Genomic DNA, 144,179 nt, shown 5'->3' on the forward strand with positions numbered 1-144,179 from the left:
TGATGGTTGTTGACTGAAATTTAAAATCTGGCGGCAATCTTCAACAATAATCTTCAACGAAGGGGAGACTATGATGGACGAACTAAAAGGGAAATGGGAAGAAGAGCTAGGGGAGGAGATTTGGGCAGATGCCCTAAACAGGGTAAACTCGTCGTCCTCGTGCGCCAGGCTAAGCCTGATTCAGTTTAAGGTATTACACAGGGCACATATGACTGGAACACGGCTCAGTAAATTTTTTGGGGTGGAGGATAGGTGTGCGAGGTGCTCGAGAAGCCCAGCGAATCATACCCATATGTTTTGGTCATGCCCGGCACTACAGGGGTTTTGGATGGGGGTGACAAAGGTGCTTTCGAAAGTAGTAGGAGTCCGGGTCGAACCAAGCTGGGGGTTGGCTATATTTGGGGTTGCACAAGAGCCGGGAGTGCAGGAGGCGAAAGAGGCCGATGTTTTGGCCTTTGCGTCCCTAGTAGCCCGGCGCAGAATATTGCTAATGTGGAAAGAAGCCAAGCCCCCGGGGGTGGAGACCTGGATAAATGATATGGCGGGGTTCATAAAGTTAGAGCGGATTAAGTTCGTCCTAAGGGGGTCGGCTCAAGGGTTTACTAGGCGGTGGCAACCGTTCGTCGAATATCTTGCGGAAAGATAGATAGGGGAGAACAAAGAAGGCAGCAGCAGCGGCCCAGGACTTGGGGGGGGGGGGGGGGGGGGGAGGGATTGGGGGGGGGGGGGGGGGGGGTGGCCTGAGACAAGGCAGTTGCCAATTAGGGCTAGTTTTTATTTTTTGTTATTTAATATTTATTTATTTGTTGTTGTTTTTGTTTAAATTTAAAAAGGTCATTATTATCTGTATTGTTACAATGTTGTGTAAAGGATGCACAATGTACTGTGTTGGTTGACCACAAATTTTCAATAAAATATTATTTAAAAAAAAAAACAATAATCTTCAACCGGCACATTGCTTGTCCTCTCCCTGTATCCCGTTCTCAGCCCCACTTGAGGTGACACCCCAGCTGTCCCCGCCTGGGACACTTTAATGCCCCTTTCAACTGAATTGGGCCAAGGTGATGCAAAGACAAACATCAGGCGGACACAAGTCCCTTATCTACCGGACTTCCTGGAGAACTCTCAGTGAATATTCAGCTTGTCCACATGCATCAAAGCAGAACTACTGTAAAGCTGGATTTGATAACTGTCTGCCTCTCCAGGGGTAGTGAAGGCTCCAGCAGATTCACCGTATATGGCACGTGAGGAAATGTGCACTTATTTCTTGGAATAGGTTTCCCATCTCTGGTTTCAAACAGTCGGTGGGTAAATGTTACTCTTTGAACTGCAGCCTGTGTTGTAGTCTCTTTAGTCCTGGACTAATTTGATATTTTTCTCCTGGATGTAGTTGAGCAGTAGCTGAGCTCTTTTCTCAATGACCTGAACCAGCTTCTTCAGGCCTCTGGTCCCATTGTGGCTCTCCCAGAACTCAGTGTCCATGCGCAGGGACCTCAGTAACCTGCTTTGTAGGCATCCAGACTGTAAGAGTGAGATGACACGTGCAGGAAATCTATGGAAGAGACACACCAGAATCCACTTATTAATAGAAGGGTAAAGTCATAGAGACATAGAGAAAAGACCCTTCGGCCCATTGCATCTGTGCCGGTCAAAAACAACCACCTAACCATTCTAATCCCAGTTCCCAGCACTTGGTCCATAGCCGTGTCTGCCCTGGCATCGCAAATTCACATCTAGATCCTTCTTAAATGTTATGAGGGTCTCTGCCTCCACCTCCCTTTCCGGCAGCGAGTTCCAGACTCCCACCCCCCTCTGGGTGAAAAGGTTTTCCCTCACATCCCCTCGAAACCCCCTGCCCCTCACCTTAAATCTCTGCCCCCCCGGCCACTGATCCCTCCACCAAGGGGAAACATTTCTTTCTGTCTACTCTATCTATGCCCCTCATAATTTTATACATCTCAATTATGTCCCCCCTCAGTCTCCTCTGCTCCAAGGAAAACAATCCCAGTCTGTCCAATCTCTCTTCATAGTTAAAACTCTCCAGCCCAGGCAATGTCCTGGTAAATCTCCTCTGCACCATTTCCACTGCTATCACATCCCTCCTATAATGTGGATTCCAGAAATGCTCACAATACTCTAGCTGTGGCCTAACCAACATTTTACACAGTTCCAGCATAACCTCCCTGCTCTTAAACTCTACGCCTCCGCTAATAAAGACAAGTATACCAAATTCCTTCTTAACCACTGTGTCCACCTGCCCTGCTACCTTCGGGGACCGGTGTACATGCACACCAAGAACACGCTGATCCTTGTGCTTCCCATGGTCCTGCCATTTATCACGTATTCCCTTGCCTTGTTTGTCCTGCTCAAGTGCATCACCTCACACTTAAACCAATGCCCTCTGTAAACTTGCGCTCATCCAAAACCGGGCAGCACGGTAGCACAGTGGTTAGCACAATTGCTTCACAGCTCCAAGGTCCCAGGTTCGATACCAGGCTTGGGTCACTGTCTGTGCGGAGTCTGCACGTTCTCCCCGTGTGTGCGTGGGTTTCCTACGGGTGCTCCGGTTTCCTCCCACAGTCCAAAGATGTGCTAGTTAGGTGGATTGGCCACGCTAAATTGTCCTTAGTGTCCAAAATTGCCCAAAATTGTCCAAAAGATGCACTGCAGTAACTCACCAATGTTCCTTAGACAGCACCTTCCAAACCCATGACCACTACCATCTAGAAGGACAAGAGCAGCAGATACCTGGGAACCCCTCCAAGTCATTCACCACCCTGACTTGGAACTATATCGCCGTTCCTAACAGCACAGTGAGTGTGCATACATCTGAAGGACTGCAGCGGTTCAAGAAAGAAACTCACCACCACCTCTGAAGAGCAATGAGAGATGGGCAATAACTGCTGGCCTAACCAGTGATGCCCACATCCCGTAAATGAATTAAAAAAATAAAAAGACCTTGCAGCAAGTCCCATTCACCCATCACCCCACTGTGCTCGCTGATCTATATTGGCCCATCAATCCCTCAATTTTAAAATTCTCACCTCTCATCCCTCCATCATCTTGCTCATCCCTCTCACTGTAACCTCCTCCAAAACTGACAACCCTCTGAAATATATTTATCCCTTTAATTCAGGCCTCTGGAGTATCCCCGATCTTAATCACTCCAGCATTGACGTCCTTCCAGTTGATAAGGCTTCAAGCCCTGGAATTTGCTGCCTAAATCTCTCTACCTCCCTTTTCTCATTTAAGGTACTGCTGTAAATCTATCACTTTAATCAAACCTTTGGTCATCTGTCCTCACATCTCTTATATCAAGTTGAAACAAGTACACCTAGAAAAACAATGTGAGGGTGGGAATAATGGGATAAAGAGAGAAGGAACAAAAGGACACAGAAAAAAAGCAAAATGTTTCATTTTAAAACATCAACACTAATTACATTCTGAAGGAATGAGACTCAACATTTGTTAAACAAAATAATTTTCAGGGCCAGAGAGGTTGTTTGGCAATAATTCAGACTTATCATGCCTTTAAAAATACACTTACATCTCAGTGGGAAAGCCCGACCTTTTGTGGGTATGGTTAGTGGATAATTAGCACATTACACCCTGTCGTATATTTTAATACGGAGTCTCTCAGTGAAGCACTGGTGAAACAAAGACTGTGAGGGAGAGGACAAAGTCGGACAGCGATTCCTGTATTCCACCTCAATGTGAGGCTGTCAGATGTTGCTGTCCAATTTATTCCATAATTACTCTAATGCAAAATCCAGATCATTATCCACTTCATCAGCGATGTGATTTCCAAACCCATGCTATGCAATACTTTCCAAAGAATAAAAATATAATTCTTCAGCGTGACCTTGCCTTAAGGCAATTTAGACCTGCTGTGCGCAAAATTCCAAATCAGGAGTTCAGCATTTGAAATGCAGAATGGAAAGTTTGGGCAGAACATTTTCATTACAATGTGATAAACGCGTGCCACAGAACCAGGAAAGTGGCTGAATTTGAAAAGAACCAAGATAGGAGCTGGAATTCTCCGGCCTTTGGGATACTCTTTTCCCACTGGAAGCGCAGCCCCGCCCGCGGGTTTTCCAGCGGTGTGCATTGGCTTCAATGGGAAATCCCATTGACAAGCGGCGGGGAGATAGAATACCGCCACCAGCGAATGGCACTGCAGAGAAACACACAGCTGGGAGACAGGAGGATCCAGCAGAAAAGACAACAGTAAAATCCTGTCTGTAAATTGCAGAGTTCTTGGGCTGGATTCTCCGTCGGCAGGCTCCTCCGTTTCGCCGGCAGCGCACTCACGCCCGCGGATTTCCCGACGCCGTGGGGGTGGCCACAATGGGAAACCCCATTGGCCGGCTGGCGGGACGGAGAATCCCGCTGCCGGCGGGGGTGTACCGCGCCAGAAAAAGGGTGTGGCGGGACGGAGAATCCAGCCCATTTAGATTTGGAAATGGATCGAAGGAATCTTATGGAAAATTAGATAGGAGTTGGATAGGTGTCGGATAAAAGGACCAAGTGGCTACCGCTGCTTAAAGTTATGCATATCTATAATCTCATATATTGTCCTGTTGTAGCATGTGGTACCACGTGTATGTACTCTGATTGTGTCCAATATAGCTGTCTTATGTACATCGGCTTATAGTTCACACTGCTGTTCCTCATGTGTGTATATTGATAGAACACTGACTTCTTGCTTCTACAACCCACAGAAAGCTCCACTCCGCAAATTGCAGCCGCTTGTGCATCTTTGATTTAATTTTTTTTTTGGAATACCCAATTATTGTTTTCCAATTAAGGGGCAATTTACCGTGGCCAATCCACCTAACCTGCACATCTTTGGGTTGTGGGGGCGAAACCCACGCAGACACAGGGAGAATGTGCAAACTCCAGACGGACAGTGACCTGTGGCCTGGATCGAACCCGGGTCCTCGGTGCCGTGAGGCAGCAGCGCTAACCACTGCGCCACCGCGCCGCTCTACGCATCTTTGATTTTAATCACTTTACTTTTGGTGGTCATGCCTCCACCTGCCTAAGGCAAAAAGGTCTGGAATCCTTCCTTCTACCTCTCTCTGTTTCTTAAATATACTCCTTAAAACTGACTTTTGAACAAGCTTTTAGTCACGTGGTATCTCCTTTGGTTTGGTGCTAATTTCTGTCTGATTACGTTAAAGGTGCTATATAAATGCAAATGCAAGTTGTTGCCTCAAATAGATACATTAATAGTGCTGTTGCCTCACGTACACATAATGCAATGTTTATTGGGCTCTGTGGTCCTGCAAGGGCTGTGAATCAGTTGAACAGACATCATGAAATCTCCAGCAGCACTGCCACTTCACTGCACAGTTGATTCAGTGCACACTGAGATTCCCTCCAGGCTGCTATGCCTGAATATTAATTTTTGTGATCTTTGTTTCCTGGATTTGCCAGTCTGAGGTGGCTCAGATACAAGTTCCAGTAAAGTCAGGCCAATTCGAGCAGAAAGCACGTGTTTCAGAAAGCCTGTTTCAGTAATTCTACTGCTGCTCACGTATCTCCAGGAGTGAACTGATTTGAACAGCTGGTTTTATATATTTATGTATTCATAGAGTTTTTCATCCGGGAATGTGGGCAGATGAATCCGTCTTCATACCTCAGTATCTCAGAAATCTCCAAGAACAACATTCTGCAAAATCGACTGGAAACCGATCTGCAATAGCTGACTTAACTATACTACTTAGTAATATAACTCATTAAATTCTGGTGGCTTGCTGAATCTGAGTAATGAGTCAACATTGCATTCAGGTCGCAGTGCACGCTGCATTCAGACTGCACTGCATGTTGCAGACATCAGTGCACACTGCATTCAGATAGCACTGCATGTTGCAGACATCAGTGCACACTGCATTCAGGTCACAGTGCAGGCCACATTCAGGTCACAGTGCAGGCCACTTTCAGGTCGCAGTGCATGCTGCATTCAGGTCGCAGTGCATGCTGCATTCAGGTCGCAGTGCACGCTACATTCAGGTCGCAGTGCATGCTGCATTCAGGTCGCAGTGCACGCTACATTCAGGTCGCAGTGCACGCTACATTCAGGTCGCAGTGCGTGCAGCATTCAGACAGCAGTGCATGTTGCCGAAATCAATGCACACTACATTCAGGTCGCAGTGCACACTGCATTCAGGTCGCAGTGCACGCTGCATTCCTACAGCACTGCATGCTGCAGACATCGGTGCACATTGCATACAGGTCGCAGTGCACGCTGCATTCAGATAGCACTGCATGTTGCAGACATCAGTGCACACTGCATTCAGGTTGCAGTGCATGCTGCATTCAGATAGCACTGCATGTTGCAGACATCAGTGCACACTGCATTCAGATAGCACTGCATGTTGCAGACATCAGTGCACACTGCATTCAGGTCACAGTGCAGGCCACATTCAGGTCACAGTGCAGGCCACATTCAGGTCACAGTGCATGCTGCATTCAGGTCGCAGTGCATGCTGCATTCAGGTCGCAGTGCATGCTGCATTCAGGTCGCAGTGCACGCTACATTCAGGTCGCAGTGCGTGCAGCATTCAGACAGCAGTGCATGTTGCCGAAATCAATGCACACTACATTCAGGTCGCAGTGCACACTGCATTCAAGTCGCAGTGCACGCTGCATTCCTACAGCACTGCATGCTGCAGACATTGGTGCACATTGCATACAGGTCGCACACTGCATTCAGGTCACAGTGCAGGCCACATTCAGGTCACAGTGCAGGCCACATTCAGGTCACAGTGCAGGCCACTTTCAGGTCGCAGTGCATGCTGCATTCAGGTCGCAGTGCACGCTACATTCAGGTCGCAGTGCGTGTAGCATTCAGACAGCAGTGCATGTTGCCGAAATCAATGCACACTACATTCAGGTCGCAGTGCACACTGCATTCAGGTCGCAGTGCACGCTGCATTCCTATAGCACTGCATGCTGCAGACATCGGTGCACATTGCATACAGGTCGCAGTGCACACTGCATTCAGATAGCACTGCATGTTGCAGACATCAGTGCACACTACATTCAGGTTGCAGTGCATGCTGCATTCAGGTCGCAGCACATACTACATTCAGGTAGCAGTGCATGCTGCATTCAGGTCGCAGTGCACACTGCATTCCTGCAGCACTGCATGTTGCAGACAACAGTGCACAATGCATTCAGGTCGCAGTGCATGCTGCATTTAGACAGCACTGCATGTTGCAGATACCAGTGACACTGCATTCAGGTTGCAGTGCCCGCTGCATTCAGACTGCACTGCATGTTGCAGATACCAGTGACACTGCATTCAGGTCGCAGTGCATGCTGCATTCAAGCTACCCCTGTACATTGCAGTCAGACAGTATTGCACAGAGTCCTCACAAGGTGTGGGTATATGAGGCGCGATCTAACGGAAACGTTTCTCAGTGTCATTTCAGGTGGGTTTGGCTGGGAGTTTCTCCCTGGCTCTGTTGGCAGGTTCCCCATCGCTATCTAACCACACTCAGTCATTTTATCGGACCCCGGGGAGTTTCTTTCCGGGCTAGTGCACATAAGAATTATTTCCATCACTGGGTAGCGGACCTCCCTGGCCTTACCGGCTCCTCCGCGATCAGGCCACCATTTTGAAAGGGTGCCCCGATCTCTAAGTGATTTGAGGGTCCCCCACACTCCCACCCACAGGTAATATCACCCCCTCACACATGGGCATTAACCCCCCTCCCCCCACTACCACAAGTGAGGACACCCCACTATGGGGTCACTGAGGCCCCCCCCTTCCACGACCTCCGCCCTTCGCCCCCGAACCTTTAGGAGGCCCCTTCATTCCCATCCTTTGTTATATTACTTGGTTTAAGTAATATATGTTGTTACTAACTGTAGATGACGTTGAAGAACACTCGAGTCTTCAAATTAAACTGAAAGAATTTATTAAGTAACGATAAAACTAATAAATGAGTTTGACACTCCACTGAACTAACTCTAGCAATAAAGTAAGGATAAACAACTGTACAAACTGTATCTAAGCTAAACATGGTGTCTAGGCTGTGATCTTACTCTACTACACTGCTGCTATCTGATTACTCCTGTGTGGAAAGAGAGCTAGAGCTTCTGGGAGTTCAGTTATGTAGTGGGTCTTGTAATGCCCTCTAGTGGTAGTGCCACAGCTAGGTGTTGTGATTAACCCTTTAGTTGCATGTCTGTCTACATATAATTACACCCTTCACCACCCCCCCCCTTCATATCCCCCCCCCGCATCCCTCCTTTCATGGGCATGGTCCCCCCCAGGCCCTGACCCGTGGCAGTGCTCCTGCCAGCCTGGCAGTGTTAGGGTGGCAGTACCAAGATGCCAGCCTGACAGTGCCAAAACGCCTGGGTGCCAGGGGGAGAGCCATGGTGTCACCCTGCCGTGTCCCCCAAGTACCCCTAATGTCCAGGGAGACACTGATGCCGTTCCACCTGGTCCACGTTTGCATGGACTAGTACTAAATGCCGCCTGGCTGGGACCTCCCTGGGGAGGCGGGCAGATTTCGGGAGCTGGTTAGATCTGCGTCAGCACAGTTAAGTGTCAGACTAGGTCTGGCCCACCGAGATCTGGTTAGACCTCGCAAGGCGTACCGTCCAGCAAAAAGCCTGGGGGGAGGCCTCTCCTGGCATCTACCGGCCTTGTCGTGCCCCCGTTCGGATGGGACGTGGCCAGTAGATTGTGCCCATGGAGTTAATCCAGCATCGGCTGGTGGAAGTGAAGAAGATTCATTAAAATGACACTGAGTGAAGACAGGCAGAAATAAAGAGAAAAGGAACACGAGGTACAGAAAACAATAAACCTAGAAAAGGAATTGAGAGAGAAGAACTGCAAATAACTGGAGGCCCAGCTATTTTCTCAGAGATATGATGAGGATTCACGTTTGGAATACTCTGCACCGCTGTACATTTGCAAGTGGTTAGCACTGTTGCTTCACAGCACCAGGGTCCCGGGGTCGATTCCCGGCTTGGGTCACTGTCTGTGTGGAGTCTGCACGTTCTCCCCGTGTCTGCGTGGGTTTCCTCCGGGTGCTCCGGTTTCCTCCCACAAGTCCCGAAAGCCGTGCTGTTAGGTGAATTGGACATTCTGAATTCTCCCTCCGTGTACCCGAACAGGCGCCGGAGTGTGGCAACTAGGGGCTTTTCACGGTAACTTCACTGCAGTGTTAATGTAAGCCTACTTGTGACAATAATAAAGATTATTAGACAGACAGTAATTAAACACGGACCGTGTGTCGTGTTCCTGAGAGAACTACGACGCCTGAATGAGACACGGCTCTGAGCATTTGTGACTCAAGAACATTGATTAATTAGTGCTGTCCTGACTTCCGTTTGCGGCTATGCGGAGCTAAGTCGCACGTTCAACAGCTCCCGCTTGAAACGGACTTTTGGGCTCATTTCAGGGCCCCCAATGGAATTTTTTCAACATTTCCCGATGTGGGAAGAAGACTGCAACATTCCCCCGACAGTGTATGGCTTGGCCAGGAGCGGGGCGACTAAAAAAGTGGTGGTGAAGCCAAAGAAAGTGCAAGGGAAGAAGAGCAAGATGGCGGCGGGCGGGGACCAGGCAGCGTGGATGCAATGGGCGCAGGAGCAGCAGGAGGTTATCCAGCGCTGCTTCAGGGAGCTCAAAGCGGACCTGCTGGAGCCGATGAAGGCTTCTATTAATAAGCTGCTGGAGACACAGACGGCCCAGGGGGTGGCGATCCGCGAGGTCCGACAAAAGATCTCAGATAACGAGGACGAGATCTTGGGCCTAGCGGTAAAGGTGGAGGCGCACGAGGCGCTCCACAAGAAATGGCAGGAACGGTTCGAGGAGATGGAGAACCGGTCGAGGCGGAAGAATCTCCAGATCCTGGGCCTCCTGGAGGGGCTGGAGGGGTCGGATGTGGGGGCCTATGTGGTCACCATGTTAAACTCGCTGATGGGACTGGGGTCCTTCCAGGGGCTCCTGGAGCTGGAAGGGGCCCATAGAGTGCTGGCGAGGAGGCCCAAGGCTAACGAGCTGCCGCGGGCGGTGTTGGTGCGGTTTCATCGGTTCGCTGATCGGGAGTGCGTGCTCAGGTGGGCCAAGAAAGAGAGGAGCAGCAGGTGGGAGAATGCGGAGGTTCGAGTATATCAGGACTGGAGCGCGGAGGTGGCGAAGAAGAGGGCCGGGTACAACTGGGCGAAGGCGGTGCTGCACAGGAAGGGGGTGAAGTTTGGCATGCTGCAGCCGGCGCGTCTGTGGGTCACCTACAAGGACTGGCACCATTACTTTGATTCCCCGGAGGAGGAGTGGGCCATTGTTCAGGCCGAGAAGCTGGACACAAACTGAGGGTCGGGATGGGGGGTCGGGCGTGGGGATGGTCGGGAATTGCAGTTGTTGTGTTACATTTTGAGGGGGGGTTCTTTGTTTTTGTTCAGTTTTGGTTCGGTGTGGGTGGTTAGGGTGGGTTGGGCACTGTTTTGGTTGGGGCTGTTGGGTGGGCTCTTGGAGGGGGGGCAAGTAAACGGAGTAGGGGGTGGATGGTCTGTAGGGGCGATGGGGCCCCGCGGAGAGGGGGAGGCCCGAGACATCGGGGGTGAGGGGACTGGGCCTGTAAAAGGAGCTGCGACAGAGGAGTCGGGGCCGGGCAGGTGGAAAGCGCGGGCTTTTTCCCGCGCTGAAGGCTGGAGGGGGCGGGGAAGCGACGGTTGTTTCCCGTGCTTGGGATGGAAGGGGGAGGCGGAGAGCCTGCTGGTGGGTAATGGAGGGGGAGGGGAAGTCCCACAATGGGAGGAGTCGAAGGAGAGGCGGGAGCAGCCGGGGTCAGCAGGAGTCAGCTGACTTGCGGGAGTGCAATGGGGGGAGCAATGCAGCTAGGAGGGGTCCTAGCTGGGGGGATGGGGATGGTGTGGGGGGGAACCGGGTTGCTGCTGGTATGGTCAAGGGGGAGCTGGAGCGAGTAGAGGGGGTTGGGACGGGGGTCTGCCGCCGTGACGAACGGGCCGAGCGTGGGGTGCGGGCGCGTGGCTGGCCGAGGAGGGGTTATGGCTGGTCAGCGGGGAGGGGTAGCCCCCTGATCCGGCTGATAACCTGGAACGTAAGGGGGCTGAACAGGCCGGTCAAGCGGGCCCGGGTGTTCACGCATCTGAAGGGGCTGAAGGCGGATGTGGTCATGCTCCAGGAGACGCACCTGAAGGTGGCAGACCAGGTAAGATTGAGGAAGGGGTGGGTAGGTCAGGTGTTTCACTCAGGGTTGGATGCCAAAAATCGGGAGGGTGGCGATCTTGGTGGGAAAGAGGGTGTCGTTCGAGGCGTCGAGCATTGTGACAGACAATGGCGGCAGGTACGTAATGGTAAGTGGTACGCTGCAAGGGGAGAGGGTGGTGCTGGTCAATGTGTACGCCCCGAACTGGGACGATGTGGGTTTTATGCGGCGCTTGTTGGGTCGGATCCCGGACTTGGAAGTGGGGGGCCTGATAATGAGGGGGGGGGACTTTAACACGGTGTTGGATCTGGCACTGGATCGCTCCAGGTCTAGGACGGGTAGGAGGCCAGAGGCGGCTAAAATGCTGAGGGGGTTTATGGACCAAATGGGAGGGGTGGACCCTTGGAGATTTGCAAGGCCGGGGGCTAGGGAATTTTCATTCTTCTCGTACGTTCATAAGGTCTATTCCCAGATCGACTTTTTTGTTATGAGCAGGGCGCTGATTGCGAGAGTAGAGGATACCGAGTACTTGGCGATAGCCATTTCGGATCACGCCCCGCATTGGGTAGACCTAGAGCTGGGGGAGGAGAGGGACCAGCACCCGCTGTGGCGCTTGGAGGTGGAGCTGTTGGCGGACGAGGAGGTGAGCGAGCGGGTCCGAGGAAGCATAGAGAGATACCTGGAGGCCAACGATAACGGGGAGGTCCGAGTGGGGATGGTCTGGGAGGTGCTGAAGGCGGTGGTTAGTGGAGAGCTGATCTCCATTAGGGCCCACAAGGAGAGGAGAGAGCAGAGGGAGAGGGAGGGGCTGGTGGGGGAGGTGATGAGGGTAGACAGGAGGTATGCGGAGGTGCCGGAGGAGGGACTGTTTTGGGAGAGGCATAGCCTCCAGGCCGAATTCGACCTGTTGACCACCAGGAAGGCGGAGGTGCAGTGGAGGAAGGCCCGGGGGCGATTTATGAATATGAGGAAAAGGCAAGTCGGATGCTGGCGCATCAGCTTTGGAAGCGGGACGCAGCTAGGGAGATCGGGGGAGTTAAGGACAGGGGAGGGAGTGTGGTGCGGAGTGGGGTTGGCATCAATGGGGTCTTCAGGGACTTTTATGAGGAACTGTATCGGTCCGAGCCCCCATTGGAGGAGGGAGGGATGGGCCGCTTTCTGGAGCATCTGAAGTTCCCGAAGGTGGAGGAGGGACTGGTGGCGGGATTAGGGGCCCCGATTGGGTTGGAGGAGCAGGCCAAAGGGATAGGGAGCATGCAGGCGGGGAAGGCACCGGGGCCGGACGGTTTCCCGGTCGAATTTTACAAAATAATATGTGGACCTGTTGGGCCCGTTGCTAGTTAGGACCTTCAATGAGGCAAGGGAGGGGGGCGTTGCCCCCGACGATGTCCCGGGCACTGATCTCCTTGATCCTGAAGTGGGACAAGGATCCTCTGCAGTGTGGGTCTTACAGGCCGATTTCATTGTTAAATGTAGATGCCAAGGTGCTGGCAAAGGTCTTAGCCACGAGAATTGAGGATTGTGTGCCGCAGTTCATCCACGAAGACCAGACGGGGTTTGTGAAGGGGAGGCAGTTGAACGCGAATGTGCGGAGGCTCCTGAATGTTGTTATGATGCCGGCGAGGGAGGGGGAGGCGGAGATAGTGGCGGCGATGGACGCTGAGAAGGCCTTCGATAGGGTAGAGTGGGGGTACTTGTGGGAGGTGCTGAGGAGGTTTGGGTTTGGGGAGGGGTTCGTCAGGTGGGTTAGGCTGTTGTACGAGGTCCCGATGGCGAGTGTGGCCACAAATAGGAGGAGGTCTGAGTACTTTCGGTTGCATCGAGGGACGAGGCAGGGGTCCCCCCTGTCCCCCCTGCTCTTCGTGCGGCGATTGAACCCCTGGCTATGGCACTGAGGGAGTCGAGGAACTGGAGGGGGTTGGTGCGGGGTGGGAGGAGCATAGGGTGTCGCTCTATGCGGACGACTTGCTGCTATATGTGGCGGACCCGGTGGGGGGAATGCCGGAGGTAATGAGGATCCTCAGGGAGTTCGGGGATTTCTCAGGGTATAAGCTCAACATGGGGAAGAGCGAGTCGTTTGTGTTTCACCCAGGGGACCAGGAGAGGGGGATTGGCGAGCTCCCACTAAAAAGGGCGGAGAGGAGCTTAAGGTATTTGGGGGTCCAGGTGGCCAGGAGCTGGGGGGCCCTGCATAGGCTTAATTTCACGAGGCTGGTGGAGCAAATGGAGGAGGAGTTTAAGAGGTGGGATGCGTTGCCGCTGACCCTGGCGGGTAGGGTGCAGTCAGTCAAGATGACGGTGCTCCCAAGGTTTTTGTTCCTGTTCCAGTGCCTCCCCATTCTTATCCTGAAGACCTTCTTTAGGCGGGTCAAGAGGAGCATAACGGGGTTTGTGTGGGCGCGAGGGACTCCAAGGGTGAGAAGGGTGTTCCTGGAGCGGAGTAGAGATAGGGGGGGCTGGCGCTGCCCAACCTCTGTGGGTACTACTGGGCCGCCAATGCGGCGATGGTGCACAAGTGGGTGATGGAGGGGGAGGGGGCAGCATGGAAGAGGCTGGAGACGGCGTCTTGTGAGGGTACGAGTCTGGGGTCGCTGGCAACGGCGCCGCTGCCGCTCCCTCCAATGATGTATACCATGAGCCCGGTGGTGGCGGCTGCCCTCAAAATTTGGGGGCAATGGAGGCGGCACAGGGGGGGGGGGAGTGGGGGCCTCGGTGTGGACCCCGATACGGGGGAACCACCGGTTTGTCCCAGGGAGAATAGATGGAGGGTTTTCGGGGTGGCACAGGGCAGGGATAAGAAGGTTGGGGGACCTGTTTGTGGACGGGAAGTTAGCGAGCCTGGGTGAGCTGGAGGAGAAGTACGGGCGCCCCCCGGGAAACGCCTTTAGGAATCTACAGGTAAGGGCGTTTGCCAGGCGGCAAGTGGTGGAATTCCCGCTGCTGCTGCCACGCACGGTACAGGACAGGGTGCTCTCTGGGGGGGTGGGTTGGAGAGGGGAAGATCTCGGCAACATACCAGGTGATGCAAGAGGAGGAGGAGGCCTCGGTGGAGGTGCTGAAAGGTAAGTGGGAGGAAGAGTTGGGGGAGGAGATCGAGGAGGGGACGTGGGCAGATGCCCTAGGGAGGGTGAACTCTTCCTCTTTGTGCATGAGGCTCAGCCTCATACAGTTTAAGGTGCTCCACAGGGCACACATGACCGGGACAAGGATGAGCCGGTTTTTTGGGGGTGAGGACAGGTGTGTTAGGTGCTCAGGGAGCCCAGCAAACCACACCCATATATTCTGGGCATGCCCAGCGCTGGAGGAATTTTGGAAGGGCGTAGCGGGGACCGTGTCAAGGGTGGTAGGATCCAGGATCAAACCGGGCTGGGGGCTCACAATATTTGGGGATGCAGAGGAGCCGGGAGTGCAGGAGACAAAAGAGGCCGGTATTCTGGCCTTTGCGTCCCTGGTAGCCCGGTAAAGGATTCTTCTTCAGTGGAAGGATGTGAGGCCCCAAGCGTGGAATCCTGGATCAACGATATGGCGGGGTTTATTAAATTGGAGAGGGTGAAATTTGCCTGCAAGGGTTTTTCAGGCGGTGGCAACCGTTCTTGGACTTCCTGGCAGAACGGTAGACAATGGTCAGCAGCAGCAACCGGGGGGGGGTTCTATTTTATTTTTGTTTGTCTATACTGGGGGATCTGAGGGGGTGTATATATTTGCTATGTTTGGTATGTGTTTTGGCGGGTGTTAATATATTATTTATGTACAGGTGGCATTTAGGTTCAAGCTGGGAGTTTTGTAGAACAGAGTTTGTCTGCAACAGAGCTTCTGATACTCTTTAAAGTGGTGTTTTGATACTTTTGGGGTAACTTGATAAGGTACAATAATTGTTGTCGCATAATTTGAGAGTTTGACTGTTTTGTCCGTAACGCTAGTTGACCCAAATTTGAGGTGCAACACTTTCCTCCTGACCCCACCCAAAGCCTGTCCACCACCTAAAAGGCACAAGTCAGGAACGTGACGGAACACTCTGCACTGCCTGGGTGAGTGCAGGCTAACAACACTCAAGAGAAATCCTGACACTATCCGGGAAAAAGCAGCCAGCCAGGTTTGTGTCCCTTTCACAAACGTTCACTCCCTCCACCATCGACACACAGTGGCAGCCGTGTGCACCATCCACAAGGTGCACTGCCGCAAATCCCCAAGGCTCTTTCGACAGCAACCTCCCAAATCTGCGACCTCTACCACCTAGAAGACCAAGGGCAGCAGACACATGGGAACACCGACACCTGCAAGTTCCTCTCCCAGACACTCACCATTTCTCTTTGGAGCGGAGGAGGATGAGAGGCGACTTAATCGAGGTTTATATGATGATGAGGGGGCTAGATAGAGTGGACGTTCAGAGACTATTTCCTCGGGTGGATGTAGCTGTTACAAGGGGGCATAACTATAAGGTTCAGGGTGGGAGATATAGGAGGGATGTCCGAGGTAGGTTCTTTACTCAGAGAGTGGTTAGGGTGTGGAATGGACTGCCTGCTGTGATAGTGGAGTCGGACACTTTAGGAACTTTCAAGCGGTTATTGGATAGGCACATGGAGCACACCAGAACGACAGGGAGTGGGATAGCTTGATCTTGGTTTCGGACAAAGCTCGGCACAACATTGAGGGCCGAAGGGCCTGTTCTGTGCTGTACTGTTCTATGTAGTACTATTATAATCATTGAGGGCATGCACTTTCACCTTGTTAAGACAATATCTTACATTTAAGAATGAATGTTCTGTGGCAGATAAGATCATTAAATAATTGCAGCAGATGGCATCTGAGGGTGAGGGAACCACAGGGAAATTTTCTCCAAAGCCCTGGTCAATTTTGTCCCTCAACTAATTTTACTGATACAGTTTATCTAGTCATTATCACATTAATAACTTTGTGCAAATTGTCACCTCATTCCCTAAATTGTAATAAACACTTCAAAATGTACTTGATTGGTTGTAAAGTGCTTTAGGATATCCTAAGGTCATGTATGATGCTTTAGAAATGCAGGATGTTCATTTTTCAGCCTTGCCTCATTTGCAAAGTTGCAGGGAGAAGTGAAGGAGGTTACAATTCATGGGCCATGTTTGTAGTAACCGTTGCTAATTACTTCTGACTCTAAAATGTTTCATTGAGTATGGAGTACGTTTTGGTGATGCACCTTCCACACCATGGGTTGAATTTTCTTGCCGTCTTTGGGACCATGACATCAGGACCAAATGGGGGTCCCAATATTGCACTTGGCTGCGGGACCAGCTCAATGATTTTACCCGAGGCAATCTTCTAATTGGCCACCTCTGGTCCCCCATCAAATTAAGGACAGCCAACGGGCTCTCCATGATGATCAGAGGGGCCAGTAGCCCCACTGGCAGAGGTACACGCTGCTCAGGTAGGGCATAGACCAAGAAGGTGACTCAAAATGTAGGCACCCTCAGACAGGTTATTTCAAATAAAAAATAAGGTGGCCAAAGGTGGTATGTCCTGCCAAACGGAGGCAAAGATCCACCGGGAGAAAGAGACCACAAGGATGGCCTTTCCTCCTCGTGGTCTCTTCTTTGGGCCATTGGAGTGTCTGACTCTGATTCCCCATTGGCCTGTCAGAGGGAGCCCACCTCCAGGAAGCTGGTGGCCTCCCATCAGGTGGATGGGAGTTGGGGGTGTGGGGGTGTGGAGAGACACGCGGTGGGGACCAGCCTGCCACTGACCACCCCAGTTAACAGAGGCCTTTTTGAATTGGCTGATCTGGCACTCAGCTCCCCATCAGTGGTACTATGCCAAAGGTCTGTCCGGATGTAGTTCCCCCAATTTTACTGGTCCCGACTCACCGGCCCTCCCTCCCACTCACATCAGGCTCTAACTCCACTGCTCAGGAACTGGTATAATTCAGCCCCATGTGTCCTCTCCAGCAGCCACTGACTATTGCTCAGTTCCACAGCTGCCATATGAGGCTAAACTGCCAAGAACTCCGCCTATGGAGCCTTAAATGTTAATGAATTTGGGAAGCATTGTTGGAGATGTGTAACCATGCTATAGGAGTCTCACACTGAAGGTGTACTTACTCATCAATGCCCTCTAACAGCCTGAAGTTGAGGTTGTCCTCATGCTGTAGAAGCCTTCCTGCGTTGTCTATGTAGACGAGTTGAGATGGATTTCCTTTTCGAACCTAATATAACAATTTATATTCATTAATGGTTAATCAAGCTTTAGGATCTTGCATCCTTTACAGTTGCTGATATTTCCCACAAATGGTTATTTTTCCATTGACCCTCTTTCACCACACTCTGGTTCCGTTGCCTACGGAAGGGAAACGGGAAAGTATGCGATTGAAAACCCACAATGATTGAGAGGTGTAGCCCATGAAAGAGTGCCAGCCAAGGCACCACCATTTCCCCTGCCAACGTTTGATGGGGTCAAGGATAGGTCAGCCAATTTAAATAATCGACCTCCATCGGTTTCTGCAGACGTACCATATCCACGGATAGTGTGGCTTTCCTCTGTAACGTCAAGATACTGTGGCACAAGATGTTTTCTAAGTCACTGCCGAGGACATTCTGTTCGATGAGCAAACCTTCAATTAATTCATGCAAAACATGTGACCGATGCTAGGTTTCCATTCTTTATCATGTTTCCATTCTTTATCATGTTCCAGTTGAAGAGGAGATGACAGCTGGCTTTAAACCTTTACTGGTTGGTAGGCTCCCCAAGATTCCAGGATATTTTAGACACAACCCATGTGGCCATTGAAGCTCCACATGTTGACAACTTTTATTTGTACAGTGTCCTTAAGGAAAGAAAACTTGAAGGCACATCACAAATAGGCATAGGCAAAATGGATGCCGAGTCAGGAAGGGAAAGATTTAAGAGGAGTGACTGGAAGCTTAGTTGAATAGACATACATGTAGCTTAGTTGAATAGACATGCATGTAGCTTAGTTGAATAGACATACATGTAGCTTAGTTGAATAGACATGCATGTAGCTTAGTTGAATAGACATGCATGTAGCTTAGTTGAATAGACATACATGTAGCTTAGTTGAATAGACATACATGTAGCTTAGTTGAATAGACATGCATGTAGCTTAGTTGAATAGACATACATGTAGCTTAGTTGAATAGACATGCATGTAGCTTAGTTGAATAGACATACATGTAGCTTAGTTGAATAGACATACATGTAGCTTCATTGAATAGACATACATGTAGCTTAGTTGAATAGACATACATGTAGCTTAGTTGAATAGACATACATGTATCTTGGTTGAATAGACATACATGTATCTTAGTTGAATAGACATACATGTAGCTTAGTTGAATAGACATACATGTATCTTAGTTGAATAGACATACATGTAGCTTAGTTGAATAGACATACATGTAGCTTAGTTGAATAGACATACATGTAGCTTAGTTGAATAGACATGCATGTAGCTTAGTTGAATAGACATACATGTAGCTTAGTTGAATAGACATGCATGTAGCTTAGTTGAATAGACATACATGTAGCTTAGTTGAATAGACATGCATGTAGCTTAGTTGAATAGACATACATGTAGCTTAGTTGAATAGACATGCATGTAGCTTAGTTGAATAGACATACATGTAGCTTAGTTGAATAGACATACATGTAGCTTCATTGAATAGACATACATGTAGCTTAGTTGAATAGACATACATGTAGCTTAGTTGAATAGACATACATGTAGCTTAGTTGAATAGACATACATGTATCTTGGTTGAATAGACATACATGTATCTTAGTTGAATAGACATACATGTAGCTTAGTTGAATAGACATACATGTATCTTAGTTGAATAGACATACATGTAGCTTAGTTGAATAGACATACATGTAGCTTAGTTGAATAGACATGCATGTAGCTTAGTTGGATAGACATACATGTAGCTTAGTTGAATAGACATACATGTAGCTTAGTTGAATAGAATGCATGTAGCTTAGCTGAATACATGTTGAATAGACATACATGTATTTAAAGGCTGATAGAAAGGAGTACAGGCGTAAAGAAAATCTATTGGCTGAAGATTCTGCCACCAATGATGTAACAAAGGGGAACGTCAGAGGAACTAAATGTCGATGTAGATGTTGGACTGGAGAAGATTGCAGAGGCAGGGTGGGATAAAGCCATGCAGGAATGGATAAGGATTTAAAATTGGAAATGTTGGGGGTAGAGAGAAGAAAAAGTAGGTTAGCAAAAACTGGAGTGAAAGGTGAGCAGGGACATGGCGTGGTCAAGATTCGTGCAGGAGAGATTTTCACAAATTGTGAGATTATGTGTGGTGAATGAGATGGGTAAGGAAGGTATTGGAACAGCAAATTCTGGAGAGGTTGAAGGCGTGCATGAGGTGGAGGTGGGCAATATTGTAGAGGTGGAGCAAGGTGAACTTTATAGTGGAGGGGACATTTAATCTGAAACTGAGCTCAGGTTTGACCAGAATGTCAGGATTGGAAAAGATCTGGTTGAGCCAGAGACAGACAATGATTTAAAAAGAAAATTATGTTTCCAATTAATGGGCAATTTTGCGTGGCCAATCTACCTAGCCTGCACATCTTTGGGTTGTGGGGGCGAAACCCACGCAAACAGAGGGAGAATGTGCAAACTCCACACGGACAGTGACCTGGAGCCAGGATCGAACCCAGGTCCTCGGCTCCATGAGGCAGCAGTGCTGACCCACTGCGCCACCGTGCTGCCCGAGACAGACAATGACAAAGCCAAAGGGATTGGTGGCAGACAAGGGAGGTTTGTGGCAAGGACAGAAGACGATGGTTGAAATCTTTCAAACTCTGAGCAATGAATCAGCGACACATCCAAGGCTTGATGTTGGCCAAGTCTGACAAAGTTGAGGCAGTTGAGAGGTCCAGGCGAGTGGTGGAGAGGATGCCACTGGCATACCTGCGAGAACTGACCCCTTGTCTCGAGATGGTCCCACCAAGGGATAGCATGTGAAGAGGAGTCCCCAATGTACACACAAGTAGTTTCAGGCTATTCACGTGTGACCCTGCCTATTAATACCCGTTATCCTGGAAGCAGCCATGACCCCTTCACTCTGTGCCAATTTACCTGGCCCAATTGAGTGAATGGGGGGGAAGTTCGAGAGAGAGCAGGATGATTCCATACGCACCAATATACAAATCTCAAAAAACAGCTTTAAAAAGGCCCCAAAATAATGAAGAACTGGAAAAGACTCCATGATGAAAGATCTATGATCAAAGCCAATACTGAGTAAGCTTACTTCCTTTTCATTGCATTGGGTTTCTGGATATCTTTTTATTTGAACTTCTTTGTACTCGGTATGTGGAATGGAGCAGAAGTGACACTTGGCAATGGAGGATTACTTGGCAAGTTGAGCTTACTGACACACAGAGAAACGCAGGGGAAATGGTGGCACACTGGCAATGCCATTGGACTAGTGATCCAGAGGCCCAGGCTAACGCTGTAGAGATCTGGGATTGATGGAATTTAAAATTCAATTAATAAATCTGGATTTGGAAGCTAGGCTCAATAATGATGATCATGAAACTCTGTGAATGATCTAGTTCACGAATGCCCTTTAGGGACGAATATCTGCCATCCTTACCCGGTCTGGCCTACATGTGACTCCAGACCCACTGCAATTGGGTTCACTCTTAACCCTGTCCTCTGAAACAGTCCAGCAACCCACTCAGTTCAAGGACAATTAGTAATGGGCACAAAATGCTGTCGTTGCCAACGATGCCCACATCTCATTAAAGAATAAACATAAACAGAGAGGCCAGTTTGTGCGCTTAGTGCAATTGAATATTGTGGTATTATCAGGTATTGCGGTACCTAAAAGGCTGATGACCATTGGTTAAACCTAGGAGTTTACCATTGGCTGTTGATACGTAGCTCCGCCCTGACAGGCGAAGTATAAGAACCGGTGCCGTCCCAGCAGCCTTCACTTTCTGTACCGAAGCTGCTGGGGAACAAGTTCTAGTCGATTAAAGCCTTCAGTTATGAAATCACTTCGTCTTGAGTGTAATTGATCGTGCATCAATTTAATCGACTAGACTTAAGCTGGAAGGATGGATCTCCGAATCAAACCGGAGTGCCTACAACTCAGCCCCCACGCGGAGAACTCGGCTGCAATATTTAAACACTGGCTGGCGTGTTTTAAAGGCTACCTCGAGACGGCCGGAGGCAACCCCTCAGGAGAACAGAAAATGCATCTCCTGCGCTCAAGGGTCAGCCCTGGGATCTACACCCTTATCGAGGAGGCGGAGGACTATGATGCCGCGATCGAACTGTTAAAAGGACATTATATCCGCCCTGTAAATCAGGTCTACGCACGTCACCTGCTTGCAACTAGACGGCAAAGCCCCGGGGAATCGTTGGAGGATTTCTACCGGGCGCTACTGGTGCTGGGCCGAAACTGTGGCTGCCCGCAGGTTTCGGGGAGCGAGCACACGGAACTTTTAATCAGGGATGCCTTCGTAGCAGGTATGAGCTCCTCAGAGATCCGCCAAAGACTCCTAGAAAAGGACACCCTGGGACTTAGAGAGGCACGGGCCCTGGCAGGGTCCATGGATGTAGCCTCCTAAAATGCGCAGTCCTATGCGCCCGACCGCGCGGCGGCCCCCTGGGCTGCGTGGCACCCCGCAGCGGCAGCCCCACAGACCTTCCCCCTGACCCCGCAGGCCTGCGCGGCGAGACGGCCCACTAACGCTGCCGGGCCCCGCTGTTTCTTCTGTGGGCAGGCAAATCATCCCCGCCCCCGCTGCCCGGCCCGCACCGCTACCTGCAAAGGGTGCGGCAAGAAGGGCCACTTTGTGGGGGTCTGCCAGGCCCGCAGTCTCCAGCGACTCCGGACCGCCGCGGCAACGCCCCCTTCAGGCCCCGACCGGCCAGCGTTCACCGCCACCCCCCTATCCTAGGGCCACTTACGACCCACAGGTGCGGCCATCTTGCCCCCCGGAAACCACGCTGGACGGGTGGGCGCCGCCATTTCGTCCATCCCTGCCGCCATCTTGTCCATCCCCAGCCACCATGTGCGACCCATGGGAGACGCTATCTTGGATGGGACCCCAGGCCCCCAGCACGGCCGACTACACGCTGCCTGATCAGAACTCGCAACTGCTTCATCTGGCCTCGGTGACACTGGACCAAAGTCGACCTCGGACACTCGCAACAGCAACAACGACGGCCATGAGACGTCTTGCCTGATTGACTCTGGGAGCACGGAAAGCTTTGTTCACCCCGACACGGTAAGGCGCTGTTCACTTGTTACCCACCCTGTAAACAAAGGATCGCCCTGGCCTCCGGGTCACACTCGGTGGAGATAAAGGGGTTCTGCCTAGCGAACCTCACTGTCCAAGGCAGGAGATTCAACAATTTCCACCTTTACGTCCTGCATCACCTCTGCGCGGCTACCCTCCTGGGGTTGGACTTCCAATGTAACTTGCAAAGCCTGACCTTAAAATTCGGCGGCCCTATACCCCCCCTTACTGTCTGCGGCCTCGCGACCCTTAAGGTCGACCCGCCTTCCCTGTTTGCGAACCTCACCCCGGATTGCAAACCCGTCGCCACCAGGAGCAGGCGGTACAGTGCCCAGGACCGGACCTTCATCAGGTCAGAGGTCTAAAGGCTGCTGAGGGAAGGGGTCATCTCAAGTAGTGGTGGTAAAGACCGGGGAGAAACATAGGATGGTCATTGACTACAGTCAGACCATCAACAGGTTTACGCAGCTGGACGCGTACCCTCTCCCCCGTATAGCCGACCTGGTAAACAGGATCGCGCAATACAAGGTCTTCTCCACAGTGGATCTCAAGTCCGCCTACCACCAGCTGCCCCTCCGTAATGGTGACCGCAGGTACACTGCCTTCGAAGCAGATGGGCGGCTCTATCAATTTTTACCAGTTCCGTTTGGTGTCACTAATGGGGTTTTAGTCTTCCAGCGAGAGATGGACCGAATGGTTGACCGGTATGGCTTACGCGCAACGATCCCGTATCTGGATAACGTCACCATCTGCGGCCATGACCAGCAGGACCACGACACCAACCTCCGCAAATTTCTCCAGACCGCAAAAATCCTTAACTTAACGTACAATAAGGATAAATGCGTATTTAGCACCGACCGTCTAGCCATCCTAGGCTACGTAATATGAAATGGAGTCATAGGCCCCGACCCTGAACGCATGCTCCCCCTCATGGAGTTCCCCCTCCCTCACTGCCCCAAGGCCCTGAAGCGCTGCCTCGGGTTTTTCAGCTATTATGCACAGTGGGTCCCCAACTACGCAGACAAAGCCCGACCCCTAATCTAGTCCACAACCTTCCCCCTGTCGACGGAGGCCCGCCAGGCCTTCAGCCGCATCAAAGCAGATATTGCAAAGGCCACGATGCGCGCCATCGACGAGTCCCTCCCCTTCCAGGTCGAGAGCGATGCGTCCGACGTAGCTCTGGCGGCCACCCTCAACCAAGCGGGCAGGCCCGTGGCTTTCTTCTCCCGTACCCTCCGTACACTCTCCTCACGGACCAACGGTCGGTTGCCTTCATGTTCGATAATGCACAGCGGGGCAAGATTAAAAACGACAAGATCTTGTGGTGGAGGATAGAACTCTCCACCTTCAACTACGAGATCTTGTACCGTCCGGGGAAGCTAAACGAGCCTCCTGATGCCCTGTCCACTGCACAAGTGGACCGCCTCCGAGCCCTCCACGAGGACCTCTGCCACCCGGGGGTCACTCGTTTCTTCCACTTCATCAAGACCCGCAACCTGCCCTACTCCATCGAGGAGGTCAGGACAGCCACCAGGGACTGCCAAATCTGCGCGGAGTGCAAACCGCACTTCTACCGGCCAGAGAGGGCGCACCTGATAAAGGCTTCCCGTCCCTTTGAACGCCTCAGCATGGATTTCAAAGGCCCCCTCCCCTCCACCGACCGCAACACGTATTTCCTGAACGTGATTGACGAGTACTCCCGGTTCCCATTCGCCATCCCCTGTCACGACATGACCGCAACCACCGTCATCAAGGCCCTCCAGGGTATCTTTACACTGTTCGGGTTCCCCACGTACATACACAGTGATAGGGGGTCCTCCTTTACGAGCGACGAACTGCGTCAATTCCTGCTCAGCAGGGGCATTGCCTCAAGCAGGATGACCAGATACAACCGCCGGGGAAACGGACAGGTGGAGAGGGAGAACGGAACGGTCTGGAAGACTGTTCTACTGGCCCAACGGTCCAGGAACCTCCCAGTCTTCCGCTGGCAAGAAGTCCTCCCGGTGGCCCTCCACGCCATCCGGTCACTGCTCTGTACAATTACCAATTATGGGCAGCACGGTAGCCTTGTCGATAGCACAAATGCTTCACAGCTCCAGGGTCCCAGGTTCGATTCCGGCTTGGGTCACTGTCTGTGCGGAGTCTGCACATCCTCCCCGTGTGTGCGTGGGTTTCCTCCGGGTGCTCCGGTTTCCTCCCACAGTCCAAAGATGTGCGGGTTAGGTGGATCGGCTATGCTAAATTGCCCATAGTGTCCAAAATTGCCCTTAGTGTAAGGTGGGGTTACTGGATTATGGGGATAGGGTGGAGGTGTGGACCTTGGGTAGGGTGCTCTTTCCAAGAGCCGGTGCAGACTCGATGGGCCGAATGGCCTCCTTCTGCACTGTAAATTCTATGATTCTATGATTCAATCAGACACCTCATGAACGTCTCCTTGTATTCCCCAGGACGTCCTCCTCCGGGACCTCTCTCCCAACCTGGCTAGCGACACCTGGACCCATCCTTCTTTGGAAGCACGTGCGAGCGCACAAGTCGGGCCCGTTGGTCGAGAGGGTCCACCTGCTGCACGCTAACCCCCAGATACGCCTGCTTGGCGTTCCCTGACGGCCGGCAAGATACGGTCTCCCTACGGGACCTGGCGCCCGCCGGAACCCCACGCGCACTCGAACCATTACCCCTACCCTCCCCCCCACAGCACCTCACTGGAGGATCAGTACTCCCGCCGCTCCTGCCTAGGCCCGCCCACCCACCGACGCCCCCTACACGCCCCCTCGTATCAACCGTTTGTCCCAACAGCGCCGCCTAGGGGTGATGAAGCTGCAGGGAGGCCGAAACCACGCTCCCGGAGTCGCAATCACCTGGACCCCCACCAGAATCACCACCGAAGCCCAGACGATCCAGAAGGACGACCCAACACCCGATCGACTGATTGCTTCGCTGTGACTTTAACCGTGAACGAACACTTTGTAAATATTCTCGACAGCCCTGTAAGGAGGTATCATGGTACCTCCATATCTGATCATACCATGTTAAAGGCGACTGTTACCACTGGCCACCACCCCCGCCGGACTCTTTTTTAACAGGGGGCGATTGTGGTATTATCAGTATTGCGGTACCTAAGAGGCTGATGACCATTGGTTAAACCTAGGAGTTTACCATTGGCTGTTGATACATAGCTCCGCCCTGACAGGCGGAGAATAAGAACCTGTGCCGTCCCAGCAGCCTTCACTTTCTGTACCGAAGCTGCTGGGGAACAAGTTCTAGTCGATTAAAGCCTCAGTTATGAAATCACTTCGTCTTCAGTGTAATTGATCGCGCATCAAGTATCTAGAATGACAACCTATTTGTTCAGATCATTAGAAAAGCCTGCCTGATGCAATGGCTAGTTCCTTCCCACTTGTGGTCTCAGACTCTGCTCTTGCAGCTAGGCATTTAGCTCAGTGCTGTAGAAGCAGAATTTTGTGAACAAACGTAGTACATGTTATTGCACAAATTGACAAATTCTGCAACTACAGCTCAGGGTTACCTGGTTGTGGAGCTGGAACTGTAGCAGATGGCTTGACAGGTCGGAAATTAGTTATGATATTGGCCTGGGACCTCCTTACCAAGGAGTGGGAAATTTCTGTGTCTTATAGTTGAGTTCCTCTTTTCTTCTCCTGGGCTTTCCGCTTACTGATCCTTCAAGTTGTCAAAGCTCGTCCCAGAATACAGCAGCTGGGAGAAAGAGACAGAGCAACATCCACTTGGGACTGGCCCTCAAATAAATCATCACTAATGCACAGCTGGAAATGGTGCCAGACTGGAGGGTTCCCCAGTCAGTATTCCCAACTGGAGAGCCTTGCTGTCTCTCTGGGCTTTAAAAAAAACGAATTCTCCACTTCCTTTTGGTTTGTCAGTACATGACCAAGAGAGTTGGCAAGGAACCTGCCGTCAGTTTCTGAGCAATGCTCCTCTGAAATATCAGCTAGTGATTGAGAACAGCATCTGTTCAATCCTCTGTTTTTGCCTCCGTCTGTCCTCAGCGTGTCCCGTAACGTTACTGAGGTCCCGATTGCTGTGTGAGAAATCACTGGCATAACCCTGTGTCCAGACACTCTTTGGCACAAAAGTGCGAACATATGAATCAACTACACTACTGGGAAAAACAACCCTTTATCCCCTGTAACCTTCATTTTTTTCTCATTTATTGCATTAAGTTGTTTTCTCCGTGGGATTTCTTTCAATTTGCTTTGCGACCCGGCCATGTACGAAATACAGAATTCAGGTCTGTTTCTTACTGCCTTAAGTTGTGAATAGTTGGGTCTCTCTTCTCTGGTGAGTTGTGCTCCAGGTATTGCTGTTCTAGTCACAGCTAGGATGTACACACCAGCTATATGGGTGCACAGCAATTAGTCAATGCCACTTACCAATATTACAATATTGACATGCAGGAAAGGAAGACATTTCTCCTAATTTCAGTTCTGAATGGTCGTCTTTTTATCCTGGCCCATAATTTTTTATTTATTTCAATGAGATTGCCACTCATTCTTCTAATCTCCAGAAAATATAGGCCCGCAAATATCTGGGGGAGGCAAAACAGCTCAGGGCCTGAAAGGAAAAAGTGCTCTCGAAGATTTCTTTCCAACCCTCTGAGTTATAGAAAGAACATCAAAATATTCTAGATCCATATTTACAGGATAGTTAGTGCTACGGAAGAACACGTCGTTATTCTATGATTTCCTTGTGGAGAATAATTCTGTTGGTCAAGGGTGTTAAGTTTGCCAATGTAGAAGACTGACAATCAATCCAACTGCAACATGGAGTTTTCCTCATAAAAAGGACACACCTCTGCGATCCTCGCGTAACAAGACATTGAAAATGATTTGTGTCCAAAGGATTGAAAAGTCAGCCGTTCTGTACCCAGTACAATTAATGAAATGTTGTGCTATGTTAAACAAGTGTCATTGAATAAAATATTTAAGTACTTTTACCTGATAGGATTATTATTAAAACGCAGTTTAATTATTCTGTGAAATTACCGCGTGTATAAACACTGAGCTTCTACATCTATTCCACTTTCTCGCACGCTCCCCAAATCCCTCGATCCCCTTTTATCATCCAAAGCTCTATTTATCTCAGCTTTGAATAATGTCAATAACTGAGCATCCATAGCTTGAGGAAGCAAGTTATTTTTTACTGCTTATGTTACTCTAGTAAGTCCAACAAAGATAGCCTTGTCTGGTTTTGTGATGTTTATGTGGAACGTCCGTGGTAAACCAACGTGGGAACCACAGCCTTGGCGCAGAAATGCTCTGAATTCCACACATGCACGAAAGTGGGTGCACAGGCACCGGTAATGTTCGGGGGGGGGGGGGGGGGCATGAGGGGTGGGTGGCTGTAAGGGAAATTAGTGCAGGATGTTGCAGGTCATGAGAAAAGCAGACTTTGGGGGACAGCTGATGCACAAACAGCACCCCAAAATTACTAATGTCTGTGCAAAATTGCAAATGGTTGGCAATTCATCCAGTTTTTGAAGTCTTGGCTAGTTAGAGAACCCTACCTCTCCAATCTGCCAGTACATTTACTATGGGTCCAGGTTTCTGAGCAACACACCACAGGTATGATTAAGGAATTATTCAGTTGTTTGGAGAGCTGAGGTGGGGTGCCAATCTCTCCAGTCCTCCATACGCTAGACAGTTTTGCTGCTGCATGGGGACTGAGCTCGCAACAAGTTGAACAGCAGGTCCGTGCGACCAAAACCCCACAGGAAAACATTGTAGAAGAGAATGCATGTGGCATTGAGGACTGCTGTTGACATTGTAGCCACCTAAAATGGCTGATTCCCGATTAATTTGGCCAAAACCCGATGTAAAATGGCTAACCGAAAAGGCTGATGGGAAAAGCAGCCAACAGGACACAAACGGACAGCTACAGACAGAACAGCGTATTCGGCTCTGGGGAAGTCAGCCCAGATCCATACCTGCGACCATTAGCAGCACATCAACCCAGGCATCTGCAGTTTAATCGGCTATCCCCGGGAACAATTGCAACATATTAGCAATTGAATGCTGGGCCAGACCTCTCGGCGCCAGCAGTGGCCGAAACAAAGAAAGGTGAACGACCACCCCCCGATCAAGGAATCGCCCCATTATTGGAGCATATCGAACCCAGTGATTGGGAACAAGTCCAATCACTTGGAACCAGGGTCAAGGTCCGCCCCGAGAGGCGGGAAGCCCCCGGGAACTATAAAAATAGGGGCCAAGTTCAGATCGACCCTTCTCTCCCTTCTTCTCCTGCTCGCAACCTTCGCAAGAACCATCGACCAGCAACCGTAAGTTTGACTCCAGCGATCGCTACCCGATAGAGACTCCTAGCCATCGACCTGTATCAGCCTTTTGAATCCCGCAGGCCAGACCCAATTCGATAAGCCATTCGTTTCCCTGACCTGGTGGGCCATTCCCAAAAGTTAAGTATTGGCCAGTAGTGGTAGGTAGTGATCTTGAAAGTAAGTATTTATTGCTGTACATAATAAATGACCGTTGATTTTAATCTTACTAAGCGGTGTGCTGTCTTATTAATCATAACTAGAGCTTGAACCACGTGGCGGTATCAGAAAGATACCTCGCGACTCGTGAGCAAAGGTGACAGAATTAGAGCTAATAAAACTAAGGCTAATAAGAGCAACAACATCAAGGCAACATTTTGACCCAGAATGGAATCAAGGAACCTGAGCAAAACTGGGAAATCTTTGGGAATCAGGGGACAAGCTCTCCACTGGCTGGAATCATACTACACAAAGAAAGATGATTGTAACTTTTGGGGGTCAGTCATCTCTGTCCCAGGAGATTTCTGTAGTAATCCCTCAGGTAGTGCTCTCGGCCAAAGCATCTTAAGCTGCTTCATCAATGACCCCACCCCCCTCCAACAGTAAAGTCAGAAGTGAGACGTTCGCTGATGATTGCACAATGTTAGCACCTTTGCAACTCCTCAGAACTGAAGCAGTCCATGTCCATGTACAGTAAGGCCTTGATAACAGCCAGGCTTGGGCTAATAAGTGCCAAGTCCAGGAAATCACTATCTCCAACAAGAGAGAATCTAACCATCTCCCCATGACATTCAATGACATTATCATTACTGAACCCCCCACTGTTAACATTTTAGGGGTTACCATTGACCAGAAATTGAACTAGATAAATACTGTAGCTGCAAGAGCAGGTCAGAGGCTGGGGATTTTGCAGTGAGTAACTCACCTCTTGTTTCCGCAAAGCTTGTCCAACATCAACAAGGTACAAGTCAGGAGTCTGATGGACTGCTCTCTGCTTGCCTGGATGAGTGCAGCGCCAAGAACATTCAGAAAGCCCGACACCATTCAGGACAAAGCAGCCCGCTTGATTGGCGCCCCATTCACCACCTTAAGCATTCACTCCCCCTTGCACTGACGCACAGTGGCAGCAGTGTGTACCATCTACAAGAGGCATTGCAGCCATTCACCAAGGCCTGTACCACCTAGAAGGACAAGGGCAGCAGACACATGGGAACACCACCACCTGCAGTTCCCATCCAAACCACACACAATCCTGACTTGGAAATATATTGCGTTCCTTCGCTGTCACTGGGTCAAAATCCTGAAACACCCTCCCAAACACCACTATGTGTGTCCCTACACCACAGGGGCTGCCGCACTTGAAGAACCTTCACTTCTACCACCTTCTCAACGGCAATGTGGCCAAGCTAATGATGCTCACATTCTGTGAAAGTAAAGAAATGATATGCAGGCAGGGAAATGAAGGTGGAATTTAATGCCCTACCCTGGGGCAAGCTTGGCGGCATAGGGATATTTAATCAAGTGGGAGGGTGATGGTTGGGGTTCCCATTTCCTTCCCTCAATTAAGTGGGAAGACCTGTGGAGAGCTTTGCCACTCTGCCACCAATTTAGGACCTGGTGAGCAATTAATGCCTGTTTAGGGGCAACATCCCACCACTACTGGTATTCACCCAGAGGTGGGCAGGGCAGTGGCCAAGACAGGGGTATGACAAGCAATCCCCTGTAAACTGCTCGTGGGCTTCTGGGGTCCCTCATTCAAAGGCATTCAGTGGCAGATTAACAGATCTAGTATTGGGATGTAGGAGTCCCACTGACAGCCACCTCCCTGCCGTTGCTGCCAAGCCTCTACCTCATAACCCCTACCCCACAACTCCCATTCTCCGTCACTCAGCTGTGACTGTGGTCCATGGTGATCCTGGTCCCTGGGAGGGTGCCATACTAGCAGCAGTCACTGCCTCCATGCAAGGCTCGCTGCTGTCCAGGTAACTGCCTGAGAGCACACGGTGCAGTGGGTATCGCGACGCTAAGCTCTTGCCAGCTCTCCAGCCAGTGGGCGAGACCCCACCGCTTCCATTAAATCCAGCCATGGGGGTGGACTTTGTTTAACTACTTCTGGGACGCCTCCTACCATCAGCCAACACAGGAACAAGTACTCATTATAGGCACAAGAGCACTCATTCCCTGCAATCCTGCTGCCCTCCATAATTCAGGCCCCTCCCAGTGTCCACTTTCCTCCCACAGCTCAAACTAACAAACAGTACCAAAGTATGATTAAGGGTATTTCCTAGCCAAGGATTTCAGTGCTGACCTTCAATGTTCTGGGACCATGTTGCGATGGTCATCACTTGGAACCTTGGTGCAAGGGTTATGCAATGGTCCTGTAAAAGCTGGAGCCATATATGACTGTGTACTGTCTGGATAGTTGGCTGAAGATAGCCAGATTGGCTGTGATTTTCTTCACTTGCAGTTTCTGTCCAGTGTCAACGGATGAAGGTGGACCACTTGGGTGAAGCACCAGAATGCTGTCAGATTCAATGGAACTGTGCCGAGTGGGTGAGGAGTGGAAATAGTAGTTGGGCAGGATGGGCTAAATGGCCCACTTCAGTGCTATATCATTCTCTGCTAGAAAATATATGCCCGGTTTTGGGTACCTTTAGCGGGGTGTTTCTCAGGAGCTGCAGTGCCGGGAAACACCCACCTACTCAACGCCACTTTGCTTGTTTCTTCTGGCCTCAGGGAGTTTCTCTCTGCCGAGACCACACTTAGAGTCACCTCCTGCCGCCGAGCCCAGCAGGAAAGGCTCCTCGCAGACCGGGGGGAGGGGGGGGGGGGGGGTCATTTTGTCTTACTGACCCGATCTTTCCACCCCCCCTCCCTGTTTTTGACCCCCCCCCCTCGTCCCACAAACTCAGGGAGGCGTCCAGTAACACCCCCGCTCCCCCCCCACCTGGTAAGGCCCCCCTGGGGCCCGATCCCTGGCAGTGCCAACCTGGCACCTGGACACCCTGGCACTGCTGACCTGGGAGCCTGGCATTGCCCCTGTCACCATGGCAGTGACAGGTTAAACTGAGGTTCCAGCTGCTCACCTGGGTGGGTGTAAACACTTCTATGGATAATTTGAAGAAAAGCAGTGGAGTTCTCACCAGTGTCCTGGCCAATATTTAAACCTTAATCAATCAAAATCACTAAAAGCAGGTTATCTGGACATCACATTTATGTTTGTGGGATCTTGCTCTCTGCAAATATACTGCCACCTTTCCTACAATACAATAGTGATTTCAAAAAGTAATCAATGGGCTGCAAACACTCCTGACGTCCTGAGAGGCACAATATAAATGGTACATTTTATTTTCTTTTTGTATGGGACCATGCTAAAATTTATTGTTTCTCACATACCAGGATATGCACAAGGAGATGGTCCTTAGGATTTCTACATTTTTCGTGCAGCAGATCTTCTACACAGGGTTCTGAGAAGTCTGGGTTAAAACCGCAGCAATGTCTATCCAGCCGATCGTGGACCTGGGGGAAACAAATGTCCGTTTGTGAATGTAACAGATACATAAACATTTGCCACATGTTTGGACCATCTCCACAACTTGCAAAGTACCAGGACGTGTGCCAGTGAGGGCCAGGTATTCAGCTCAAGCTCTCAAAAACCTGCAACTATGGAGAGAGAATTTAGTGCAAATTTCATAATATCATCAGCTACAGTGTAATGGACAGTGAATGTTGTCCCAGGGAGGCCCCAGTTCTGCTTTACCCAAAGGATTAAACTGCCCAGGTGGGACTTAAAACTAGAACTTTTCCATGTCCCAATTCATGTTTGTAGGACATCGAACCAGAATCATTCTCTGTTGCCACCTCTGCCAATATGAGAAAAAACTAAGGTAAGGTAAAATCACCATAGTCCCAGATGACCATAGGCTGCTTTCCCCTTTGGGGGAACACTATGGGGCTGATCACATACCTGCGCTCTCATTGTGTGGACCATGCGTAATGCCACCTGGGGGGGGGGGGGGCGGCCTTCCAGCCCATTTGAGACCCCGGGGTGGTTGGGCTCTGGGCAGGGTGGCACCCTGGCACTCTCACTGACACCCAGGCACCTGCCGAGGCCAGATAAAATGGCAAAATGCTATGGAATAGCGGGGGTTTTCTCGGCACTGCAGGCGCCGAGAAACACCCCGTTAAACGTGCCCAAAAATGGGACTCTGATCCTGCTGAAGTGCGGCCACATCAGTGTCACCTCACTGTCGCTGGGTCACAATCCTGGAACTCCCTCCCTAAAGCACTGTGGGTGTACCTACACTACATGGACTGCAATGATTCAAAAAGTCAGCTCACCACCACCGTCTCAAGATTAATCAGAAGGGGCGCACGTGGCACAGTGGCCAGCATTGCTGCCTATGGCGCTGAGGACCCGGGTTCGAATCCCGGCCCGGGGTCACTGCCCGTGTGGAGTTTGCACATTCTCACCCTGTGTCTGCGTGGGTTTCACTCCCACAACCCAAAGATGTGCAGGGTAGGTGGATTGGCCACGCTAAATTGTCCCTTAATTGGAAAAAAAAATAATTGGGTACTCTAAAATTTAAAAAAAAAAGATTAATCATCGATGCACAATAAAAGTTGGCTTTGCCAGCAACACGTGGAGTCTGTGAATGATTTTTTGTTTAAATGTTGAATTTTGTTTAAACATCTCTCGCTACTAGTTATGAGGCTATTGGAGATAATGACAAAAGATTTAAAAAAAAAAACGTTTTCTGAGTTACCAAGCCAGGGCTCAGAGTGTGGGACAGGGGCGAACCCCAAATCCAGCTCCTCGCCTGCTCCAAGAACCAATTCAAATTGAATCCAATTCATGGTCCCCACAAGAGAAACATACCAGGTCTGAGCAAAAAGGCTACTACACTTGATCTTAGCCAAAAGGCCGAGAAGCGATGACAAAAGATGTTTGACCAGATGGGGTGGTTGCAGTTCAGAAGCCATGTGTTGAAAGCGCCAGGAATGAGTTAAGCCAGGTTTGGTAATCCTCCCCAATATTCAGGTATCTGGAGGAATCCCATTGCCTTCTGTCCAAGGAGATGGTACTGTCACTCCTACGCAACAAGGCCAGCACTGCAAGGGTGGATCTGTGTATCGGCCATATTACAGTCTTCCCCTTCTTTTTCTTTGGACCCCCCTTCCCTCGTCTGTTCCCTGGGGTCCCATTGGTTCCCCTGCATCCCCCACCCTGGGGAGATGTTTAAAAGGAGCATCCCACTGACTACAGAGATTTAAAAAAAATTTGAATGACTCAATTATTTACTTTCCAATTAAGGATCAATTTAACGTGGCAAATCCACCCACTCTACACATCTTTCGGTTGTGGGGGTGAGACCCCCGCAGACACTGGGAGAATTTGCCGGGTCCAGGATTGACACTCGCGAGGCTGACAAGCTGCAGCCGCATATTAGCGTTCCACTCCCCACACACACTTATCCCAGCCAACGAGATGGCACAGGATGCGCTGAAGCATGTCCGCCCAGCCCGTTGATGAGTCAGCTGGGGCCAGAAGATACCTAGGAGGGGGTGGTCTGCGGGGGCACCCGTACGACCTGTGGCGTCAGGTTCAAAGTGGGCAGGCAGCGGCGTGTGCAGCCCCATGGCAGCCTGCAACAATGGTGTGGCCGTCCATCCCGACCCCACTGCTGGAGCACCAGGGGAGGCCGCATCGCTCACAGCAGAAGAAATGACCAAAGTGGTGGTTGTGGAACTTGAAAAACAGTTCACAAAGCACATGGAAGTGATGAGGAAGGGGATGGGGGTGGTATTGAGAGTGCTGGTGGAGGAGGCGATTGCCCCGGTGAGGGCGGCGGTATCGACGCAGCGGCGGAGGTGCGGGAGCAAGGTGAGACACTGAAGGAAGTGGAAGAGGCATTATCGCAGCACAGTGATCAACTCACCTCGATGGGGAAGGAGTTGCGGAGGGTGATAGAGACCAACAAGGGTCTGCGAGCCAAAATGGAAGACTTGGAAAACAGATCCAGGCGACAGAATGTGAGGATCGTGGGTCTGCCTGAAGGGGTGGAAGGCCCGAGGCCGACGGAGTATTTTGCGGAGTAGTTAGCGGAGCTATTGGGGGAGGGGGACGATCCCTCTCGATATGAACTGGATCGGTCTCATAGGTCGTGGAGGCCTATAGCAAAGGCGAGTGAGCCGCCAAGAGTAGTAACTGTGTGTTTCCGTAGGTATAGCGTGAAGGAGAAGGTCCTGTGCTGGGCAAAGCAGAAGCGGGTGGTGCAGTGGGCTGGAGCTGGGATACGCATATACCAGGACGTTACGGTGGAGCTGGCGAGAAGGTGGGCTGCCTTCAGCCAGGTGAAGAAGGCACTGTACATCAGCAAGGTGCAGTGCAGCATAGTACATCCAGCTAAGTTGAGGGTGACCTACAAATCCAAGGACTTTTATTTTGGGACGGCGGAAGCGGCGGAGGAGTTTGTGAAGGCAGAAGGACTGTGGCAGAATTGGGAAATGGGTCTGAGAGCGGGTCGTGTACCGATGTAGCCTCATGTAAGTTTATATTTTTCACTGCGTGTTGGTGTATGTACTAAATGAGTTGATGCTGTATATTTGGACAAGGGAAGAGTTGGGACTTTCATTTGCAATGATGGTTCTTTGGGGCTTGGGTGGGGTATGCGGGGGTTGTGTGCTAAAGGGGATTTCTTGGTTTTCCTGGGACCGGGCAAGGGGGAAGGAGACCCAGGCGGGGGCCTCCACTCTGGCCGGTTTAAGCCGGCCAGTGAACGGGAGTGAGGTGGGGGGAGGGTCTGCGGCCATCGGAGCATGGTAGAACAGGTTTCGGTGAGTCTACCTGGGGTGAAAGGTTGGGGGAAGGAACCGAGGTTGGGGGGAGGAGTTTACAAGAGGAAGTGGAGGGGAGGAGTCTGGGAGGGGGGGTCTACAATTCATGGGTGCCATTCAAGGTGCTCTTTCGGGGATTGGATGGCATTGAATATTAGGGGGGGTTGGGAGGGGTAGACTGCATGTGTCAATGGTGACCATAGGCGATTCCTGATTCCTTTTTCTTTTTTTCCTCCTTGGGACGTTTAGTTTTATTTGATGCTTATACTGTCAGGTGGGCCATTGTTTGGGGTGGTGGTGGGAGGATGGGATCATTGTTAATAAGGGGATTGACATTGTATTCGTTACCGTTTACTGTTTGTTGGTGGGGGGTAAATTCTGAAGAAAATGTGAAAATGGGGAGAAAAAAAGAAAGTAGCAGAGTTGACGCAAAGTTGGCAATGAGTGCATGCTGACGGAATTAGCATGCTGCAAGGCCTTTGAGTTGCTGACCTAGTACTGCCACGAGAACTGAGATAAATCTAGGACAACATTGTTGGAAACTGTTCAGCCTTTTCCCCTGCCTATCATATGTTGCCTCGGATTCGCCATTACAGAGGAGTGCCCTGAGGATGCAGTCTTAGTAATAATAATCATCTTTATTAGTGTCACAAGTAGGCTTACATTAACATTGCAATGAAGTTACTGCGAAGACTTTCAATTTTGTGTTCTCGAGCTTTTGCAATTTGTGTGTTGATTTCAGAAACAATTGGGGCGGGTGCATTCAGGTGTAAGTGAATTTCTAACAGCATGGTAAGTTTTAATTACTGTCAAACAGCCTCTCTGGCCCGGAAAATAAATTTGATTGTAAGAATGTGGATTTACATTCCACAAAATGTAATTATTTGAGAATTGCTAAATAAGAGACATTCCGTTGAACTTTTTCATCTTGTACTCATCAGGACAAATGCAAGAATACCAAATTTCAAAGGGAGCAACAATTTATTCGGCATGAGAAAAGGGTGCTGATTCGTTGGCAAGTCGACTCTGATTGGTTGAAACATTGCCATTGTGAATACTGCTGGGAAATATTGCTTCCCCGTGCTTTTGTTTATTTTTTAAAAAGCACAATGCCTGAACATTTCTTGAATTTCATTGGCGGAGATTTTTTTTAAAATGAAGTAAATTTTATTTTCCATTTTCTTTCTGTCTCTTATATGTCTTTCTGAATCCCATCTTTTTTGTTTCCGTCTCTTTATTTTACTTCTGTATATTATTTTACAGTATATGCTTCAAGGTTCAACCCCGGCAACTATAGACCGGTGAGCCTCACGTCTGTAGTGGGTAAAGTCTTGGAGGGGATTATAAGAGACAAGATTTATAATCATCTAGATAGGAATAATATGATAAGGAATAGTCAGCATTGCTTTGTGAAGGGTAGGTCATGCCTCACAAACCTTATTGAGTTCTTTGAGAAGGTGACTGAACAGGTAGACGAGGGTAGAGCAGTTGATGTGGTGTATATGGATTTCAACAAAGCGTTTGATAAGGTTCCCCACGGTAGGCTATTGCAGAAAATACGGAGGCTGGGGATTGAGGGTGATTTAGAGATGTGGATCAGAAATTGGCTAGCTGAAAGAAGACAGAGGGTGGTGGTTGATGGGAAATGTTCAGAATGGAGTTCAGTTACAAGTGGAGTACCACAAGGATCTGTTCTGGGGCCGTTACTGTTTGTCATTTTTATCAATGACCTAGAGGAAGGCGCAGAAGGGTGGATGAGTAAATTTGCAGACGATACTAAAGTCGGTGGTGTTGTCGATAGTGTGGAAGGAGGTAGCAGGTTACAGAGGATTATAGATAAGCTGCAGAGCTGGGCTGAGAGGTGGCAAATGGAGTTTAATGTAGAGAAGTGTGAGGTGATTCACTTTGGAAGGAATAACAGGAATGCGGAATATTTGGCTAATGGTAAAGTTCTTGGAAGTGTGGATGAGCAGAGGGATCTAGGTGTCCATGTACATAGATCACTGAAAGTTGCCACCCAGGTTGATAGGGTTGTGAAGAAGGCCTATGGAGTGTTGGCCTTTATTGGTAGAGGGATTGAGTTCCGAGTCAGGAGGTCATGTTGCAGCTGTACAGAACTCTGGTACGGCCGCATTTGGAATATTGCGTACAGTTCTGGTCACCGCATTATAGGAAGGACGTGGAGGCTTTGGAGTGGGTGCAGAGGAGATTTACCAGGATGTTGCCTGGTATGGAGGGAAAATCTTATGAGGAAAGGCTGATGGACTTGAGGTTGTTTTCGTTGGAGAGAAGAAGGTTAAGAGGAGACTTAATAGAGGCATACAAAATGATCAGGGGGTTGGATAGGGTGGACAGTGAGAGCCTTCTCCCGCGGATGGAAATGGCTGGCACGAGGGGACATAGCTTTAAACTGAGGGGTAATAGATATAGGACAGAGGTCAGAGGTAGGTTCTTTACGCAAAGAGTAGTGAGGCCGTGGAATGCCCTACCTGCTACAGTAGTGAACTCGCCAACATTGAGGGCATTTAAAAGTTTATTGGATAAACATATGGATGATAATGGCATAGTGTAGGTTAGATGGCTTTTGTTTCGGTGCAACATCGTGGGCCGAAGGGCCTGTACTGCGCTGTATTGTTCTATGTTCTATGTTCAGATGCTGCGGGCTGAGTTTTCCAGGTTAGATTGCAATTCCAGTGTCGGCCTCAGTTTCAGCTTGGGAACCAGGAAGTGACCCAGCTGAGATACATCGTGATCTTCCCAAACTCAGTCGATTAAGAAGCCACCTCCAGGAGCCCCACCCAATTAAGGACTGTGGGTGGAACAAGGATAGTGGGATGTCCAATAGGAGGGCCCATACCGATGTCTGGCCGACAGCCCCACTAGCAAAGCAAGGCATTGCTAAGGCAGACAAGGTATCACGGGTGTGCCTCCTCACGGATGTGCTTTCTGCCGCATTGTGAGAAGGAGGAAGATCCTGGCTGTGCCATCAATTCTCCTCCAATTAGGGCAGCACGGTGTGCAGTGGTTAGCACTGCTGTCTCACGGCGCTGAGGTCCCAGGTTCGATCCCGGCTCTGGGTTACTGTCCGTGTGGAGTTTGCACATTCTCCCCGTGTTTGCGTGGGTTTCGCCCCCACAACCCAAAAAATATGTACGCGGTAGGTGAATTGGCCCCGCTAAATTGCCCCTTAATTGGATAAAATGAATTGGATACTCTACTTATATTTAAAAAAAATTCTCCTCCAATTAATGGGCCTAAATGGCCTGTGCCCTATTCGGCGTGCTCACTTGGAGGAGGGAATGTGTTGAGTGGCAGCTCCCAGACTCGCCCCCTAGCCTACTTCTGCGGGATGGAGAAAATTGAGCTTTGTGTGTCTCTGTGAGCATTTTCAATTTGATTGGTTAAGGAGACGCTCTTGCCCTGCTCATGAATGTTATTGTTCCCGTGTAGAGGGTGCTGCACTCTAAAGCATTTGCAAATACCACCAGTTGACATGGTGCTCCGGTTTCCTCCCATAGTTCTAAGATGTGCAGGTTAGATGGATCGGCCATGCTAAATTGCCCCTTGGTGTCCAAAAAGGTTAGGTGGGGTTACTGGGTAACGGGGATAGGTTGGAAGTGTGGGCTTAAGTGGGGTGCTCTTTCCAAGGGCCAGTGCAGACTTGATGGGCCGAATGGCCTTCTTCTGCATTGTAAATTCTATGAAAAGCCTATTAAAAGTCTGCAAGGCTGTAGGCACGATAAAGGGTGATGGCCAAAACATCCTGGCCAGTGTACAGTGTGAAACAGGCTGACAGTAAGCATGTTTCTATTTAGTTAACTTTGTAAGACTGAAGCATTCTTGTTGGGTTTAGTTTTGTGTGGTGGTGTAAGGCAGCATCCGCCCATGTCCAACGTTGAAGGGTAGTTAACCCCAGGGAAACGAGAGCACCATTCATGAGCAGGTGGTGGGCTGGGCTCCGGGCAGGTATAGTGCTGCGATTATCACTGAAGGAACGTGACACAGCTTGCTGAAATTCCACATTTACATTGGAGATCACATCAGCTCAATTCTAGAATTTGAATCGTTTGGACCGTTTAGACAACTTGCTTCCAAAATGCCTTTCCCAGCTGTAATAGAATGCCTTTCTGAAATCCGTGATTCGATTTATGGAATTAGTCTTGGTAAAATAACCAAAGGTGTGACAATGTGGAGCTGTCTTCCGCATCACACAAAAATATTCACCCACTGGACTTATCAGCCTATTGAAGATTTGCTGCCAACTGAGCCGACAGCTAATACCTATCATCTCCCACTCATTACACAAGTTACATTCACTGAAGCAGGTTACTACTTTTGAAGAATGTGTTTCTGATTACCTGATCAACCTATTTGAAGTAAATGTCTAGAATGGGATTTGAACTCACATCTCCAAGAAAGAATTCAGCAAAGCATTGATACACAATCTCGTCAGTGTGGCAACTTAGATCCCTTGGTCAAGCTGACAACTTACAGGAGGATTCAAACTCAGGGGGCGCGAGTCTCCGCTCCCGCGACTAAGTGCCCATGCCGTCGAGGTTCACGACGGCGCGAAATGGCCCCGTTCTTGACCGATTCAGGGCCCGAAAATGGGCTAGGATCGGGGCCGCGAGAAACTTGGGGGGCGTGTTGCGAAAGCAGCGTCGTCAGCACGCCGGGCATTGGCGCCGCGTAAAAGCGGCGGCGTGTAAATGACGCGGCCGGCGCCGAGTAACTGGCTTAACTGGCGTCACCCGCGCATGCGTGGTTGCCGTCCTCCCCACGCATGCGCGGTTGCCGTCCTTCCCGCCGCCGCCCCGCAAGAAGATGTCGGATGGATCTTGCGGGGCGGCGGAGGAAAGGAGGTCCTCCTTCAGAGAGGCCGGCCCGCCGATCGGTGGGCCCCGATCGCGGGCCAGACCCCTTTTGAGTCCTACCCCGGTGGAAAAAAAAACCTTCGCCCCCCACAGGCCGCCCCCCCAACGTTCCCGCGCTGTTCCCGCCGGCAGCGGCCAGGTGTGGACGGCGCTGGCGGGAAGCCGTCGTTTTGGGCAGGCCGCTCGGCCCACCCGGGCCGGAGAATAGCGGGTGTAGCGGAGAATCGCCATTTTGGGTGTCCCGGGCGATTCTCCGGCCTGCGCCGCGCAGAACTCAACGGGGCCGTTCTCGCCGCTTGGGTGAATCGCGGGAGGGCGTCGGACCGGCGTCGCGGGGAAAAATGGCGCACCGGGCAATTCTCCCAACCGGCCCGGGAGCGGAGAATCGCGCCCAGGTTCTCTCACAAGCTTATTCAATAAAAGCCCCAAAGTAAGAACCATACACTCACCAACAAAGGCTTTATGTAACCTGCAAAGGAAATACCGAAAGACTCTGTACAATTACACATCTTTTTTTAATTGGAAAAAAAAAAATCTTTATTGTCACAAGTAGGCTTACATTAACACTGCAATGAGGGGCGAAATTCTCCCCCAACGGCGCGATGTCTGCCGACTGGCGCCAAACACGGCGCCAATCAGACGGGCATCGCGCCGGCCCAAAGGTGCGGAATGCTCCGCATCTTTGGCGGCCGAGCCCCAACATTGAGGGGCTAGGCCGACGCCGGAGGGATTTCCGCCCCGCCAGCTGGCGGAAATGGCGTTTGTTGCCCCGCCAGCTGGCGCGGAAATGCGGCGCATGCGCGGGAGCGTCAGCGGCCACTGACAGTTTCCCAGCGCATGCGCGGGAGCGTCAGCGGCCGCTGTCAGTTTCCCGTGCATGCGCAGTGGGGAGAGTCTCTTCCGCCTCCGCCATGGTGGAGGCCGTAGCAGAGGCGGAAGGGAAAGAGTGCCCCCACGGCACAGGCCCGCCCGCGGATCGGTGGGCCCCGATCGCGGGCCAGGCCACTGTGGGGGCTCCCCCCGGGTCAGATCGCCCCGCGCCCCCCCCAGGACCCCGGAGCCCGCCCAAGCCGCCTGGTCCCGCCGGTAAATACCAGCTTTGATTTACGCCGGCGGGACAGGCAATTTCTGGGCGGGACTTCGGCCCACCCGGGCCGGAGAATCCAGCGGGGGGGGTCCCGTCAACCGGCGCGGCCCGATTCCCGCCCCCGCCCAATCTCCGGTACCGGAGACTTCGGCGGGGGCGGGGGCGGGATTCACGGCGGCCTACGGCCATTCTCCGACCCGGCGGGGGGGTCGGAGAATGACGCCCGAGGTTACTGTGACAAGCTCCTCCCATTCTGAGGGAGAATTCAGAATGTCCAAATGACCTAATAGCACGTCTTTTAGGACTTGTGGGAGGAAACCGGAACACCCGGAGGAAACGCACGCAGACACGAGGAGAACGTGCAGACTCCGCACACGCAGTGACCCAAGCCGGAATCGAACCCGGGACCCTGGCACTGTGAAGCCATAGTGCTAACCACTATGTTACCGTCTCTGCCCCTGCCCCAGCTGCCGAAACCCTCACTCAGGCTTTGTTTCCTACAGCTTGGCTATGCCAATGCACTCCTGGCTGCCCACCCTCCATAAATTGGAGCTCACCCAAAACCTGACTAACCATATCATAACTCGCACAAAGTCCCATTCAACCGTCATCCCTGTGCTTTACCTTAAAATACTTCTAATTGTTTAAAACCCCTCCATGGTCTCACCCCTCCCTATCTCTATAACCTCTTACAATCCTTCTCGAATTCTGTGCATATTTTGCACCCCAGTTCATACCATTGCAACATTGGTGGCTGTTGCTTCAGCTGCCTGAGCCTTGCACTCTGGAATTCCCTTCCTAAACCACTCTAATGTAAAATGCTCTTTAAAACCTACCCCTTTGACCAGGTTTTTGGTCTCCTGTTCTACTTATGTGGCTTGGTTTGATAATGCTCCTGTAATGCCCTTTAGGATGTTTTGCTATGTTCAAGGTCTCGGCGCTCCGCCAGGGGCGTCGCCAACTCCGGCGTCGCCGATCCGAGGACCTGTTTTTGTAGCAGGATGGTCTGAATTGGACAACCATACAACCAAGTGTTGTCTGCCAGATTTGAGCCAATGAAACAATGCCATACCCATGTGCTCACTTGAGCATTCCTAAACCTGGGACCCTGCCACCTGGCAGTACCAGTAAGTAAGATCCCTACAAGGAATGGTTACCAGGCAATCAGCAACTCTACTTAGATTAATTTCGCCTTGGTAACGACCATCTGATTAAACAAAAAAAAAAAGTTCAGATGATACTAATCATTCTTCAAAAGTAGCATTCTGCTTCAATGAATGTGACTTGTGGAAAGAGTGGTATATGATAGGTCTCGGCAGCCATTCAGTATGTGACACTCTCACTCCCGATTCAGAAGCCCAGGTCCAGATAGAAGAGTACGAAATCACGGCTAACAATCCCAGTACTGTACAGAGACGCTATTGCCCTTTTGGATGAGACACTAAACCGAGGACCTGTCTGCTTGAGGCACGATCAATTTGACTGGAGACAAAGTTGAATCCAAACTGAGGCTTTATTAGTATCAGATGTGTGGCCTCCTACAGCAGCTGACGAAACGGCTGCGAGCTGGAGGCCACGCATATTTATAACCCGGCTCCTGGGCGGAGCTAGCATGCAGGGGCCCAGGTGAACCTGGAGTGCAGGTTCTACCGTACAACCTCTAATATCAGAACACAGTGGTTTACCACATTCACCCCCTGTTAAAATTGAGTCCGGCGGGGGTGGTGGATAACTACATACAATTCGCAATCTTTAATATTTACACAGCAGTAAAAAAAAATGTCTCTGGTCATCCGGTGGGCCGGTCAGAGATTCAGCTGGTCCGGCGCCTTGATGGTCCTTTGAGATCGACGAAGTGGTGACGGCGATGTTGGTGCTGTAATGGTCGTATTTGACTCCAGGAGCGTGCCAAAATCCTCTTCATCAACGGGGGTGGGCAGGAGGAGGACGGATGGTCCTAGGGGGGGTGTTGGGGGTGGCGAGGGAGGGGAGGGTGGTGCCGGGGGCGACGGGGGTGGTGTGGGGGTGGAACCTGCTGGTGCCAGGTCCCTGGGGGAGATGGTATCCTGGCAGCCGTCGGGGAACGCCACGTAGGCGCACTGTGGGTTTGCGTGGAGCAGGTGCACCCTTTCCACCAACGGGTCCGCCTTGTGGAGCCGCACATGTTTATGGAGAAGTACGGTTCCCGGAGCTGTGAGCCAAGTTGGGAGCGATACCCCGGATGTGGACTTCCTGGAGAAGGCAAAAAGACGTTCATGCGGTGTACTGTTAGTAGAGTGAATGGAATGTAGTGCATCAGGGAGGACCTCTTGCCAGCCGGAGGCCGGGAGATTTCTGGACCACAGGGCCAGCTGGACGGCCCTCCATACCGTCCCATTCTCCCTTTCTACCTGTCCGTTTCCCCAGGGGTTGTAGCTCGTCATTCTGCTGGAGGCGATACCCCTGCTGAGCAGGAACTGGCGTAGCTCATCACTCATGAATGAGGATCCCCTGTCACTGTGGATGTAGGTGGGGAAGCCAAACAGAGAGAAGATAGAATTAAGGGCTTTAATGACGGTGGCAGACGTCATGTCGGGGCATGGGATGGCGAAGGGAAACCGGGAGTATTCATTGATCACACTGAGGAAATATGTGTGTCGATCGGAGGAGGGGAGGGTGCCTTTGAAATCTACGCTGAGGCGTTCAAAGGGGTGGGAAGCCTTCACCAGGTGCGTGCGGTCCGGCCAGTAGAAGTGCGGCTTGCACTCCGCACAGACCTGGCAGTCCTTGGTGATTTTCCTTACTTCCTCGACGGAGTAGGGCAAATTTCGTGCTTTAATGAAGTGGTACAACCGAGTGACCCCTGGGTGACAAAGGCTGTCGTGCAGGGCCCGGAGTCGGTCTACCTGTGCGCTGGCCCATGTACCTCGGGATAGGGCATCTGGGGGCTCATTCAGTTTGCCAGGGTGATACTTAATCTCGTAGTTATAGGTGGAGAGCTCGATTCTCCACCGCAAGATTTTGTCATTTTTGATCTTGCCCCGCGCTGTGTTGTTGAACATTAAGGCTACCGACCGTTGGTCAGTGAGGAGAGTGAATCTCCTACCAGCCAGGTAATGCCTCCAATGTCGCACAGCCTCAACGATAGCCTGGGCCTCTTTTTCGATGGATGAGTGCCGCATTTCGGAGGCATGGAGGGTGCGGGAAAAGAATGCCATGGACCTGCCTGCCTGGTTGAGGGTAGCGGCAAGGGCGACGTCCGATGCGTCGCTTTCTACTTGGAAAGGAAGTGTTTCATCTACAGCGTGCATTCCAGCTTTGGCAATATCAGCTCTGATCCGGGCGAAGGCCTGTTGGGCCTCGGCCGTCGGGGGAAATGAGTGGACTGTATGAGTGGGCGTGCCTTGTCCGCATAGTTTGGGACTCACTGCGCGTAATATGAGAAGAACCCCAGGCAGCGTTTGAGGGCCTTGGGCAGTGGGGGAGGGTGAGGTCCATGAGGGAGCGCATGCGGTCGGGATCGGGCCCCAGAACTCCGTTCTGGACCACGTAGCCAAGGATGGCTAAGCGGTTTGTACTTGTTATACGTGTGGTTGAGGAGAGTGGCGGTGCGGAGAAATTTAGTGAGGTTGGCGTCGTGGTCCTGCTGATCATGGCCGCAGATGGCCACATTGTCTAGGTACGGAAACATGGCCCGCAAGCCGTACCGGTCGACCATTCGGTCCATCTCCCTTTGGAAGACCAAAACCCCATTGGTGACGCCGAAGGGGACCCTAAGGAAGTGATATAGCCGGCCGTCTGCCTCGAAGGCGGTGTATTGCTGGTCCGATTTACGGATGGGGAGCTGGTGGTAGGTGGATTTCAGGTCCAACGTTGAGAAGACCCGGTACTGTGCAATCTGGTTAACCATGTCAGATATGCGTGGGAGGGGGTACGCATCGAGCTGCGTGTACCTGTTGATGGTCTGGCTGTAGTCCACGACCATTCGTTTTTTCTCCCCAGACTTAACCACTGCCACTTAAGCTCTCCAGGGGCTGTTGCTGGCCTCGATGACTCCCTCCCGAAGCAACCGCTGGACCTCGGACCTGATGTAGGCCTTATCCTGGGTGCTGTACTGTCTGCTCCTGGTGGCGATGGGTTTGCAATCTGGAGTTAGATTGGAAGGAAGATCGACCTTTAGGGTCGCGAGGCCGCACACAGTGAGGGGTGGTAAGGGTCCACCAAATTTAAGGGTCAGGCTCTGGAGGTTGCACTGGAAATCCAGGCCGAGGATAAGTGCAGCATAGAGGTTCGGGGGGACGTAGAGGCGAAAACCGTGGAATTCTACGCCTTGGATTGTGAGCGTGACCGTGCAGTACCCCCGGATCGCTACGCGATGGGAAATGGAGGCCAGGGAGATACTTTGGTTGGTAGGGTGGACCTTAAGGGAGCAGCGCCTTTCCGTATTCGTGTGACAAAGCTCTCGGTGCTCCTTCCAGTAGGCAGGAGGTCACATGGCCGTTGACTTTCACGCTGGCGGATGCGTTGGTCAGATTATGTGGTCTGGACTGGTCGATTGCCATGGAAGCGAGCCGTGGCTGATCGTCGGGTAGTGAGGCGGCCGTTGAGTTGGGGTCCTGAAATGCCTTTGGTCTCCATGTGCTGCGGGGTGGACAAGATGGCGGCGCCCGGAGGTCCTGGGGATTACAAAATGGCTGCGCCGATGGAACGCATGTTGTGGGGGTGGAGCAAGATGGCGGCGCCCATGAAACGCACGTGTTGTGCGGGGGAGAAGATGGCGGCGCCTATTGCTCGCACATGGCCTGGGGAGGAGAGGAGGATGCCGGCGCCCATTGTCCGTGACCGGGGGAGGGGTGGGGGCGACCGCTGCCTCTGAGCGGGCCTGGCACACCGCAGCCAAGTGGCCCTTCTTCCTGCAGGCCTTACAAAGGGCAGCGCGGGCCGGGCAGCGTTGGCGGGGGTGTTTTTGCTGGCAGCAAAAATAGCATCGGGGCCCCCCGGAGATCACTGGCTGGCGCGTAGCGCAGGTGTACTGGGTGGGTAGCGCCCCCGCTGGGGCGGCTGCCTGTGGGGCCCATGAAGCGTTGGAGGAGTGGGCCGCGCGGTTGGGGCGCTGGACTGGGCATTGCGCAGGGCGACCGTCATGGAAAGCGCTAGTGTTTTAGTCTCTGCGAGGTCGCGCATGGTTCCTTCTAGGAGCCGCTGCCTGATAACATCGGACCCAATCCCAGTTACAAAAGCGTCCCGCATAAGGAAATCTGAGTGCTCCTTAGCTGTAACGTCCTGGCAGTCACAGTCCCGAACTAGTGGGACCAGGGCCCTCCAGAAGTCCTCGATTGACTCACCAGGTAGTTTAAAAAATATATATATATATTTATTAAGATTTTTTAACAACACAATTTTTTCCCCTTACAAACAATAACCCCCCCCCCCCGTAACAAAATAACACAAAATCGCACTGAGCAAGATATATACATGGCAAAATGGTATATTTACATAGCTTTATACACTGGCTCTCGCCCGCCCGTGCCAGTTTCCCCCACCCTCCATGTTATCTCCCGCTCATCCATCCCCTCAAACAATCTCTCGTTCCCCCCCCCCTCCTCCCCCCCCCCAACCCCCAGGGTTGCTGCTGCTGCTGACCGGCCTTCCTCTAACGCTCCGTGAGATAGTCTAGGAACGGTTGCCACCGCCTGTAGAACCCCTGCGCAGACCCTCTCAAGGCAAACTTAATCCTCTCCAGCTTAATGAACCCAGCCATGTCGTTTATCCAGGCCTCCAGGCTGGGGGGCTTCGCCTCCTTCCACAATAGCAAGATCCTTCGCCGAGCTACTAGGGACGCAAAGGCCAGAATTCCGGACCCACCAGGTAGTTGAGTACGCGTTGCGAGCACGTGTCTGGCGAAGAGCTTGTTCGTCTTCTGTTCATAATTTTCTTTGAGTCGAGTCATGGCATCAGCGTAATTGGGCGCATCCTGGATCAGCGGGAAGACTTTGGAGCTGAGATGGAGTACAAGATTTGAATCTTCTGAACCTCTGGAGCAGGGGTCGGCGCCGCGTTGATATACGCCTCAAAACAAGCTCGCCAGTGCTGGAAGTCCTTTCTGTCGTCGCTTGCGTGTGGATCCAGCTGCAGGCGATCTGGTTTAATCCGGAGGTCCATCTTCTGAATCTGATACTAATAAATTGAGGCACGATCAATTTGGCTGGAGACGAAGTTGAATCCAAACTGAGGCTTTATTAGTATCAGATGTGTGGCCTCCCACAGCAGCTGACGAAATGGCTGCGAGCTGGAGGCCACGCATATTTATAACCGGCCTCCTGGGCGGAGCTAGCATGCAGGGGCCCAGGTGAACCTGTAGTGCAGGTACCACCGTACAACCTCTAATATCAGAACACAGTGGTTTACCACACTGCTCTGCTGGGCAGAATATCCCACAACACCACTTTGAAGAAGAGCCAGGGAGTTCTCCCTGGAGTGCAGTCCAGTATTTATCCCTCAACCAATATCGATCATCAAAACAGGGAATCTGGCTGTAATCATACTGAGGTTTGTGGAATTTTGCTGCACGTAAATTTGAATGCCATAGTTCCTTTGCTACAATGGTACCAACACTTCAACATGACTTCATTGACTGGAAAGTGCTTTGGGATGTCTTCAGATTGTGAAGTGAGTCATGCAAATGGAAGTCCTTTCCTTCTTCTCACTGAAACCTTCCAGTGTGCAGCCACCTTTAATTCTGTGATTCTCAATAACATCATTTCAAGTACCTTGCCCAGATATTTGTTTTGTGAGATTGATCCTGGAGGAAGTGGAACTCGTCTCTGGGTGGAGGCCCTGGGTGGGCCCTGCCCCACGCAGGTGAAGAGGTCAAAGGGTCTTTGGGTGTAGGAGGACTCAAGCTATTTTTTTTAATGTAAAGAAATCACCTGGGCAAATGAAGATTGTTCTCTGGAGGAAGGGGAGCAGCAACCCTATAACTCCCATCACTCCAGGCCAGCCAGCTACAGTCAGTTTTCCGGAGTTCACAGTTACATGGGAGCGGTACTGGAGGATATAGAAAATTCTGAGGAGTAACAATTAATCTGAGTATTAGTGAAGTTAATTTGCCAGTGCGGATTCACAAGAAGCTGACTCCCCAGCAGTCATGCGGAGTGATCATAGTACGTGACCAAAATCATGGGCTTTTGGAACTGGAAGTATGTAACATTCGAAGAAATTAATATACAGTTGATAGGGCGCCCTTACTGAATTGTGTGAAGCAATGGGAAGGATCTCCATTTCTCTGTTATTTGACAACAATCGTATTTGACAACTGGAAGCATTTACGCTAATACTGGGTAACAGAACAAGATGCAACTTGGAATGGCTGGCAAAAACGTAAAAATTCTCTGTGACAGTTGCTGTTTGGACATCAGGTTTTCATTTAGATTATCAGGAAAGTTTGCTTCAGTGTATAGTCATGGCAATTAATGTCTGCAATGCAGAGTAATGACTAATCACTGAGTTACTTCCAGCCTCTGGCTTTTTTTTTTACAACAATTTAATGAATCACAGCACGGACAGCAGCTGCACCAGTCTTATACAGCAACTCCTTTGATTTCTGTATAAGCTCCATGTCACTCAGCAATGTCTTGATACTGCTATTTGGCAATTGCAACAAATAAAACCTCAAATTACCAGGATCTTTACAATGGGCTTGACTTCCCTCTGCTCTCCGATTTGGAACTGAATGGAGGAGTGGTGTTACAGCGGGAGAAGCTGGGTGGTGTCAGCCTCTAAGGGTTATCCATCTTTTAGTTGCGTTCTCCCAAATAGCAAACTCTGGGCCTGGAATTTAGTTTGCTCTGCCCTGATATCCCAGAGGATATGTGACCCATCTATGGGTCCAGGATGATGTTGGTGCCTGTATGCCCTTGCCCACTTACCCACAGTACCATCACCACCCCCCCCCCCCCTCCCCCCCCTAAGGGGTTAGTTAGGAGTAAATTGCATTCGGACTATAAATTCTTCCCTCAGTCACTGTGGGCATGGCCACATCTTCACCCCCTGCTGTAAGTAAATTATGCCGAAGGGGCAATGTCCAATTCATTTATTAATTTATGGGATGCGGGAATCACTGGCAAAACCAGCGTTTTTGCTCGTCCCTAAATACCCTTGAAAGACTGGAGGTGAGCCAACATCTGGAACTGCTGCCTCAGCCTGGTGAAGTCTGAAAGGTGAAGTGCCAATAGGGAGAGTGTACCCCTTTTTGATTTCGAAAGGTGCTGTTAATTTTTCTTGTAGATGATAACCATGGTGTGTCTGTGGTGCAGTGAGTGAATGTTTCCAGTGAGTGAATGTTTAAGGTGGTGGATAAGGTGCTGATCCACCTGGGTATTGACAAACCTCACGAGTGTTGTTGGAGCTGTACTCATCCAGGCAAGTGAAGTGTATTCCATCCCGTCAAACCCCGGACATGTGCTTTGTGGAAGGTGGACTAAATCACCTCAGAAGCTGAGTTACTCACTACCGAACTCTCAGCCTCTGACCTGCTCCTGTAGCCACAGAATTTATATGGCTAGTCCAGTTCAGTTTCTGGGCAACAGTGACACCCCCCGCATTATGTGTGCAGGGGGGTGGGGGTGCTAAATAAATACAAGTTTTTGTTGTAAATACTTCTACATGGGGATCACCAGCTGACCCATGTACAATATCCAATATGCCCTGCTGGTATTGTAAACCTACTCACAGAAATGGGTAACATTACCCCTCGACCTGGATTTAGTGTGATGGACCTCATTCCCCATCTGGATATCGGGGGAGATCCTCTCTCCACCGGCTCTGGAAGTCACCATTGCGTTTAGTTGCCTGAGGTCACGGTATCCGCGCTCCGAGGCAGGATGTCCTGCTTCCAAGAGCTGTCAAACAATCAGAGGCTGCGCATCCCGGAACTGCGGGGATTGTGGTAGGACCAGGAGCAGGGCTGGAGGCCTGGAGTTGAGGTAAGTGGGGAGGGGGGGGGGGGGGCTTGCCGGGGGCCAGCACTGGAGGCCCTGGCAAAGGGGAGGTTTTTAAAAATATATTCATTCACAAGATGTGGGCGTTGCTGGTTAAGTCAACATTTCATTCCCATTCTTAATATCCCTTCAGAAGGTGTGGGTGAGCCTCCTTCTTTAACTGTTGCAGTCCATGTGGTGTAGGTGTACCCAGAGTGCTGTTAGGGAGGGATTCCAGGATTGTGACCCAACGACAGGTGGAGCAAGCAATAGGGCAGGAGGGTTCCGTAAGGAAGGGCAGCTCTTGCCACTAGAGTGCCCAAAAAGGAGGGGACGTCCTCTTCCACGTCGAGGCTACAGTCAGACCACCAGCTACCCGACAACCTTGCCGTGTGATCATGTGACGTGGATCTCTCCCCCCATTGAAACATTATGACACAGAAAGAGGCCATTCAGTCCATCGCGTCTGTGCTAGCCAGAAGAGAGATAAATGTAAACTAGCCGTTCATTTTAATGCCACGTACCAGCAGCTGGTCCGTAGCCTTGCAGGTTATAGCACTTCAGGTGCAGATAGATGCAGGTAGCTTTTAAGTGAGTTGAGATCTTCAGCCTCAACCACCAACTCACGCAATGGGTTCCAGGTGCCCAGCACTCACTGGGTGAAAAAATGCAGCAGGGCTAATCCACTGCACCACCGTGCTGCCCTCTGAAAGGGTATTCTAACTGGTCCCACCGCCCTGCCTTATCCCCGTAACCTTGCACATTTTTTCTTTTCAGATAACAAGTCAGTTCCCTTTTGAATACCTCGATTGAACCTGCCTCCACCACTCTCTCAGAAAGTTCAATCTAACTCCAACCATCCTCTAGGTGAAAGAATCTCCTCTGCATTCTCTCCAGAGCAATTATGTCCTCCCTGTAATGCGGTGACCAGATCTGTGCACAAAATTCGAGCTGTGATCTAACCAGTGGCTTTTACACTTCCTGTATTTCATCCCTGCTTTTGTCTTTGATACCTTGTCCAATAAAGGTAAGCATTGCATAGACTTTCTTTACCACCTTCTACACCTTTCCTGTCACCGTTCTGCACCTGTGGACATGCACAGCAAGGTACCTCACTTCCTTTACCCCACTCACTATCCTCCTGATTATTGAGAATTCCCTTGCTGATTATAGATCCCTTGCTTTGTTTTCCCTCCCCAAATGCATTACCTGACACTTTTCCGGACTGAATTCCATTTGCGATTTTTCCACCACTGAAGCAAACCATTGATATAATTCTGGAGACAACAACTATTCTCCTCACTGTCAACTACACAACCAATTTTTGTGTGATCTGCAAATTTCCCAAACATGCCTCCCATATTTAAGTCCGAATCATTATAGAACATAGAACATAGAACATTACAGCGTAGTACAGGCCCTTCGGCCCTCGATGTTGCGCCGACCTGTGAAACCACTCTAAAGCCCATCTACACTATTCCCTTATCATCCATATGTCTATCCAATGACCATTTAAATGCCCTTAGTGTTGGCGAGTACACTACTGTTGCAGGCAGGGCATTCCACGCACTTACTACTCTCTGAGTAAAGAACCTACCTCTGACATCTGTCCTATATCTATCTCCCCTCAATTTAAAGCTATGTCCCCTTGTGCCCAACATCACCATCTGAGGAAAAAGGCTCTCACTGTCCACCCTATCCAATCCTCTGATCATCTTGTATGCCTCAATTAAGTCACCTCTTAACCTTCTTCTCTCTAACGAAAACAGCCTCAAGTCCCTCAGCCTTTCCTCATAAGATCTTCCCTCCATACCAGGCAACATTCTGGTAAATCTCCTCTGCACCCTTTCCAATGCTTCCACATCCTTCCTATAATGCGGTGACCAGAATTGCATGCAATACTCCAAATGCGGCCGCACCAGAGTTTTGTACAGCTGCAACGTGACCTCATGGCTCCGAAACTCAATCCCTCAATCAATAAAAGCTAACACACCGTACGCCTTCTTAACAACCCTCTCAACCTGGGTGGCAACTTTCAGGGATCTATGTACATGGACACCGAGATCTCTCTGCTCATCCACACTGCCAAGAATCTTACCATTAGCCCAGTACTCTGTCTTCCTGTTATTCCTTCCAAAATGAATCAGCTCACACTTTTCTGCATTAATCTCCATTTGCCACCTCTCAGCCCAGCTTTGCAGCTTATCTATGTCCCTCTGTAACTTGTAACATCCTTCCACACTGTCCACAACTCCACCGACTTTAGTGTCATCTGCAAATGTACTCACCCATCCTTCTACGCCCTCCTCCAGGTCATTTATAAAAATGACAAACAGCAGTGGCCCCAAAACAGATTCTTGTGGTACACCACTAGTAACTGGACTCCAGTCTAAACATTTCCCATCAACCACCACCCTTTGTCTTCTTCCAGCTAGCCAATTTCTGATCCAAACTGCTAAATCACCCTGAATCCCATGCCTCCGTATTTTCTGCAGTAGCCTACCGTGGGGAACCTTATCAAACGCTTTGCTGAAATCCATATGCACCACATCAACTGCTTTACCCTCATCCACCTGTTTGGTGGGAACAAGAGCAAGAGCCCCAACATTAAGTCCTGTGGAATGCCATTGGAAACTGCTTTCCATTCACAAAAAAGATCCATCAGTCACTGCCCTTTGCTTCCTATCACTGAGCCAATTCTGAATCCAGCTTGCCACCTTCCCCTGTATCCCATGGGATCTCACTTTTCTGCCCAGTCTGCCATGTGGGATCTTGTCAAATGCCTCACTGAAATCCATGTAGATAACATCCACTGTAGGGGCGGCACAGTGGTTAGCACTGCTGACTATGACGCTGAGGACCCGGGTTCGATCCCGGCCCCGGATCACTGTCCGTGTGGAGTTTGCACATTCTCCCCGTGTTTCCGTGGGTCTCACCCCCACAACCCAAAGATGTGCAGGTTAGGTGGATTGGCCACGCTAAATTGTCCTTTAATTGGAAATAAAGGACCAGTGGGTACTCTAAATTTTTTTTTTTTAAAAATAACATCCTTTGCACCATCCTCATCAATCCTCCTTGTGACCTCCTTTGAAAAATTGATTATGTAGTAAGATGATCTTCCCCCAACAAAATCTAACCCTGACTAACCCCTGATCAATCTCTGCCTTACTAAACGATGGTTTATTCCATCTCTCAGAATTGATTCCAACAAGGTGTCCGCCACTGGTCAGACTGATCAGCCTATGATTTTCTGGGCTATTCCTCACACCTTTTTAAAATAATGGTACAACATTGGTACAATACCAGCACTGGCAGGAAGAGGCCCTTATATGGCCATGAACTGGACACCTAAGAGCCTCAATTGGCCGAAAGACATGTGGGCCATCTACCACTTACTTGGCTGCTGGTGCAATACCAGCGAAGGTGAGCAATCGATAGGCATGACACACTTGCCATCCCACCCAGTTTTACACCTCACCTTACCTGCCAGCCTGCTCCCATGGCAGGACTTGTAAAATTCCAGCCATCGAGTCTAATATTTCTAAGTATAAGTCATTTTAAAGATAGTGGAAAGTTAGCTCTAATATGAAAAAGCTTACCTGTAGGAGGAAATCAAAAAGCGCTAACTTGCCCCATTCTGAGTGTTTCACGCTGAGGCAGGACACAGTGTGATTCCCGGGGGCCACGTCGATGCCGCACTGTTTCCGCAGTACCGCCTGGTATTGAAACCAGCTCAATTCGAATGAGTTTTGGTCGTTGTTGGGATCATTCAGATGTTGTATGTCTGCGTCCCACCAAACAACCGGCCTGGCCACTCCGTCGGTGAACCTGTATGGGAGCAGTGCATCATTAAATCTTCGGGCTACAACAGGCAGGCTCCGGTTTAGACCCAGCACCCTGTCCAGGTGGAAAGCTAAGACTTCATCAAGGTCACTGGGCCGCTTTATTAGTCCACACCGTCCCTCTTGACAATGCCCCGTGAGGTCATGGATCACAGCGGGAGAATGAAAGCTTAGGCCTACTTTGATGACTTGCCCATGAGCTGGTATCCGGGCTTTTGCACCCACTGAACCGCGAGCCAACAGTTTCATCTTTTCAATGTCACTCGAGTCAAACCAGGGTGGAGGATCCTCAGGGAGCCTAAAGCTATCTTCCACCTCCGAATGTGGATGACTGGTTTCAACGTCGACACAGAGTTTAGGCTCAGTTACCCTTTTGCTCATTCGTAAAGTAGTCTGTCGATCACTTTTCCCATTATTTACCAAGGAAAAATTCAGGTACCTCATCCTTGCAGCATTGAAGAATAACAGTTTCCCAAGTTTCTTGTATTCGTTGCCCCTCAGCTTCTGAACAAATAACCCGTTCTGATCTGAAAGAAATTTAAATTGTGGCAGAACTTGTTTTTCAGCAGCAGTGTTCTGAACGGCAGGTTTGCAGTGTGGCTGCAGAGACCTCAAGTCCTTTGTATCTGCTGTGAAATTCAAAATAGAGGATATTTCAGACACCTCCCCAAAATCTCGGATGGCTGTTTTGTTCCCACCAGGCTTAAGAACTTGTGAAATGGCCTTATCCACTAATGACTGGTAACATATCGGGCCAATCCTTGGAGGCCCTGGCATCACAGGTGGCTCCGTATCCCTGATGACTTCTTGCCTCTGGCTATCCTGAGATTCACGCAGTATAATCTTTCGGTGTCTTTTCTGCAGCAATTTGTCTCTGCGTTGCAAAACGCTAAAAGCCTTTTGCATTTCTCCATAGCTATACCGCTTTTGAAATGGCTCGATGTAGCTGCGTGGCTTAACATTCGAATGCCATCTCTTGAGATGGCTGTTTTCCATTGGTAATAATTTGTCATCTCCGTGGAAGGCAATTGTTTGCTTGGGGAAGGTGCCAGTCTTTCTCCACAGTCTCCTTTGCTGATCAGCAAGTTTTCCATGTGGTTGGCTGGGTGCGTGGTAATCAAGGCCAGACATTTTGTCATCAAAATGGAGAGATGGATAAGTGTTTATCACCACCGTGGATAGGGCAGCGAAGAGACAGCAGACAGCCACGGGCTTCTTCCTTAATCTTCTCTTTAATTTAAATCTGGACGCCTGAAAGGAGGGGAGGGGGGGAAGAAAATAACAGTTGAACAAAATTGTGCCCCGCTTCATAAAAATCTCGATGCCCATTACCACAACCTACTGGAAAGAGTTCATGGAAAATGTATTAAATGTCTTCAATGAAAACAGTGGAGATGTTTTTCATTAACAGAGCAGCAAAATAATGTGGCTTTATATTACGTAGAAATTTCAGGCAGAAATAGGTCATTCAGCACAACTGGTCTGTATCAGTGTTTATGTTCCACCTGCATCTCCCCCCACGCTACTTCATATCACTCCATCTGCATATTCTTCTTTTTCTCTCATGTGCTTAACTAGTTTCCCCTTAAATGCATCTGTGTTATCCGCCTCCTCCACCACATGTTGTAAGTAGCAAGTTTCACACTCTCATCACTATGGTTTTACTTCGGCTGTTCCTGCATAGGTTTTGTTCTAAAATTTCAGCATCGACAGTTGGACACTTGGTATCTCCAACAAAATGTTGGGTGTAGTTCAGAAACGGAAAGACATCCTCAGCTGTTCTCGTGAGTTAAGCAATTGGTATTTATCCTACTCTTCAATCGGGCTTCCCACTCCTGCCCTGTTGTCAACGCCAAATGTTATATTGTGTGGGCGGCGTATTGTCAGGGTCAATAGGCTTGATAACGACACTAATTGACCTGATTGTTCACTTAAATATGGCAGGCATGGGGGTGAGCTCGGGGTTGGGCGGGAAGGTGGTGAGATGGGCGCCAACCCCATTTAATGTGAGCCTCCTGCGGGATACAAGCCCACCATGGCAGGTAAAATTCAGCCCATTGGGCAAGAAGGGCCCGATGGAGGGTAAGGGCAACGGAGGTTTGGATGAGCTGAATTTATGCAGGATAGAGGTTGAGAGGCGGCCAGGACAGGATTGAGATTGTCAAGCTTAGAGCTGATGAAGGCACAGTTGAGGGTTTCAATGGCAGATGAGCTGAGGCAGGGGTTTGAGTTGATGTCATGGAGGTGGATGCAGGTAGTCTTTACGATGGATTGAATGTAGGAATACAAAGCTCAGCCCAGGGGGAATAAGATGCTAAGACTGTAGCAGTCCAGAGAACCATGAATGACCAGAGACCTTCAGGATACGATGAGAAAGAAAAGAGAAGGTTTTAGCAAGTACAAGGGAAGCAAATCAAGGAGGCATTAGTGGAGAACAGAAAGTGCAGGATGGAGTTTAAGAAAGCAATTAGGAGAGCAAAGAGGGGATATGAGAAAGCTGGTAAAAGTAGGGGAAATTCCAAGATATTTTATAAGTATATCAATGGGAAGTGGATAACCAGGGAAAGAGCAGGGTCCATTAAGGACCAAAGGAGAAATCTGTAGGTGGAGCCAGAGGACATTGGTAGGGTGTTGAACAAATACTTCACGTCTGTCTTCACCCAAGAGAATGAGCAGGTAGATATGGAACTCTGGGAAAGAGGCTGTGAAGTTCTTGAGCAAATTGTCACAGGGAGTGACAAGGTATTGGAGGTTTTGGCAGGCTTAAAAGTGGACAAATCTCCAGGTCCAGATGAACTGTGTCCCAGGATGCTGTGGGAAGCGAGGGAGGAGGTTGCAGGGGCTCTGACCCAAATTTTTAATTCCTCCCTAGCCTCCGGGAGGTGCCAGAGGACTGGAGAACAGCTAATGTGGTCCCACTATTTAATAAAGGTTGTAGAGATAAGCCAGGGAACTACAGACCAGTGAGTCTCACGTCAGTGGTAGGGAAACTATTAGAGAAAATTCTGAAGGAGAGAATCTATCTCCACTTAGAGAGGCAAAGTTTGATCAGGAATAGTCAGCATGGTTTTGTCAGAGAGAGGTCATGTCTAATAAATTTGATTGAAATGTTTGAACATGTAACCAGGTGTGTAGGTGAGGGTAGTGCAGTTGATGTAGAACATAGAACATACAGTGCAGAAGGAGGCCATTTGGCCCATCAAGTCTGCACTAACCCATTTCCTCCCTATCCCCGTAATCCAACAACCCGTCCTAACCTTTCTGGTCACTTTAAGGGCAATTTATCATGGCCAATCCACCTAACCTGCAAGTCTTTGGACTGTGGGAGGAAACCGGAGCACCCGGAGGAAACCCACGCACACACGGGGAGAACATGCAGACTCCACACAGACAGTGATCCAGCAGGGAATCGAACCTGGGACCCTGGCGCTGTGAAGCCACAGTGCTAACCACTGTGCTACCGTGCTGCCTAGTTTGCATGGATTTCAGCAAAACCTTTGACAAGGTCCCACATGGGAGACTTATAAAGAAGGCAAATGCACATGGGATACAAGGTAACTTGTTAAGGTGGATTCAAATTTAGCTTAGCTGTAGGAGACAGAGGGTGATGACAGGCGGCTGCTTCAGTGACTGGGAGCCAGTGTCCAGGGGCGTACCACACGGATCTGTGCTGGGTCTCCTGTTGTTTGTCATTTATATAAATCACATAGCTGACTATGTGGGGGGGCAGGATCAGTAAGTTTGCGGATGACACAAAGATTGGCCGGGTGGTTAACGGTGAGGTTGAGTGTCTTGGGTTACAGGAAGATACAGACGGGATGGTCAAACGGGCAGAAAAGTGGCTGATGATATTTAGATCCCAGCCCTAATCCCCTGGCAACCATGTCTCTGTGATGCCTACAACATCGAACCCGCCAATTTCAATGTGCACAACAAGCTCATTTACCTCATTTTGTACACTGCGTGCATTTAGGTACATGAGGCACGATCAATTGAACAAAGACTAGAGTTGGATACAACTGAGGCTTTATTGCTCTAAGATGTGTGGCCTCCTACAGCAGCTGGTGAAATGGCTGCTGCATGGAGGACACGCATATCTATACTCCGCCTACTGGGCGGAGCCAGCAGGCAGGGACTACCGGCGAACCTGTAGTACAGGTCCTACCTTACATCACCTAATAAAGGTGCAACAGTGGTTTACCACAGTACAACACCTTTAGTCCTGTGTTGACCTCCCCTCTTTCATAGAATTTACAGTGCAGAAGGAGGCCATTCGGCCTATCGAGTCTGCACCGGCTCTTGGAAAGAGCACCCTACCCAAGGTCAACACCGCCACCCTATCCCCATAACCCAGTAACCCCACCCAACACTAAGGGCAATTTTGGACACTAAGGGCAATTTATCATGGCCAATCCACCTAACCAGCACATCTTTGGACTGTGGGAGGAAACCGGAGCACTCGGAGGAAACCCACGCACACACGGGGAGGATGTGCAGACTCCGCACAGACAGTGACCCAAGCCAGAATCGAACCTGGGACCCTGGAGCTGTGAAGCAATTGTGCTATCCACAAGGCTACCGTGCTGCCCATACCGTGCTCTTCTCATAGTTGGCCCCTTTTTTGCTGTGCCTGAAGTTGGATTCCTGCGGCTTTCTATACTCTGCTCTATTACGTGTTCTGGAAACTTTACTCAGTGTACATGTAAGTTGTAAGTGTACATGTAGAACCTGACTCCACCTTTCAGATGATATCACCAAAGGGCAAGGATAGGGCCTTGGGGAACTCCAGAAGGGCAGCACGGTAGCATTAAAAAAAAAATTAAAAATATATTTATTCAAATTTTTCAACAGATTTTCAACAAACCCCCCCCCCAACAAAAAGAAACAAGAACACAACAATCAAAAATTATACATTGGATTTCCCCCATATACAGTAACCCCCCATGTGACATTTAGCAACACCAATAGGGAACCCCCCCCACCCACCCAAATGCCCCCCCAAAAGAACACCCCCCCCTCCCTCCCTCCCCCCCCCCGCCCCTGGGCTGCTGCTGCTGCTGACCTCCTCCTAACGCTCCGCGAGATAGTTTAGGAACGGTTGCCACTGCCTGAGGAACCCTTGCACAGACCCTCGCAAGGCAAACGTTATCCTCTCCAGCTTGATGAACCCCGCCATGTCATTGATCCAAGCTTCCACACAAGGGGGCTTTGCATCTTTCCATAATAGCAAAATCCTCCGCCGGGCTACCAGGGACGCAAAGGCCAGAATACCGGCCTCTTTCGCCTCCTGCACTCCCGGCTCGTCCGATACCCCAAATAATGCTAATCCCTAGCTGGGCTTGACCCGGGCGTTTGCCACCTTGGACATAGTCCTCGCAAAACCCCTCCAAAACCCATCCAGTGCCGGGCACGACTAGAACATATGGACGTGATTTGCCGGGCTTCCCGAGCACCTCCCACATCTGTCATCCAACCCAGAAAACCTACTCAACCTCGCCCCTGTCATATGCGCTCTGTGAGTAACTTTGAACTGTATTAGGCTGAGCCTGGCGCAAGAGGAGGAAGAATTAACCCTACTCAGGGCATCAGCCCACAGACCCTCATCTATCTCCTCCCCCAGCTCCTCCTCCCACTTGCCCTTTAACTCCTCCACCGAGGCCTCCTCCTCTTCCTTCAGCTCCTGGTAAATTGCCAAAACTTTGCCAGCATTTCTGTCTTCAGCTCCTCAAAGCAGCGTTTAAGAAACTCCTGCTGCTCCTGCGACCACTGCGCCCATGCTGCTTGGTCTCCACCCGCCGCCATCTTGCTTTTCCTCCCTCGCACTTTTCGCTGCCCCAGGATCACTTTTCTAACTGCTCCCCTCCTGGTCCAATCCATATAATGTTGGGGGACCTTGCTGTCACCTTCCCACACTGGAAGCCGTCGAACAATTGCCGTTGGGGCCCCTCTGGAGAGCCCAAAAGTCCGTTCCCGGCGGGAGCTGCCGAACGTGCGACCTACCTAGGCATAGCCGCAACCGGAAGTCAGCACAGTAGCATTGTGGATAGCACAATTGCTTCACAGCTCCAGGGTCCCAGGTTCGATTCCAGCTTGGGTCACTGTCTGTGCGGAGTCTGCACATCCTCCCCGTGTGTGCGTGGGTTTCCTCCGGGTGCTCCGGTTCCCACAGTCCAAAGATGTGCAGGTTAGGTGGATTGGCCGTGATAAATTGCCCTTAGTGTCCAAAATTGCCCTTAGTGTTGGGTGGGTTACTGGGTTATGGGAATAGGGTGGAGGTGTTGACCTTGGGTAGGGTGCTCTTTCTAAGAGCCGGTGCAGACTCGATGGGCCGAATGGCCTCCTTTTGCACTGTAAATTCTGTGATAAATTCTGTGATAATCTGTGATGTAATAGTGCAGGGTAAAAAGAGAAGTCTTTGCAGGAAATGCCCCAGCCATGATTGGCTAAGGAAGAGTGGGACATTGTCAAGGCAGTCCCGCAGAGTTGGGCAACAGGGGAAGATGAAGGGAGATCACAGATGAGAAGGAAAAATGTACCCCAGCTGTTTCCATGTTGGCTGAGGATGGAAACCTGACTGGATAAATTCCAGAGAAAGACAGGCACTGATTTGGGAGATAACAATATGTTGAAAAAGAATTTAGATGTAAGGAAGGGTTGGAATGCAGCGGGAACAGCAGTTTGAGGAATTTTTTAAGTCTCAGAGATACCTGTAATCCTGGATGGATTTGAAACATGAAAGATGTTGTAAATATATAAAAGCAAATTACTGCGGATGCTGGAATCTGAAACCAAAAGAGAAAATGCTGGAAAATCTCAGCAGCATCTGTAGGGAGAGAAAAGAGCTAACGTTTCGAGTCCAGATGACCCCTTGTCAAAGCTAAAAGGCATAGAAAATTGGGAGATACTTATACTGTGTGGTGAGGGAATGGAAGATGAGTCATAGCCACAGAAACCAAGGGAAGTCCCCAGAGAGAATAAAAGGTGTGAAAGACCAAACAGCAGGGAAACTAAAATCAGAGGGTAAACTGTGACAGATGTAGAGGGGAAGGGAGAAGCAAAGGGGAGAAAAGGTAAGGAGAGGGGGGGGGATAAGATATTTACAATACAATCTTTACTTGCTAGCCTTTCTCCCCCCTCAAATCTCTGCCGTCTTAAATTCAGATGGTCTGGAGACTGGACGATTCTTGCGCATCTCATTCTGTCACATTTGGAGTAAATTAATCTTAATTGCTTTGGGTTGACTTTGTTGGTTTGTGCGGAGTCTGCACATTGAAATTGTAACACTCAGTATTTCTGGCACTTGGCTGCCTCCATTTGACTAGCTTTTTGTGCTCCTTCGCATTACATTTCTCTCTTGTTTGGGCACCACAAATTTGTCCTGCTCCTTCCAAAAGGAATGTTCACTCTTCACAGCACTGTGGGTGTACTGGTACCTCCACCTCAAGCACCACAGCGGTTCAAGAAGGCAACATACCACCACCTTCTGAAGAGCAACTAGGGATGGGCATTGAATGCTGATCTAACCAGCGACGGCCGCATCCTGTAAATGAATTTAAAAAAACAACTCTGTTCATTCCTAGAGTGGATTTAGATTTTCTTTTTCCATGGGGCCAGCAATGTTCTTGGTGGACATTGCCGTTTCAAAATGCAACTTTTATTTCCATTTGTTTTGCACTTTCAGCCATGTCATTTTTCCAAAACTCAATGGTTCTCAGTATGTTTGAGGAATCTGGTACATTTCCTTCTAGTTCCTTGAGCTCCAGTGTCGGATTTACATTTTTTGATCTAATTTCTGTCTTCTTTCTCTATCTGCTGCAGAGCTTTGTCCTTGTCATGATCATGCAATCCCTACAGTGCAGAAGGAGGCCATTCGGCCCATCAAGTCTGCACTGACCCTCTGAAAAAGCTCCCCAGCCCTCGGCCCACTCCCCGCCCCAACCCCGTAACTCCACCCAACCTTTGGACACTTTGGGGTTTGATTGAGGTACTTTCCAACTGTGTCTTCGATTTATGCACTCTTCCCTTGGGCCAGGATTCAGTTTCTTTACTTCTTTACACTTTGAGAATCTGGGTTCTTTCTCCAGCTTCTCTGGGCTTTTGGAGTCCATCCCTCACTGCCACCATGCTGTAAAGGTTATTTGGTGTTTCACAGAGATCCTGGAGGCTTTGGTGATTGAACATAAACTATTTATTGATAACCCCATAACCAAATACATGTCGAAGGTCCTGCCGTACATGGGTCTGTCTCCATGCAGGCTTCTTCCACTCTTCTCCACTGTCTACTCTCATGTGACTGCATTATACCATGGTCAGGACTGTTCAGCAGTCCCACATTAAACCTTGCCCTGCCCAACATCCTTATACCACAAAGGATGGAACTTCAGTGGGAACCCATGTGCAAAAGTCAGATTCAGAGCCAGTTGCTGAGGAAGGAAATATGGGTGTGCAACCTCACCTTACACCAGGAGGAAAATGGAAGGCAATGAAGATGCACACAGTAACAGAGACTAAAGGAAAGCCCGATGGAGAGAAGAGCAGAGCTTCTTCAAGGCAGGCATCCCTGGGAGAGGAGTGTCCGTAAATCAAACACTAAAATAAACGCAAATACTGCAAATGCCAGAAATCTGGAAAGAGAACAAAGTGTTGGAAATACTCAGCAGGTCCAGCTGCAGCTGAGAGAGAGAAATAGAGTTAAAATTTCCAGTCAAGTATGAGTTTAAACTGTTAAAATGAAAACTTGCATCTAGGGGCGGAATTCTCTGGCCTCCCCGCGGTGTCTTTCACGGCCTGCCATTGACCGGGGGCTGTGTGGTCCCGCCGCTGTCAACGGGATTTCCCATTGATACCACCCCTCGCCGCCGGGAAACACGTGCTGGGGGTGTGCCGTCAGCAGGGCCAGGAAATCCAGCCTGCATGAGGCGCCACAAGATCTCGTCCTGTATATTCACCCTGCAATCCTCAGAACGTTCTAAAACATATTTACACCAATAGATTACATTTGAAGTAAAACGCATCCACCAGTTTACACATGCCAAGCTCCCAATAATGGCAATGGGATGAATGAATATGTTTTGGTGGTGTTGGTTAAAGTAGGGTTTTCAAACTCAGGGTCGTGACCCACAGGTGTCGGGAGGGTCATGGAGCGATCGGCCGTGGCGATCCCCATCGTGGGGAGAAGTTCCCAACTGCCCCCACCGGCTTTTTAAAATGCGGCCGCGGGCAGTCCCTGATTGATTGCGGCGTTTGAGGGGGCGGTGCGAGGCTGGGCTGTGTGCTGGTCACCGCGCGCAGAGCGGTGGGGGTGGGGAGCTGGGCTGACGGGTGTCCACATGGACGCGATGCAAACAGTGGTGGCCCCAGCTTGGAGCTCCGCTCTGGTGCTCTTCCTTTGCGCGCTGCTCGGCTCGTCCCCGCCACTGATCGGCAGTGTGCAACAGATGGCTACTTGGTCAATCTGTTCAACGGCCAGAACAACGTCCGTTTGCACTCACACAACGGCAAGTAGCTGGTTGGGAAGTGGGCTGTGACTGGGGTGGGTACAGTGAGAGGAAGCCAGGCCAGTTTTCTCGGAATACTGATTAAACAAGGCCAGTCGATAGGGCTGACATGTGTGAACACTGGAAGAAACCTACACTCATCACTTTGTGTCGACACTCTCTGGAAAGCAGGAAGTAAGTTCTTTTGGTGAGAATGGAGCAGGAGGTGACTTGGATGTTTGGATAGTGCAATGCACTGCAACCAGTAAGAAATTGTCTGACAATGTGTGTGTTTGACAAATTATTTCATTTCCCCTAAAGTCGTAGTTTGTCAAGTAAAAACAAGATTGAACTTTTTTCGATAATTGGTTAAATTTCTAAAGTATAATGGGAATATATTTAAAACACAGTTTGTATGTAAATGTCAGGTTGCACATGTTCAACTGAAATTGTTTTAATTTTTAACAATAAAAAGTCATAAATTTGGAAAAATTAGGTTTTTGACATAAAGTTTCAGAGAAAGAAAAAGAATGTCGGCCGTGACCAGCCTTTATATATGAACGATGAGTCTTTCCGCCAGAGGCAGCGGCAGAGAGAAGGTCACGCGCCTGGCACGTCAATGGAAATCAGGATGCAAAGCCTGTGTATGCTGTACGCAGGGAAGTACTGAGTAATGAAGTTTAAAACCCTCAAATCTTCAAAGGCATTTGAAGACTCAGCATGGAGAGTTCGAGGACAAACCTATTGATTTTTTTCAAAGCATTCAGCAAGAACTTAAATCGTCAGCTGAAGTGTTTAACAGAAATGTAACATTAATGACGACGCCAGAGAGATCGTGAAGACCAAACAGGCCCACCTGCCGCATTAAAAATCACCAATAATGGTGTGTTGGAAGGTCGGCCGGCATATCTCGCAAAAGCCGACCAGCATGGGTCCCGAAGGTCCACCAGTTGGTAACGGAGGGTCGCGGGGAAAAAAGTTTGAAAAACACTGGGTTAAAAGATGAATGATGGCCAGGTCATTGCCGGAGCTCCATAAACCTCTTCACAAAGTGCCATGGAATCTTTCACATTCAATTAACATAGAACATAGAACATACAGTGCAGAAGGAGGCCATTCAGCCCATCGAGTCTGCACCGACCCATTTAAGCCCTCACTTCCACCCTATCCCTGTAACCCAATAACCCCATCTAACCTTTTTTGGTCACTAAGGGCAATTTATCATGGCCAATCCACCTAACTTGCATGTCTTTGGACTGTGGGAGGAAACCGGAGCACCCGGAGGAAACCCACGCAGACACGGGGAGAATGTGCAGACTCCACACAGACAGTGACCCAGAAGGAAATCGAACCTGGGACCCTGGCGCTGTGAAGCCACAGTGCTAGCCACTTGTGCTAACCTGGCAGACGGGTCCTCTGTTTAACATCTCTATCAAAAGACAGCACCTCTAGTAATGCAACATATGCTCAGACTGGTACTGAGCCTAGATTGTGTGCTCAAACCTTGGAGTGAGCTCACACCTTTAGCTACAGACACAATATACCCACTCAACCAAGTTGACACTTTTACTTGGATTCTTACAACACCACACCAAATACCTTATCCGAATGCAATTCTGATGTACTAGCTTAATGGGTAGCACTCTTGCCTTGCACTCAAACAGTAGTGTGTTAAAGTCTCACTCCAGTGACTTAAATTTGAAAATCTCAGTTGACATTCGAATGATGGAGTGCTGGCGATGAGGGGCGCGATTCAGCTAATTGGGAGAAAGTCCCATGGCGAGTGCGTTTAGCCGCGTGTTTCCTGGCGCTCATAGCACCGAGCAACACATGGCTATACAACGCGACTCAGGTTGTATAAGGGGCAGCAGCGGGGAATGCCCAGCCAAGGTCACACAGAGCCCCGTTTTGTACACTGAGGAGCTCTGCTCACCGGAACTCCTTAGTGTAGCGAGAGATCAGGATGCCGTTTTTAAATGGCGTCCCGATCTGAGGAACTCGAAGCGACTCCCACCCTCCAGCTCGAACGCACTATGGGAGGATCCCCAGCCCCCGCTAAACCCACGCAGGGCACCCCCGGCCCGATCGCACATGTGCAGAAAATGCCAGCTTGGCACCTTGACCTGGTACCATGGCAGTGCCCATGCCTGCTGGCAATGCCACCTGGGCACCTTGACAATGCCATGCTGGCAGTGCCAAGGTGCCCAAAGGCATGCAGCTGGGACTCTCTGATCCCCTGGGGGACCCCGAGTGCCTTTCCACCTGGTCCCTGTTTGTGGAGACCAATACCAAACGGCACTTACCCGAGGTTTCTGAGGCCAACGGATTAGATCCCACATTAAAGTGAGATTAGCTGTCTCGCTTTAATGTGCAGATTGGCCAAAAAGTGATCCTGCCCAAAATGGGGGGGATTTACATCGCAATGTCTTGCAAGATTGCGTTAGATCTCGCTAGATTCCAGGAGTGGGGTCTCCCAGTTTTTATCGGCCACGCTGAGCCGCAGTGGACTGACTTTCAGGTGCAGCGTGGCAATTGGATCGTGCCCGAAATGCTGGTTTGGGTGAATACTAAACTGAGGTCCTATCTGCTCTCTAGACATTAAAGGTCCCATCGTACCATTTTGAAGAACAGCAGGGGAGTTCTGACCAGACCTGACCAATGTTTATCCCTCAATCACTATCACTAAAAAAAGATTACCTGGCTCCTGCTGCCTTGCTGGTTGTGGAAGCTGGCTGTGTATAAATTGGTTGCCCTGCTTCCATTACAAAAGTTTCACTTCAAAAGTACTCCATTGGCTGCACAAAGCTTTGGCATGTCCTAAGGTTGTGAATAGCATCATATAAATGCAAGGCTTTCTTTTACCGTACATCTCACTTTGACATCACAATATGGTTTTAAGATCCCACTGTCCTCCTGCTGGGACTTGGAATGACTGTAGTATTGCTTTTCAGAGATGCGAGCCAAGTCTAAGTGTTGTGAAGCTTTGACTTACCTACGCGGTGTGCTAGATTTTCTTTTAGAAAATTGAGTTGAGTCGAATGCTTCAAAATAAACGTACAAAAGCACTTTGATAAAAATGATGAAATCATACCATTTCTCCTCAGGAATGATGATTCTCGCGCACCTTTTGAAATGTATCTTTTACATTCATGTCAGAAATTCTTCTGCTATCTTCTATCCGTTCCTTCATGAGGTGGCTAGTGGGGGGTTACTGCATTTTTTCCCTTCTGTGCAGTAACGGCATTTTAGTAAGAAACCTGAGCTAGTTTACACCGAGCCAGTTTTATACTGGAGCCAGCCTTAAGTTTTTTTTGTGTCAGTATTACTTTACAGACCCTTCTGTGCTATTTTCCGTTTTTAGGAGAAATCAGATAACTCTCCCTTCTATTTGCAGTCCAAAAAAGTTCAATGCAAACTATTTGTTAATTTGTTTCTGGTGAAATTCATCTCTCTTGCTAAGCGCTGAAGAGCAGTACCAGTTGATCAATAGCTCCCAGATTTCCATGAACTCCTTTACTCCTTAAGGCTCAGTCCATTAAACACCACTTGCACTGAACTCCCGTTTCATTTCTAACCGTATCTACAATGAAAAGTACCAGCAGAAACACAGTTAAAACTGCCTTCCTATCTCCTCCCCTTCAGGGAGGGCCTTTTATGTGCAGAAGTTCATTTCAAAGTAAATATTTATTTCTTTGTGAAGGCCCACTTCATACAAGAAGCAAATACTTGTAATTTTCGACATGAAAGTGAGGTTGAAGGGAATAGGAGTATAGTATTATGGTACTGGACTAGTAAGCGAGTGAATAGGGTAAAGATCTGGAGACAGAGTTAAGATCCCACCGCAGCAGCTGGGAAATTTAAATTCAGTTAATAACTAAATCTGGAATAAAAAATTAGTATCAGGATTGATAACCAGAAGGCAGCATGTGGCGCAGTGGTTAGCACTGGGACTGCAGCACTGAGGACCCGGGTTCGAATCCCGGCCCTGGGTCACTGTCCGTGTGGAGTTTGCACATTCTCCCCATATCTGCGTGGGTTTCACCCCCACAACCCAAAGATGTGCTGATTAGGTGGATTGGCCACGCTAAATTGACTCTTAATTGGAAAAAGAAAAATAATTGGCTCCTCTAAATTAAAAAAAAAAGGATTGATAACCATGGTGGATTGTCCTAAAGGGCCAACTGGTTCATTAATGTCCTTTAGGGAAGGAAATCTACTGTCCTTACCTGGTCTGGCCTATTTGTGACTTCAGACCCAGATCAATATGGATGACCCTGAAATAGCTTAACAAGCCACTCAATTAAGGACAATAAATGCTGGCCTTGCTAGTGATGCACCCATCCTATGAATGAATAAAAAAGGTGTTTATAAACAGGTAGAAAAAAGTTCCTGAAAGCGATTAGATTGACCTAGAAATTGGACCATTAGTGGAGGCTGTAATTCAGCCATTCCAGAAACTCTCCAGATCAGAAACACCAGATAATGAGGCATGGTCCTTGTTTTTTTTTAAATAAATGTTTTATGCCAACAGCACGGTTCAATTCCCGTAACAGCCTCCCTGAACAGGCGCCGGAATGTGGCGACTAGGGGCTTTTCACAGTAACTTCATTGAAGCCTACTTGTGACAATAAGCGATTTTCATTTCATTTCATTTTCATTTCATTAAAGTTTTTCCAATGAGCGTTTTTACATAACAAAAATAGAAATACAAATAATAATAAAAAATAACAATTAACAGATCCCAAAGCTTACAGTGAAACTACTTACACAACAGAATTTTTTTTTAAAAAACAGAACAAGGTGGGTTTTGTCTCCAGGCCCAACTCACATTATATCAACAGTACCCCCACCTGAAACCCCCCCCCTCGCCCCCCAGGATGCTGCTGCTGCTGACACTTACTGCTCCCCTAGAAAGTCAAGGAGCGGTTGCCACCGTCGGGAGAACCCCATCAAGGACCCTCTCAAGGTGAACTTTATTCGCTCCAGGCTGAGAAACCCAGCCATGTCGCTAACCCAGGTCTCCACACTCGGGGGTTCCGAGTCCTCCCACAATAACAGGATCCGTCTCCGGGCTACCAGGGAGGCAAAGGCCAGCACCTCGGCCTCTTTCGCTTCCTGCACTCCCGGATCCTCCGCACTCCAAATATCGCTACCGGTGGGCTCGCCTTCACCCGAGCGGCCAAAATCCTAGACATCACCCTCGCAAACCCCTGCCAGAATTCTTTAAGCGCCGGGCATGTCCAAAACATATGGGCATGGTTCGCCGGACTCCCTGCACATCCTGGGCACCTGTCCTCCACCCCAAAAAACGTACTCATTCTTGCCGCCGTTATATGCACCCAATACACCACCTTAAACTGAATTAAACTGAGCCTGATGAGGAGGAGTTCACCCTGCCCAGGGCATCGACCCACAGGCCCACAGCCCACAGGCCCTCATCCAGCTCCTCCTCCCCCTTGCCCTTCAACTCCTCCACTGAGGCTTCCTCCACCTCCTGCAGCTCCTGATATATGTCCGACACCTTGCCCTCCCCTACCCAGATGCCAGACACCACCCTGTCCTGGATCCTACTTGGGGGCAGCAGCAGAAATGTCCCCACCTGTTTTCTAAGACAGTCCCGAACCTGGAGGTACCTGAACGCATTCCCCGGGGGCAGGCCAAACTTCTCCTCCCGCGCCTGCATGCTAGGGAAAGTCCCGTCTATAAACAGGTCACCCATCCTCCTAATACCTGCCCTATACCAGCCTTGGTATCCCCCATCCAACCTACCCAGAGCAAATCTGTGGTTATTCCGTATCGGGGTCCACACCGAGGCCCCCTCCTCTCCCCTGTGTCTCCTCCACGGCCCCCAGATCCTCAGTGCCGCCGTCACCACCGGACTAGTGGTGTATCGCGCCGGCGAGAACGGCAGCGGAGCCGTAACAAGTGCCCCTAGACTGGTGCCTCTACACGACACCACCTCCAACCGCCCCCATGCCCCCCCTCCTCCATCATCCATTTCCTGATCATGGCCACATTGGCCGCCCAGTAATAACTGCAGAAGTTCGCAGAGCCCCCCCCCCCCCCCCCCCCCCCGCCGGCTACGCTCCAAGTATACCCTTTTGACTCGCGGGGTTTTATTTGCTCACACAAATCCCGTCACAATCCTATTCACCCGCTTGAAGAAGGACTTGGGGATGAAAATGGGGAGGCACTGAAATACGAAGAGGAACCTGGGGAGAACCGTCATCTTCACAGTCTGCACCCGTCCCGCCAGGGAAAGCGGGAGCATATCCCACCTTTTAAACTCTCCCTCCATCTGCTCCACTAGCCGGGTTAAGTTGAGCCTGTGCAGGGCATCCCAGTTCCTGGCCACTTGTATCCCCAAGTACCGAAAGCTCCTCTCCACTATCCTGAGTGGGAGCTCCCTCAGTCTCTCCTCCTGGCCCCTACCGTGGACCACGAACAGCTCACTCTTCCCCACGTTCAACTTATACCCCGAGAACCTCCCGAAGTCCCCCAGGATCCGCATGACCTCCCCATCCCCTCTAAAGGGTCCGAAATATACAACAGCAGGTCATCCGCGTAGAGGGAGACCTGGTCTCCTCCCCTCCGCGCACCAGTCCCCACCAATCCCCCAAAGTCCTGAGCAAAATGGCCAACGGCTCGATTGCCAGGGCAAACAGCAACGGGGACAGGGGGCACCCCTGTCTCGTCCCCCGATGCAGCCTGAAATATTCCGACCTTAGCTGGTTTGTGGACACACTCGATACAGGGGCCTGATACAGCAGCTTGACCCACCCTATAAACCCCTCCCTAAATCCAAACCTGCCTAGCGCCTCCCACAGATACTCCCACTCCACCCTGTCAAAGGCCTTCTCCGCATCCATCGCAGCCACCACCTCCACCTCCCCCCCCTCCGAGGGCATCATGATAATATTCAGGAACCTCCTCACATTCGCGTTCAGCTGCCTGCACTTAACAAACCCCGTCTGGTCCTCCCCAATCACTCCCGGGACACAGTCCTCTATTCTGGTGGCCAGAATGTTTGCCAACAGCTTGGCATCCACGTTCAGGAGCGATCTCAGCCTGCAGGACCCACACTGAAGCGGATCCTTCTCCTTCTTCAGGATAAGCGAGATCAATGCCTGCGACATTGTCGGAGGGAGGATCCCTTTCTCCTTTGCCTCATTGAAGGTTCTCATCAGGAGCGGGCTCAACAGCTCCGACAACTTCTAATAAAACTCTACGGGGAAGCCGTCTGGGCCCAGGGCCTTGCCCGTCTGCATGCCTGCCAGCCCCCTGACTACCTCCTCCAACCCAATCAGGGCCCCCAGTCCCTGCACCAGCTCTGCCTCCACCCTTGGGAACCTCAATCGGTCCATGAACTGCCTCATCCCTTCCCCCTCCCCGGGGGGGTTCCGACTTGTATAACCTTCAGTAGAACTCCCTGAAGACTTCACTGACCCTCTCTGGGCTCAGCACCATGTTGCCTTCCCTATCCCGCACTCCCCCAATCGCTCTGGCCGCCTCCCTCCTGTGCAGCTGGTGCGCCAGCATCCTACTCGCCTTCTCCCCATACTCATAAACTCCCCCCTTCGCTTTCCTCAGCTGCTCCACCGCCTTCCCCATGGACAGCAGGTCAAACTCCGCCTGTAATTTCAGGCGCTCGTTCAACAGCTCCCCCTCTGGGGCCTCCGCGTACCTCCTATCTACCCTGAGTATCTCTCCCACCAGTCTCTCCCTCTCCGCCCTCTCCTTCTCTCTATGGGACCTAATGGAGATTAACTCTCCCCTAATGACCGCCTTCAGAGCCTCCCAAACCACTGCCACCGTCACCTTTCCTGTGTCATTCACTCCCACATAATTCACAACACTCCTCCTTATCCGCCCGCACACCTCTTCGTCCGCCAGCAGCCCCACATCCAGTCGCCAGAGAGGGCGCTGACCCCGTTCCGCCCCCAGTCGCAGGTCCACCCAGTGCGGGGCATGGTCCGAGACCGCAATGGCCAAGTATTCCACCCCCTCCACCCTCAGGATTAACGCCCTACTCAACACAAAGAAGTCTATTCGTGAATAGACTTTAGGGACATGGGAGAAAAAGGAAAACTCCTTCGTCCTTGGCCGCGTAAACCTCCAGGGGTCCACTCCCCCCATCTGGCCCATGAACCCACACATGGTCCTTGTTTTAATGTTGCCAGACAAGCTTCAAGGGGCCATTGGTGAAGAGGGCTCCAAGGTTGGGTGATTGTTGGCCTGATTTGGGGATCAAGGTGAGGTTCAGGGTAGTGGCATGGGTCAGGGTTCTGGGGGTTCAGTGTTGGGAATGGATCAGGAGCAGAGAGGAAACTGGGTATGATGGGAGAGGTTGGGAGTGGTAATTGGATCCTTTAATATGATCCTATAAGACTGTGGTAGTCACCACTGATGTATATATTAGGTGCTTTCTGGTAAGGCCCTGTACTACAGGTACAGGGGTAGTTCCCTGCCTGCTGGCTCCGCCCAGTAGGCGGGGTATAAATATGTGTGCTCCTCGTACAGCAGCCATTTCGCCAGCTGCTGTAGGAGGCCACACATCTCAGTGTAATAAAGCCTCAGTTGTATCCAACTCTCGTCTTTGTGTAATTGATCGTGCATCAATTTATTACACTAAAGTTTTCAGAAGATGGACCTCGGCATCAAACCGGATCGCCTGCAGCTGGATCCGCAATCAGGCAACTCCAAAAAGGACTTTGAACATTGGCTAGCCTGTTTCGAAGCTTACGTCAGGTCTGCACCAGACCCAATTCTGGAAGCTCAGAAGATTCAGATCCTCTACACGCGGCTGAGCTCCAACGTCTTGCCACTTATCCAGGACGCGCCGACCTACAAAGACGCCATGGCGCTACTGAAGGAAAACTATGCTCAGCGGATTAACACGCTCTTCGCCAGACACATCCTCTCCACTTGTCGTTAACTTCCTGGTGAGTCATTGGAAGATTTCTGGCGTGCTCTAATTCCCCGAGTCAGAGACTGTGACTGTCAGGCCGTGACGGCCACGGAACACTCGAACTTGCTCATGAGAGACGCTTTTGTTACGGGGATAGGGTCGGATTACATCCATCAGCGCCTCTTAGAAGGGGCCACGCTCGACCTCGTGGCAACCAAAAAGCTAGCGTTCTCATTGACGGTCACTTCGCGCAACATCCAGGCCTACACCCCCGGCCGCGCGGCCCACCCCTCCTTTACATCGTGGACACCGCAGACGGCCGCCCCATCGGGGACCCCACTCAGCCAACCCCACGCCTGTGCCGCGCAGCAGCCAACCAACCCCGGGGGCCCCAAATGTTACTTCTGTGGGCAGCCAAAACACCCCAGACACGCTGCCCGGCCCGGAGCGCCCTTTGCAAGGCCTGCGGCAAGAAGGGACACTTCTCTATGGTGTGCCAGGCCCGCGCAGTCGCTGCTATTGTTCCGACCCCCCCCCCCCACGTACAGCCAGTGGGCGCTGCCATCGTCCCCTCCCCGGACCACGTGCGGCCCGTGGGCACTGCACTCCATTCGGTCGCTCCTATGCACTGCGACTAATGACACACCCCATGAATGTCTCTTTGCCTTCCCCAGGAAGTCCACTTCCGGGTGGTCGCTCCTGACTTGACTCGCAGCTCCAGGACCCGTACTCCTCCGTAAGCATGTATGACTCCACAAGACGGACCCGTTGGTTGAGAGGGTACAGCTACTCCACGCCAACCCACAGTATGCCTACGTAGCATACCCCACGGCCGCCAAGATACCGTCTCCCTCAGGGACCTGGCACCAGTTGGTTCCACACACACACCCCTCCGGCCCGGCGCCACCCTCCCCTCCCCCGGCGCACCCAGCCGCAACCCCCGCCCCTGGACAATCCGTCCTCCCCCTGCCCACGCCCGAGGATGAAGAGGATTTCGGCACGCTCCCGGAGTCACCGAAGACCAGACCGACACCGGAATCGCCGCCATCACTGCGGCGCTCCCAACAGCAGATCAAGGCTCCAGACCGACAGAACCTATAACTTGATCGGGACTCTTAAAAAAAACCATCATCCTTCTGTATAACTCTCCTCCACCCCCGCTGGACTCAATTTTAACAGGGGGTGAATGTGGTAGTTACCACTGATGTATATATTAGGTGCTTTACGGTAAGGCCCCTGTACTACAGGTACGGGGGTAGTTCCCTGTCTGCTGGCTCCGCCCAGTAGGCTGAGTATAAATATGTGTGCTCCTCGTACAGCAGCCATTTCGCCAGCTGCTGTAGGAGGCCACACATCTTACTGTAATAAAGCCTCGATTGCATCCAACGCTCGTCTTTGTGTAATTGATCATGCATCAAAGACTAAATGCAATAAGCCCTGCTTAAGGTGTGGGGAAAGGACAATTCTTGTTTGTCCTTGCCCAATAAGACGGGTGGCGCATTTTCCACTAGAAATGTGCAGCTGCTTCCTGTCTGCGATACTGAGGACTTAGTAGTCTGAACAGTGCCTGAAGAACAAGTGAGCATGCATCCATTTCTAAAATGCCTGCAAATATCATGCTTTAAAGATACCAACAGTCCAAAACTATGATAGGCTAACAATTTTACTAAATCCATCACACAGATCAAACAAACAGCTCAAATAAATGTGCTGAGCAGCTGCCCTAAACCCAGCTGTTTGTTCTCTGTAACTTTAATATGATCATTGAATCGCTAAACTCGGAAATAGCGGATTCTGTGACAACTGAAAATAAACCCGATTTCGGGGATATTTGTAAACTTATAAAAACATTATCATGGAACACAGATCTCTGGGACACTTAAAAGGCATTGTTCTAATCATCTACTGCACCATTTAAAGAAATCAGACTAAGGCTCAGTATTTTTGATACGTTTTGTAGTTAGCCAGGCCTAAGGGATAAAGTCCTTACTCATAATTACAACAGGGAATTGGTTGAGCTGCTGTATGAAATTCTGAAGCAAATGGCTTGTGATGAAGCAGGTTCTGATTATACTGTCCATCATTATTCATTTATATCAGTTAGTTGGCCCGGTCTGACCCTGTGGTATCCCTCTTCCTTTGCAAAATCCTTTCCCTTTCAGCGCAACAGGTTGAACATGAAAGATGTGTCTAAAAGTACAGAGATCGAGCCATTATTGTTGGAATAAAATATTTGAGAATTACTTCAGTGCCTTCATTAGAAAAACACTCAGCATACCCATGCACAATAGTTTGATCAAATGTAACCCAGCCCTGGAAAACATGCAGGAACACATCACTGCATCATGGAAGTATCATTCTGCTATTTGCCTTCAGTATTACTGTCACAGAAATAACATACTGAGTAACAACATAACGCAATAACATATGTATTTTCTGGCTTATTGCCTTCCTTGGAAAAGTTTGTGCAGTTAGGATCTGTTTGTAATATTAGAAGCCATGGATTACCTCCTCTTCAAAGGAACTTCAAGGGAAGATTGCAAAGATGCAAAAGCAACAACAACCCATAATAACAACTTACTAGTGGGGCAGATTTTCCTGAATGCACTTAGAAAATCAGATGGAGGAGGGTTGTGCGCAATATGGTGCGTGGGAAGGTGTTTGCTTCAAAAGAAGGTTTTAAAGGTCTGTTAAGAATTAAGGGGAAATAACCCTGCTGGAAGTTCTCTGTATGTTGCACCTATGTAATTCTTTTACATCAGTGTTGTCCAATTCACCAGGCGCGAGCCACATGTGATTAATTGGGAATCCAGATGTAACTAACTGCATGCCTGATGAAAATGACACACCACCATTGGGCCTGTGGTTCCAATACTCACTTTTGCACAGTGTATGAATGCAAACTTACAGGTCGCAGACTTTGGTTCCAAGACGTCCATTGTTTTGGCACTATGAGTGTTAGTTTTGAAATGGAATTGCTCACATGTATTTCCATTGTGGCCTGATGGAGCACCATCTTGGTGAGGGCATTAACATGGGCATTAACAGTGTGCGTGGGAACTATGCAGGGTAGTCAATGTCCTCAATGATTCAACCTATCAGTGCTATCATTCTGGACCTCGCTGCTGTAGCTAAGGCCCTCCTCTCTTAAACACACAAAGTTGAACATATGTTCAGCATCACGAAAGTACCTCCACGCCCAACCCACACACCCTCACCTCCAATACTGGTGACATTTAAAGGGATCACCATCAACTTGCATGTTGATTTTGGAATACTTTTTATTGGTTCTGTTTGAGTTTGTGGAAGGGCTGGTGTTTTGAGGGGTTGCTTGCAGTTGGTGAAGTCTTCAAGGGGTGGCCCGGGGTTGCCCTTATGAGGTGGGCTGAGGGTGGACACCCTAATCAGTAAGTTGGGGTGATGGGGGGGGGGGGAATGACGACAGTGGGGGGGGGGGGAACCAGAGGTCACGGTGGGGGGCCAAGAGATAGGGACGTCATTTAAAAAGTGAGGTAAGTGCGGCCTTAGCAGGGTGTTCCCCGCAGAGGCCCCCCAAAAAATCAAAGTCCAGTTTGATAGCGGGGTCGACACTGCAGGTTCTGGGAAACACCCAAAAACGGGACTCTTAAATCGTGCCCAAAGTCTAACAATTACAGTAGTCTTAGAAACTGTTTCTTTTCACTATCTATAATTCCCAGTAAAGAACCTCACGACACCAGGTTAAAGTCTAACAGGTTTGTTTCGAATCACTAGCTGTCGGAGCACTGCTCCTTCCTCAGGTGAGCAGTGATTCCTCTGAGGAAGGAGCTACGCTCTGAAAGCTAGTGATTCAAAACAAACATGTTGGACTTTAACCTGGTGTTGTAAGACTTCTTACTGTGCCCACCCCAGTCCAACGCCGGCATTTCCACATTATATTTCCCAGTAAATTGAATCTGCACAAAATACCTCAGAATAAAGTGTCATGCCTGCTGTCATCAATAAGGTAAAATACAGCATTAGACAAGACAAAAACAGTGAAAATGGTGCTGGCTTGCAAGAACTACCTGATATGTCATGGCATATTATAATTGACACAACAGCTTCACTTGGCAGGCAGTACTCTCACTTCTGAGTCAGAAGGTTGTGGATAGAAGCCCCATTTAAGCACATCGGCTAGAATTCTCTGACGTTTCGATTCTCTGTTCCGGGCAGCCGTGCCCCTCTGCTCGTGGGTTTCCCAGCAGCATGGGGGGGGGGGGGGGGGGCTTCAATGGGAAATCCCATTGACAAGCAGCGGGCCGAGAGAATCCCGCCACCACTAGAGAATTGGCGCACGCCAAGAAACACGCGGCTGGGGGTTCGGAGAATCCCACGCATAATCTCGGTTTTCACTCCATTGCAGCACTGAGGGAATGCTGCTTGGCCAGAAGTCCTGTCATTTGGGTAAAATATTAAACTAAGTTCCAGCTGCCTACGACACTGGAATAACTCTGTTGTTCCCCTTCAACTAGTACAACCTCCTGATCTCGTCTCCTCCATAGGCCACTTTCAACAACAACTTGCATTTATATAGTGGTTCACATCGTAAAATGTCCCAAAGCACTTCACAGAAATGTTATCAAATAAAAGTTGACACTGAGCGACATAAAGGAGATATTAGGCCAGATGACCAAAAGCTTGGTCAAAGAGGTAAGGCTTTTAAATATATATTTTTATTCGAGTTTTCCATTTTTACAAATAATGCAACAAACTCTCAAAGCTGGTACAATACAGCATAAATGCTTCTACATTTATGATTAGAGAAATTGTGTATTCTTTAGACCAAATGCAATAGGGTGCGGAGTGGGTGAGTATGCTTTCTTGGGGGGATTCTCCGGAAAGATTTCTAAGTGTGGTAGCGAGTGTGAACCGCCGCGAGCTTCCCGGCGCTCAGCCCAGAGAGGCCGGCAACGCTATTTAACATTAATTGGTCCCCTTGACCAGGCCCCACGGGCTACTCGCTGCAAATGAAATCTTGCCAGCTGATTCGCTGGCACCGCGCTCACCAGCCTCCCCCGCTAACAAGGTTGAGCAGCGCGTAAACCGCTCTTGCACAGCCAACCCCAGCCAGCTCGCAACAATGGCGACCAGGATACTGGCCCCAAGATCCGGGGATGAAAATCTGGCCAGGCTCCTAGACGCCGTGGAGGCTAGGAGTGGGGTGCCCTGATCCCCCGAGGGTCCCAGAAAGTCAACCAGAGGGTAGCCAGTGTTGTCTGGGATGAGGTGGCGGCGGCTGTGAGCACCGGGAGAGTAACCAGGGTGGGTGGTTGCCGGCAATGCGTGGCACCGAGGCCAACACTGCTAGGGTGGCGACCACAGTGGAGAGCCTGGTGCATGACATCGGCACCATTAGTGCTCACTTAACCACGATTGCCAATTTCCTATTAGTGATAGTTTTCAGCCGCATGGCCAGAGGCCTCGACAGTCAGTGGGGGTTATAGGTGGACAATGGGGCAGACAGCAAAAACAAGGGTTGCCCCCGGAACGGGTACACACGATCCAGGGGGTGTCATGGTGGTACCGTGCACGGTTTTCCCACAGCGCCTCCCCACCCTCCCATGGCGACCCACCCCTGGGAAGGTTCCCCCACCCCCAGCTGACCACAGGGGTGGCTAGCCCAGTGCCCCCGGGCTCTTTGCAAAGATAGCTACTCCCCTCCTCGGCTTCCCACAGAAGCCCTTTCGCCAGGTTCACGTTTTTAAAAAGAATACTAATCGGCACCAGCGTGACCACTTGCTGGGAAGGTCGATGAATGACGGGAGGCCGTTGGATATGGGGTGGCTCCCGTTAATTGTATGGAAATAGGGCTTAAGTGGTGATAATTGGTTTCTCGCCTCGCTACGGTGGGATCCTGATTTCACCTACGGGAACGGGCTGGTTGCATCGCAAACTGTTTGGTGCCTGGCGCACTTCTCGTTTTCGGCCTCTCCCGCTGTTCACTGGCCTTGTTTTGCTGGGGTGAGAGTGCAACGAAGCCGTAGAATCGCACCCCTTGTTTCTTTTTACTGGTTTGGGGGATTTGCGGGTGAAGGGCGGTTGTGGGCATGGCGTTGGATGGATGCCTCGAATGGGGGCCACCATGTTAGCTGGTTGGCTAGTTAACGGGAGTGACGTGGGGAGTTTACCTGGTGGAGGGTCTGGGGGAGGGACAGGGATGGTTGGGTTTTTCTTTGTCTTTGTTTATGGGGGGGGGGAGAGCAAGGCGGGTTGGGGAGGGATGCTGACGTGGGATGGCATAGCTGTTTAAGAGATGGTGGCAGACAACCTGGGGAAGGCCTGAGGGTGAGCGAGGCGTGGGCCTGGGGGAGCTGGCTAAAGAGGGGTTATGGCTGATCGGCGAGGAGGTTGAAGGCGGACCTTGTTTTTCTTCAGGAGACGCAATTGAAGCTGGGGACCAGACGAGGCTGAGGGAGGGCTGCGTGGGACAGGTGTTCCATTGAGACCCGGGGGGAGGGGGGGGGGGGGGATCCGAGGCACTGGCTAGTTATGGGGGGAGATTTTAATACAGTTCTGGATCCGAGGTTGAGCCGGTCGTGCCCACGGCCCCTGAAGGTTTTGGCTACGGCGAGGGCGTCATTGGGGTATATGGAGCGTATGGGGGCAGCCCCGTGATGTTCAAGAGGCCGAGGGCGAAGGAATTTTCGTATTTTTCACACGTGCACCGGTGTACTCGCGGATTGATTTCTTTGTTTCAGACAAGGCATTGTCGGCGGGGTTGGTAGGATCAGAGTATTCGGCGATTGTGGTCTCTGACCACTCGCCACACTGGGTTGATTTGTGGGTGGTGCAGGGGGAGGCTCGGTGGCCGCAGTGGAGGTTGGAAGGGGGTCTGTCAGAGGATGAGGTTAGTCATCCGAAATTATGTGGAGCTGAATAAGGCGAGTGTGGTGTTCACTGCTTTGCTTCGTCTGGATGGCTTTGATGCGTAGTGTCGAACAAAGAACAAGCTTTGTTAACAAACAAAAATATAAATTTATTTACACTACTTACTCTGATTCGTTCACCTCCCTAAAGTAGGTTACTGTGTTAAACTGTACTATCTCTAACTGCTGAACTCTCAAGTACACAACTGCTCTCTCTCTCATGCCTCACCATCTTCTCCAACCTTCATCTGTCCTTCTGTATCTTCTCTTCTGTCCCAAAAGGCTTAGCACCATCCCTTCTATGCTTATGGGACTTACTCCCTCTAGTCGCTGTCTGTACAAATTTCATTAGCCCTTGCATTGCCTTCACGTATGACAATACCACAGGGTGGTTTCTGCATCCACCCTGTGGGAGGCGCTCACGGTGGTGGTAAGGGGGAAAGAGCAAGGTAGGCAGAGATTGGTGGAGGACATTCTGAGGCTGGATCAGAGATATTCGGTGGCACCTGAGGAGGCGTTACTGAAGGGGAAGCAGAGCTCCAGAAGGAATTTGGGCTGGTGTCCACTGGAAAGACAGTGTGACAACTCCGTAGAGCCAGAGAGGCGGTTTAAGAGTGTGGGGATATATTCCAGAACCCCCTGATTTTTTTGTTCCTAAGTCCCTTTTTAGAAAGGTGAATGGGATCTGAAGGGGCGTCCAGCAAGGGGGGGGTCCAGCGGTAGACCTCTTAAAACTGAAAAGCTAGGATGCCACTAGAGTAGCTTTACATAAATTAGTTTATTAAGGATTGAGATTAATTATAGTGACCATTAAAGATGTATTTTTAGGACATAGCAGTAATAAGTAATCAAACTCTGGCTACAAACAGTGGCCACAATGCATGATGGGATTTAGGCTAGCTAACTTGACCATGTTTTTGAGACACAGGGGATGTGTGATCAGCAAATTACATGGTCAGCAAGTTTTTATCAGTGACCTCCGATATCCTCTGGAAGCGAAAAGGAAGTCACTTTCGATATCCTGGCTTTCTGAAACAATCCATGGAGTAAAAAGAGTTCTGCCATCCTGGCCCTCATGAACAATGGATGAGCAGGATCCTGAGATGGGGAAAGAAACATCTCAGGATGCTAAGATTGACGTCACGCTTTTTTGGAAACACAGCTAACAGGCTGAAGTTCAATCATGGGTTGATCACAATTTTATTGGATAAAGTTTAAACATGACAGCTTCAGGGACTGGATCGAGTCCAACTGGGGTGGGCTATTGATTTTTGGAAATTGTATAATTGATGGGGCAGTGCGGTAGCATTGTGGATAGCACAATTGCTTCACAGCTCCAGGGTCCCAGGTTTGATTCCAGCTTGGGTCACTGTCTGTGCGGAGTCTGCACATCCTCCCCTGTGTGCGTGGGTTTCCTCCGGGTGCTCCGGTTTCCACCCACAGTCCAAAGATGTGCAGGTTTGGTGGATTGGCCATGATAAATTGCCCTTAATGTCCAAAATTGCCCTTAGTGTTGGGTGGGGTTACTGGGTTATGGGGGTAGGGTGGAGGTGTTGACCTTGTGTAGGGTGCTCTTTCCAAGAGCCGGTGCAGACTCGGTGGGCCGAATGGCCTCCTTCTGCACTGTAAATTCTATGATGTGTTTTTTTCAATGTTTGGCAGATTGATTTGGGCATTATCCAGGTCTAATCTCCGTGTACACGTAACCAAGCTTGGATTAATAAATGAGCCATCTTATATCTTATCCAGATTGTTGACGTGTCTGTTGCTCTCTGTACTGAGTTGAGCCACAGGGAAGAATCCCACGTGGAGACTGACTCAATACACAGGTCTTGAAACCGCTTCTGCAGGATCATTTTGAGGTTTATGTGGGTGGGGAAGGCTCCGCCGGTGAGGAGGGAGTTCTTGGAGAGGAATGGGCGGGGGGGGGGGGGTTAGCATTTCTGAGCTTGTTGAGGGACTTTATTAGGAAGGAGGTGCTGTCTTTTCCGACGCTGCCGCCCCCAGCGCTGCAGGATAAGCTTCTGTCCGAGGATGAAATTGAGGAGGGCAGGGTTGCGGGCATATATGGTGAGCTGATGAATTGGGAGTGTGCTCCCTTGGAGGAGGTCAGGTGCAAGTGGGAGGAGGAGTTGTGGGGGGGGTGGGGCAGTGAGGGCCAGAATGTGTAGGGAAGCTCTGCTGAGCATGAATGTGTCCTTGTCGTGTGCTGGGCTAAGTCTTATCCAATTTAAGATGGTGCAGAGAGCCACATGACGCTGTCCAGGATAAGTTGGTTCTTTTTGGCGGTGGATAGGATAGGTTTGGGCGGTGTGTGGGTGGACGGCAAGCCATGAATATATGTTTTGGCTGTGTCTGAGGTTGAGGGAGTTTGGAAGGGATTTTCGGATGTAATGTTAAAGATTTTGCTGTGTTGGTGGGACTCGGATCCGCCATAGGCGAGGTATGGGTGGGCGATTTGGCAGAGTTCCTGCATTTGGAAAAAATTAAGTTCGCCATTCGAGGGGTTCACTTCGAGGTGCAAGGTGTTTATTGACTTATTTTAGGAGTATTGAGTTGTCAGCTGGGGTGGGGGTGGGGGGGATTACTTTTTGTTTGGGGGGGGGGGCAATAAGTTGGAAAAGGGTGCCAGTCTCAGCAAGCTGACTGAGGGCTGTTGCCGGGGGTGTGGGGCGTGGGTGTGGGGGGGGGGGGGGGGGGGGGGGGGTGGGGGGGGGGGTGTGTGGGGGGGGGGGGGGTTGCCGCGGTTGGCTTTTGTATATTTGTGATTATGTATATATTTAAAATGCCTCAATAGATGGTTAAGAAGAAAGACACTTGCTGAGGGTGAGGGCACTTGCTCCCCCATCAAGCCTAACCTCCACTTGAAGAAAGACTCTAACAACACTGAACCTAAGCATTCAGACTCGCACTCGAACCCCACGACCAACAGGATACTATCTCCCCAGGAGAACCAAATCTCAAAAAGGGGAGCAGCCCAGGATCCCCCAAAAGGGGACATCTCAGGGGAGGAGGAGGAGAGGGTGACCTACTCCACCACCCAACATACCCTCCACCTGACCCAGGTAAACACAGTTACCACTGCCTAACTTACACAATCGAGGCCACTGTCACTACCTGTGCAGCCAAGTAAATATAGAACATCAACGTAAGAAACGCTAGATATCCAAGGATTAATGAAGCACGCTCGAGCACGTACCGGTTCATATTTCCCCCGATTCCAACAATACTAGAGGCGCCAACTAGACAAATAAAAAGGCAACCAATCTTCTCCAGGATGCCTGATCTGTCTGTACCTTCATAGGAAACAAGCAAGGATTCCATAATCCCAAATCAAAAGAAATATAAAAGAAAAACACCACACTAATAGTTCTAGTGAGGCTTTTTCTTTACCCACAATGAGAATATGAGACAAATGCCCCTGTGCTCATGGCCAGAATTCTCCGGCTGTTGCAATTCACTTTTCCCACGGCAGCGCACTCTCACCCGTAGGTTTCGCTGCAGTGTGAGGTGGTTATAATGGAAAATCCCATTGACAAGTGGCGAGAAGATAGAATCCCACTGTCAGCAAAGGGTAAGAAATATGTGGCTGGTGGGCCGGAGAATTCAGCCCCATATATCATAGTCCCTTGTCAGGATCAAAGACGTGGGGCGTCTTTCTCCGCCGGCGGGAGTCTCCGTTCTGCCGGCGCTCGGGGGTTTCCCGACGGCGTGGGGGTGCCCCACAATGGGAAACCCCATTGACCGGCCGGTGTTACGGAGACTCCCGCCGGCCGGTCGGCGCAGAAATGTGGCGGGGCGGGTAGGAGAATTTCGCCCAAGAACATGAAATTAGAGACGTAGGGCTAGATTCTCCACATCCCTAGCCGCATGCTTGTTGGTAAGCACACCATTCGCTGGAGGCGGGATTCTATACCTCCGCCACTTTTTAATCGGATTTCCCATTGAAGCTCCCTTACAACGCTGGGAAACCCGCAGGCAGGAGTGTGCTGCCAACGGGAAGAGTGACTCCCAATGACCGGAGAATCTGGCCATAATCACAAGGGCGCAAAGTTCAGGATTAGTGATGAACCGCAGGATATAACCATCCTGAGCTCGGCACAATCAACGCCATGACAGGATTGTTGAGCAACATCCAGGGTCCATCCACCAAAGGCCCTGCACCTCAGCCATGGAGCTCTGGTAACGGGAAACTGAGGCCCCGGCAGGTGGCGAGGACCCATCGCACTTGGCCACCTCCAACCCTTCTCGACGAACATCGAGGACAAGACAACGTAAGACTGGTGGTCTGGATCCTCGGCCAACCCCAGGCCTCGAAGACTGGATACAATGTGCTCCATCAAACCCGAAACACCCAGTCTTCAAACCAGGATTGTGAAAGCATGGCAGCCAGTTCTCAAATTCATACCAGCTATCCTCAGGAGACCAGGCACACTGATATTCCTTTCCTGACCTCATTTCCCCATATCAACCAGGATGTTCGACATACCAGGCAGCAGGATTTTCAAGGACTGAAGGTGAGCCCCCGCCAAGGAGACCGTCCTTTCAGCTGATAGGATTGTCTTCTCCACTTCATTCATTGTCTGTAGGAAATCTTACAGTTCGTTAATATGACCACTGACAACCTGTGTCAAGTAGCCGAGGTCGTCGTCCACAACTTCACTCACAATGGCAGCCATCGCCACTGCGAGCCGGGCCCCACCCTGGCCATCTCCGACCGCCTTAATCAAACAAGGATTTTCTTCAATTCACTCGGCTCCCCATCAACAAACTTCAGCCAGGGTCTTGCAGGAACATAGCGCAGATCACACATCCCAGGATCAAATAATTGTGGGTTGTGCATCAGGATTTTAAAAAAGGATTAAAAGATGAGTATTGCCACAGCTTGCGAAAATGCAGCTGTTCCAGCGCTTACGTCATATGACCCCCTAAAGACGTAGGTTTTAAGGAGCATCTTAAAGGAGAGACTAGAATTAGAGAAGTGCAGTTATCTTGGAGAACTAACACAGATTATAGAATTAAGGAGGGGTGAGGCCATGGAGGGATTTGAAAAGAAAGGTAAGGGAGGTATTGGCATATCGGGAACTAAAGTGGATCAGCAGGCACAAGGGAATGTGCGAATGGAACTTGTGAGTTAGGACACGAAATGTAAATTTTTAGACGATCTCAAGTAGTTGGAGGGTGGAAAGTGAGACCAGCCGGGATGTGTAAAAAGTCAAAGCTGGAGGTAACAAAGGCAAGGATGAGGGTTTTAGCAGTAGGCAAGGAGAGACAGAATGGAGTTGGGCAATGTTATGGCTGTCCAAATGATAGCACAAATATGGGATCAAATATGAAACTAAGGTTGCAAAGCATTTGGCTCGGCCTCAGGCAGTTCCCAGGGAGAGGGGTAGCATTGGTGGTCAAGGAATGGAGTTTGTGATGTGGTCCGAAGGCAATGGCCTTGGTTTCCCCGATGTTTAGTTGGAAGAAATTTCTGCCCAGCTAGAACTGGAAGCCAGTCAATGGTGATGAAGCAGAACTGGATGTTGTTGGCATTCATGTGGAAACTTACACAGTGTTTTTGGATGATATTGAGGGACAGCATGTAGGTGAGAAATAGGAGGGAGTCAACCATAGATCCTTGGGGAACACCAGGTGTAATGATGAGGAAGCAGGAAGGGAAGTGATTGCACGTGATTCCTGTTATGACAGGATACATAAGAGTGGAACCAGCAAGCACAGTCCCACCCATTGTAGATTGTAGAGAGGCATTGGAGAAGAATGGGATAGTCAATCATGTCAGAGGCTGCAGATAGGATGAGGAGGGATAGCTTCCCTTCATTACACTCACATAGGATATCATTTGTGACTTTCGTCTAACCATGTGCCTGCCCTGCCCAAAGTTTGTGGGTTGGCTACCATCTTCCTGTGTGCCTGGAGTTGATGAAAAAGGTGTAAAGGTGTAAATTCTGTAAGTTAGTAAATTAACTTATGTGAGAGGCATACACTGAAAGAAAAACAGAAGGGGGACAATATACTCAGATGGAGAGATAGAGAGGGGAATGTGAGCATAAGGGTAGACAAATAGTGAGATATAGGGCGGGATTCTCTGTTGTGAGTCTACCCCGCTACTGTTGCTATCAAGGACAGAGAATTTGGCGTGCTGTTCGGTACCGGCGGGGTTCTCTACTCCCACTGCTTGTCAATGGGATTTTCCATTGAAGCCACCCCATGCCGCTGGGAAACCCACAGGTGGGGTTGCACGTGCAGTGGGGGCAGAGAATTCCACTGCCAGTGAACCGCTAGAGAATTCCGGCCATAGAGCTTTGGGCTTGATTTTCAACACCAAGGTGGGGAGCAGGATGTGTAAAAAAACACTTTACAAAAAGAGCTTGGCTGGGAGCCCAGAAATCCATTACGCCTGTTGAACCGCCCGAGCCTCAGAGCAAATACTGATTGATTGACAGCTCTGACTCTCCAATCTCTGCTGTCAATTTCACAATGTATATTTCCACATAATTAAATTGTTTCAAATGCTTGCTGTTTCTGTTATTGATACTTTAAAGGATCTGGATTATTTAAACTTTCTTGCTCTGTAATGAAATTGCTATTTTAAACATCGTGGTAAGTAATAAATGAATAACTTTTTTCTGACAATGTACTATCCCTAAAGGACTCATTGGTTCTGTGCTATGTATATTAGGTCAATGGGCATTAAGTACCATAGCTTGGCATTGGAGGCATAAAGGGTGGGTGGATGGAAGGATATGGTTTGGCATATGAGGCGTGAGGGGTGGGAAATGAGTGGAGAGGCATATCTTGATATAGGGGGCCATGTGGGACCATGGGGGATTGGTGAAGTGGCATAGTTTGGTACAAAGGCATGAGGGACCATGGGGGTGGTTGGGGGATACTTTGGCATGGGGAGCATGAAGGCGGACTCTTTGAAATTGACCTTTTAAAAGGTCCCCTCATGCAGACTATGATTCACAAGACTTGGGGGGAGTCCAGGTCCAAGTACAGGAAAATTGCGGAGATGTAGGACATGCCTATCTTTGCAATCGGCCTGATGTGGATTTTAGACCTGAACAAGTCCGCACTCTTTAAAGGCACTCCCGATAAGCAGCCAGCCTGGGAATGGGGTCCGGGAACTTGCAAATGGAACTCACTCTCCATTTTTAAAGGTCTCCTAAGTCATCCTGACTTCGTGAAAATCCAATTGTAGAAGAGAGTTTGTGAGAACCATGCAAAGAAGAAGCAGACAATGAATGTCATGCCCCCCTGGGCTAGTGCGCGGCCAATTCCAGCCCCGCTTACCTGGCGGCGCTACACAAGTGAAATTAGATGTTATTTTAAAATACCCGAGGATCTTGGCTGAGCCCAATAAACTGCAGTCACCAGCTTTGTAAATTTAACACAAATAACCTTTTATTATTTAACAGTAATATAACTAAACTGACAAAAATGTAACTGACTACCTAATACCTCTTTCCCAACCCCTCTCTATCCAACTCGCCCCATTCTACAAATACACACACACAAACAACACAAAGGGAAAGGGTGGTGGAAAGGGAAGAAAATAATGATAAAATATAAGGATAAAGGATCTCTGATGCGTAAGAACGATTTCCAGTTAAAGTCTTCCAGTAGTCGGGCAGCACGGTAGCACAGTGGTTAGCACTGTGGCTTCACAGCACCAGGGTCCCAGGTTCGATTCCCCGCTGGGTGACTGTCTGTGCGGAGCCTGCACCTTCTCCCCGTGTCTGCGTGGGTTTCCTCCGGGTGCTCCGGTTTCCTCCCACAGTCCAAAGATGTGCAGGTTAGGTGGATTGGCCATGATTGCCCTTAGTGACCAGAAAAAGGTCAGGATGGGTTATTGGGTTACGGGGATAGGGTGGAAATGAGGGCTTAAGTGGGTCGGTGCAGACTCAATGGGCCGAATGGCCTCCTTCTGCACTGTATGTTCTATGTTCTACTTCAAACTTTCTTTTCGATACTTCTTCCTCCTAAGCTTGAGAGAGTTTTTTCTGGCAAGGCTGCCCACTTTCTCTGTAGATTCATGATCATTTCAGATCTATGGTAGAGACGAGGCAGGCACTCACTGCTTTTAGAACAATAAAGAAGTTCTTTACTTCAGCAGCGAGAGAGAGTTCCTTCTTTTTCAAGGTCTAATCGCTTCTGCCCAGCTCCCTCAGGATCATCCCGCAGTAACAAATCACTAACTGTTTGTCAGCCAGAATGCTGTCCCTGGCCAGCCCACAGGTTGCCAGACAGCGAATCGAACCAACTTCCAAGATTCACCCGGCACCGTTGAGCCTGTTGTCTCCTCTCCGCAATACAAATCCTGGAACACACTGTCCTGAGTACCAGGCTGCCTCAACTTGAGTCCCCTGCTTAAAGGCGCATTCTGATTTTCAGTCCACGAATCAAAAATAATAAAATAAATGGGATCAAAGGGAAATCAAAAGGAAGGACTCCAGCATGACAAATGCACATTTTTCAAATATCTCTACCCATGCTTTGCTATGGGAGATCAACTAGTAAGGGGTTGATTGGTGTCTAAATGCAATTAACAATGTGGGATGGAGAGCATCTGACTGAAACACGAGTACTCCAAACAGTTGTCAGTGTGGACTGGCAAGGCAGAGCCACTGGATCAGACTGGATTAAAAACACATCTGGTAAAGGTTCGTTTTGGAATTCATTGCCTGAGGGTTCAAGGAAGCACAACAAGAGCAGCTGTGAATAAAGGATACACAGCAAGAGCCCATCTGGGCATCATTGCCTGTAGAGATGTAGCGCCGCTCTGCGCTGACATAAATAGAGAGCTATTCTGGGTACATTTTCCTTTGCTGTTTTCACAGTTTGACAGCTGAAAGAATGTCAAATGAAAAGCTTCCCCTACAGTTTGAGTAGAAACCTGATTATTAACCTTTCCCACTATGCAGCAGCTGTCAGTTTGTCATAAACCAGTCTTAGGACAACTGTTCCTGATACCTGGTAAGATTGGTACAGTTTCATTCTTTTAGGGTTCACTGTAGATACAAGTAAATGATACTGTAAAAAATTCCATTTGGTGTTATGTTTATTTCCTGCACAAATAGCGAAACCTTATAATTAAAACACAGCAAGCTGGGAGAAATGATTCATAGACAGGGTCCAGGATAGTTAGGGAATCTCATTGAAATTTACAGAATACTGAGAGGCCTGGATAGAGTGGACGTGGAGAGGATGTTTCCACTAGTAGGAAAAACTCGGATTGAAGGGACGATCCTTTAAAACAGAGATGAGGAGGAATTTCTTCAGCCAGAGGGTGGTGAATCTGTGGAACTCTTTGCCGCAGAAGGCTGTGGAGACCAAGCTACTGAGTGTCTTTAAGTCAGAGATTGATAGGTTCTTGAGGGTTTATGGGGAGAAGGCAGGAGAATGGGGATGAGAAATATATCAGCCATGATTGAATGGCGGAGGAGTCTCGATGGGCCGAATGGCCTAATTCTACTCCAATCTTTCGTGGTCTTAAAGGGAAATTGGCTAGATACCTGGAGGGAGAATTGCAGAGATATGCGGAAAGAGAAAGGGAGTGGGACAAATTGGATTACTCTTTGAAAGTGTCAGTCAGACACAAAGGGCCAAATGAGACCTCCTTGTAAACTGCATTATTCCCACTTCCCCATTCCCTCTAGTCAAATAATGAAATGGATACTTTTCAGTGTTATTGCTGAAATATTCTTTAACTGAACACACCATGTATTCATAAATTGTAGCAACATGCAGTGTTTTTGTAATGGAACTTCTTGCTGACTCATAGATTATCATAGAATTTACAGTGCAGAAGGAGGCCATTCGGCCCATCGAGTCTGCACCGGCTCTTGGAAAGAGCACCCTACCCAAGGTCAACACCTCCACCCTATCCCCATAACCCAGTAACCCCACCCAACACTAAGGGCAATTTTGGACACTAAGGGCAATTTATCACGGCCAATCCACCTAACTTGCACATCTTTGGACTGTGGGAGGAAACAGGAGCGCCCGGAGGAAACCCACGCACACACGGGGAGGATGTGCAGACTCCGCACAGACAGTGACCCAGCGGGGAATCGAACCTGGGACCCTGGAGCTGTGAAGCAATTGTGCTATCCACAATGCTACCGCGCTGACTCAGCCAAAACACAACGGCTGCAAACAGTCACATTACTATTCCAGGCCAGAATGGAATTGATTGTTAAATTCATCTGTCAATCATTGCTACAAATGAATGGGATTGATTTTATGTACATAATTTGTATGTAACTATCCTCCACCTCCTGCTTTTTGCTGAAGAAATAAATAATTAATAACTATCTTTCGTGTAATATCTCGCACGCGACTTAAGGGATGGGAATGAGTGTCTTCCCTGTAATCCTTGCGGAGTACGAGTTCCCCAGCTAGAGGCGGGGGAACTCTATTCCCCACTGTATAAAAGGTCGGACAGTAAGGTACCGACCTGCAGAGGGAAACCCGGTAGAGATCTGGGCAGCGTAAACACTGAATTGTAAATAAATATTTGTTCTTTACTTCACTCAGTGTGGACTGCCCGTGTCCTTTTTAAAGTGGCGATGAGGAGTAAACCAGTCTGCTGTTGACGTTGCAACCTACTCAGCTGAGCCACCTCCCCGACATTCTGGACCCAGGTTCGGACAAATTATTTTCGGCATGCCTCTGCTTGGGCGGTTAGATGCATTTGATGCCGGTATTGAAGACTGGAAGCAATACGCAGAAAGGATGCGTTACTTCCTCTCAGCCAACAACATCACGGAGAACAAACGGCAGACAGCCATAATGTTGATGGCCTGCGGAGCACACACATTTTGGGTGATCCGGAGTCTCCCGTACCCGGCGGCGCCAGATACGCACTCGTTCGACCAACTCGTGGCATCTATGGCGCAACACTTTTACTCAACCCCGTCAGCGATCATTCAAAGGTATCGTTTTAATACGGCAGAGAGGTCTCCTGGTGAGTCCGTCACCGGGTTCATATCACGGCTACTGAAGATTGCCAGATTTTGTGAGCGTGGAACTGCTTTATCGAATATGTTCCTTAACCGGTTGGTCTGGCGTATGAATAATATGGAAAGACACCTCCCTGGCTTTTCAACAGGTGCTCCAGATCTCCTTGTCCTGAGAAAGCGCGGGACACGCCATCCAAGAGATACAATGGATGGAGGTGAACGTTTTGGAGCGTTGTCCCTCATGTGGTATCCCCGTGGCAGAGACTCTGGCCGAAGATCTAGCCAGTGAGATGTGGGCTGTCCCCGGGCATGGCTGAAGGCGATTCCAGCCCATGTGCAACGTGTGGGCACTGGTCTAGGCGCACTCGCCAGCAGCAGGAGGGCCAGCATTCCAGGCGCCCGGGTGAGGGAGGTGCCGGCCCCAGAGCCCGGGTCTTGCATCTGGATGACCCATAGGAGGCAGAGGATGAATGCGAGATGCAGCTGAACTGTTTGTCAGAGCCCCGTGTGGCCCCTATTCATAGCATGATATAGGTGAATGGCCACTTGCTTCAAACGGAGTTGAATACGGGAGCTGCTGTTTCTGCAGTGGCGCAGGGAACCTTTGATCTTATTAAATAGAGCCTACTTTGACTTTGGCAGACATGGCTGCTCATTTGGCCACGAGGGGGAACAATTGAAATTGTGGGGTTCACCTGTACTCCAATAGTTTATGGGCACCAATCAGTTTGTCTTCCCCTCATTGGCATGCAGGGAAATGGTCCTAGCCCGTTGGGCTGCGATTAGCTACACTGGTTGCAGTTGGCTAGTCAGCAGATCCTCCATGTGGTTTTCCAGCCTGGCTTGGGTACAATTAAAGGGTCTGCGGCCAAGATCCAGGTGCACCCAGAGGCCCAGCCCCGATATTTTCTTGCCCGCTCAGTTCCCTGTGCTTTAGTGGAGAAGGTAGAGACTGAACGTCAGTGCTTGGAGAGTTTGGGCATCATTAGAACTGTGCACCACCGATTGGGCAGCCCCAGTGATCCCCGTAATGAAGCCAGATAAGGCAGTCTGCCTCTGCAGCGACTATAGATTGACGGTGAACACGACTTCAAGGTTAGATCGTTATCCTTTGCCACACTTCGTGGATCTTTATGCTACATTGGCCGGTGGCTATACATTTACGAAATTGGACATGAACAACGCTTATCTACAGCTGGAGCCCGATAAGTCATTGTGGAAATACGTCATGATCAATACTCACAAATGACCAGTATACAAGGCTCCTGTTTTGGAGTACCTCACCTTGTGCAGTCCTCCAGCGCGTCATGGAGAACATCCTGCGTGGATTGCCAAGTGGTGCAGTTTACTTATAGACAACGTGCTAGTCACAAGAACGACGGGCCAAGAACACTTGCAGAACCTCAAGGCGGTGCTGAAAGGCTTTTCATAGTATGGGGTCCACCTGCGCCATGTGAAGTGCGTGTTTCATGTGAAATAAGTTGTCCACTTGGGGTATCTGATGGACCGAGACAGCCTGCATCCGGTTGCCGAGAAAGTGAGGGCCCCCACCCCACAAAATGCCTCAAAGCTTGACTCGTTTCTTGGAATGGTTAATTATTATGGCAGGTTCATTCCGAACTTGCCGGCCGTCCTGCTTGCCCTTCACTTGCTCCTCAAGAAGCACCAGCCTTGAGGATGGAGCCAGGCCCGGGATGAGGCGTTTAGGAAAGTGAAACGGCGGTAGTTCTCTTTGCGGGTGTTGAGACATTTTGACCCTTTGAAACCATTATTCGTCACGGGCGATGCATCGCCATATGGGATTGGTGCAGTCCTGTCTCGTCGGCTGAGCGATGGCCGTGACTGCCGGTCGCCTTTGCCTCCCGGACGCTGGCTGCTGCTGAGAGAAAATACACTCAGATTGAAAAAGGACTGGCAGCTGTATTTGGTACAAAGCAGTTTCATCAGTGCATCTATGGCCGCCATTTCTTTATCATCTTGAATCACAAGCCGTTGCTGGGCCTCTTCCATGAAGACAAGGCAATTGTGTCTGCAAGGATTCAGCGCAAGGTCTTTCGAGCACCGCCCCGGGACCCAGATTGTGCATGCTGATGCGTTGGGCCGTCTTCCCCTGCAGGCTGAATCTACAAACCCCCCCAAGGCAGCCACCGTGGTCGCTGTCCTGAATTTTATGGACTCCTTGCCGTCAATGCATCGTGTATTGATGACTGGACGGAAACCAACCCCATACTGGCCAAGGTGCGGCATCTAGTGCTCTATAGTGGCCAGCATCGACAGCTACCAGGGGAGTTGAAGACTTTCTCCTCAAGGTTCTCGCAGCTGATCGTGGAAGATGGTATCCTCCAGTGGGGTACAAGGGTTTGGCGAAGGGCTACGCAATCGTGTTGAATGACCTTCACAACGGGCACCCCGAAATGTCCAAAATGGAGATGCTGGTGAGAAGCTATGACTGGTAGCCGGATTTAGACATGGATATTGAGACGCTAGCCCAACAGTGCTCTATCTGTCAAGAGCACCAGAAACTGTCCTGGGTCCTCCGACTCCATTGTGGCACCTCCAGTCTATCTGACGTCGACATGCCCAATGGGTGCGCGGTGGTTAGAACTGCTGCCTCACAGCGCCAGGGTCCTGGGTTCAATTCCAGCCTTGTGCCTGTCTGTGTGGAGTTTGCACTTTCTCCCTGTGCCTTGCATGGGTTTCGCCCGGATGCTGTGGTTTCCTCTCACAGTCCAACGATGTGCAGGTTAGACGGATTGGCCATGCTAAATTACCCTTTAATGTGATCATAGATCATAGAATTTACAGTGCAGAAGGAGGCCATTCGGCCCATCGAGTCTACACCGGCTCTTGGAAAGAGCACCCTTCCCAAGGTCAACACCTCCACCCTATCCCCACAACCCAGCAACCCCACCCAATACTAAGGGCAATTTTGGACACTAAGGGCAATTTATCATGGCCAATCCACCTAACCTGCACATCTTTGGACTGTGGGAGGAAACCGGAGCACCCGGAGGAAACCCACGCACACACGGGGAGGATGTGCAGACTCCAGGCAGACAGTGACCCAAGCCGGAATCGAACCTGGGACCTGGAGCTGTGAAGCAATTGTGCTATCCACAATGCTACCATGCTGCCCCAATAAATAAATAAATAACCTTTTATTGTCACAAGTAGGCTTACATTAACACTGCAATGAAGTTACTGTGAAAAGCCCCTAGTCGCCACATTCCGGCACCTGTCCAATAGGTTAGGTGGGGTTAAGGGTATAGGGCGGGGCTGTAAGCCTGGGTAGAGTGCTTTTTCAAAGAGTTGGTGTAGACGCGATGGACCGAATGGCCTCCTTCTGCCCTGTAATGATTTGTTGTATCTTCTGACTCTGAAATGGAGAAACAGACATCTGAAGTCGGACGCCGATTCAACAATTCAGCTGCCTCCTGCCAATCGTCCATCACGGCATTGCTGCCAGAGACGGCGTCACTGGTGAGGTATATGCCGACTGGTACGCCACGTCAGGTACACGACGATTTACTGGAACTGAAGAGAATACGATATCCTCCACCTGCTCATCTTCATCGGTGGTCAAGAGGGTCTTTGGACTTTTGGGGGAAGGGGCACGAGGAATGTAATATCCCGCATAGAACTTAAGGGGTGCGAATGATTGTCTTCCGTGTGATCCTTGTGGAGTACGAGCTCCCCTGCTAGAAGGGGAGGAACTCTACAACCCACTGCATAAAAGGTCAGCCAGGAAGGTACCAACCCACAGAGAGGAACAGACATCTACTGGGCAAAGTAAATACCATACTGTAAATAAATCTTTGGTCTTAACTTCACTTGGTGTGGACTCCCTGTGTCCTTATTAAACTTCACTCTGTTCTTAACTGGGAAAAAAACTCTGCATACGTTTTGACAATAGAAGCATTGTTGAGTTTATACATTCGGATTTACAAAAGGTCAATAAAGTAGCGCATAGTGGGCTCAAGACTAAGGTCCGGACAGTGGTGTCAAAGGATAACTAGCAGAATGGCTAGCTAGCTGGCTACAAAACATAAAAGGGAACACAATCTACCAGCCGCACCCCGCCAGAGCCAGATAGATCCCGGGAGAGACCGCCCCCGGGATTCCCGACGGCCATTATGCCTCGTGAGATATAACCAGATCTCGCGTGGCGTTGCGACCTGGATCCCACCCACAGCTAAGTGAGTTTGAGTACCCACTTAGCTGTGCTCCCGCCGGATCTCACAGCCACCCAGCATTTATCGGCCTCGCTGAGGAGACCCCAGCTGGCCGCTGTTCAGTACTGGTCAGAATTTACAGTGCAGGAGGAGGCCATCTGGCCTATTGAGTCTGCACCAGCCCTTGGAGAGAGCACCCTACGTAAGCCCACATCTCCACCCTATCCCCATAACCACTGTGCCACCGTAGAAGGGCATTTGGCCAGTTTACCCTGTACCATCATTCAATTAGATCATGACTGATCATCTACCTCAATGCCATTTTCCCCACACTATCTCCATATCCCTTGATGTTATTGGTCTCCAGAAATGTATTGATTTCTGTCTTGAACATGCTGAATGCACAGCTCTCTGGGGTAGGGAACTCTAAAGATTCACCACCCTCTGAGTGAAGAAATTCCTCATCTCAGTCTTAAATGGCCCACCCTTATTTTGAGATTATGTCCCCTGGTTTTAGACTCACCAACCAGAGGAAATATCTTATTTACATCCACCCTGTCAAGCCGTGTAAAAATGTTGTAAGTTTCAATACAGTTAATTCTGAGCAGGATACGAGAAGATGTTAATAAATTGGCAGAACGGGTGTGTAATTGGGAAAGGAATATAAATATACCGAAGTGTGAGGCAATGTATTTTGCTGGGAAAATTAAGGTGACCACATACTCCTTGGCAAGTATGAGTCCAAATGGAATACAGGAGCAAAGTGACCTGGATGCACAGATGCACAAATCACTACAAGCAGCAATGAAGATTAATCAGGTAATTAATAAGGCAAACCAAGGACTGGGATAGAATTGAAAAGCAGAGAAGTTATGTTATACTTGTATATAGCTTTGGTTAACCAGTACTGTACTCATAGAATGCCATAATAAAAACAGGAAATGCTGGAAATACTCAGCAGGTCAGGCAGCATCTATGGAGGCAGAAACAAAATTAACACTTCAAGTGAACACCTCTCATCAGAACTGGAAAACATTAGCAAGGGTCTGGTTTAGCACACTGGGCTAAATCCCTGGCTTTTAAAGCAAAGCAAGGCAGGCCAGCAGCACGGTTCAATTCCCGTACCAGCCTCCCCGAACAGGTGCCGGAATGTGGCGACTTGGGCCTTTTCACAGTAACTTCATTTGAAGCCTACTTGTGACAATAAGCAATTTTCATTCAGGAATCAGGTTCTAAGGAAATACAGATGCTGGGGAGGGGAGGAACGAACATAAAAGGCACTCTTTTATAACTTTCAGGAAAGGCTAACAAGCTGAGCTCTTTTCTCCAGCGATGGTTGAGGGATGACATCCTTGAGAATTTTAAGAAAGGATTTGATAGGATAGATTTAGAGAAAATGTTTACATGGGTGCAGGATACCAGAACGAGCTGCCATGATTATGATAGTCACGAATAATTTATGGGTCTGCTGGAAGGAAGGTTTCAAGGAGTCCGCCAAAAGGTGAACGGAAATTGGTGTTTAATAGCAGAAGCCTGCTCTGCCAGTCAATAAGATCATGGCTGATATCCACTACAATGCATTTTCCCCATTCTATCCCCCTATCACTGGTATTTTAAAATCTGTCAATCTCTACTTTAAACATACTCAATGACTGGGTTTCCACAGCTCTCTGGGATAGAGAATTCCAAAGATTCACAACTGTCTGAGTGAAAGAAAATCTCATCTTGGAGCGGAGTGGCTTTCCCTCTTATTTTGAAATTGTACCCCCTGATTCCACATATCCCAACCAGAGAAAACATCTTACCTCCATCTACCCTGTCTGTATCTTTCAGTATTTTGTAGGTTTCAATTAGATCATCTCACAATCTTTGAAACTCTAAAAACATGCCCAGTTTTCCCAATCTCTCTTCATGGGACAGTCCCACCATCCCCAGAACAAGTCTGATAAACCCTTGTTGCTCTCCCTCGATGGAGGTCATGGAATCCAAACTACACCCAGTGCTCCAGGTGCAGTGTAAACAAGGTTCAATACAATTGAAGCAAGACCTTGCTACTTCTGTACTTAAATCCTCTTGCGATAAAAGCCAACATACCATTAGTTTCCCTAATAGCTTGTTAACCTTCAGTGACTTATTGATGAGAATATCCAGGTCTCTTTGTTAATTTACACTTTCTAATCTCTTAATATCTCAGAAATACTCTGCGTATCTGTTCCTCCGACCAAAGTGGATAACCTCACATTGTCCACATTATATTCCATAATATCATGATTGGACCTAGAATGATGCTGCCACCCAGTGGCATCCCTAGGAACTGCAGCTATAAAGCTTTCACATTGAACATCGTTTCTATTGATGTGAGATGCCGACGTTGGACTGGGGTGAGCACAATAAGAAGTCTTCCTGAGGAAGGAGCAGTGCTCCGAAAGCTAGTGTTTGAAACAAACCTGTTGGACTTTAACCTGGTGTTGTAAGACTTCTTACTATCGTTTCTATTGTTTGAGACCCCCGAGTGTTTCACAGTCTGAACTATACAGTCAGGAAGGGTGTGGAAAAAGCAGCGGACAAAAGAAATGTCCAGATGGCAGACAGCCCGTCAGAAAGAAAAAAACCGTCGACCTCGGGCCAATGCAACGTGCCTCAACGACTACCGTCCGGTGGCCTTGACATCGATCATTATGAAGTGCTTCGAAAGGTTTGTCATGAGACACATCAACTCCATACTCCCAGAATGCCTTGATCCACTGCAATTCGCACACCGCCGCAACCGGTCCACAGCAGACACCAACGCCCTGGCCCTACACTCACCCCTGGAGCATCTCAACCACAAGGACTCCTATGTCAGACTCCTATTCATCGATTACTGCTCCGCCTTCAACACCATCATCCCAGCCACTCGTCAAAACTCCAAAACCTACGACTTGGCTCCTCCCGCTGCAACTGGATCCTCGACTTCCTGACTCATAGACCACGATCAGTAAGAATAAACGCCTCCTCCACAATAGTCCTCAATACCAGGGCTCCGCAGGGCTGCATACTTAGCTCCCTACTATACCCCCTATACACACACGACTGTGCGGCAAACTTTGGCTCCAACTCCATCTAAAAGTTTGCTGATGACACGACCATCATGAGGAGCATCGATAAGGTAGATAGTCGACATATTTTCCCAAAGGTAGATGAGTCTAGAACTAGAGGGCATAGGTTTAAGGTGAGAGGAGAGAAATACAAAAGAGACCAGAGGGGAGATTTCTTCACACAAAGGGTGGTGAGCATCTGGAACTGGCTGCCAGAGGCAGTGGTAGAGGCGGGTACAATTTTGTCCTTTAAAAAGCAGTTAGACATGGGCAGGGTGGGTATAGAGGGATATGGGCCAAATGCAGGCAAGTGGGACTAGCTTAGTGATAGAAACTGGGCGGCATGGACAAGCTGGGCCGAAGGGCCTGTTTCCATGCTGTAAACATCTATGACTCTTTAACCATAGTGGATTGGATCTCGAACAACGATAAGTCAGAGTAAAGGAGGGAGATAGAGAACTTTGTGGAGTGGTGTAACAACAACAATCTCTCCCTCAATGTCAGCAAAACGAAAGAGCTGGGCATTGACTTCAGGAAGCAAAGTATCCTACACACTCCTATATGCATCAATGGTGCCAAAGTGGAGATGGTTGACAGCTTCAAATTCCTAGGTGTAAACATCACCAGCAATCTGTCCTGGTCCCCCACGATGATGCTACCACCAAGAAAGCACAACAGCACCTGTACTGCTCAGAAAACTAAGGAAATTCAGCATGTCCACATTGACTCTCACCAATTTTTACAGATGCACCATAGAAAGTATCCTATCTGGCTGCATCACAGCCTGGTATGGCAACTGCTCGGCCCAAGACCGTAAGAAACTACAGAGTCATGAACACAGCCCAGTCCATCACGGGAACCTGCCTCCCATCCATTGACTGTCTACACCTCCTGCTGTCATGGGAAAGCGGACAGCATAATCAAAGACCCCTCCCACCCCGGGTATTCGCCCTTCCAATTTCTCCCATCAGGCAAGAGATACAAAAGTCTGAGAAGATGCAATAAGAGCTTCTTTCCCACTGTTACCAGACTCCTGAATGACCCTCGTATGGACTGATCTGATCTCTTCATACATCTTCTCTACTAACTACTCCTGTATGCTTCACCGGGTGCCTGTGGCTATGTATTTACGTTGTGTATTTATGTACGCCCTATGTATTTTTCATGTATGGAATGATCTGCCTGAACTGTACGCAGAACAATACTGTTCACAGTACCTCAGTACACGTGACAATAAAAAAATCCAAATCGGCTCAATGGGATATTCTTCTGTTGTAAATACACATATATCCCCATAGGGCAGCACGGTAGCATTGTGGATAGCACAATTGCTTCACAGCTCCAGGGTCCCAGGTTCGATTCCGGCTTGTGTCACTGTCTGTGCGGAGTCTGCACATCCTCCCCGTGTGTGCGTGGGTTTCCTCCGGGTGCTCCGGTTTCCTCCCACAGTCCAAAGATGTGCAGGTTAGGTGGATTGGCCATGATAAATTGCCCTTAGTGTCCAAAATTACCCTTAGTGTTGGGTGGGGTTACTGGGTTGTGGGGATAGGGTGGAGGTGTTGACCTTGGGTAGGGTGCTCTTTCCAAGAGCCGGTGCAGACTCGATGGGCTGAATGGCCTCCTTCTGCACTGTAAATTCTACGATTCTATGATATATATGTTTCTGGAACATACCTCTTCATTCACCTGAGGAAGGAGCAGCGCTCCGAAAGCTAGTGTTTGAAACAAACCTGTTGGACTTTAACCTGGTCTTGTAAGACTACTTACTGTGCCCACCCCAGTCTAACGCCGGCATCTCCACATCATAAATACACAGATATTTGATCTCTCAGGGAATGAAGGGATAAAGGGAACAGGCTGAAAAGTGGATTTGAAGGGAAAGATTAGCTTCGAGTTCAAAAACCAACATTTGTATTTTGTCAACATTTATAAATGCGGCTTGCGCTCACTCAACCAGCCATGATCTTATTGAATTGTGGAGCCAGTTTGGCAGGCCATGTGGTCTACTCCTGCTCCCGTTCCTTATCATAGAATCCCTACCATGCAGGAGGCCATTCGGTCCATTGAATCTGTACTGACCCTCTGAAAGAGAATCCCACCCACGCTCACTCCCCACCCTATCCCCATAAACCCACCCAACCTGCACATGGACACTAAAGGGGTAACTTAGCATGGCCAATCCGCCCAACCTACACATGCTATACTCTTTGTCTTTCTCGGTGCGCATGTGAAGAGCTTCAGGTGCTTCCTCTCCTCACACAACAGCCGCCATGACACCCGCACCGCGTGCGCTCCTGACGCCGGGCATGCGCAGTATGGCTATGGAGCGGAGGTGGCGGGAAATAGGTGCGCATGCGTGCGGCGTGGCAGCGTGCAGGAGCGGCGCGTGCGTGCGGGAGCTGCGCAAGCGCATACCGGGCGCCCGGCAGGGTCGGCGCATGCGCACCACCGCCCCTGTGTAAGACCGGAACCGGAAGCTGCCCCCCTCCTTTCTCTCTCTCTCTCTCTCTCTCTCCCGGCCGCCATGGTGAGTGCGGGGCCGCCGGTGAAAACGCGACACGTTCGGAGCTCCGGGAGGGCGGCCCGCCCCCGGGCACTGCGCTGCCCACCGCCTAACATTAATATAATGCGCGGCTGCCCACAGCCCGGGCCTAATGAGGGATAACAGCCGCTCCCGGTGACCGCGTGTCCCCGCCGCCGGCTCCAGGCCTCGGGGATAGGGCCCCGGGCTGGGGTGAGGGCCCGGGTGCTCCCCCTCCCCGCCCTCCCTCTCTCGGTGCCCCGCTCATTCTCTCCTCTGTTTCCAGGTCTACAAACGATACGTGGAGATCGGCCGCGTGGCCTACATCGCCTTTGGCCACCACGCGGGCAAGCTGGTGGCGATCGTGGATGTGATTGACCAGAACCGGGTAGGAGCTCACACTGACCCCCCCGTCACACAGCAGCCCCCCCTCCCCCCGTCACACAGCAGCCCCCCCTCCCCCCGTCACACAGCAGCCCCCCCCCAGTCACACAGCAGCCCCCCCCAGTCACACAGCAGCCCCCCCCCCAGTCACACAGCAGCCCCCCCCCCCCCCAGTCACACAGCAGCCCCCCCCCAGTCACACAGCAGCCCCCCCCCAGTCACACAGCAGCCCCCCCCCAGTCACACAGCAGCCCCCCCCCAGTCACACAGCAGCCCCCCCCCGTCACACAGCAGCCCCCCCCAGTCACACAGCAGCCCCCCCCAGTCACACAGCAGCCCCCCCCCCAGTCACACAGCAGCCCCCCCCAGTCACACAGCAGCCCCCCCCCAGTCACACAGCAGCCCCCCCCCAGTCACACAGCAGCCCCCCCCCAGTCACACAGCAGCCCCCCCCCCCAGTCACACAGCAGCCCCCCCCCCCCAGTCACACAGCAGCCCCCCCCCCCCCAGTCACACAGCAGCCCCCCCCCCCAGTCACACAGCAGCCCCCCAGTCACACAGCAGCCCCCCCCTCCCCCAGTCACACAGCAGCCCCCCCCCTCCCCCAGTCACACAGCAGCCCCCACCTCCCCCAGTCACACAGCAGCCCCCCCCCCCCCAATCACACAGCAGCAGCCCCCCCCCCCCCCCCAAGTCAGCGGCACATTGCCGCCCGGGCCTCATCGGCTGTAACAGGCCTGCACTCTGTCTGCTCTGTGTTAAACCTGTCAGCTGGTCCTGTGTCCCCCTTTCTGATTCAGCAATTCGCAAACGTTCCCTGGTTGAAGAATGTCTTTTTAAATGGATTAATAATCACTCCCATCAGCCCCCACACCTGACTACTGTACAGTGCTCATAATGTGATGGATGTAAACTTTTTAAAATTACACTAACTTACTGATGTGAATTTGCTGACTTCTTAATGACACTCTATATTTGATAGTAGCCTGGGAGAGGGGGTGGGGGAGTCAGCAATGGGGAACCACATTTCAGTGAGAGACGAATTATGTGGGGAGGCAGAGCTTCCCTCTGGCGGCTGCTGCTTGCTAACCTGTTCATGACTATCGTGCTCTAGGTTGTCAACCATCCTTGGGGCCCACCCTGGATGGACCTCTGTTTGAGATGCTGTGCTCTAGAACCAGAGGTTCCGAATAGAAGCCCATCCAAAGAGATCTGAATACTAAAATGAAGCCCGGCACCTTTAGTGCAGCAGGCAGAGGCTGTTATGATCCCGATGAGGGGGGAAACTTAATGAAATGAGCCCCAACAACAAATTGATGTCAATTCCTCTTTTTGTAACTTTTACTTTAACACGAACCAGAATCAACACCAATTGTGTATGAATTAATGGGAAAATGATACTTCAAATTAAATTGATTTTACTTTATATCAGGGTTTCCCAAACATTTCAAGCCTCTGAATCCCTAGTGACCTCTCAAAAGTATTGAGAAACCCCAAACATTCTCATAATATCGATGACCGTTTTGCCGCAAAAGCATACGTTCATGAGATATTTGCCATTCGATCAAGGCTGATCTCATCTTGGCCTTAACTCCACTGTCGTTGCCCCTTCTCCAGAACCCTTCAACCCATTGCCAATTAAAAATCTGTAACTCCTCCTTAAATTAGTCATTGTCCCAGCATCCACCGACTTGGGTAGCGAATTCCACAGATTCACAACCCTTTGAGTTTCTCCTCAACTACGTTTTAAATTTGCTGCCTCTTATCCTGAGACTATGACCCCTCGTTCTAGAATGTCCCACAAGAGGAAGCATCCACTCCACATCTACTTTATCCATACCGTTAATCATCTTGTATACCTCAATTTGATCTCGATCCAGGTGTAAATAAGTCTTTTCTAGCTATATCTGTGCACATATTCACCTGGTAATTAAAAGATTCTCTGATTAAAAGACTATAAGATGTACCCTTTATTATTTCTAGTGGGAGGAATGATGCTGGAAAGCTGATTCTAAGTATTGAACCCACCCTTTCCCTCACACTCGCATCTCTCATTCACTTAGCTGTGTCTCTGAAATTCACACACTCACTCGTCCCTCTCATTCACATAAACCCTCTCACACGCAAACACTAACCCTCTCATAGATACTCCCCTCACATGGAAACATCCATTTTCACAGACGCTGCTCATGAAAACACTCCCTTCACGGACCCACCGCGTGGGCACTGGCCTCTTCCCCCCCCCCCCCCCCCCCCCCTTCACGGACATTACCTTCACACCTGTCAAACTCTCGCCCCCTCAGACCATGGACTAGACTGCACCATGAACTGTGTTAAGTCAAGCTACCTCTTTGAATCTCTCCTAGGCATTGGTGGATGGCCCTTGCAGTGGCGTGCGGAGACAAGCAATGCCATTTAAATGTATGCAGCTCACTGATTTCAAGATTAAAATACCCCACAGGTGAGACCTAGATTTGTTCAGTTAAATTTACGTATTTAGAATTAAAACATTATTTTCGTTCAAATGAATATAATTTAATCCGAAGCTGAACTCAATATTGTGCATTTAAGTCTCTTCAGAAGCTTGGGCTGGATTCAAACCTGGTTTCTCGACAATAGGCCAATTCATCATTTTTAAAAAAAATGATCTTGAGGATCAGGTTTGAGTCCAAAATGGGCCGAAACAATTCAGTTGGCCCAATTGTAACTTGCACTGCAGTGTGGCGGAATATGGGTTTGAACGCATGTTTTCCTGGCGCTGAGGGACAAATTGCTTGGCTGCTAGCCATTTATTTATAGCACAGTTTGGTGAGGGTTACCAGGATATATTGGCTCATCTCCATTTCGAGACTTTGTGTTCATGTGTGAATTCCAACAATTTCTTCAGGTCATCTTAAAAAAGAAAGGGGGGTGCTCCGGTTTCTTCCCACAGTCCAAAGATGTGCAAGTTGGAGATTGGCCATGCTAAAATTGCCCTTTGTCCAAAAAGGATTGGGTGGGATTGCGGAGATGGGATGGAGATGTGGGCTTAAGTATGGTGCTCTTTCCAATGGCCGGTGCAGACTCGATGGGCCGAATGCCCTCCTTCTGTACTGTAAATTCTTTGACGTCTTCCTGGCCTTGTACTTCAAGGGAATTATGCATATAAACTCCTAGGTTTCTCTCTCCATTCATAGCTATCAACATTTTTTTTATTGAATGTGCCATTATTCATTGCGATTTCACGTGGTTGCAACAATTAATCTGCACCCATCTGTCTCCTGTCTGTCCTCTAAGAATATTGGCTTTGTTGGACAGCCAACCAACAAAGGTGTTTTAATTTGAAAAGAGATAGAACTTGGGTCATTTTCCCAGCTAAGGAATATTGGTGTTCCGTTTACTTTGAATTCTTACTGTTTCAGACGGTTCCTAGTGATCACCTGCAATCTCATCACAGAAACTCCTCTGAATTTATGTAGTGTTTGGCGGGGGGGCACACACAAGCATTTAACAATGCACCATATATTAAGAAAAGACTTTTGAAGTCAACAAATCATTGAGCAAAATTGCACACATTGAATAACTAGATTACTCAACAAACAAGTTTGTTTTATAATTTTCTCTTAGTGTCCGCCACAAGTCTGTGAAAGCTGCTTGGGAAAAGGAGAAAATCAATGAGAAATGGGAAGCCACTCACTGGGCAAAGAAAATTGAAGCCCGTGCAAAGGTTGGTGCTTTATCAACACTTCCCCATGGCTAAAGTGTTTGTGTGGGACAATTTTGTGTCCAGTCCTGTTGTTTAACTGCAAATTGGAATTTAAAACGCTGTAGATTTACATCCTCACATTGTGTCAGTGTCTTGTCTAATTAAAACGTCTTCTCCCAAAAAGCGTGCTCGATATAATTTACCTATTTCTCTCTCGCCTCCCCTCAGAGAGCCAAAATGACAGACTTTGATCGCTACAAGGTCATGAGGGCCAAGAAAATGGTGAGTTCACTTTCACAAGTAACTGTTTAGATCGTTGTCTGGTATTTCACGTAAGTTTTTGCACCTTAGCGTTTAAATTTGTTCTATCATTTAGCTTGTTTTACAGCGGTACTTCTGATTTTGGCCGGCTGGGTTAAGTGTGTTGGGTATGTGGTGATAAGTTATTTCATAACTGCTTTATTTAAATTGTTTAGCACAGGAACATAAACTAGAAGCAGGAGTGGACCAAATGACCCATTAACACAGCAATGAAGTTACTGTGAAAATCCCCTAGTCGCCACACTCGAGCGCCTGTTCGGGTACACCGAGGGAGAATTCAGAATGCCCAATTCACCTAACAGCACGTCCTTTGGGATTTGTGGGAGGGAACCGGAGGAAACCCACGCAGACCCGGGGAGAACGTGCAGACTCCGCACAGACAGTGACCCAAGCTGGGAATCGAACTCTGGTCCCTGCCGCTGTAAAGCAACAGTGCTAACTATTGTGCTACCGTGTGATTATGACCTGGGGTTTCAACTCCATCTTCCAGGCCTCTACCCAAATCCCTGGATTCACTGAGAGGCCAGAACTCTTATCTGTTGACCTTAAATGTATTCAATAATGGAGCATCCGCAACTCTCTGGGGTAGAGAATTCCAAAGATTCACAACTCTTGAGTGGAGAAATTTCTCCTCCGGTCTAAATGACTGTCCCTTTACCCTGAGACTGCCTCCTGTGTTTTCGACACTGGCCAGCGGAAATAATCTCTTAGCACCTACCCTGGCCGTTCAGAATCCCGAATATTTCAATGCTTCCCGTTTTTCTAAACTCGGGCTAATGATCGTTCCATTTAAGGTGCAAATTATTAACTTCAGCTGAGGTATTTGCTTCACCAGGACAAATCACTGTTTTATGAACTAATGTCTGGTAATCAGTTAATTGTATTTAATGTTACCATGTGAGGTAATAATCTGGAGTCCTGAGGGTTCAATTGTTAAGGGAAATTCTAGGCGCCAGGGTGTATTCCCTCAAATTTAAATTGATTAGAGAGTGACTTAACCAAAGCTTTTGGGTACATGTAGAAACAATCTCCTGGTTGTGGAGCCTGGGATTAGGGGGCACGTTCTAAAAATTAGAGCTATGGCTTTTGGGGTTGAAACTGGAGAAAGCTTATGCATGCAAAAGGTGGTAAAGTTTGGAACTGTCCTCTGCAGATAGAAATGGTGGATTAATTGTTTGCTTTAAACCTGAGAATGGCACAGACATTTGTTATTAAGGGATATGGGGCAAAAGCAGGTATATGGAGTTAGGATATAGATCAGCCATGATCTCATTGAATGATAGAACAGGATAAAGGAACTGAATGGGTGGTGTATTTGTGGAACTTGCTGCCCCATAATGCGGTGGAATCTGAGTCATTAAACAGTTTTAAGAAGGAAATAGGTATATTTCTGATTTTAAAACGGGTTAAAGGGATATGGGCAACATGTGGGGAATGGATTTTAGATCGGGAAGAGATCAGTCATGATCAGATTGAGTGGCAGAGCAGGGCTCGAAGGGCTGAATTGCCGCCTTCTGCTCCTAATTCCTACGTTATCAATCTGCATAATTGTCAAACTGAGGAAATTCAGCGCTTGTTCAGAAACTGGCCTTTCTAAAATGGCATTTATAGGCTTGTGGAAGGCAAAATGGTAAATTCAATTTGTTAATGCTTTTAATGATGCGCATACTTAGTAGACCCTTTCTGATTTTGTACCGTAGTCACAAAGGGGGGATATGTATGCCAAAGAAATTAGAGTCCATTCAGACGCTGTCAGGCAGCTTCCATCTGGCTGAACAGCAATATGTGACCCTGACAAAGTGAGTGTGTCATGGTTAAATAAATCAGCATGGATTGCAGTAACTTGACTTCTTCTTCCCTCTCCTCAGAGAAACAAAATCATCAAGCACGAGTTGTCAAAGCTGAAGAAGGAAGCCAACAAGAAAGCATAAATGTTTATTGTGTAAACAGAAAAAATAAACTTCATAACAAAATTTTAAACTGGTCTTTGTGACTTTGTTGCCTGGGTTATTGAGTGGATTAGCATGCCAGGTTGGAAATGTTTACTTTTCATTTAGGCTGCCAAAGGTAGCGTTTAACCAGTTTCTCAACATTCCCGTTTCAAGCAAAGTTATGGAATTTTAACATTGATGTAATGGTGTATAAATTGAGAATGTGGGACCATTTCTTTTTGCAGGATCATTTGTCTTCCATGTTGCAAGCTGTTAACGTCAATTGGGTCAGGAAGTAGAGAGGATAGAGATATAGATTGGGTAAAAATCCAGAACTTAATAGTCGATTGGTTCATCCTTAGCAGACCCTTTCTGATTTTGCACCATAGTCACAGGATCGGGGGGGGGGGGGGGGGGGGGGGGGGGGGGGGGATTTGTATGCCAGAGGATGTAGAGTCTATGTCAGATAACTCCCATCTAGCTGAATAACAACATGTGACCCCAACAAATTGAGTGAGTCCTGGTTTGCTTCACTGTTCAGTCGTTCTGCGGTGCCAGCAGCTCGCACTCTGGTAAGTTCCGGTGCAGAACTGTTTTGAGCTGAAGACTGCAAAAGTGTGGATGATGCCCACTCCAGGCATATCATCTTTGTCACCCAATGAATTAGATCGTGCGCTGCATTTGTGACTATTATAACATTGCATTGTTGCTCTTTTGTTGTGATGTGCTATTTCTAAAGACTGGCATGTGTCAGCCTTTATTACTACATTTGAATCCCAATCATTAAATATCTATTGGTACTAATACAGCTATGGTGGCAAGACATAATATCCCAAACCTAACATTTAACACCCACTATTTAGCTTTTCTCTAAAATTACCATCTACCACACCTTTATGAAATATATGAACTAATGTTTCCTGAACTTCATATCTCTGATGATCTGGGCACTGATTTTCACCAGTTCATGCTGGTACAGTTCCAACCAATTACACTGTCCACGCAGAAAAGTGCATTTTAATTTTGGGAAATTGAAACTCCCCAAAAATCCATTTTCTAGCTGGTGCATAGGTCACTGCCAAAACCTGATGAGGGCAATTTTGGAAGCTGTTCACACTTAGCTGCCTGATAGCTTGTGTAGTTGTGTTTACCATGCATTGCAAATAGTGGCAAAATCCCATTAATGTAGACACACAAGTTACTATCCTCGAACTGCTTAACAAAATTGCTGCCTACATCCAAACTCTGACCAAGTCCTGTTCGCACAGCACCCCTGTGCTGCCTTTACAACTTGTCTAACAGCAATGTGTTTTTAAAACTATCATCCCACCGCTCCTTTCCATCTCGACCCTCAAACACTGCAGCTGTCAAGCCTCTGCTTTCTGCTCCCTTCTGCAACCCCAGTTTTTGTTTACTACATCTTTGTGGGTCACACCTTCAGCTGCTAATTCCTAGCAGATTAATAATGTTTTTTTTTAAACTCTGCCATTTTATTTAAAGAACTGCCCACAACAAAAGTTACTGGGGAAAGAAAATTTGGCATTGCTAAACCAAATTCTTGGCAAATTGCCAAGTGTCCATTGTAGGTTACAATTCAAATATATCAATAGAAGTAAAGTCAAAATAAAATGAACCTAACTGAATTATCCCTTTTGACATTTTGCTATAATTTTGTAAGTAAAGACATCTTTATAAACAAACTGATTTAAGATGGGGTAAAATAAGACATTTCGGCTATTGATTCTAGTGTTTAAGAAATAATTCCCAATAGCACATTTAGAATAATTTATCATCTTGAACTATGTTAGGAACAATCGCAACCATAAAACCGGTACCTCATTCGATTGCATTTATTTTTATACATTTTTAAGGGGCAATTTAGTGTGGCCAATCCACCTACACTGCACATTGGGTTGTGGGGGTGAGACACGGGGAGAATGCAAACTCCACACACACTGACCCGGGTCCTCGGCCCCGATTGCATTTATTTTAAGCACAATGATGTTTCTTGTTAAAATGATTACTTGAAACTAAAGTGCAGCATAATAACCTTTTATCTCAATAACAGCACTAATCTTAATTTTTTTTCATGTTTTGTGATCCAACTGAAAACTAAAGGTTGGTAGCCACGAATGAGATGTTAAAGAGCTCCATGTGAATCCGGACTGGTAGGTTGCAACTTGCCCTAAACGCTGGAATTAACTCAAAGAACAAAGAAAGGTACAGCACAGGAACAGGCCCTTCGGCTCTCCAACCATGCTGCCCGTCTAAACTAAAATCTTCTACACTTCCGGGGTCTGTATCCTATTCCCATCCTATTCATGTATTTGTCTAAACTTCACTATCGTCCCTGCTTCCACCACCTCCGGCAGCGAGTTCCAGGCACCCACTGCCCTCTAATAAATGTGCCTCGTACATTTCTAAACCTTGCCCCTCGCACCTTAAACCTGTGCCCCCTAGTAATTGACCCCTCTACCCTGGGAAAAAGTCTCTGACTACCCTGTCTGCCCCTCATAATTTTGTAGACCTAACTCCACGAACATTTCTGCTTCACTGGTTCTCCTTCACCTCCTTAAGCTCGGTAAAACTTTAGTCTTTGAATCAGCTTTTTGTCAGCTGATCTGATATCTCCTGATGTGACGAGTATCCGATTTTGTTTTGATAAGGCTCCTGTGAAGTGATGGAGAATAAATCAGGAGGTAACAAGGACAGTATGTTAGTCATGGGTGACTCATGTATGTTGGGAAAATGACATTGGCATAGGTAGCCGCGAGGAAGAATTCATAGTGTATTCAGAACAGTTTCCTAGAATTATATGTTGTAGGTAAGCGGTGGTATTGTCTCTGGACTATTAATCCAGAGACCCAGAGTAATGCTCTGGGGACCCAGGTTCGAATCCCACCACTGCCGATGGTGAGATTTGAATTGAATAAAAATCTGGAATTAAAAGTCCAATGATTGTCGATTGTTGTAAAAACCCATCTGGTTCACTAATGTCCTTTAGGGAAGGAAATCTGCCGTCCTTACCCGGTCTGGCCTACATGTGACTCCAGACCCACAGCCGTGTGGTTGACTCCTAACTGCCCCCTCCAGGGCAATTATGGATGGGCAATAAATGCTGGCACAGCCTGCGATGCCCATGCCCCATGAATGAAAAGAAAAACTGATCAAGCTATTTTGGATCTGGCAATGTGTAATGAGGCAGTTTCATGAAGAATCTGAGTAAATGATCCCCTGGGATACTGACCATAACATGATCGAATTTAGCGTTCAGTTTGAGTGAGAAACTTGAGTCAGAAACTAAACTTAAATGGGGGTAATTACAAAGGAATGGGGGTAGAGTGGACTCGGAATGGAGTTTATCATAGAATTTACAGTGCAGAAGGAGGCCATTCGGCCCATCGAGTGCACCGGCTCTTGGAAAGAGCACCCTACCCAAGGTCAACACCTCCACCCTATCCCCATAATCCAGTAACCCCACCCAACACTAAGGGCAATTTTGGACACTAAGGGCAATTTATCATGGCCAATGCACCTAACCTGCACATCTTTGGACTGTGGGAGGAAACCGGAGGAAACCCACGCACACACAGGGAGGATGTGCAGACTCCACACAGACAGTGACCCAAGCCGGAATTGAACCTGGGACCCTGGAGCTGTGAAGCAATTGTGCTAACCACCATGCTACTGTGCTGCCCGTTTAGCAGAAAAGATGGTTGATCAGCATGTTCATGATAGTTCATGACTCCCACTTCAAAGATATATCCTATTACAAAGAAATGTACAGCACAGGAACAGGCCCTCCAAGCCCGTGCCGACCATGTTGCCCGACTAAACTACAATCTTCTACACTTCCTGGGTCCGTATCCCTCTATACCCATCCTATTCATGTATTTGTCAAGATGCCCCTTAAATGTCACTATCGTCCCTGCTTCCACCACCTCCTCCGGTAGCGAGTTCCAGGCACCCACTACCCTCTGTGTAAAAAAACTTGCCTCATACATCAACTCTAAACCTTGCCCCTCTCACCTTAAACCTATGCCCCCTATAATTGACCCCTCTACCCTGGGGAAAAGCCTCTGACTATCCACTCTGTCTATGCCCCTCATAATTTTAGGTCGCCCCTCAACCTCCTTCGTTCCAGTGAGACCAAACCAAGTTTATTCAACCGCTCCTCATAGCTAATGCCCTCTATACCAGGCAACATTCTGGTAAATCTCTTCTGCACCCTTTCTAAAGCCTCCACATCCTATTGAGGAAGAAGGATTCTAGAATTCAACCATGGTTAACCAATGAAGTGAAGGATAGTATTAAAATTAAAGAAAAGACATACAATATGGCAAAGAGGATTGAAAAGTTTTTAAAACCAACAAAAGATGACCAAACAAAGAGGGAGAAGGTAAACTGTGGATAAACTAGCAAGTAATATAAAACGGACGGTAAGTATTTCTTTGTACATATAAAATGGAAGAGAGAGGCCAAAGTGAACATATCGGCCCTTAGAGAATGAGAGGAGGGAAATAATGGGAACCAGGTAATTGCAGAGGAACATAGAACATACAGCACAGAACAGGCCCTTCGGCCCACGATGTTGTGCCGAACCTTTGTCCTAGATTAATCATAGATTATCATTGAATTTACAGTGCAGAAGGAGGCCATTCGGCCCTTTGAGTCTGCACCGGCTCTTGGAAAGAGCACCAGACCCAAACTCAACACCTCCACCCAACACCAAGGGCAATTTGGACATTAAGGGCAATTTATCATTGGCCAATTCACCTAACCCGCACATCTTTGGACTGTGGGAGGAAACCGGAGCACCCGGAGGAAACCCACGCAGACACGGGGAGGACGTGCAGACTCCGCACAGACAATGACCCAAGCCGGAATCGAACCTGGGACCATGGAGCTGTGAAGCAATTGCGCTATCCACAATGCTACCGTGCTGCCCTTAAGAACAAATAAATCTACACTATATCATTTTACCGTCATCCATGTACCTATCCAATAGCTGCTTGAAGGTCCCTAATGTTTCCGACTCAACTACTTCCACAGGCAGTGCATTCCATGCCCCCACTACTCTCTGGGTAAAGAACCTACCTCTGATATCCCTCCTATATCTTCCACCTTTCACCTTAAATTTATGTCCCCTTGTAATGGTGTGTTCCACCCGGGGAAAAAGTCTCTGACTGTCTACTCTATCTATTCCCCTGATCATCTTATAAACCTATCAAGTCGCCCCTCATCCTTCTCCGCTCTAATGAGAAAAGGCCTAGCACCCTCAACCTTTTCTCGTAAGACCTACTCTCCATTCCAGGCAACATCCTGGTAAATCTTCTTTGCACCTTTTCCAGAGCTTCCACATCCTTCCTAAAATGAGGCGACCAGAACTGTACACAGTACTCCAAATGTGGCCTTACCAAAGTTTTGTACAGCTGCATCATCACCTCACGGCTCTTAAATTCAATCCCTCTGTTAATGAACGCGAGCACACCATAGGCCTTCTTCACAGCTCTATCCACTTGAGTGGCAACTTTCAAAGATGTATGAACATAGACCCCAAGATCTCTCTGCTCCTCCACATTGCCAAGAACTCTACCGTTAACCCTATATTCCGTATTCATATTTGTCCTTCCAAAATGGACAACCTCACACTTTTCAGGGTTAAACTCCATCTGCCACTTCTCAGCCCAGCTCTGCATCCTATCTATGTCTCTGCGGCCGACAACAGCCCTCCTTACTATCCACAACTCCACCAATCTTCGTATCGTCTGCAAATTTACTGACCCACCCTTCAACTCCCTCATCCAAGTCATTAATGAAAATCACAAACCGCAGAGGACCCAGAACTGATCCCTGCGGTACGCCACTAGTAACTGGGATCCAGGCTGAATATTTGCCATCCACCACCACTCTCTGACTTCTATCGGTTAGCCAGTTCGTTATCCAACTGGCCAAATTTCCCACTATCCCATGCCTCCATACTTTCTGCATAAGCCTACCATGGGGAACTTTATCAAATGCCTTACTAAAATCCATGTACACTACATCCACTGCTTTACCTTCATCCACATGCTTGGTCACCTCCTCAAAGAATTCAATAAGATTTGTAAGGCAAGACCTACCCCTCACAAATCCGTGCTGACTAGCCCTAATCAAGCAGTGTCTTTCCAGATGCTCAGAAATCCTATCCTTCAGTACCCTTTCCATTACTTTGCCTACCACCGAAGTAAGACTAACTGGCCTGTAATTCCCAGGGTTATCCCTAGTTCCTTTTTTGAACAGGGGCGCGACATTCGCCACTCTCCAATCCCCTGGTACCACCCCTGTTGACAGTGAGGACGAAAAGATCATTGCCAACGGCTCTGCAATTTCATCTCTTGCTTCCCATAGAATCCTTGGATATATCCCGTCAGGCCCGGGGGACTTGTCTATCCTCAAGTTTTTCAAAATGCCCAACACATCTTCTTTCCTGACAAGTATTTCCTCGAGCTTACCAATCTGTTTCACACTGTCCTCTCCAACAATATCGCCCCTCTCATTTGTAAATACAGAAGAAAAATACTCATTCAAGACCTCTCCTATCTCTTCAGACTCAATACACAATCTCCCGCTACTGTCCTTGATCGGACCTACCCTCGTTCTAGTCATTCTCATATTTCTCACATATGTGTAAAAGGCCTTGGGGTTTTCCTTGATCCTACCCGCCAAAGATTGTTCATGCCCTCTCTTAGCTCTCCTAATCCCTTTTTTCATTTCCCTCCTGGCTATCTTGTATCCCTCCAATGCCCTGTCTGAACCTTGTTTCCTCAGCCTTACATAAGTCACCTTTTTCCTCTTAACAAGACATTCAACCTCTCTTGTCAACCATGGTTCCCTCACTCGACCATCTCTTCCCTGCCTGACAGGGACATACATATCAAGGACACGTAGCACCTGTTCCTTGAACAAGTTCCACATTTCACTTGTGTCCTTCCCTGCCAGCCTATGTTCCCAACTTATGCACTTCAATTCTTGTCTGACAACATCGTATTTACCCTTCCCCCAATTGTAAACCTTGCCCTGTTGCACGTACCTATCCCTCTCCATTACTAAAGTGAAAGTCACAGAATTGTGGTCACTATCTCCAAAATGCTCCCCCACTAACAAATCTATCACTTGCCCTGGTTCATTACCCAGTACTAAATCCAATATTGCCCCTCCTCTGGTCGGACAATCTACATACTGTGTTAGAAAAGCTTCCTGGACACACTGCACAAACACCACCCCATCCAAACTATTTGATCTAAAGAGTTTCCACTCAATATTTGGGAAGTTAAAGTCGCCCATGACTACTACCCTATGACTTCTGCACCTTTCCAAAATCTGTTTCCCAATCTGTTCCTCCACATCTCTGTTACTATTGGGGGGCCTATAGAAAACTCCTAACAAGGTGACTGCTCCTTTCCTATTTCTGACTTCAACCCATACTACCTCAATAGGGTGATACTCCTCGAACTGTCTTTCTGCAGCTGTTATACTATCTCTAATTAATAATGCCACCCCCCCACCTCTTTTACCACCCTCCCTAATCTTATTGAAACATCTATAACCAGGGACCTCCAACAACCATTTCTGCCCCTCTTCTATCCAAGTTTCCGTGATGGCCACCACATCGTAGTCCCAAGTACCGATCCATGCCTTAAGTTCACCCACCTTATTCCTGATGCTTCTTGCGTTGAAGTATACACACTTCAACCCATCTCCGTGCCTGCAAATACTCTCCTTTGTCAGTGTTCCCTTCCCCACTGCCTCATTACATGCTTTGGCGTCCTGAATATCGGCTACCTTAGTTGCTGGACTACAAATCCGGTTGCCATTCCCCTGCCAAATTAGTTTAAACCCTCCCGAAGAGTACTAGCAAACCTCCCTCCCAGGATATTGGTGCCCCTCTGGTTCAGATGCAACCCGTCCTGCTTGTACAGGTCCCACCTTCCCCAGAATGCGCTCCAATTATCCAAATACCTGAAGCCCTCCCTCCTACACCATTCCTGCAGCCACGTGTTCAACTGCACTCTCTCCCTATTCCTAGCCTCGCTATCACGTGGCACCGGCAACAAACCAGAGATGACAACTCTGTCTGTCCTGGCTTTCAACTTCCAGCCTAACTCCCTAAACTTGTTTATTACCTCCACACCCCTTTTCCTACCTATGTCGTTGGTACCAATGTGCACCACGACTTCTGGCTGCTCACCCTCCCCCTTAAGGATCCTGAAGACACGATCCAAGACATCCCTGACCCTGGCACCCGGGAGGCAACATACCTTCCGGGAGTCTCGCTCGCGACCACAGAATCTCCTATCTATTCCCCTAACCATTGAATCTCCTACAACTATTGCTTTTCTATTCTCCCCCCTTCCCTTCTGAGCCCCAGAGCCAGACTCCGTGCCAGAGACCTGACCGCTAGGGCCTTCCCCCGGTAGGTCACCCCCCCCAACAGCATCCAAAACGGTATACTTGTTTTGAAGGGGCACGGCCACGAGGGATCCCTGCACTGTCTGCCTGTTTGTTTTTTTCCCCCTGACTGTAACCCAGCTATTCTTGTCCTGTACCTTGGGTGTGGTTACCTCCCTGTAACTCTTCTCAATCACCCCCTCTGCCTCCCGGATGATCCGAAGTTCATCCAGCTTCAGCTCCAGTTCCCTAACACGGTCTTTGAGGAGCTGAAGTTGGGTGCACTTCCCGCAGGTATAGTCAGCGGGGACACCAGTGGTATCCCTCACCACCCACATCCTACAGGAGGAGCATGTAACTGGCCTAGCCTCCATCCCCTCTTACCTTAAAGAATATAGCTGCTGTGTGGACTAACTAGATCTCCGCCCTTCGACTCTGCTCCCAGTCAGCTACACTTCCTGTAAACTCCTGGCTCTCTTTGCACTCTTTGCGGAAATGTCGGAAACAAAATGAAAGGAGCACCTTACTCCCTCCTCACCTAACTCCCTCGGTCACCAAACTCTCACTATCGCACTCAAAAAGCACCAAATTCAGCACTCCCTCGGTCACCAAACTCTCACTATCGCACTCAAAAAGCACCAAATTCAGCACTCAGTGCAAACAGGAGTTAAATAAATACTTTGAGTCAGTGTTTATGGTGGAAGACAGTAGTAACATTGCAAAAATACTAAATCAAAGGGCAAAAATGGAAGGGAAGGATATAAATACAATAACTATTACTAGAGGAAAAGGTAAGTAATGGGGCTAAAGGCAAGTCTCCTGAACCTAATGGGTTGCACCCTAAGATATTAAAGGAAATAGCTACAGATATAGTGGATATACTGGTAGTAACCTTCTTGCTGGAAGTCTTGCTAAAACTATACAAAGCACTAGTTCAACCACATCTGGAATACTGAGCAGTTTTGGTCCCCTGATCGAAGAAGTGATACATTGGCATTTGAGGTTGATCCCAGGTATGAAGGAATCTTCTTATGAGAAGTTAAGTAGGCTGGACCTGTACTCATTGGAGTTTAGAAGAATGAGAGGCGACCTTATTGAGACATAGGATTCTCAGGGGGTTTGACAGGGTCGATGCTGGGAGGCTGTTTCCCCTTGTGAGAGGGTCTAGGACCAGGGGGCATGATCTCAGAGTAAGGGGTCACCCATTTAAGACAGATGGGGAGGAATTTCTTCTGAGGGTGGTGATGCTGTGGAATTTCTGACTGCAGAGGGCTGTAGAGGCTGGGTCGTTAAGTAGATTCAAGGCTGAGACAGAAATCTTTAATTGGTAAGGGAGCCAAGGGTTATGAGGAGAAGGCGGGAAAGTGGTGCTGAGGATTATCAGATCTGTGACGATCTCATTGAATGGGGAGCAGACTCGATGGGCCGGATGGCCCACTTGTGCTCCTACGCCTTATGGTCCAAGGCTCTTATATAATTGCAAGTTGGATTGGATTGGATTTGTTTTTGTTTTATTGTCACGTGTACCGAGGTACAGTGAAAAGTATTGTTCTGTGTACAGTCCAGACAGATCACTCCATACATGAAAAAAAAACATAGGGCATATATAAATACACACAAAAAAACATAGGGCACACATAAATACACAATGTAAATACGTGGGCATAGACACCGGGTGAAACATATAGAAGTGTAGTACTACTCAGTAGAGAAGATGCGTGAAGAGATCAGTTCAGTCCATTAGAGGGTCATTCAGGAGTCTGGTAACAGCGGGGTAGAAGCTGTTTTTGTGGGTGTTATGCGGTAGGGACTATATCTAAATGTAAGCCACCTGTGGAGCTGATCTGCCGCTGCTCGTGGCTGTAAAATCTGTGGCGGTCTGATGTTGCAGTGGGCACTTTTGCAAATCAAAATCTGAATTCAGGCCAATTCATTTTCTGAGGGGCCTTGTCAACAATTGAAAATGATCTCCAAATGGTAGCATTTATAACTTTTATTTATCGACTAAGTGATATTGAAATACATCCAACTACTTAATGTGAAAGCACAATGCGGTTAGATACATTAGCTTTGGAACGGCCGCTGAATGTCAGATTTCTTTAATGGCATACAGCATACAAATCTTATCAGCTCATCTTGATAATAATGATAACCTGGAGCCACAGATAGAATGTTTTGTCGGGCCGGCAGCTGTAAGAGACGTGATCTATAATGTCCAATGAGGATTTTCGCTTGAATTCATGTTCAAAACGAAACATTTTAATTTATCTATGTGCTTTGCTGTTAGCAAACCGTAAGCCTGGTTTAATTATTTCATGTCGATGACTTGTAATCGGAAAGTTCTGACAAAAGACCATTGACCCGAAGCATTGGGCCCCGATTTTATCTGCAAGTGAATGAGTTTCCAGTGAATTAAAATCTCGTTGAACTTCCCTCAGAACAGAGCTGAGACGCCAACTCTGTTTCTCTCTTCACGGATGCTGCCAGCCCCGCTGAGCTTTCCCAGCACTTCCCGTTTCTATTCCAGATGTGAAGCATTTTGGTCGTGTTACTTCAGTTTTATTGTTCGTGGTTGCATATGAGCAAGCAGCGGTGAAGACCTCCGTCATTTTATCAGCATTTCAGCGAAAAAGTGTCCCAATACCACATATCCTTACACTTTGAAAACACTTCATATATTTGGCACAAGTAATGGCTGTGTCACAGGACCAGTGTTTCTGGAAGTCCTTGTTTACATTCACATATTAATTAGGAAACAACATATTTTATTATTATTTTAGTCTTCAGTATATAGATTTGCAGCATTCCATTTTGTGTTGGTCTTTTACATGCTCAACACAGCAAGACAGTCCACGGTAGGTGTGCATCTCCAGTTCAGACCTACACACGTGCCAGGAGTGAATGGGTTAATGTCCTGCATGGCTAATGACTGCAATTTAAGGGCAGGTGGATGGGAAGAGACAAGAAACTATGAGATGAGATTTAAAAAGAATGTTGTAAAGTTCCTGTCGACAAATGGGAGTCCGGTTTACTTGCTGCACGGTGCATCGAAAGAACCTTGTGTGAAGATGGAAGGGTAAGGTTTGCTAAGATTTGTGCCAATGTAAAGACCAGCGTAAACTTTGGTGATTGCCAAACCCCACCATCTCTTTATTCGTGACTAAAAGACAACTGTTTTCCATCAGCAAACAAACAACTTTCCCTCTAACTGAGTCCCAAAATAAAACCCTCTCACCCCAACAGCAGCAAGCAGTAAAGATGATGTTGCTGCTTGCCACGTTGTTGAATTGAGCCAATGCTGCATCCACAGTCATAAGCCTGATAATATATTTATTTAACTTCTTTTATGCCTTTTTCTCTCTCATTGTCATTTTTTTCTACGACTCTTCTCTATCCTTTCTCTTTTCTTGCTCAATTTCTGTTGTCGAATCTATGTGTTATGATCACTCTTTCCTTTTTCAATGCAGGGCCTGGACAGAGGAAAGCAGGCCATTAATGAAGCAGGACACGGACAGAATACACATTGCTCTGGAAAGTTTCCCATTAACTCCACAGGGAACATAGATTTAATATGGGGCTATAAACGGGGCTGTACTTTTTGGGGAAGTTACTCCATCTCAGTGTTTTGCCTTGTCATTATCCGGATAACGCTGCTTTTTTTCCGCAAATATTCAACCATTCTGTTAGCGTAGGGAGCTCAGAAAGCACTAACTTGCACTAAAGTGAACGCATTATTGACATACAAATGAACATTGAACAGAACAAAACTAAAGTGGAAAACAGAAAGAGAAGTCCACAGAATACACCTTCACTAATTGGTGTTTGAATCACTTGATATTCTGATGGGATCATGTTGGTAAGGTTCAACATGTAACCGAGTGCCCAGCCAAAGCTGTTGTTTCGCATCTGCAACAAGGGAAACAGTGTATTAGAGGATTAGATATTTCAGAGTCTCAATGTTGCCTAAGCATCAGGCGGTCTTGTATTGAAGGTTCACTACTGGATAATGCATGTACTACATAATAGTTATTACGGGATGGCACTTCAATGGAATCTAGCTACAAACATACGAATTAGGGACAGGATTAGGCCACTCGGCCCCTCGAGCCTGCTTCACTATTGAATAAGTTCAGGAATGGTCTGGTTTCAACCTTAACCCCACATTCCTCCCTCCCCCGGGTAACCTTTCACCCCTTTGTTAGTCAATAATAATAATCTTTATTGTCACAAGTAGGCTTTTACATTAACACTGCAATTAAGTTACTGTGAAAAGCCCCTAGTCGCCACATTCCGGCGCCTGTTCGGGTACACGGAGGGAGAATTCAGAATGTCCAAATTACCTAACAACATGTCTTTTGGGACTTGTGGGAGGAAACCGGAGCATCAGGAGGAAACCCCACGCAGACACGGGGAGGACGTGCAGACTCCACACAGACACTGACCCAGCGGGGAATCGAACCTGGGACCCTGGTCTATCTAGCTCTACCTTAAAAATATTCAAAGATTCTGCTTCCACTGCCTTTTGAGGAAAAAAGTGCCAGAGACTTATGACCCTCAGAGAGAAAAAGATTCTCCTTAAATGAGAGATCCCTGATGTTTAAACAGTAAACCCTAGTTTTAGATTCTGCACCAAGAGGAAACATCCTCTCCACATTCACTCTGTCAATACCCTTGAAAACCTTAAAGTTTTCAGTCAAATTGCCATTTGCCTCTCTACAGTGTCTATCTAACTCAATCTCCCCAACAAAATACCACCCTGAGGTTGATCATATGACACTAACCTGGACCACAATAGCCTCTGGAAGGATGTAACACATTCCCACCATCATTCAGAATATTAGTTGCATCACATGTTTTGTGCAATCTTTAACTCTGGGAGAATGCTTTGAATCATGAACAATGAGGACCCTGAACATCTCTTCCAAACTCATCCACAGTGTCTCCGATAGGAATTTTCAAGGCTTCAAAGCCTACCCAACAACGTATGCTACCTAGAAGTCAGCTTTTTCTACCAATTAGTCAATTTATGTTAACTACTGGTACACTCCAATAATCTGTGAATCAATATCTCCACATACGTGTCAACCTTAGCTCTTGCCAACTTTTGTTATGTTCTTATTATTTACTTGTTGTAACGAAAAGAATCACCTGATTGATAGCAACACTAAATGACTTATTTAGCCTCCCACAAATGTACGTCAAAATTAGAGGATGCAGAACGTTCATTGACAAGTGCCCAGTGAACCTAAATTTGTTTAAAAATACCCTGGGAGAGCAGAATGATAACTGACATTTCAGAGACTGCACGAGAGGGAGGGTTTAAAATGTACCATTAAAAATATTCCTTTCAACCTAAAGAAGTGGCATCTTGGAACTCGGGGTGAATGATGGAGAGTTTATGACAACAAAGGCCACAATCCTAAACATTGGTGAATATTAGGAAAATTCAACCTAGTCTGTTGGACATGCTACAAGTGATATCACCCAACAGCCTTTTGAATTGGTGTTCTTTCATTTCCCTGCACGATGAGATAATTGAAACACAATTTCTTCCTCAAGTCAGCACAGCGGCGTGCTCCTGCTGCGGGTGAAGATGGACTGCCTCTCCCCCCCCATTCTCAGGGTTAGAATAATACGGAGAAAGTAACTTTAACCTCAAAACTAATAACTGGAAAGTTTTACAAAACTTTTTTTTTCTTCACATTTCCAAACCTACTTCTTCTTGAAAGCAGATCCGTTTCCAACTCTCTCGATTAAAGTTGTAGCCTTGCCACAGGAGGGTATGGATGTAATTGGCGTTGAAACAATATGACCTGCGAACTGGGTCCTTCACACTTGGAAATAGCTGCTGAACCTGCAGGACGGATCAGAGTTTTTTGTTTGCATTCTGCTGCATTGACAATGACGCACATTTCATTTTGTATCAGCCGCTATCAATTGGCATTGAATTTGACATACCATGACTGTAAGTGGCATGTAATGTGCCATCTCTGAGTAGTACGTAGCACGTCATGTCTGTGAGTGGCATGTAACAGACCATGTCTGAAGGTAGCATCCTGTAAGTAGCCTGTAATGTGAATTCTGTAAGTGGTGTGTAGCATGCCATGACTATACATAGCATGTAATGGACCATGTCTGCAAATAGCATGGCTTAGATCATATATGTAAGTAGCATGCTATGGCTATGCCTGACAGTAATATGTAACATGACGATGAGTGTCTTATAAGCAAATTTGGATTTTAAACTCAGACTCACACTGAATGTGACTGTACAAGTGAAATGTTTGCTGTGTGCTAACTGTGCCCCATACATAATTTACCCCTGAAATATGCCCATCTATGAATCGAAAGCAAATAAGCTAGAGAGCCACCCAGGGACCTCTAATTGGCTACAGTGACTATGGCACAGACATGAATTCCTCCACTTACCTGATCCCAGTTTTTCCGGCAGAAATCCTGAACTGTTTTGGTGAAGGTTTTCATGGAGAAGGTTTTGGGTAAATTCAAGGCTTGCATTGTGTAAGCGAAACCAGAAAAGGCCTAGACAGTTTGGATAAAGGTGAGTAAATATCAGAAGTAGGACACCCATGACCAAATAACAGGGGAAAAGCAAAGAGATATTCCAAACATTTGGTAACATACCACAAAGTGTCCATCGATTTTTGGCTGACGATTTCTTTCTACCCAGTTACCTTCAATGTTGATAGTTTTAAACTGAAATATTGACCACAATTTGTCTTTACACAGACCAGGATTTCCAGTTCCAATGAATGTGACATTGTTGTCATGATCATAACCAGTTGGTATCTCAACTCCAGTGCATAAACCATCAAATATATTCTTCAATTGGAGAGTCAGATTATAGTCTGAGGGAATGCAAGGATCTTCAATGCTTGATGCGTTCATTGAGTCCTGAGTTGATAAAGTGGAAAAGAATGTGTGAATATAGTTACTTCTTCCAGAGTAGAACTAGAAAGAAAGAAGAACTTGCATATTTATGGATCCTTGAGAGATTGGGTAGAATGGACCAGTGTTCCCCGAAGTCTGACTAATCTATTGAAATCATACGAGAATGTTAGTAGACTTGACAATGTAGAAAGTGAGAGGCTGTTCCTCACAGCTTGTAGTCTGGAACTAAGGGTCATAGAATTAAGATAAGAGGTTGGCCATTTAACACAGGCTACACATGACTGTGGCCCAGATGAGCAGGTTCTTTGAGGAGGTGGGGGATAAGTGTGGGCGCTGTGCGTGGGGGTCCTGTAAACCATGTCCACATGTTTTGGGTGTGTCCGAGGCTGAGGGTTTTCTGTTAGGGGTTTGCTAGAGTCATGTCAGAGGTCTTACAAGTGAGGGTGGGGCCGAGTCCAGAGGTGGCAATCTTTGGTGTGTCGGAAGACCTGGGAGCCCAGGGGGTGAGAGAGGCCAATGTCCTGGCCTTTGCCTCCCTGGTGGCCCAGAAACTGATCTTACTAGGGTGGAGGGACTCGGAGCCCCTGAAGTCGGGGGTGTGGGTTAGTGACATGGCCGGGTTTCTCAGACTTGAGAAGATTAAATTTGCCTTGAGGGATTTGTTGCAGGGGTTTGCTCGGAGGTGGCAGCCGTTCATCGACTTCTTTGAGAAACATCAAGCTGTCAGCAGGGGTGGGGGCGGAATGGGAGAGACGAGTAAGGCTAGGAGAACCAACGAGGAAAAAGACAGGAAAAAGACAAAGACAATGTTGTCGAGGAGAATACTGAGATTCAGGCTACTAAACTAGAAGGGCTTGAGGTTCATAAGGAGGAGGTGTTAACAATTCTGGAAAATGTGAAAATAGATAAGTCCCCTGGGCCGGATGGGATTTATCCTAGGATTCTCTGGGAAGCTAGGGAGGAGATTGCTGAGCCTTTGGCTTTGATCTTTAAGTCATCTTTGTCGACAGGAATAGTGCCAGAAAACTGGAGGATAGCAAATGTTGTCCCCTTGTTCAAGAAGGAGAGTAGAGACAACCCCGGTAACTATAGACCAGTGAGCCGTACTTCTGTTGTGGGCAAAGTCTTGGAAAGGTTTATAAGAGATAGGGTGTATAATCATCTGGAAAGGTATAATTTAATTAGAGATAGTCAACACGGTTTTGTGAAGGGTAGGTCGTGCCTCACAAACCTTATTGAGTTCTTTGAGAAGGTGACCAAACAGGTGGATGAGGGTAAAGCAGTTGATGTGGTGTATATGGATTTCAGTAAAGCATTTGATAAGTTTCTCCATGGTAGGCGACTGCAGAAAATACGGAGGCATGGGATTCAGGGTGATTTAGCAGTTTGGATCAGAAATTGGCTAGGTGGAAGAAGACAAAGGGTGGTGGTTGATGGGAAATGTTCAGACTGGAGTCCAGTTACTAGTGGTGTACCACAAGGATCTGTTTTGGGGCCACTGCTGTTTGTCATTTTTATAAATGACCTGGAGGAGGGCGTAGAAGGATGGGTGAGTCGATTTGCAGATGACACTAAAGTCGGTGGAGTTGTGGACAGTGCGGACGGATGTTACAAGTTACAGAGGGACATAGATAAGCTGCAGCGCTGGGCTGAGAGGTGGCAAATGGAGTTCAATGCAGAAAAGTGTGAGGTGATTCATTTTGGAAGGAATAACAGGAAGACAGAGGGTAAGATTCTTGGCAGTGTGGATGAGCAGAGAGATCTCGGTGTCCATGTACATAGATCCCTGAAAGTTGCCACCCAGGTTGAGAGGGTTGTTAAGAAGGCGTACGGTGTGTTAGCTTTTATTGGTAGAGGGATTGAGTTTCAGAGCCATGAGGTCATGTTGCAGCTGTACAAAACTCTGGTGCGGCCGCATTTGGAGTATTGCGTGCAATTTTGGTCGCCGCATTATAGGAAGGATGTGGAAGCATTGGAAAGGGTGCAGAGGAGATTTACCAGAATGTTGCCTGGTATAGAGGGAAGATCTTATGAGGAAAGGCTGAGGTACTTGAGGCTGTTTTCGTTGGAGAGAAGAAGGTTCAGAGGTGACTTCATTGAGGCATACAAAATGATCAGAGGATTGGATAGGGTGGACAGCGAGAGCCTTTTTCCTCGGATGGTGATATCTAGCACGAGAGGACATAGCTTTAAATTGAGGGGAGATAGATATAGGACAGATGTCAGAGGTAGGTTCTTTACTCAGAGTGTAGTAAGGGCGTGGAATGCCCTGCCTGCAACAGTAGTGGACTCGCCAACACTCAGGGCATTCAAACGGCCATTGGATAGACATATGGATGATAAGGGAATAGTGTAGATGGGCTTTAGAGTGGTTTCACAGGTCGGCACAACATCGAGGTCCGAAGGGCCTGTACTGCGCTGTAATGTTCTATGTTTCTATGAGGGGTGGCTGGGGAAGGTGACACTGTTTGTGTAAGCCATGTTGGCTGGGGTTTGTGCTCGGGGGGGGGGGGGGGGGGTCGTTGCTTATATTGTTGTGTTTTTATTTTTGTTCTTGTTGACATTTGATGTTGAAAAATGTTAAAATTATACATGCCTCAATAAAATATTTTCTAAAAAAAAAGGTGCCAACATTTCGAACAAGATGAGAAATGTCTTCACTCAGAGGACTATGAACCTTTGAAATTATTTACCCCAGAGAACTGTGGGTGTTAAATCATTGAGTATATTCCAGACAAAGGTCAATAGATTTTTGGAAACTAAGACCCAAATTTTCACCGTGGCAGAGAGCCCCTGACGTAGCCAAAATGGCAGTCGAGGCCCAAATCTAGAAGTCCCGCCCCCGAACACAGCATTGCCATTTTGGTGGGAGTGGACAGAGTTGTAATTTACACAGCCATGGTCCACAGAGGCAACTGTACATGTTAAGTCAGATCATGCCTTTAGTCAGAACAAACTTTCGCTAGGGGAATGTCCAAAACATGATGTGTGGCTTTAGACCTCTCAGGAGTGGGTTTAAAGCTGCCAGAGTTCTACGAAGAGGTAGGGTTCTTTTGGATAGGTCCAGGGACACCATTGCAAGTGGTAACCTGTCCTTTGGGATTGTTAAAATTAGACATGAATATCCATAAAAAGTTAATAAAATCATTGGGACTGCCAAGCTTATTGGAAATTTCAAGCTATCAAGGAAATTGTCTAGCTGCCAAAGGACCTGTTAATCTGTTATGGGAACTGTCAAGATATGAAGTTCATTGGAACTGTCAGGCTATCAAGTCTTTTAAATATCCTGGCCCTTAAATTTTTGAGAAAATTGTAATGCAAAATGAAAACAGTGTTTGCTATCTCACTCTGTTGAAATAAACCTGAGAGTTATTATAGGATTTATAAGACTGATTTCAACAACCTATCATTGTCATGGTGCCGTTCCTGTCAGTTGATTGTTTGATTATCATAGAATAGAATTTACAGTGCAGAAGGAGGCCATTTGGCCCATCGGGTCTGCACCGGCTCTTGGAAAGAGCACCCTACCTAAGTCAACACCTCCACCCTATCCCCATAACCCAGTAACCCCACCCAACACTAAGGGCAATTTTGGACACTAAGGGCAATTTATCATGGCCAATGCACCTAACCTGCACATCTTTGGACTGTGGGAGGAAACCGGAGCACCCGGAGGAAACCCACGCACACACGGGGAGGATGTGCAGACTTCGCACAGACAGTGACCCAAGCCGGGAATCGAACCCGGGACCCTGGAGCTGTGAAGCAATTGTGCTATCCACAATGCTACCGTGCTCCCTTTGATTGACAGCAACTAGTGTTTGTGAAGTCTTTGCAGTTGGACTAAAAATACAAATGCGCGTTTTTATAAGGGATCAAGCAGTTGAATGTAGTGGATGGGTTTTTTGTCAATGATGATTCATTTTTATTTTTCGAGATAGTAAATTTATCAATTGACAGACACTTAGGCCAGACCTTATGCTTCCCCTGGTGGGTTCTGAGGTGGGGGGGGGGGGGGGGGGGCGAGGGGGGGGAGCACCAAATTGCATGGGTGGGATTACCAGCCCAACCAACCTTACAGCAATTTTACGCTGGGTTGGGTAGATCCTTGGATGGGAAGCCTGCCCTTGACCCAATTGAAACCCTGAAGTGGCCAATTATTGGCCCCTTTAGGACCATTTCCCACCCAGCCTCAATCTTTAGGCAGGTGGGTAGATGACAGCTCAGAGAGGGACACACATAAATGAAAAAATGTTGATCTCAGACTGGATGGGGGTGAGGGGTGCCTCCAACAGAAGCCTCCTTCAGAATGGTAGCACCCGCCCCTTAAGGCCCAGTGACCTCTGGACCTGCCATCGCCCCCGGCCTAACTTCCAAGACCATGAACATAGCTCCCTCATAGCCCCGCCTCAAGGCCTTCCCTATCATCCCCACCCAGACACCTGACACTTACCTTGGCCTCCAGTTCCCAGAACTTAGGCGCTGGTAGTTCCATGCAGTGCCTCTTCCGGCCACTGCAGCATTGTTGCTGAAGGGGCTGAAGCACAGCCGGCCAATCAGATTGCCTGGTAGCTCCCCATGGCCAGGTCGCGCCTTATGCTGATTAATACTCATTAGAGTGTAAAATGACAGCCAGGTACTTGGAGTTGGCGGGAATGTGCTCCCCACTGACTCTTCAAATGGAGAAGGCGATAGTTCCATCACCATCCTAAAAATTCAGGCCTTAGAGGTTTAACCTATTTAATCTCTGTGTGGATCTTCAGCTATGCACATGGTGGATGATGGGTGAGTTGGCATGGAGAGTGTAACGGCAAGGTTTGATGGGTGGGGATCATGATTTGGCACTAGATTGGCATAGCAACTATAAAGGGTCATATCGGCATGGGTAGAGGGGCCTAGATTGGCATGGTGGGCCTGAGGGGGGCATGGGGTGGGGGTGCATGAGGTGACATGGGCTGGCATGGATAGTGAGTGTAGTGGGTGAGGGGCAAGGGCTGGAGAGCTGTTTTTTGCTATATTGTTTTCTAACACCTGTGACAAAGGTGGGGATCACCAAGGCTAGGCACTCCTGAGCCCGCCTCCACACCTGGCCATCCCCGCATCTGCCTCCAAACTCTGTCTAGGAGTGATGGGCCCAACTCCTACCAACACTTGCCCCCCCTCCCCCCCCCCCACATGCCTCTCTCTACCTCCCTCCCACCAACCCCCAGAACAAAAATCCAACTGTTCAGAGCATTTGATCTCCAGTCGGGTTTGTAGAGCGGGAGGCCTTCCTGACCTCTGCTCCCGAGTTGGGAGTGTTAGTCTAGACTGTCTGCTCAAGTCTCTAGAGTAAGAGTAGAACCCACAGCCGTCTAGATACAGAGGCAAGAGTGCAACCCACTGAGCCGCAACGCAGTTCAGACGCTCGGCATAGTCCGTAGGGACAGACCTTCGATCATCACGCTCCATCAAGAGTTCGCCATTTATCAAGCTGCACCCACCACAGTGAGTTTCACCCATAGGGGCATGTTCAGGAAACTGGCAAACGTGCTTTCCACAATTGTCCACCCCTTCGTGCATTTTGTCCCTCTTGTGTAAATATCAAAACACTGAAACCTATCCCTATGCCACATTGCACCAGAAAACAGGGTTAATGTTTCAGGCTTCCTCAGAACTGAAGAAAGATCTCAGACCTGAAACGTTAACCCTGTTCGTCTCTCCACAAGTATTGCCCGACCTGTCGGGTCTTTCCTTTCCCAGCATTTTCTGTTTTGATTTCAGATTTCCAGCACCCTGAAGTACTTCCCCTTTTTTGCTGTTGGTTGACTAAAAGCTCCTCGAGTTGGGAATGCTGCCATTCCCCCCAATGGGAAACCTCTGCAATCATTCGACGCACTGTTCCTGCTGCAGAGGTGTCTGAGTGGCCTCTCCCAGCCTGTAACAAACCGTCCTTTCAGGTGGATGTCAGAGGGGCCATGACATTGTTTGAAGAGCGGGGAAATTCTCCCTGCCGCTCAATATTTACTCCTCAAACAGCACCGAAAACGAGATTATCGGTTCATTTTGCTGTCTGTGGGATCTCGCTGTGGAGGAAGTGGCCGACGCATTTCCTACATGAACAAACTTTAAAAATGTTAAATTGGTTGATAAGAGCGTTGGGATTTCTGGTTGCCATGAAAGGTGATGTAGACATCATGGGCGGAATTCTCCGAAATGGAGGCAGAGTGTTCGTGCCGTCGTGAATGTCGACGGGGTTCACGACGGCGCGAAACGGCCCCTATCCCGACCGATTCAGGGCCCGATAATTGGCTAGGAGCGGCGCCGCGTCATTTACGCGCGCCAGGCCTTGTCGCCACGTAAAGGCGGTGCCGCATACATGACGCGGCCGGCGCCAACCTGCGCATGCGTGGTTGCCGTCCTCTCCGTGTCCGCCCCGCAAGAAGATGTCAGACGGATCTTGTGGGGCTGCGGAAGAAAGGAGGTCCTCCTCCAGAGAGGACGGCCCGACGATCGGTGGGCACCGATCGCGGGCCACACCCCATTTCAGGCCCCCCCCCCCCTGCGCAGGAACCCCCTCCCCCCCCGCAGGCCGCCCCCCCGCGTTCCCGCGCTGTTCCCGCCGGCAGCGACCAGGTGTGGACGGCGCCGGGGGGAACCCGCCGTTTTGGGCTGGCCGCTCGGCCCATCCGGGCCTGAGAATAGCAGGGGTGCCGGAGAATCTCCATTTTGGTGTCTCGGGCGATTCTCCGGCCTGCGCCACGCGGAACTCGGCGGGGCCGTTCCCGCCGCTTGGGAGAATCACGGGAGGGTGTCGGACCGGCGTCGCGGGAAAATCTGGCGACCCAGGCGATTCTCCCAACCGGCGCGGGAGTGGAGAATCGCGCCCTCTTTCTTTCAGGGATTGCACGTAGATTCTTACCGCAAGGAGGAATTTCGGGCCCATTGATTGAACGGTTTAAGATTTTACCTCGATGATTTTTGCCCTGTACATCTTCTCAGCTTCGTCCCTTCCATAGCATGCCAGGCTTTGAATGTAGACCTTGTACTCGTAATTGTACAATGTGATTATTACAGTTTCATCCAGTTGGAAATGTCGCTTGGGAACAAAAGCTATTTCTGTGGAAGCTCCACCGAGGTCCAGGGTGCCGGTGGTCCTCACGGTAATCTTTCGTTGGCGTTGCTTCCAACTCCGTCTCTGCCAAAGGATTTGGGTCAAACAGTAAAGAAACACTGAGGTGAATATTGACGAATATGAAACTGTTGCAGGATAACAGCATCAGGCATTTATGTATCGTTGTAAAATGTTTCAAGGCGCTTTATAAAATGTAATTGAGCCAATGAGGTAGCTGGATTATGCTGGATTGACTGCGGGCGGGATTCCCTGTCCCGCCGCACCCGTTTTCCAGTGCGGCACCCCCCGCCCCTCCCCCCCTCCCTCCCGGCCGGCCGACAATGGGGTTTCCCGTTGTGGGCACCCCCACGCCGTCGGGAAATCCGCGGGCGTGAGTGCGCTGCCGGCGAAGCGGAGGAGCCTGCCGACGGAGAATGTAGCCCAAAATGTTTGGTCAAAGAGGTCGGATTTAAGGGCCATCGTAAAGGTAGAGAGGCACAGGTTTAGGGAGTGAATTTCAGAGCTTAGGGTCCAAGCAGCTGAAGACATTCCCGCCAATAGTGAACATAGAACATACAGTGCAGAAGGAGGCCATTCGGCCCATCGGGTCTGCACCGACCCCACTTAAGCCCTCACTTCCACCCTATCCCCGTAACCTAATAACCCCACCTAACCTTTTTGGCCACTAAGGGCAATTTATCACGGCCAATCCACCTAACCTGCACATCTTTGGGCTGTGGGAGGAAACCGGAGCACCCGGAGGAAACCCATGCAGACACGGGGAGAACGTGCAGACTCCGCACAGACAGTGACCCAGCGGGGAATCGAACCCGGGACCCTGGCGCTGTGAAGCCACAGTGCTAGCCGCTTGTGCTACCGTGCCGCCCACACTATGCTCCCGTGCTGAAGTGCTGGAAATTGAGGTTGCCCAAGACGGACAGAATTGGACAGAATGCAGGTATGTCGGTGGGACGGATGAAATTACAGAGATAGGGAAGGGCAAGACCATGGGGGCGGGGGGAGGGGTGGATTTGGAAACATGGATGAGAACTTTAAGATCGAGGTGTTGCTTAACCAGGAGCCAATGTAGGTCAGTGAGCACAGCGGGCGACAAATGGACTTGGTGCAAGTTAGGATGCGGGCAACAGAGGTTTGGATGACTTTAAGTTTATGGGGGAGATAGAATAACCCACGTCTCACCTACATGTTCACCTGAGCTTCCCCATACCAGTCACTGCTCCAGTTAAGGGCAGCGTATACGGAGCATTATCAAAGTGTATGCAGACCAGATGGTCCCCGGTTCGTAAATCAGTTGGTTGAGCTGGAGTGGCTGTCGGAGTGTGATTTGGGTTCTCACTCTCGATCACTCACTAACTCATGTGGTCGTCGGGTGAGGGTGGCTACAGGCTCACCTGTAGCACCTCCTCATCAACCTGAGGTTGAGTAGGTTTCTCGGAGTCAGAAGGTTGTAGGTTCTAGTCCCGCCCAGGAATACAAAGTCCTGGCTGACCCTCCGGAGGCCCGCACAGGTGACAAGAAGTTAAACAGAGGTCCCTTATTTTGAAGAACAGCAGCGGAGGTTCTCTTTTGTATCCTGCTCAATATTTATCTGACCGGCATCATCATTAAAGTGGCTTGTCACTCACCATCTTATTGCTGGTTTTGGGATCATGCTGTGTGCAAACTGACGGACAGGTTCTGTAGTTCACAACTTCAGAAACGCCTCGTTGGTTGTGAAGCACTTTGGGACATCCTGAGGGTGGGGAAAGGCACCATAGAAATGCAAAGTCCTTTCCAGTTGAGTCCATACTCTGCACTTGGCTCGCACCATTCGCAATGAATTTCTGAGGGTGGCGGCATTAAATGGGAGACCACGGGTTGGATTCTCCGGTCGGCGACGCCGAGAATCAAAATTCCCGACAAAATCAGGGGCGGCGTCGCTTTCGCGATGCTCCACCCCCTCCAAAGCGGCGGACTCTGTGAGTACAAAATGTTCGCGCTACGTATCGGTGGGCACAGGCCATTGCCTGAGGCCCGCCCCCACCCTGATGCTCCGCCCTCGACCGTCCGAGTTCCCGACGCCGTGGGTCTCTCATGGTCTCACCCGTCGGGAACTCGGTGTGGTGGCTGCGGACTCAGTCCAGCAGCGCCGCAGTCGGGGGAGGGCCACACACCCGGCAATTCTCCGGGCCGTATTGGCAGCTCGAGCCGGGTGCCCTACGCTGCCGTCCTGCTAGCCCCCAGCAGAATGGGGAATTGGTGGCCGTTTTGCGCCATGTTTCCTCACTGTTCCCACTCCGGCGTGAGGACATAGCCCCTGAATTGGAGAATCCAGGCCCTCTTGCTTTTAAACTGTGTCCCCTGGTTCTTGCCTCTCCCACAAGGGGAGGCTTCCTTCCAGCATCCAGTCTGTCAAGTCCTCTCAGGATCTTATAGGTTTCAGAAAGATCACCTCTCAATCTTCTAAACTCCAATGGACACAAGCCCACCCTGTCCAACCTTTCCTCATATCCTCCCATCCCAGGAATCAGTCACGTGAACCCATGCTGAACTGCTTGTAATGCATTTGTCATTTTTATAAATGACCTGGAGGAGGGCGTAGAAGGATGGGTGAGTAAATGTGCAGATGACACTAAAGTCGGTGGAGTTGTGGACAGTGCAGAAGGATGTTACAAGTTACAGAGGGACATAGATCAGCTGCAGCACTGGGCTGAGAGGTGGCAAATGGAGTTGAGGCACGATCAATTTGGCTGGAGACGAAGTTGAATTCAAACTGAGGCTTTATTAGTATCTGAAGTGTGGCCTCCTACAGCAGCTGATGAAATGGCTGCGAGCTGAACGCAACGCATATTTATAACCCGGCTCCTGGGCGGAGCTAGCATGCAGGGGCCCAGGTGAACCTGTAGTGCAGGTTCTGCTGTACAACCCTTAATATAGGAACACAGTGGTTTACCACATTCACCCCCTGTTAAAATTGAGTCCGGCGGGAGTGGTGGATAACTACATACAATTCGCAATCTTTAATATTTACAGAACAGTGAAAAGAAAATGTCTCTGGTCATCCGGTGGGCCGGTCAGAGGTTCAGCCGGTCCCGCGCCATGATCGTCCTCTGGGATCGACGAAGTGGAGCCGGCGATGTTGGTGCTGTCATGGTCGAAATTGACTCCGGGAGCGTGCCGAAATCTTCTTCATCAACGGGTGTGCGCAGGGGGAGGACGGACAGTCCTAGGAGGGGTGATGGGGGTGGCGGGGGAGGGGAGAGTGGCGCCGGGGGCGACGGGGGTGGTGTGGGGGTGGAACCTGCTGGTGCCAGGTCCCTGAGGGAGACGGTATCCTGACGGCCGTCGGGGAACGCCACGTAGGCGTACTGTGGGTTTGCGTGGAGCAGGTGCACCCTTTCCACCAACGGGTCCGCCTTGTGGAGCCGCACATGTTTACGGAGAAGCACGGTTCCCGGAGCTGTGAGCCAAGTTGGGAGTAATACCCCAGATGTGGACTTCCTGGGAAAGGCAAAAAGACGTTCATGCGGTGTACTGTTAGTAGCAGTGCAAAGTAATCAGCGAATGGAATGTAGGGCATCAGGGAGGACCTCTTGCCAGCGGGAGGCCGGGAGATTTCTGGACCGCAGGGCCAGCTGGACGGCCCTCCATACTGTCTCATTCTCCCTTTCTACCTGTCCGTTTCCCCAGGGGTTGTAGCTGGTCGGTCTGCTGGAGGCGATACCCCTGCTGAGCAGGAACTGACGTAGCTCATCACTCATGAATGAGGATCACCTGTCACTGTGGATGTAGGCGGGGAAGCCGAACAGAGTGAAGAAACAATTAAGGGCTTTAATGACGGTGGCAGACGTCATGTCGGGGCATGGGATGGCGAAGGGGAAACGGGAGTATTCATCGATCACACTGAGGAAATAAGCGTGTCGGTCGGAGGAGGGGAGGGTGCCATTGAAATCCACGCTGAGACGTTCAAAGGGCGAAGTGTGGTTTGCACTCCGCACAAACCTGGCAGTCCTTGGTGATCGTCCTTACTTCCTCTACGGATTAGGGCAGAGTTTGTGCCTTAATGAAGTGGTACAACCGAGTGACCCCTGGGTGACAAAGGCTGTCGTGCAGGGCCCGGAGTCGGTCTACTTGTGCGCTGGCACATGTACCTCGGGATAGGGCGTCTGGGGGCTCGTTGAGTTTGCCAGGGCGATACTTAATCTCGTAGTTATAGGTGGAGAGCTCGATTCTCCACCGCAAGATTTTGTCATTTTTGATCTTGCCCCGCTGCGTGTTGTTGAACATGAAGGCTACCGACCGTTGGTCAGTGAGGAGAGTGAATCTCCTGCCGGCCAGGCAATGTCTCCAATGTCGCACAGCCTCAACGATAGCCTGGGCCTCCTTTTCAATGGATAAGTGCCGAATTTCAGAGACATGGAGGGTGCGGGAAAAGAATGCCACGGGCCTGCCTGCCTGGTTGAGGGTGGCGGCAAGGGCGACATTCGATGCATCGCTTTCTACTTGGAAAGGAAGTGTTTCGTCTACAGCGTGCATTCCAGCTTTGGCAATATCAGCTCTGATCCGGGCGAAGGCCTGTTGGGCCTCGGCCGTCAGGGGAAATGAGTGGACTGTATGAGTGGGCGGGCCTTGTCCGCATAGTTTGGGACCCACTGAGCGTAATACGAGAAGAACCCCAGGCAGCGTTTGAGGGCCTTGGGGCAGTGGGGGAGGGGGAGGTCCATGAGGGGGCACATGCGGTCGGGATCGGGCCCCAGAACTCCGTTCTGGACTACGTAGCCGAGGATGGCTAAGCGGTTTGTACTTGTTATACGTGAGGTTGAGGAGAGTGGTGGTGCGGAGAAATTTAGCGAGGTTGGCATCGTGGTCCTGCTGATCATGGCCGCAGATGGTCACATTGTCTAGGTACGGAAACGTGGCCCGCAAGCCGTACCAGTCGACCATTCGGTCCATCTCCCTTTGGAAGACCGAAACCCCATTGGTGACACTGAAGGGGACCCTAAGGAAGTGATATAGGCGGCTGTCTGCCTTGAAGGCGGTGTATGGCCGGTCCCATTTACGGATGGGGAGCTAGTGGTAAGCGGATTTCAGGTCCACCATTGAGAAGACCCGGTACTGTGCTATCTGGTTAACCATGTCAGATATGCATGGGAGGGGGTCGATGACTCCCTCCTGAAACAACCGCTGGACCTCGGACCTGATGAAGGCCTTATCCTGGGTGCTGTACCGTCTGCTCCTGGTGGTGACGGGTTTGCAATCTGGAGTTAGATTGGCAAAGAGGGAAGGAGGATCGACCTTTAGGGTCGCGAGGCCGCACACAGTGTGGGGTGGTAAGGGTCCGCCGAATTTAAGGGTCAGGCTCTGGAGGTTGAACTGAAAATCCAGGCCAAGGATAAGTGCAGCGCAGAGGTTAGGGAGGACGTAGAGGCGAAAACCGTGGAACTCTACGCCTTGGACTGTGAGCGTGACCGTGCAGTACCCCCGGATCGCTACGCGATGGGATCCGGAGGCCAGGGAGATACTTTGATTGGTAGGGTGTACCTTAAGGGAGCAGCGCCTTACCGAATTCGGGTGTACAAAGCTCTCGGTGCTCCCGGAGTCCAGTAGGCAGGAGGTCACGTGGCCGTTGACTTTCACGCTGGTGGATGCGTTGGTCAGAGTGTGTGGTCTGGACTGGTCGATTACCATGGATGCGAGTCGTGGTTGATCGTCGGGTAGTGAGGCGGCCGCTGCGTCGGTGTCCTGAAACGCTGTTGGTCTCCATGTGCTGCGGGGTGGACAAGATGGCGGCGCCCGGAGGTCCTGGGGGTCACAAAATGGCGGCGCCCATGGAACGCACGTTGCGGGGGTGGAGCAAGATGGCGGCGCCCATGAAACGCACTTGTTGTGCGGGGGAGAAGATGGCGGCGCCCATTGCTCGCACATGGCCTGGGGAGGAGGGGAGGATAGCGGCGCCCATTGTCCGTGACCGAGGGGGGGGTGGGAGCGACCGCTGCCGTTGAGCGGGCCTGGCACACCGCTGCGTAGTGGCCCTTCTTCCCGCAGGCTTTACAAAGGGCAGCACGGGCCGGGCAACGTTGGCGGGGGTGTCTTTGTTGGCCGCAAAAATAGCATTGGGGCCCCCCGGAAGTCACCGGCTGGCGCGTAGCGCAGGCGTATTGGGTGGGTAGCGCCCCCGCTGGGGCGGCTGCTTGTGGGGCCCATGAAGTGTAGGAAGAGTGGGCCGCGCGGTTGGGGGCGTAGGACTGTACATTGCGCCGGGCGACCCTCATGGAGAGCGCTAGTGTTTTAGTCTCTGAGAGGTCGCGCATGGTTCCTTCTAGGAGCCGCTGCCTGATAACATCGGACCCAATCCCAGTTACAAAAGCATCCCGCATAAGGAGATCTGAGTGCTCCTTAGCTGTAACGTCCTGGCAGTCACAGTCCCGAACTAGTGGGATCAGGGCCCTCCAGAAGTCCTCGATTGACTCACCAGGTAGTTGAGTACGCGTTGCGAGCGCGTGTCTGGCGAAGAGCGTGTTCGTCTTCTGTTCATAATTTTCTTTGAGTCGAGTCATAGCATCAGCGTAATTGGGCGCATCCTGGATCAGCGGGAAGATTTTAGAGCTGAGTCTGGAGTACAATATTTGAATCTTCTGAGCCTCTGGAACAGGTGTCGGCGCCACGTTGATATACGCTTCAAAACAAGCTCGCCAGTGCTGGAAGTCCTTTCTGGCGTCGCTTGCGTGTGGATCCAGCTGCAGGCGATCTGGTTTAATCCGGAGGTCCATCTTCTGAATCTGATACTAATAAATTGAGGCACGATCAATTTGGCTGGAGACGAAGTTGAATTCAAACTGAGGCTTTATTAGTATCTGAAGTGTGGCCTCCCACAGCAGCTGACGAAATGGCTGCGAGCTGGAGGCCACGCATATTTATAACCCGGCTCCTGGGCGGAGCTAGCATGCAGGGGCCCAGGTGAACCTATAGTGCAGGTTCTACCGTACAACCCTTAATATAGGAACACAGTGGTTTACCACAGGAGTTTAATGCAGAAAAGTGTGAGGTGATTCATTTTGGAAGGAATAACAGGAAGACAGAGTACTGGGCTAATGGTAAGATTCTTGGCAGTGTGGATGAGCAGAGAGATCTCGGTGTCCATGTACATAGATCCCTGAAAGTTGCCACCCAGGGTGAGAGGGTTGTTAAGAAGGCATACGGTGTGTTAGCTTTTATTGGTAGAGGGATTGAGTTTCGGAGCCATGAGGTCATGTTGCAGCTGTACAAAACTCTGGTGTGGCCGCATTTGGAGTATTGCATGCAATTCTGGTCGCCGGATTATAGGAAGGATGTGGAAGCATTGGAAAGGGTGCAGAGGAGATTTACCAGAATGTTGCCTGGTATGGAGGGAAGATCTTATGAAGGAAGGCTGAGGGACTTGAGGCTGTTTTCGTTAGAGAGAAGAAGGTTAAGAGGTGACTTAATTGAGGCATACAAGATGATCAGAGGATTAGATAGGGTGGACAGTGAGAGCCTTTTTCCTCGGATGGTGATGTCTAGCACGAGGGGACATAGCTTTAAATTGAGGGGAGATAGATATAGGACAGATGTCAGAGGTAGGTTCTTTACTCAGAGTGTAGTAAGGGCGTGGAATGCCCTGCCTGCAACAGTAGTGGACTCGCCAACACTAAGGGCATTTAAATGGTCATTGGATAGACATATGGACGATAAGGGAATAGTGTAGATGGGCTTTAGAGTGGTTTCACAGGTCGGCGCAACATCGAGGGCCGAAGGGCCTGCCCTGCACTGTAATGTTCTATGTTCTATGTTCTATCCTTTCTTAAATAAGACCAAGACTGTTGACACTTCTGTAGATGATGTTTCACCAATGCCCTGTACAACTGCAGCAAAACATCCCTATTTTTATATTCCATTCCCCTTGCAATAAACAAGAACATTCCATTTGCCTCCATAATTACTTTCTGTACCTGCATACTAACTTTTCCTGATCCATACCTTGCCCCAGATCCCTCTGTACCTCAGAGTTCTGCAGTCTCACTCCATTTAATTAATTGCTGCTTTTCTATTTTTCCTGCCAAAGTGGACAAGGTCACATTTTCCCACATAATACTCCATCTGCCAAATCTTTGCACACTCATTTAACCTATCTGTGTCCCTCTGTGTCCCTTTGCAATTTCTCCTCAATGCCCTCTTCGCAACTTAATTTGAATCATTGTGCCATCAGCAAATTTAGCTGCCATACATTCAGGTCCTTCATCCAAGGCATTGATATAAATTACAAACAGTTGATGTCCCAGCACTGATTCCTGTGGCACTCCACTTATTACATCTTGCCAACCCAAGAAAGACCCAATTATCTCTACTTTATACTTATGGTTAGCTAACCAATTCTCCATTCATGCCCCCTACACCATCTTGGGCATCAACCTTTGATGTGGCACCTTGTCAAATGCCTTCTGGAAATTTAAATATAGTACATCCACAGGTTCCCCTCTATCCACATTGCTGTTTTTTTCCCCCCTCAAAACCTCCGATAAAGTGGTCAAATGGAATTGATCTTTCTCAAAACCATGTTAACGCTGCACGATTGCATTGAGATTTTCTGGGTTGGACTCTCCGGTCACTGACGCCGAAATCGCGTTTGGCGACGGGCCGGAGAATCCAAATTCCCAACAGAATCGGGGGCGGCGCCGCTTACGCAATGCGCCACCCCCTCCAAAGCGAGTACGCCGCGCTATGCATCCACGGGCTCAGACCATTGCCTGAGGTACGCCCCCCGATGCTCCACTCCTGACTGACAGAGTTCCCGAGGGCGTGGGTCTCTCATGGTCCCACCCGCCGCGAACGCGGCGTGGCGGCTGCGGACTCAGTCCAGCGATGCCACAGTCGGGGGAGGGCTGATCCACGGGCAGGGGTGGGCATATTCGGGGTTGGGGGCACTGTGGTGGTGGGGGGGGGGGTCAGGGGCGTGCGAGCCAGCCGAAGGGGTGGACTATTTCGCGGGCCGTGTCCGCGAGCGGCATCCGCCATGAAGCACGGCGCGGCCGCCGCACTGCGCATGCGCGGACACGGACTCCAGGCCGTATTGGCAGCTGGAGCCGGGCGCTCTACGCTGCCTTCCTGCTGGCCAGCAACACGGGGAATCGGTGGCCATTTTGTGCCAGTTTTCCTGCCGTAAAACGCCATCGTTCCCACGCCGGAGTGGGGATATTGTCTCCAAATCGGAGAACCCATCCCTCTAAGTGCCCCGCTACAATCTCCTTAATAATAGGTTCCAGCAGTTTCCCAATGCCAATTTCCCGAACATTCACCCCGAGTAGACCGTACTTCACAAACCTGAGGCCAATTGTCCAGTAAATAATTTGCTGTAATCCACCCGTAGACGGCTTCCTCCTTCCCGGAGATAATCTTGACGCCTTTAAAATCGAACGGTGAAGATCGGAGGTAATCTTTAATCTCCGAAAGGATGCTGTCTGCAGCTTCTGCGTTCTCTAACCTGACAGTTCCATGAAGCAAAGGAGGAATCGAACCCAGAGTTAGTGAAATACACAACCGTTTACATCACATACAGTGGATCGATTTAGTCTCAGCTATTTACTAGAATCATAACGGCGCTGAAAAGAGGCCATTCGATCCATTGTGCCCATGCTGGCACTTTGAACGAGCGATCCAGTTAGTCCTTACTCCAATAATAAAAACACTAATTACTGGAAAAGCTCAGCTGGTCCGGCAGCATCTGAGGAGAGATAAACAGAGTTAATGTTTCGAGTCCAATGTGACTCTTCTTCAGAGCTGAGGAGCGGTAGAATTCTGATGGGTTGTCTACTGTTGAGAAAAGGAGGGGGCCGGGCAACGCAGAAGATCAGGGAGAGGAAGCTCAGCTGGGAATGACATGGTTATAGGGTTTTGAATTTACGTTCTCTGGGTTGCTCGTCCAATATCGTAATGGTCACAAAGTTCTAACTGTTCACTGAGGTGGCGGCTTTTACTGAAGATCTCCTCAAACAGTTTCCATTTCACCAGATCAAAGAATAACAGGGTCCCCGGCCCTCTGTTTCAATCTTTCTGGTGGAGAGCACAGAAGGAAGAGGCCACTCACCCATCGTGCCTGTGCCAGCTATCTCAAAGAGCTTTCCCATCCCATTTCTCACCTGCTCTTCCTCCTCCCTCCAATCCCGCCCCAATATCCCTGCAATTTGTGCCCATTTCAGGGGCTCACGAGAGCCAGGAATTCCAAGGTTTTGTTGTGTTTTGAATGGTCTGGTATGTATAAATTAGAATCATGGATAGGTTACAGCCATTTCGGCCCCTCACATCTGTACTGGCCCTCTGCAAGAGCAACCGGGCTGATCAAACTCCCCATACCTTCTCCCCATACCCCTGCAATTAATTTTATCCTCAAGCCCTGCGTGTGTTTTGAATATTACCAGCAACAAATCATATGCAATGCGATATTGTTCGAACAAATGCCTAAATAATCGTCCACTCTTACTGAAGGAGTCGCATTCCAGCAGTAGCCCCAAAGTAGAGTGGGGTGGAATTATGCTTGTCTTCTGGGATTTTTTCCATTGTCTCTTTGAGGCAGTGTTGCAATGACTGTGCTGCTTGAGCTGGATCGTCGTCACAGCTGGAGATGTCTGGACCTGCGGATGTGGAGAATCACACAAATGATAAATACAGAACTTGCATTCGTCCAACCAATGAAATACCGTCGAAGCGTTGCCACTGTTTGAATCTCGGAAATGCAGCTGTCAATTGCACGCAGCAAGATTTGGCGGGGGTCGGGAGGGGGGGTGGTTGCGGATTATTTTATGAGGAAAGGTTGGCTGGTTTGGGCCTGTACCCATTGGAGTTTAGAAGATTGAAACGCGCACGATTCTGAGGGGACTTGACAGGGTGGATGCTGAAAGGTTGTTTCCCCGGGTGGGAGAGACGAGGACAAGGGGCAAGTGTTTAAAAATGAGAAGTCTCCCATTTAAGCCATGAGAAGAATCTCCCTCTCTCGGAGAGCGTGAGACTCTGCATCCTCCCTTCCTCAGAGAGTGGTAGAGGCAGGGTCATTGAATATTTTTAAGGCGACAGTAGATGGATTCTTGACAAGTTTTTTTTTTCTTTTTTATAAGTTTAGAGTATCCAATTCATTTTTGCCCGTTAAGGGGCAACTTAGCGCGGCCAATCCACCTACCCTGCACATCTTTGGGTTGTGGGGGCAAAACCCACGCAGACACGGGGAGAATGTGCAAACTCCACACGGACAGTGCCCCAGAGCTGGGATCGAACCAGGGACCTCAGCGCTGCAGTCCCAGTGCTAACCACCGCGCCACCTGCCGCCCCAGCAGAGTTAATGGGCAGGATTTTCCTCCTCCTCCGTGGCGTGTTCCGCAGCAGCGGGAGTTGGCTGCCATTGGCTAGCGGCGGGATCTTCTGGTCCTGGCGTTGTCAACGGGGTTTCCCAGCATGGTAAGATCCCGCCAGCGTGAAAAGCCAGAAAATCCGACCCAATGTTTCAGGTCGATGACATTGGATCAGAACTTGAAAGAATTAGAGATGTAACGGGTTTTAAAAAAAATCACAGGGTGGGATTCTCCGACTGCATCCGCCCGGCGACCGGGGAATCTCGCCCGAGGTCAATGGACAGCTCCATTGTCCGCGAGTCGCCGATGGTATTCTTGTGACGGGCGGGGCAGAAGAATCCAGCCCACAGAGTCAGGGGAAGGGAAGATGGGAGGAAATAAAAAAAGAAGGAAGGCCTGTGATAGGGTGGAAGGCACGGGAGATTAAATGACAAAAATATTAATGTTTGAAGGTGACTACTGATGTTGTCTGAGGAGTATATATTGGCTAGGACACCGGGGAGAAACTTTCTTCAAACATAGAACCACGGGACTTTTGTTTACACCCATCTGAGAGGGTGAACTGGGCCATGATTTAATGTTTGACCTGAAAGACAGCACCTCCGATAGTTCAGCACTCCCTCAGTACTGCATTGGGAGTGTCAGTCCGGATTTATTGCTCAAGTCTCTGGCTTAGAGGCAAGAGTGTCACCCAGTGAAGTCTTCACACCCCCTAATCTTGGACAACCTGAGGGTTGACCGGCAGCCCATTGAGAGCTCCCACCTTGACAGAAGGAGCAGGGAGAGGAAGGATAGACAAAATAGCACAGTCGTAAAAGTGGACAGGGTCAGAGGGACCCTGTGGGCTCGTGTGTGCCAGGCACACTGAGAACAGTTAAAAGCTCTGGTTAGGCCACAACTTGTCCAGTTCTGGTCACCACGCTTGAGGAAGGATGTGAGGGTATTTGAGAGGGTGCAGGGGAGATGTAGCAGAATGGCCTCCAGGGTTGGGGAATTTTACCTCAAGATTAGGATTAGAAACTGTGATTGTCGCCTTGGGGCAAAGGAGATCAGGCCTCACGTGATTATAGTAGGTTTAGATAATGTAGACAAAGAAAATTTGTTCCTATTAGCTGATAGTGAAGTGATTATGGGGACACAGATTTAAGGTATTGGGACAGAGATGCGGGGAAGAATGTTTTACCCAGCATCAGGGGAGTGGGAATAGTTGGATTGCTCTATAGAGATCTGGCACAGACTCATAGAATCATAGAATTTACAGTGCAGAAGGAGGCCATTCTGCCCATCGAGTCTGCACCGGCCCATGGAAAGTGCACCCTACTGAAGCCCACGTCTCCACCCTACCCCGTAACCCAGTGACCCCCATCTAACGTTTTGGACACTAAAGAGCAATTTAGCACGGCCAATCTGATTGGTTAGATAGCCTCCATCAGTTTCTATAATAACTCTGCGGGCAGGATTTTACGCACTGCCCACAATGTGTGTTCCGCGGTGGCCGAGGTGATCCGCCATTGTCTGGCGGTGTGATCTCCAGGTCCGGCGGCAATCAATGGGCTTCCCCGTTGTTCGCACCTTCTGCTTTCGGGGAAACCCACAGCAGGGGATCGGATTCCGCGGGACCGGAAGTTCCCGCTGGCGGGAATGGCTGGAAACCCCATCCCATGATTCTATAAATGATGTTAAGAAAGTGAGTCTTCTAATTAGCGGGAGGTACACGTGTAACGGATTTGACATTGATACCTTCGACATGACACACATGGCTCTCATCGACTACACCAGTGTTGTTCATCTTCTCGCCTGGCCAGTTATAAACATAAACAATTGTACCGGAGGCTCCAGCATCGAAAACGATCCCATACTGGAAAGGATACAGTTAGGTCACAGTTAGATATTATTAAACTATGGTAACGTGATCATCTGTTTTTGTGATGTTTATTGAGGGTTGAATGTTGGCCAGGTCACCGAGGAGAACTCTCCTAATAATAATAACTGTATTAGCATCACAAGTTGGCTTGCATTTTAAATAAAATAAATTTAAGAGTACCCAATTCATTTTTTCAAATTAAGGGGCAATTTAGCGTGGCCAATCCACCTACCCTGCACATCTTTGGGTTGTGGGGGTGAAACCCACGCAGACACGGGGAGAATGTGCAAACTCCACACGGACAGTGACCCAGAGCCGGGATCGAACCTGGACCTCGGCGCCATGAGGCAGCAGTGCTAACCACTGCGCCACCGTGCTGCCCAAGTAGGCTTACATTAACACTGCAATGAGGTTACTGTGAAAATCCCCTAGTCACCACATTCCGGCGCCTGTTCGGGTACGCAGAGGGAGAATTCAGAATGTCCAATTCACCTAACAAGCACGTCTTTCGGGACTTGTGGGAGGACACCGGAGCACCCGGAGGAAACCCACGTAGACACGGGGAGAACGTGCAGACTCCGCACAGACAGTGACCCAGCGGGGAATCGAACTTGGGACCCTGGAGCTGTCAAGCAACAGTGCAAACCACTGTGCTACCGTGCCCTGACCTTCTTCGAAACAGTGCCATGGGATCCTTTGCATGCAGGCAAGAGGGACTTCAGGGTGGCAGCATTCAATGTCTCATCAGAAAGACCGAGTGGTTGGACTGAGAGTCAATAATCACCCACTCAGGAAGCAAAGGGTCTTCTTGTTTCCTAATTGGCTGTGGAAAGATGGCCTCTGCCAGGATGGACAAGTAGGGTGACCAATAGCAGGGAGCGTTATGGTAGGGGTGGGGCATTTGGCCAGGGGGGGGGGCAGGAAGGTCACACGATGGCACCTGCTTCAATACTTCAAACCAGACGGGGCGACCCGACTCCCCACTGACCCCAGGGACACGTGTGAATGAGCGAGCCGTGCTGACCACTACAACGCGCGACACACCTTAAGCCCAACGGGAAGAGCTACTCTCCTCAGATGCTGCAAGGTGGAGATGGTTACGACGATGATCACACTGCTGAATAGTATGGCGATAGCAGCTACAACTGGTCCCTTTAAACCCATCGAGCAACGTCACTGCAAAAAGGCGCAGAAACAAAATGAATGAGCAGTTGTTCCCGAGGTGGTGCATTTTGTTCGCAAAAATAAAGAGGCCACAAATTGCTTGGAAACTAAATGGAATAGGGGAGCAGAGTAATCTGGGGCACATAGATACACAAATCCCTAAAGGTAACAACACAGGTTAGTAAGGCCATTATTAAAGCAAACTGAGATTAGTTTCAATGGACTAAAAAGCAGAGAAGTTCTGATAAACTTGTATCGAACCTTGGTTGAACCATACTTGGAGCACAGTTCTGGAGTGCGGTTCTCCGGCCTCGTTGCGCTCTCGCTCAAGCTAAACGAGGCCGGTGAATAGCGGGAGAGGCCGACCACGAGAACCATGCCAGACAGCAAACGGTTTGCGATGCAACCAGCCCGCTCCCCGAGGCGAAATCGGGATCCCACCGTAGCGAGGTGAGAAATCAATTATCACCACTTAAGCCCCATTTCCATACAATTAACGGGAGCCACCCCATATCCAGCAGCCTCCCGTCATCCAGCGGCCTCCCCAGCCAGTGGTCACGCTGGCACCGATTGGTACTCCTTTTGAAAAACACGAACCTGGCGGAAGAGCTTCAGTGGGGAGTCGAGGAGGTGAGTCGCCACCTTTCCTCACAGGCAAGGAGCCCGGGG

General features: G+C 49.4%; 3 protein-coding genes and 1 non-coding gene across 7 annotated transcripts in view; 1 reads left to right on the plus strand and 3 right to left on the minus strand.

Annotated features, from left to right (window-relative positions):
- Window positions 1-810: 810 nt before the first annotated feature.
- Window positions 811-55,597, minus strand: gask1a (golgi associated kinase 1A). The gene is made up of 4 exons (XM_072468615.1): window positions 54,122-55,597; window positions 32,164-32,286; window positions 17,273-17,376; window positions 811-1,552 (listed from the first exon to the last, which is right to left on the minus strand). Exons 1-4 carry the CDS (start codon window positions 55,493-55,495, stop codon window positions 1,351-1,353), a joined length of 1,803 nt encoding a protein of 600 aa, XP_072324716.1. The 5' UTR covers window positions 55,496-55,597; the 3' UTR covers window positions 811-1,350.
- Window positions 33,517-33,703, minus strand: LOC140386100 (U2 spliceosomal RNA). Its single transcript, XR_011933571.1, has one exon. It is a non-coding gene; the product is annotated as a U2 spliceosomal RNA (small nuclear RNA).
- A 44,673-nt stretch (window positions 55,598-100,270) lies between the features above and the next one.
- Window positions 100,271-106,745, plus strand: LOC140385090 (large ribosomal subunit protein eL14-like). 4 transcript variants are annotated; one of them, XM_072466906.1, is made up of 7 exons: window positions 100,271-100,381; window positions 100,662-100,763; window positions 103,126-103,220; window positions 104,366-104,465; window positions 104,673-104,726; window positions 104,821-104,872; window positions 106,634-106,745. In XM_072466906.1, the coding sequence occupies exons 1-6, from the start codon at window positions 100,379-100,381 to the stop codon at window positions 104,842-104,844; spliced, it is 378 nt and encodes a 125-aa protein (XP_072323007.1). In that variant the 5' UTR covers window positions 100,271-100,378; the 3' UTR covers window positions 104,845-104,872; window positions 106,634-106,745. The 4 variants fall into 4 exon arrangements, with proteins under 4 accessions (XP_072323007.1, XP_072323006.1, XP_072323005.1 ...); XM_072466905.1 differs by lacking the exon at window positions 104,821-104,872 and having other exon boundaries at window positions 104,673-104,776; XM_072466904.1 differs by lacking the exon at window positions 104,821-104,872.
- A 10,388-nt stretch (window positions 106,746-117,133) lies between these two features.
- The window catches only part of entpd3 (ectonucleoside triphosphate diphosphohydrolase 3), a 34,069-nt gene continuing 7,023 nt past the window's right edge, over window positions 117,134-144,179 (minus strand). Inside the window, exons 2-10 of the mRNA XM_072466908.1 lie at window positions 143,391-143,522; window positions 142,223-142,340; window positions 139,621-139,771; window positions 138,465-138,624; window positions 128,985-129,212; window positions 121,769-122,038; window positions 121,556-121,666; window positions 120,843-120,980; window positions 117,134-119,032 (exon numbers count right to left, since the gene is read on the minus strand). Of these exons, the coding sequence (XP_072323009.1) occupies window positions 118,844-119,032; window positions 120,843-120,980; window positions 121,556-121,666; window positions 121,769-122,038; window positions 128,985-129,212; window positions 138,465-138,624; window positions 139,621-139,771; window positions 142,223-142,340; window positions 143,391-143,510 (1,485 nt within the window). The 5' untranslated portion in view covers window positions 143,511-143,522 and the 3' untranslated portion in view covers window positions 117,134-118,843. The remainder of the gene's footprint in view (window positions 119,033-120,842; window positions 120,981-121,555; window positions 121,667-121,768; window positions 122,039-128,984; window positions 129,213-138,464; window positions 138,625-139,620; window positions 139,772-142,222; window positions 142,341-143,390; window positions 143,523-144,179) is intronic.

Source organism: Scyliorhinus torazame, chromosome 11 (genome assembly GCF_047496885.1).
Source record: "Scyliorhinus torazame isolate Kashiwa2021f chromosome 11, sScyTor2.1, whole genome shotgun sequence".
NCBI classification, from domain to species: Eukaryota; Metazoa; Chordata; class Chondrichthyes; order Carcharhiniformes; family Scyliorhinidae; genus Scyliorhinus; species Scyliorhinus torazame.

Coding starts and splice junctions, on each gene's coding strand:
- gask1a (XM_072468615.1), bottom strand. CDS start 55,495: ATGTCTGGCCTTGATTACCACGCACCCAGCCAACCACATGGAAAACTT. Junction 32,287..54,121: donor TTTTTGATTTCCTCCTACAG/GTAAGCTTTTTC, acceptor TGTTTCCCCCAG/GTCCACGATCGGCTGGATAG. Junction 17,377..32,163: donor ATCTCCTTGTGCATATCCTG/GTATGTGAGAAA, acceptor TTGTTATATTAG/GTTCGAAAAGGAAATCCATC.
- LOC140385090 (XM_072466904.1), top strand. Junction 100,764..103,125: donor ATGTGATTGACCAGAACCGG/GTAGGAGCTCAC, acceptor AATCTCTCCTAG/GCATTGGTGGATGGCCCTTG. Junction 104,466..104,672: donor AAATTGAAGCCCGTGCAAAG/GTTGGTGCTTTA, acceptor GCCTCCCCTCAG/AGAGCCAAAATGACAGACTT.